Source organism: Opisthocomus hoazin, chromosome 20 (assembly GCF_030867145.1).
Source record: "Opisthocomus hoazin isolate bOpiHoa1 chromosome 20, bOpiHoa1.hap1, whole genome shotgun sequence".
Lineage (NCBI taxonomy): Eukaryota > Metazoa > Chordata > Aves > Opisthocomiformes > Opisthocomidae > Opisthocomus > Opisthocomus hoazin.
Genome location: NC_134433.1, coordinates 10,962,079 through 11,069,322, shown reverse-complemented (window position 1 = coordinate 11,069,322; position 107,244 = coordinate 10,962,079). Strand labels below are relative to the sequence as shown.

The window sequence follows — 107,244 nt, the reverse complement described above, 5'->3', positions numbered from 1 at the left end:
GCCTGCTAACGTTAGATGTAATCTGATTGCAAACACAGTGTGTGCATTTTTTCCAGATGAGCAAGCTTTACATAATTTTTCATTGCCCTTACTTTAGTTTGTTAACAAACATCATCGTTACGAGCAAACAGCCTGATTACAGTGTTAGCAAAGGGATCCCTTCTGCTCGCCCTTCCAACCTTCCAGCACCTGGAAATATCAGCAGAACAGCCCTTCTCCACCCTGTTGTGCCACCTGCTTCAAACACCTAGTTTTAAGCTACTCCTACTACCAAGAGCCCTGAAAGAACCTGACTTCAGGCTGTGGCACTAAATTACAGCAAGACTTTCCCTATGGAAGAAAACATTCCAGGCAGCAAGCTGCTCACCTTTACTTTAGGACAAAAGGGATTCAATCACACACTGATTTGCCACATACTTTTTCCCCAGTGGGAAGATCCTCCTCTAAATTTACTCCAGTGTAACTATGCAGTGAGCTATGAAAACAGGATTTTCTTCAAGGAAGTTGCACCTCTATAAAACTCATTGAACAAAGCTGTGCATTTGCCAAATAGTGGCTGCTCGAGTTATGAAAGAGATGAACAGAAAACAAGTGACTACGTGTCCGACTACCTTCCTCTTCCTCTTCGCTGGCTGAGGGACAGAATCCAGTGGAGGCCAAAGACGACGGCTTCGCTAACTAAAATAGAGGCAGACTCGCTCAAGGCTGAGCCCGTGCTGACACAGGGCCTTAACGCTCAGTCAGGGCAGACATTTCAGAACTAGCCAGGTTTCCTAGAGCCATACCAAGGGGATTTGTAAAAACTACTCTATTAAAATCACTTTTTTCTACTAATTCTCAGTCCTTTGCCCCAGTAAAAGTTATAAAACCATGTAACAGGTTTGCTTTTAAACAGTGCTGTCATTCGCCACCGGGTTTGAATAGGCACCATTTGGATGCTCTGAGCTCTGTTTTTCAGAGAAGCAAGACAGGTTAGATTTCTTGTGCTTGTCAAACACACAGTGCCTAGCTTTGAACAAGCTTCCAAGGGCAAAACAAAGTATATTTTTCCTACTCTCTCAAGCACCAAAAACACGCAGGTGCAACTTGTTCCAGCTGCCCAGTAACTGAAGCTGAATTTCACTAGTCACACTATCTTGATTTCAACAGCCAGCCCTATACTCCTCCAACCATCTCCAGCCACCTGCAGGCATTCCCAAACACTCAGCACATGGTCTTGGCTCAGCTAAGTTACACAGCACTAGCAGCGAGGAGGCAGTGGAAGGCATGATCGTCACCAGCAACAGCAGAGATGGGTCTAGGTCCCAAATTCTGCATTTCCCCTGAGGGGCACCAGCGACATTCCCTGCCCTGTGAGACTTCGTGGACTCGGCAGTGTTCTGTTTATGGTTGGACTCGATTTTTAAAGTCTTTTCAGACCTAAATGATTCTCTAAATATAAGTCCATGTAAGGTGCTCACTGTACCACAGGTATACAAAGGGTCTGAAATTCCAGTCTACTGCAGACTTTTACTTCTAATTTCCTCCGATGGTCCGTATAACATAGGTGACTTCTGAAACCTCCACAGCAACTGGGCAGCAAAAATAAAGACAACAAGATAAACTTCATCTTTTTTATTCTGCAAAGCAATATGCACATCTTACAAACACAAAATTAATCTAGGAGAGAAATGTCATTTCCAAATCAGCTATTAACCATCATGCAACAAGACAAGTGAAATGTAAGAACAAAACAAAACAAGAAAGCCATCTTAACCCTACAATCACCTGCAGAGGGTTGAAAACCAAGGCTCAGATTTTCTATGTAATGCCAAAGAAAAATGCAAAAGAAAATGGCAGCTTTCTAAGAACAAGAAAACACGTACAAATAGAATCAAAACTGATTCAAGTCATAGTTAAAAGAAAAAGAAAACAAAAAAAGGAAAGATCAATATGATCTGAACTTCAATATTAAGTTTTTACTCTTCTGTTTGGCTGCATTTAACTTTTGTACATTGCACCTAGGAACAATCCGATATTCCTCAGTATTACAGCATTTCAACCTGATGGACACCCTTACCTCTCTGCTGCAATACAGGGGTGCAAAGGGATAAACTAAGGCCAGAAAAATACAACATCTTCAACATTTTCCCTTTTGCGTTTGTGGGTTGCAATCTTTGTATTTCTGGGTGCTTCAATACAGCGGGTGATAAACTGCAAAGCAGGCTCCTCTAATTACCAAACAGCAAAACCAGATCAAAAAGAAAAAAATCTGTTTTCCCCAACAGACCAAATTCCAGTTACAACGTCTGGAGTTTGATTTTTTAATTTGCTGAAACAGAAAGGACTCGGCTTTGCTTTTTCAAGAGAGTCATGTTGTGTTAGGTGTTTTCTAGGTATTTCCAGAATTTGCAACATCACCCCAGTCCACTTCCTATTCCTGCCTTTGGTCCCCAGTTCAAGCCACCCTCGTAGGCAACTCTAGAAGTCACTATTAATGCGAGAGGCTGGGTATGCGTGAATTAGGAACAGCTCGGACAGTTTTCATGAGAAGCTGTCCCCCTGTTTTGACTTCACCTATTCATTGCAGCGAAGCAGGATCAGCCCATAGCAGCATCAGGAGAAAACTGGAAGCTTCACTGTATCCCTAGACTTCAAACTAGGCCATCTCTAAAGCTTTGCCTTAACATTCCCGGAGGAAAATGCATGTTAGTTAACACCACTTAAGTAACTGAAATTCTGTAAAGGAAACATGTTTTGAAGAAAAGTGTGACTATTTTGCTTCAAACACTCTGAAGACTCGTGAACTTAGTGAAGTCCCAGACATAGAGGCCTACAGACCAGGAGGGTACCATTCAACAGCATCTCTAGGTGATAAATGGAGAATCTTATGCCAGCATAATTGAGAATGTGAGATTTTGACTTGGGTTTCTTCTTTTGTGTAGTTTTGAGTGAGGAGGAGGGGAAAAAAAGCTTGTGTGTATGCATGCAAAACTAGTTATACTACTTGCCAAGAAAGCTGAAAGACAAGATGAAAGGTCAGTTAAGGCAACCAGTGAGATCTTAAAAGCAGTGGTGGAAATGTCTGCAGGAAAGCCCTGACTCCTGACAGTTACAGAGGCTACTCGGGAAGAAGCCAGAAAGAAACAGCGAAAGCCAGAATGGGAAAGGGAGAAAAATGCACAGAATAAAACCTCTGATTTAAGAACAGACACAGAGAACAGTGTATTTTACTCTGTGGTTTCTTTGACCTTCGTCCACACAGCCCTAGTTCTCTCGTCGTCATTTTCCCCGGAGTGGACAGCATTAAATGGAAATTGGACAAAGCTAATAAAAGTCTCATTTTCAGCTGCCCTTCAGAGATGGATGGAGCATCCCCAAGTGAAGCTCTGTAACAGTCTATGGGGTTTCTTTTCCTTTCACTATTTGTGCTTGCCCAAGGCTGTGCGGGGCCCCAGCAGACTGCTAATACAATACATCTTCTTACTAAGTTTCACTGTCTAGGAAAAAAAAACTTTACAGAAAGCTGCTCTGCAGCAGACACGCACAATCCTGGTTTGAGGGCTGCGGACGGGAGGCCAAGTGGAAAGCTTTCCAGATAGTCTCTATGCTGACTGATTCTCTGGCATTCAGTAAGCCAAATGAAATGCAGGAGAAAAAAAAAAAAAAAAACAAAAAAAACAAACAAAAAAAAAAAACAAACAAACAGCACTTTTCAGTAAGAAACATTTAAAAATGGGACTTCACTTCTTAATTTTTTACTATGAATAAAAGCACAACTTTGTCCTAAATACAGCACTATTAAAAATGTGAATATGTATTTCTTTTCTTCAAAAAAAATCTAAAATGTTGATATCTTTTCTTGCAAGCAAGGAGCAAATGGAAGAAAGTATTAGGCCACACAAATACACATTTAATTCATGTAGTAGATTGGTGGCTTTGGAAATGCAGTATTATATCAAAGGTGCATACTGTTTCAAACACACTGTACATATCATTGGGCAATAACAAAGATCTGTTGGTTTGTTTGAGACACTTGCAAAGGCATCTTAACCTGCCCAGATGCAGCTAGACAAAAATATCTTGCTCTGACTATATGTAGCCATATCACTAAACATATCTACACAAACATTCGGCTATGTCCACAGGTAAAGACTGAAAGTTTCCGGCCGCACTACAATGCGGAACAAGTGCATCGTCTGACCTATTCTGAATATACTTTTATAAATATGTACAAATCAATTACAGGCACTTGAAATGTCTTTGGTTGGAATAAACCAACATTGCAAGATAATGGATTCACAGAGTGTTAAGACCCATTCTGGGTTCAGCAGGCAATGATCACGGTTCTCAGTCATTCTCAGTAAAAGGAGAGGATGGATTACGCTTCTGACAAAGCAACCTAAACAACAGAAAAAGAAAACATTTAATTGAAGCCAAGTTCTTAATCCCGTAACAGTGATATTACTTATCTCTGTGCAGCTGGCATATCTGTCCTTGCTTTTTCAAGAAACCTTGAAAAGTCTAACTTGGAAAGGAAATCAAAATAAGTCTGAAGGTGTTTTGTACTTAGCATAATCAATTTTAAAAATGAACAAAAAACACCCCCCAAAAACCCAAAAAAACCCAAAAACCTCAAAACAGCTTATACTACAAAATATTAAGATCAAAAGGTGTGAACATTAGCTTCCTACTTCACAATTAAATATATTCATATTTAATCCTTCAAGCAAAGTGCAGGTCTCCAAAGCAGTACTGAATAATGATTGTTTCAAGAGCTTTGCCGTTGTTTTGATTTCATTCTGATTCACAACCATTAGAATTACGTATCATCTTTTACTCAAAGTTTTCAGTCTGCTGTGATAAGAGACAGGTAAAGCTACTCCATGCTATCTATTCGATGCTTCATACAAAACTGTGCAAGTAAGATCAGAATTGTGGCAGAAGAGTTGTGTTACAGCACTTACTGAACTGCAACAACCCACTTCTGCAGGAGAGAAATCTAACTCTGAGGATGTACAAAGCAAATGTATTTTGTAGCACCCGTCTGTACTGTCCACAATGAAACACCCACATACGTCTCTGAAAGGGAATTAAATCTACACCTCCCGAGATAAGAAAAAACAGTTTGTATTACATAAAAGAGAAGGTTTTATACGGTTCCTTATCAGAGTCAATATTTTGTTATTACACAGACTCACCTTTTCAGAGCAGAATTCTGTATTGCTTTGCCTCAGTTTGCTTGGTCTGCCTTTAATAACTGCATAGCAGAACATGGTAATCACCATCACAAAAAGAAAGTAACTGGTATGCATGAGGTGCAGGTTTATTAGAGAGCGATCATCCTGCAGAGAGAATTAAAACCATTTACTGACAATGCACCAATAGCTGGCATTTTATATTAAAGCAATAATTATCACATCAGCACAGAAATTACCTCATGAATCAACTTTCTCCCCTTTGCGCAGCTGGCACAGTAATGAAAGCGATTCCTAATTGTGACACAAAGAGCCAGAATGTTCCTCACGTTAAAAAATCTGTACTAGGGATCTCTTCTATATACTGGCAGTGTCTTTTGTCAAATGATTTCAAAATATAAATGTTATTAAAAGCTGTGAGGCACACGGCGATTACATGAAGGCCATCATGCCCACCAGGCGTAACGCACATCCAATTCTGTCTCAGCCCTTGCACTACATAATAAATTAGCACTGAATATGACTATTTTAGGACATGAGCAGAACCATATTCAATTAAACAAGAGCTAAGCATTTATTCAACATAACATACAAAAACACTGCGGCACTTACATCTGGAACTATAACAGTTAGTTTGGGATTTAAAGCATGATACACTTTTCCGATTGCTCCTTTGTAACACCAGAAAGGGTTATAATCTTGTGCATATTTTGTATTAGAGTCCCTTGCTGTGGTGAAGATCTTGTACCAAAGTGTAGCATTGCTGTATGTTTCCGGAACACAATGTGGTGGCTGACTGCAGAGAAACAGAAACAATTAGCACCCCGATTGCCACTGGCCATGTTCAGTAAGGCTAACTTTTAGAGCTGAGTCAAGCACAGCCTTCTCAACAGCAGCATAAAACACAGCGTTATTTTGGACCTTCCGAAACAACAACAAAAAACAAAGCTTAACCAAAAGAATATATAAAAAAACATACAATTCCTATACTAAGATTAGAATTTAACTGCATGCTGTTCCAGTAAGTCAACATCCCACAGCTTCAGTAGAAAACCACCGGTTTTCATAAGGCTTCACACAGTCATGTGGATCTATGTGGTGGTTCTCCAGGGTATACCGAATAGTGTCAGGGAGTCTAGAGGAGACAAAGGGAAACTATTTTGATGCAAAGTCTGTACCTGCTGGGGTATGGTACCAAAGCAGCATTTGGCTTATGCTGGTGGATGTGAGCGGCTGTCATCTGGAGCCGGAAGCCTGCCTGCACACTGTTAAGCAGTACCTTAACTTCGGCGGAACTGGAGGCAGAAGCGTGACTAACAGATTAAATAGGATAAACTAAGGTAACTCTGGTTACTTTGGTTACGAAACTCTTATTTCCTTAAAAGGTTATAAATAACTCAGAAAGCTGCCTAGAACAAAATCTATACAGCCCACTACAGAAACTTTTCTGAGAATTAAAAAAAACTTAAGAAGGGGGGTTGGACTAGATGACCCACAGAGGTCCTTTCCAACCCCTAATATTCTGTGATCTCTCAGCAGGGAACTGGATAAGAACCTTAGTGTCAAGCCTTCGCGCTCTCACAAGGTAGTGAAACTAAATTATAGGGTATCTTTCTTCAATATTCACAGATTCTTTTGTTCTTAGTGAAGTGTAAGTCACAGGGAACACGTTGAAAAGCAGGCAGGGACTACAGTTCAAAACATCCACAGAAAAATCTAGTGTTGCTGAAAGACAGCAGAAGTCTCAAGACAGGGTTTTTACTGGGGGGAAGGAGGGCAGGTACTTCATTTCTACAGTCAACAAAGTCCATCAGCAAGTAAGAACCTCCGAGAACCAGTGGAGGAATTAATCACACAGTAACCAGTCTACGAAAGAGTGTTGAAACTGCACTTACACTGTGACAGGAAACACGTTGCTGGCCGCTGTCACAGTCATGCAGGTTGTGAACACAACCTGCTCACAGTGGCCATGAAGAACGCAGTCATCTGAATTCCAGGCAGCCGGCAGGGTGAATGTAATATTTATCTCCTCATGGGATTCTCTGCCTTTGAGAAAGAGAAGGAAAAGCTGGTTTTCGTTCACAAAAGTATCTGAGCAACAATCACTAGGATAAGGACAACGTGCAATTGACTATGGCAGTGTCACCCTGAATCCGTACCTTTGAAGTCATCCAGGATCTCCATCAACAAAGAGAGCAAAAACAAAGTTGAAAAAACAAACCAAACCAAAGCACAAAACCCCCAGCTGCTGGTCTTTCTGATCTCTCCTGCCCCTAGCAGTTGGGTCATTAGGCTCCTTTCAGAAATTAAAAACTCACTATTTTATAAGTGAATTCACGCATGGTCAGAGAACTTTATTAGAAAGTAAAATCACAGATCTTTAGCCTTTCTCCTCCCAAAGACTTAGTTCCACGTTTGCTTTTTCTGACGCTTACATTTCAAATTGCAGATACTCGTGTAGACAAAAAGGTGCCAGCAGATACTGAACTGCAGATTAAGTCGCGTATATTAACTCCATGCAAATATATTCATACTGAAATAAATCCAGGCTACTGGAAATGGAACTTGGCATTTGATAGCTCTTAAAGCAGTAACAAAATAGAATACAGTAAAACAGATTTACAGCTATGGCAAATGCCTCTTCACAGGCCTCCGAGGTTCAGGACACACCTTCAGGCATTGTTGTAAAATGCAACCCTGGCTAAAAACTAAAATCCAGTGAGGTTCTATTATCCATTTCTACGAATTCTCTGCAATCTCCTGTCCAAACTTGCTGTCCAGGCAACTACATAACAGATCAGTCTCGTCACACCACAGAAATTTTAACCATCTTATTGGTTGCTGTTTGCAATTTTAAGGCTTATTTATGTATGCATTTCAGATAAACTGTATTTTTTAGACAGCATGCTACTTGATCTCTAACATATGTACATGAATGCCTTCAAAATGCGAGCTAAGGACCTGAAGATATATTGAGAGAGAACTGAAGATAGTCACTGTAGAAGTTTTCGCTGCTCAGACTTTTGTTGGCTTAAAAATTACCTTCCATTGTCATTAGGTTAATCATCTAAAAATGCAAAGCCTAATCTTGGTAAACCTGCAGGTTCTTTCCTATTCTGAATGCAAGGAAAAGCTTTTCTGGCAAACAAATGAAGAGCTCTATATAGGAACATACTCAAAAACAAATCTGGAAATATATGTATGTTCTAAGCAAAAGATTTATCTCACCAATAATAAGCCGGTGAGATTTTATTTGATTACATAGTTATTACTCAAATCTATGAAGGTCAAATCTTGCACACCTGAGAGTCCAATTTGATGTCCAAAAATTGTGGAACTTAGATGTGTGACATTGCGAGAATATCCACCAAATGGTCGGAGTGGGTCCAGCGTCAACGTGATTGTTACAGAGATATTTATTGGACCAGAGTCCTCGAGAGCTTGTGGAGACTGAGTCGAAGATCTCGCCTGTCCGCTGGTCACAGTACTTTCTGGAGTTGTGGTATCATTGATGAGATGCTTTAAGGTTTCATTCTCAGATATACAGAAGTCCAAATCATTAAACCTCAGGAGGAAGGTATTCCAGTCCTTAAACAAATATGAAGATTTCAACCAGATTAGCAAGTTAACTCCTGGCTGCCACTTCTCTAGAGCAGTGCAGACCTCGACACGTACCATCCCGCCTGCAGTTCCAAGCCGTTCAACAAAAATTGCATGGCTCACAAAGCAAGCGCAAGTACCACCACGGCTATCTCAACAACGGGGCAAGGTGTTTACAGCAGTCAGACACATTCAACCCCAGCCACCACCTGACCACTGCTCAGCACAGCAGCAGAATATCCATCCGCCTTTACACTACAGAGGGAATATACTAACTCGGTCCGTTCTCGCCACGCTCAGGACACGAGTGGTTTCTAGCAGAGTTTCCCTCAGGACAGAACAGTATGGCTAGGTAAGAAGTTTCACAAACTAGCTAGCTGACACAACACAGTAAGAAAAAGAAAAGCTTCAAGCGGTAGTAGGGAAGATCCATGTCAGATGAATTGGCCTTACCCTCAAACCAAAACAAGACTATTCAACCTTTCATACCAACAGCCTCTTTCCTTATGGAATTGGAGGCAAGAATAAATGAAGACAATCTCCCGTAAGACTCTGCACACTCCCATGAGAGAGTTTTTTTGGGGAAAAAAACAAAGTCGTTAGCTTTGGGCATGTTTCTCAAATTAGTATTCCCACTGTTTAGCTCAGGAACTTTTTGTACCTACCTCTGTCATTTCTGGTGATTTGATCTCCTTGATTTTGAAGAAATAACCCAGTGTCAGAAAAGCTATTGCCATAGCACTTACACTGATCATAAAGACCACAAGCGGAGGTCGACTGCTGATGTAAACCTTCAGGTTCTCCAACAGGTTTATGTTGAACATTATTCTGATTGTTCACCTAAAAATAAAGAATATCATAACAGAGTGACGGGGCTGTGTGTATTACAGGGTGGGGGTTGGTAGATCACACAAGTTTGACAACAAAAAATGGAATCATATACTAAAATGAGATTCAATTATATGACTCTGTACTGTCCATTGAACACATGCCTTAAATAAAGCACAAATCAAAACATGCTTGACTTCACCTTCTCAGCGCCTGAAATTGTCAGCTAGGAAGAGATTTTAAGAAATGAGGACAACTTCTGGCACAGCCAAATATTGCTGATAAGCAATAAAACCAGTTCTTTCTTTCCCCATATACCTAGACAGGATATACATTGCCATACTTTAGTTCCAGTAATATTTGAATTCATCAAACTACAGTGCAGATGGAGTTGTAAGGCAGTCCACAGATCAAACTTTGCACATTCCTGCACATACTTTCAAAACTGAGGCTGAAACCTTAAACATCCCCTTTTACCCCATCCCCAGCCTCAAAGGACCAGACCTTCAAAATGGAATCCAAAAAGCAGCCTACATCATTTTAGGCTTCTGCATCAAGAATCCTGTGGTCAGAAACACTTAACAACTGCATTAGGGTGGATGCTGGAAGAATCCTTTCTTTATTTGATTCTTGTAGGACCTAGAGAACTTTTGCTAGAGTCTGTAAACAAAGAGAGGACCCTACACGTGCTGACGACATATATTTTCCCTGCTCGCTGCGGGGGGGGTTGGACTAGATGACCTCTAGGGGTCCCTTCCGACCCAAAACTTTCTATGATTGTATGATTGAATCAGTCATTTTTGTCCAAAATACAGTATTTTGTCTGATTCCCCTTCTGAATTTTCTTTTGATTTGCAGAGCAGAAAGACACAAAATAAGTTTATTGTATCGACTTCCCCACCTCCACTCACAACAAAAAGCAAATCGCCCAGTGTTAAAGGTCAGCCTTGCGGCACCTACTTCAGAAGCTCTGCAAAGAAGGAACTTCAAGCAAACCTCTTATCTTTGCCTTACCTACAACCTGTTTGAAAAGGCTTTTAACCCCAAATAAACTAGAAGGACAGTAACTGTTCCCAGCAGTGTGTCGCTTATCCCCAAAATTCTCAGAAAAAGGCAAGCTTCAAGACTAGTACTTAAAGAATTCAGCACTGCAATGGTTAATGCGTCAGCATTCACACAGATCTGCAAACTTTTATCTAAGCCAGGGACTCTACTCCTTGCAGGTGTGGGTGATTCTCGTTGACTCCTGCTGGAAGTACACCTCACTCACAATCCACCTGTGGTACGGCTGAAGCCATGGTAAGTCTGAGGACCAGAGTGGGACAGGTTTTGAAAAAGAGGGCAAGGGAGGGAGAGAGCAATCTTTGATCTGATCTACTGATTTAAAAGAAACCAAGAGGAGGGAAAAGGACAAGCTTTCAGACAAAGTCTTTTTCAGATCCCACAGTGTACAATGATCACAACTTTCTTGTATATACTTGAGAGTTTACTGGCAGAAATGCTTCTGTTATTCTTAACAGAAGGAATAAGGACAAAACCTGCAAAACTGCTCTAGAAGAGAGGGGAAAATTCAACTCACTGAGAAGAGACCTGAGATCCTGCAGCAATAACACAACACCGAGCTGCGTGTGCTGACCTTCCCTGTCTCCTCCCCACACACCTACTTGCTCGCCTTGGTGAAATCTGCTGAAACAGGGCTCACTCCAGAGCACAGGATCATGTCCTGGGCTTACTATTTTGCACCATCAACCACTTTTCATCCACTCTGTAAAGACCAGGAAAGCTGGCAACCTGACATCAGCAAGAACGACGGGGTGACACGCACCTCTACAAAAATACAGAGTGTGTCAGAGTGAAAAGCGCAGTGCGGAGAAAGGACGGACAGAAGAGAGGGAAGAAGAGGTGATGACAAATGTGCACCTTACCAGAACTTCTATCTTTGCCCAAGACCGGCTGGGCTACGGACAAACAGGCCAGTGAAGGTGTCGGGAGAAGGCAGGAGTGAGAGGGGAAGGGAGAGCTGGTGTTGGGAAGGATCATGCTGGGTACGATCCAGACTCCCGTATGTTCTGCCTCCTGGCTTGTCACTGGCAGCAAAATTTCCTAAATGAGCCCGAGTTAAAAATCCCAAACGCTCCATCTAGAAACACTGGAGACATACATTGAGATGGAAAAAGACCAAAAGATAAACCAAAAGCAGAGCTGTATTCAGTGTTCCCTTCTGAATTTCCTTTCGAAAATAACAACAAAGATGCAGGTTTTATTACGGCATTTAATCAAAGTTGAATGTCACCCACAGCATATACAGTACTGTGATCCCTTTTTAAAGGGGCTTCCAACAGCTCCATTAGCATTCTTGTTTACCACAGGGTCTAAAATCAGCCATAAAACTGGATGCACTGAAAAGGATACATAGAAAACTATCTGGGCTAGTATTTTTATGTAAGAGATCACCAGCTTTTAAGTGCCGGTTGCTTAATATGCTGCCATAACTCAACGGCCTTGAAAGCAATTAGAAAATGCTGCAAGCCGCAGTTCCCGAAGGGTAATATGGCTGTTGAGATTTTGCGAGAGAAAAGGGAACAACTGCGGATTTCAATACTAGAGGTGACATGAAAATAGCAATTGGACATGGTTAGTGCAAATCGGAACTGTTTCCACACTGCTGCCCGAAGAACTTCCAATTTTTTATGAAATAAAGCGCTTAAATAACAGTAATTATCAAAGAACTTGTGAAACAGATCACAGAATGGCAGGGGTTGGAAGGGACCTCTGGGGATCCCCCAGCCCAACCCCCTGCCGAAGCAGGGTCACCCAGAGCAGGCTGCGCAGGACCGCGTCCAGGCGGGTCTGGAATATCTCCAGAGAAGGAGACTCCACAGCCTCCCTGGGCAGCCTGGGCCAGGGCTCCGTCACCCTCAGAGGGAAGAAGTTCTTCCTCATGTTCAGATGGAACTTCCTCTGCTTCAGTTTGTGCCCGTTGCCCCTTGTCCTGTCACTGGGCACCACTGGAAAGAGTCTGGCCCTGTCCTCCTGACACCCACCCTTGAGGTATTTATAAGCATTTATTACGTCCCCTGTGTATCCCCACTAACTTTAGGGGTTCAGTTAATGGTCCCTACACGTAAACTGCTCCTTAGGACCTGTTAGAAACACAACACAAATGTCATTCTTCTACCAGCTCTAGTTGTAACTAACAACTTCCTCTGTGTAAATGAGTAACCTAAACAGTATCATTTAAACTTTTATTTCTGTTTCACACAGTTAAAAAAAGAAACAAATGCTATTATCTGCTGGCAGGTCGGGAAAGCAAGATCAGATTTCACTTTTTAGCTAAATAAATAATTCAGAAAGTGGCTCTAACAACTGCTGCCTGCCACTCTCCACCCCGGCTAAGCCTCGTAATACCTGCGCCATACGAATCTCCACCGTCAGCCTTACCAGCAGCTGAAGCGCAACGGGAACGATGAAAACCGCCAGCCTGGAACATTGCCCACCAACTCCAAAGTAACTGCTCGGTACTGAACTGTATACGTCAAGACCAAACGCCACGTTCAGGCAGAGTTACAGCTGATGATACTCATCGGGAAACACTCGACAAGCACCAGAGAGATACCGTGCTCTTAAATCAGGCCCTACAAACCCCAGAAATTCTGTAATACAGTTAAAAAGATACCAATGATAAGGGACGGAAATACACAACAGTTCATATGTCACAGTTCCAGGCAAACACAGACCTGGGTAACCAGCTAAAAAGTAAGGAAATAATTATTCTACAATTTAGGGGAGTCTTCCTCCACAACAGCTCAAGATCGAACACAGTAATCTCAAAGAAGCAACATTTTTAATTCCCCCTTATTTGTATATGATAAGAATACAGAAAAGGTAACTTCTGCAAGAGACCTACAAGTTTTTCCAAGAATAAATTACAGATAACGAAAATCTTGAAGTCTATTGCAAAGACCAAAAAGTTACTGGAATGAGTCACAGCAGAATTATTATATTCCCATTTCAGGGCTTTAATATCAAAGGAACTGAATTCCTAACAACAATTAAAAAACCGCATACTGTACTAAAGCAGGTATTAAAAGTAAAATCGCAGTAACCAAAAGGAAAAAAAAAATTAAAGATATCAAAGTAAACGTCCGACATAATTTTTACATTTCTTGCCATAACGTTGACTACTGTCTTTCTACCAGAAAGCTTAAAATCACGTAGCTTCCTTACAAATATTTCCCCTTCTTGTTGTGCATGTAAGATAGTCACAGTCTAGAGGAGAAAAACATTGGGAGAGGAGGGGATTTTAAATAATTTTTAAAAACCCACTGAAATACCTTAAGGACAAAAATTGTGGGTGGAAGAGCAGCAGGCCAGTGCTAACCCATCCCAACAGCACTCCATTAAGACCCTGCAAGTTTTCTAGGCCTGAACAGAATAGCATTCCATCTATCTGGGCAGTTCAGTCAGTTTATAAATCAATTACGTTTTCAAAGACGCCCCATTACTAGCGGTACAATGGGGGTTAGGAAATAGGTCACATCAGCGTTAACCACTTTGAGCAAAAATAATGTTGCGTGCCAGAAAAACATTCATAAACACTAATCAACCAAACTGATTCTCCTAGCAAACCATCCATAAATAACATCCAAATAAAGAAATGCTGTTGATCTCAAACTAAAAGTGCCTCTCATTGAACAGCAAACAGTAGCAGGTACCAAAAATATCTTGAATTTTCTTTTCTTCTCTTGAAACCAAACTTGATGTCTAACACCTAAAACAGTAAAGAAAAACAGATCATAATTGTGTTGACTGTGAAGCTGCTTATTAAAGTTCAGAATATTCAAAATGGTCTGTCAAAGCTTTATAAAGCTAATTAATAAGAATGTCTATATCGCTAATCTAATATCGCCAGCCTATTGAACAGATCTAGTGAAAGTAGCCTCAGTTGATCTCACAACTGAGAATGAAGCCTCTTCTGGTTCTCAGAGCAGCAGCAATTATTAGCTCCCCCTCCTTTCTTTTAAGGGACAGAAAACAGGAGAAAAATTAAAATTAAACAGAAGTTTCTAAACTCACCAGAAGGCTGCCCGTTTATGCCCTGACATGAACTATTCATTTCTACTACATGAACTAGCACAGCTTTTACACTCAGTTTCTTTCAGGAATTGGGGAAAGCTAATCAACAAATTGGTTCTTTACATCTTTGTCGCAATTTCACAACGTAACATTATGTTGGGAAAAAAAAAGCATCTTCCTACTAATCTAATAGGAAGACTACCATACCGATATCTATGGAAAAAAGGAGGTGCCAGAATCTGCAGCTGTTTCAGTTCGTCTTTTCAGGAAGCATATCAAGACCCCGCGGGATGAAATTGTACAGCCTAAAACCTCTCTCAGCAGCAGAAGGGGAGGCAGGGCTGACTCCCAGAGGCACGACGGGATGGGAATCCTCCAGAGCAGAGCACTTTTTCTGTCCAGCTGATCCACTTCCCCTCCTCCTGACCTTCAGTGTTGACAAAATAAAACAAAGTAAACAGGCTCATAGCGAAGCCATCAGTCTTGTTCACAGAGCAGGGAAAGAGCAGCAATGAGGACCTGCAGAGGAAGAAAGTTGCTGAAAACCTCACCTGGGACCCTACAGTGCACTGCGGCCAAATACAACCGAGCAGCCAGATGTGCACAGATGCTCTCCTCCCTCACGACTGCGCCAGGGGAAAGCACCCAAGCGGGAGAGAAGGGCGAATCAGCTCAAACCCGTCAGTGGCTCATCACAGTTCTCTGAGCTATTTGATCCTATAAATGTGTTTACTGATAAAAAACCCCACAGCTTTCTCCTAAAGTCTGGAAGCAGAAAGGGAGCAAGGAAAGCGGCCTGGCCCTTTGCACATGTGAAGAGCAGAGACAGCAGACACCGTACAGCACAGGACGAGAGTGAGAACACCACCTGTTGAAAACAAGATTCTTTCCTCCTGTAACTCTGATAACCGAGTCAGTCAGGAAACAGCTTATTGACAAGAGCCTGAGAGCCTGGGGACTTGCAAGAACAGAACAAAGCAAAATGCTTCATACGTGCACGAAATGTTTCTTTTCACCTCCCAAAACACTTTTCAAAGCATAATTAAGCGTTTCAGCATCCCCAAGAGCTACAGAAACAGCAAACATTTCGGTTCTACTCATAAAACAAAGCCAAGGAAAGGAAGTAATTTGTTAAAGAGTTATAGAAAATCTACAGGATCAAACTGATACTGAATTTCAAGCACTGAAGTTCCTGACTATAACTCTTGTTAAAGACAGAAGACTTACAATAAAAAGAAGATGAGTTAAAAAATGAAAAGCAAAATTTGTGGATCAGATGTTATTTAATCTATGTACGTGAAGTCTCCAGATACTTAACAGTCCTTCCCAACAAACACATTACAAAATGACTGTGTTGGATTTAATGCAAGCACCTGAGCAATGTGCCAGCTCATGCTCCTGGCACAGAAAAGTTGATTTTCATTTACCACCTAAAGAGAAATTAATGCAGAAACAGACAAATGCAAACAAGTTCCAAATACTTTTTTTAAATGCTAATAGTTTTTAAAGAAATGAAGAATCAGAAAAAGGTAGAAAAGTTATAAGCCAGGAAATACAAATGATGCAAGGAAAGCCTTTTTTCACTGGTTCAATGAACTCCAAATTCTGACTTCTGTCAAAAGTGAAAAACACAATTTACAATATACCCAGCTGTAAAATAAAAATAAACCAAACCTCTGGTTGAAAATAGACATTTTGCTGCCAAACTTTAAAAAGGCAGCCCTGTTTGCCAAGTGAGCCTGTGCCATGGGAAAGAGTACACTTTCATATGCAAGAGGACTGGCTTCGGCATTTTTCACACCTTCCAACTTCTGCAAGTCAAAGTCGTGACTTACAGCATGACCTACCACAATCTAGATCACAACAGATGACAGTAAAACATACAATATCAGAATTAAGGGCTTTGAAGTTGTATTTTAAAAATGCTGTTCTGGTTACTGCTGATCAGTGTGAGAACCTGGGCGAGGAAGGCAAAAGTAAAGTGGTGGAATTTTATAGGATCTGTCGAAGCTCCACGAGAAATCAAACTCTGCGTACACCATGCTGCCAACAGCCAGACAAACGCAGGTCACAGCAAGGCTTTACTCGAGAAGTATGCAAAGCCTCAGTAACGGTTTAATAATCAGAAACTGGTTTAGTGACCAACTTCAGAAGGTTAATCGTTGACTTCATTAAGGCTACCCATGTAGGAACGCAGTACAGAATTCAGCAGAGTAAGTGCAGAAAAATGCCAGAAAAAGGCTCTTCACACTGCTCGTAATGAGAACTGTTGCTTCTAATGAGAACTGTGAGGCGACGGAGGCGCAGACGGGATACACAGCTTGAATCACAAGCAGAAAATGACTGACAAGTGGAGGAAACGGCAGCTTTAGTGGGAATGGCAAAACAAGAGTTCTGGATGCAGAAGGAAGGTAACACTGGCTGTGTAAGAGAAGTAGGGAAACAGCCAGCAGCCACTGGTGAAAGAGAAAAACAGCAGCAAAAGCAACTGAAATAAGGGACTTGGGCAATAACTGAAATATCTAGGATATGGCAATAATATTGCCATGTCTGTATACTTCATCCCCACTGGTCAAGAAAAATAGGACTTTAATTTGTTTAGCCCAAACTCACCAAGGTAAGCACAGTCTCCAATTTACAGACAGATAATTAACAAGTCCGACACGCCAGGGCACACCAAGTTTCCCTACAAAACAAAACTCAGGAGTTTTAAGTCCTGGAAACCAGCTTTATTCGCAGGTCAGAACGGCCCTCAGAAAAAATGGAACTGCCAACACAGACACGCTTTTGGCAAGGGAAGATTTGGGAAAAGCAACAAAACTCTGACACCACCGAGTTTCATGAATAGTTTAGGGCTCGTCTGAGGAAATAGCTTCATTTCTAAAGAACTTACGCTCTTTAATAAAAATAGCAAGGTGATCACAGCTCACACCTCTGCGGGAACACTGTCAGGGAGTGTTTCAGGGGGAGCTGCTCTCCCGGGTTACGCCACCCGTCCGGGAGCGACGGACGTGCCAGTCTCCTGCCTCTTGCCGGGTGCATCCGGCTCACACAAATGACACCGGGGACTGTTTGTCCGAGGTCTGTTTGTCCATGCCCTCAGATGCTCCTCTTGCTGACAGAGCACACTGTTTTATCTTGTCGGGCGGCATTTCAAGTTCTTGTCTTTCAAGTGGAAAAGCAGAATTGCATTCCACCGGCCCCGAGCCACTCCTCAAACCACGGGAAGTAACAAAGCCACCGAGGTCTTAAATCCTCTTTGACGGGGCTGAACCCGGGGTCAAAGAGCGTTCAGTCCCTCAGGCGCCGTGCCGCGCTGTCTCTGCCCCGTGTGCCCACAGAAGCCTTGGTCCCTGCTGCCCAGCACCTCGATCGAGACCGGGGGAAGGCAGGCGGGTGGAAGCGGCAGGAGCTCACTAGACGAACCTAGAACCATTCTGTACCTCCAGCCTAGAAGCAGCAGGATTAGGAAGCATTTCACAGAATCACAGCATGTTCGGGGTTGGAAGGGACTCTGTGGGTCACCCAGTCCAACCCCCTGCCGAAACAGGGTCACCTACAGCAAGCAGTTTCCTAGAACTCCAGCGTTTATAAAAACGCATTATCTATTTAACCGCACCGGACAGCCACGACAGGGTTTCCTCTCCTGACAGACTTCCAGCTGCAAAACTTCTCCAAAGTTCGACGAGGACGCGGAGAGCAATCCTTCCTGAATTCTTACCTAGACCGGAGGTTTGTCTAACAGGGTAAATTTACCCGTCTAATTACACCGCCAGAGCTAATCATGCAAATGAATTTCCCCAGAAAAGCCCAGCCCTGAAAAGGCAAACAAAGGGAAGGGGGGGGAGCACCCAGGCAGTGCTGTAACCTGCACCCTGCCCCTTCCCTCGCCGGCAGAAAGGCTCCCCGGGCGCCGGCAGAAAGGCTCCCCGGGCGCCGGCAGCCGCTGTCGCGACAGACGGCTCCAACTTCACGCCAGGAACCCCGCAGCCATGTTCCAGGCGAGACGCACCAGAGGAATTTATTATTACAAACATCGCGACAGCCTTAGATGTAAGTTAAAGCAAAAGGAGATAAAATATAGATATGTAGCAAAGAGCAAAAAACGACAAGGAACCGCTATCAGAAGCTATTTTAAAATGGAAATATTTTTAGTCTTACCGAAATTATTCTTTGTTTTTCCCGGTACGATGCCGCACATACAAAGTTCAAGCTAACAAGCTTTTCTTTTTTTAAAAAACAGCGTTTTTTACAGAAAAGCCATGGAATTGTGAGGTAAAAGCGAGGCCGAGGCGGGAGCAGCCCGCACCGCGGAGCTCCGGGCGCGCTGCCGGGAGGCCCGGCCCGGCGGAGGGCGGCGGCCGGGCGGGGACGCGCCCGCCTCGCCCGGTAACGGGGCTCCCACCCTCACCCAACCGCCACCGGGGCACCGCAGCGGCCCGCTCCCGCCTGCCGGACCCCGGCGGTGCCCCCGCCGCCAGAGCCGCCCCCGTCCCCATCTTACCGGCGCCCGAGGCGGGGGAAGAGGCCCCCGGGCCGGGTGGGTGGAGGCCCGGAGGCGGCGGCGGGGCTCAGAGGCGGCGGGGCTGCTGTGTGGGAGGGCTCTGCACCATCCTCCTGCCCTGACGGGGCGCGGGGAGGGAGGGGGAGGCCGCTGCCGCTGCCCGGACACCCGCCTCCTCCGCCGCCGCCCGCTGCTTCCGGGGACGCAGCCGTGACCTCTCACCCCGGCCGGCCGCGCAGACGGTGGCGCGGCGGGGACAAGATTGGTGCGGCGGCGGCGACGAGGCGCGGCCCGGCCCCCGCCCGCGGGAGGAGCCAGCGGCGGGCGGGGCCCGGCGGGCCCGGAGCGCCGGGGAGGGCCGAGCGGGGCTCCTCTGGTACCGCCGCTCCTGCTGGCCTCAGGCCCTGCAAGGTGCTGCCGCCGTTTCCTGACGCTCTTCACCCACCCCCTTTTCCACTAGAAACTATCAAAACCTATTTTTAAACAGGACAGAGCCCAGCTCCCCTGTGTGAAGGGCCCAGAGGGAAGGGGCACGCTGGAGGGGAAGGTAAGAAGATACCCCCCCCCGCCCCCCCAAGCTCCCGCAGCCCCTCAGGCCATGGCAGAGCAAGGGCAGCTGCAGCCCTGGGCCCAGCTGGAGGGAAAGCGGCCAGAAGCAGCGGGAAGGGCGGTGGTGCTTTGGGAAGGTAAAGCTACAGCCCTTCGCTGGAGCGGAGAAGGGTCAGAAGTCACCCTGCCTTCGAAGGTGTCCAAGGACAGCGCTGAATTAGTGCCCTTCGTTAACAACTCTTCATGACCGAGGCCTGCGGAAGGCAGGAGGTAGCACTGCCAATGCACATCTGGCAAGCCTCGCAGACAATTAAAAACGTATAGAGCCGTTCTGTACACGTCTCTGACAGAAGGATGGTGGCTGTGGATAAAGGAAAAGGACACATTAATCTACTGGATGCCCAGAGGAAGTAGCTAACTGGTTTGCCCTGTCGCAGTCCCTATAGCGTACAAGCCTCCAAGGTTCAGTCCTTTTATCAGACAGAACACTGCCGCTTCTCCCCGCAACACTCTTAACCCCTTTTTTCCAAATTGCCCTTAAATAGCACTAGCTGTATGTACCAGCATCTATCTGTGCCTCCCTGCTTCAAGCACGAGACATCCAGCCACATGAGAATATACACCAGAGACTTTGTAAACAGTGGTGGTAACCGGGTAGAAGAATCAATTTAATTTCATAATTCAGTTATGTGAAACCAAAGATGTCGTACAGTTTAATTAAGCAGTACTTCCAGTAAAATATCTTCTTTACTACAGCAAAATAAGCAGGGAGTTCACATGCAGAGAAGTAATTTACAACGTAAGTTCCGATTCCTAGTAAGGAGCTGCAGTCTTCATTTTCAGTACTACTGAACTAGTACTCAGCTGTTGAAAAAACCAACTTTCTGATACTGTGACTGTCACCCGAGCACAGCAGCCTGTATTCCAATTCACCGTAAGACAGTATTTCAATTAAACTCTCTGGTTCACAAGTAACTTGCTCATAGATACCATTTCACAACTTCCTGCGTCGCTGGGGTCTCTCACTGACTCTCACCCCAAACTTGCCTGTGAGACCAGAGCACCCCCGCACCGCAGTGATGCCCAGTGCCAAGCCAGTCGGGTCCTGCTTACACAGCGTTCACCAGCTCACACTGAGCCCAGAACTGACGCGGCATCTTCCCAGCCCAGCCAGCTGCTTCTCACAGCGCCCTGTGCGTGATGGTTTCCCAGTCTGAATTTTTAAACATTGAAAAATACTCTGCAGTTATTACTACGGCAACTGAACTACCTTACTTTTAAGTAAGGCAAAAAACTATTCACCTGTTTTACCTACAGACAGGTCATTTGCGTAGTAAGACACAGACAAAGTCGTAGAGCATATCCAACTACAATGCCAGTGCCTGCGAGAGCTGCTCCCAGCGTTGTTCCTACCCAGGCGACACTACGGCTAGGAGCAAATCACTCCTGCTAGCTAACTGTTAGAGGGGGTATGGAAATCCTTCTTACCTGCCTTAAGGGGGATTCCGGAGGATTTGTTTGCTGAAAACACCCACTTTAGTGGCTTGATAACAAGATGGCATATGAATAAGAGATACTTTACTACAAATGCACCAGCAAGTCGTTCTTAAGTACTTAATAACTACAATGATCCTTCTACAATGAAAAAAAGACATTGTTACCTAGACTTGCACTTGAATGGCTAAGAATTGTGTCTCCCAAAACACAGGGAATGAAGAAACGGTCACAATTATATTCACATTAATCATTAACAGTGTAACAAAACCCAGTGACGACATCCTTAGGAACTCATTACCAAGGCCATAACGTATGCACTTTTATTTAAACATGGCAATTTACACAACAGCTGAGAGTTTGCGCATTTTTCCCCTCCCCTCAGGAAAACCTGTGTACCTGATATCAAAATTAGCACCTAGTGTTTATAAAGAAAATAAAGACTTTACAGTATTATTTACTGCAAGCACGGGTCAGATTAAGCAATGTGGGCGCAGTGACACATGGATATATTAAATAACCTAATTTCTTGTGATCTCCAATTAGCTCATTACTTCACCTCAGCAGTGGAGTTCGGGGAAACTGGCTCTCTCTGAAACGCTAGGAATGCATAGTTCATAAGGCTAAATAAATACATTTGACAAAAAGGGACAAATCACAGTTGTGGTCTGAAATTATTGCAGTGCAAATTTAAAATAGCAGTGTTTTTAAAGCAGTGGAACATAATAAAGAGGTAGGTACTTTCCTCCTTGGGGGTAAGAATTTAACATTGCTTAAAAACAGTTCAAGCTAAGTAGCTTTATGTTGAGATATCTCAGGTACACAAACAAATCATGGCAGACTGGATTAACTGGAAGATATTTAAAATATATAAAATGTTTCACTGGCATAAAAAAGTTATATTTCAAGAGGTTACTTTTTGCAGAGTGAGCTACTATTCTTAAATTGAAATACACCGATTTTAACTTTTGGTGACATAAAGCCGTATTTACCTTGATGTTCAACGCTTTAGCATGGTAACTCCCTTTGCTACAGAGGGTCGCTAAGGATCAGAAGATTGATGTTTTGTGAAAATAAAGTCCGCTTTTCTGCTCAGAGCAATGGCTCATGCTTCTTCAAAAAAGCAGCCTCCAATTATATGAACTTACTTCTCTACCAGGACTGTCAAAAAAGCAATCAAGACTGATGGAAACCACGAGGCAATGCCAGAAAAGAAAGCCACTTTTGGAGCAAATCTTGCACCATGTCCTTCCCCCCCTCCCTTTTTGTTCCACATTATGCAATTTTTAATGCAAATATTTCTTCCTATTTTTGAAGCCTGGCTCAACAGTAGTATCAGCACTGATGTGCACCACTGAAGGCTATCAGGCATACTGATAAAGCAGAGATAACGTTTACATGAAAAAATGTCATATTTTAAATGGCACTTTTTTCTTTTTACAGAGCAGTTTTTGAGATGCCCAGTTTTCAAATCATCACAACAATATCCTCTCTCTCTGTAACTCATCAGTTATACCATCTAGCTTACTGAAACATTAACAATGTACTTGCCTTTATACTGCAACATGATTTAATTGAAAGGTGCCAAAATGAACATTTCATATCATTTTCACTCAAGAGACAAGATGTCATGCACAGTTGAGACATTAGATTTTAAATCTATTTACAATTTTACATATTTTACAATATATATTTCATCTTTACAGCTACAGAATAAATTCAGACTAACATTAGTACCTTTTGAGTTTCTCCTCAAACTCGAATTCAAGTTAAACTAATTATTAAAAACAAGTAAATGCATGCCTAGAAGGAAGCTTTCAGGAAAGATGTCAATGGACTAGTGTTGCTTAAAAATTACACTGTTTTGTGTAGAAAATTTAAATTCAGTTCAAAAACCCACAAAAGCCTAATAGAAATTTACTTGACTAAAATAAATACAATTCATTACACTTAACAACAAAAAAGTACCTTTAAAAATGTACTGATTTAAGCTCAACTGATTTTTAGCCTTACATTTACTCCCCTTCCCAAGTAGCAGATAGTACTAGGTGAGGATAATGATGCTTTTCAAAGTTAACACTGCTAATTATCCTGCATAAACCTGAGGCTGCAGTGGTGGGGGCAGCTTGTCATTCTCCACGTTTTCAGAGTCAATAGCTGCTAAGGCTTGATTTTTTGGTTTTATTTCTAAAGGGTATTTCTCAACAATATCTTGGACCTCCTTTGTGATTCCATCAGTCCAATCTATTAGGTCTTTCTCAAGCTTCTTGGCTTCACTGACAATTCTTTCCTGTCTCTCATTCAATTGAGACAGAAGGTCTAAGTTTTTATACATTTGCTTAACACCGAGGCACACATCAGGTGAAAAACTGTCAGATTCTTGCTTCTTCGGGGACGTCTGACCCGTCATAAAGCGATCAAAATCTTCTTGGCTTAGATTTAAGGACTGAGCATCCAGTTTTTCAATGAAGGCCACAGCACAGCACTACAAACAAAGCAGAGCACGAGTATCATTGCAAGCTACAGACTGGAACTTACGCGTTCTATTTTTTTAAATCTGCCGTTAGACCAGTAACTGATTATTTTATTTAATGTCTCAGATTGCTCCTAAAGAGCTTTTCCAGAAGTTAACTGTATCACTCAGTTCACATGCTTCTCTCCTCTCCCCAGAGTGTGAAGAAGTCGAAAACAATAAAGGAGAACACCACTTCAGCTGAACAGTATGGACTCACTGAATAATCTACACTACAAACCTCAGGGTCACTGCATTTTGGAGGTCAGAGAACAGAAAACATGACAACTACACAGGAGCAGTATATTAATGTTTAATAATCTGATCAGCAGAGATCTGCTATGCTCTCTGTTAATTTTCCGAAGGAAGGGATGTCAAATGCCCATTTTACCTTGTGGATGCTCTTCTCCTACTGCAAGGACCTTTTAACATTCCAAGTATTTCATTCAACTACGTATTTTTGAGAATTGCTTTACAATGAAATGCAAAGAAGCCAAGTTCATAATTCCCTTTAATATAAACAAGCACACAAATAAAAGTCACCTGCAGAAGCTTTGAAAAGCCTGTTTACCTCCACACATGAATGGCCTAGTTCTGCAGGCCCTTCGAGAGATAAACTAACGGGCTTAAATGGGCAACTTTGCATCCATAACATCTGCACAGTCCAAACTCGGGATGTTAGGAACTGAAAACACTTATCGCCTTATAGAATAAGAACATACCCAAGTCTTAGCATCAGACTGTTCAAATAAAGAGTTTAATATTATACAGAAAGCAAAGCACTGCTTGGTGTGGAAAGCTGAGAATGAAGAGAGAGGAGATACAAAGCAAAAGAGCTTGCCGTACTCTAAGGAACCTCAACCACTATTCGAAAATTAGTTTTAATTTTCCTTCTATGTTAGGCTGTGTCCGCCTTTACTGGAAATTCTGACATCCAAATCAAAGACCATCTTGTTGTACGAGATGTCAACACTACTCCTGCACTTACCAGATTGGTAAAATAGTAGCCGTCTTCTCCTGTCATTAACCTGCTTGGATTACAGAAGCGTGTTATATACTGGATGTTAGACTGCAGGCGGGGTGGGTTTCCCTTCAAAACAATGTATATAAGTGTTGGAAGAAAGTCATCAGCAGAAGCTGGTTCATTTTTTGTGATTTTAATAGCATTAAATATATGCTTGCTGCACTTGGTGATGCATGCTAATTTATCACGAGGCACACGCTTTGAATCCATTTCAATAATATCTGTAAGATAAAAAAGTTCTCAAATCATTAAAGCCATATTAGTCAGACACCTGAATGAGTAGGACACTCACTGGACAATACTAAAACTGCATTTATTTTTATCTGTGGTGCTTGCTGTTCCATGGAATTATCTGTTTGTTCAACGTTCTCTTGGTTCAGTCCAAGCATTTCAAACAGATCGGGTAAGCCTGTCACTCCTGTGATAGAAAAATGATTTCCGCTTCACAGATGATAGTCTAATACCACAGAGACTACTGCAAATCTAAAAGCCTGGACTCCCTTCTGATGACAGCAGAAAATAATCTCAGTGAACAAGAGATATGAAATTTTAAGCTGTAAATGTAAACTTCATTGTTCACAAACCTGTAATTGCTTTTACAACCATATCAGAGACTTCTGGAATTTCTTCATTGACAGGAACACACAGCATCTGTGGAGTTACCCAGTGCAAAGCCCTATAACAAGAAAAACCGTTAAAGATGTTCTGAAGCACATTTAACACACACTCAGGTGTTTGAAACCAGCTACTTCTTGAATTCAAGGCACAAGGAGTGCTTTGTGTAAATGAGGCACTAGTCCAGTTATAAGCTAGTTTATTCCACTGAAGTAATTTATTTCCATAAAAAATATTTTCTTTTTTTGCTGTGAATTAACAAAAGCACACCAATTAGTTTTCCTAACATAGTAGCTTTCATCATTCACTCTATTTAGTCCTTTCTGTTTCTTAAATAAAGTGGTTTTAACTCTTTCCAGTTAAAAAGCTTGCCATTTTTGTATGTACAGCAAAACATTTTTAACATGTTTGATTCAGAGCTCATTCACAGGACTGCAGATTACTCAAATGTTTTTCTTTCAAAGATTTACCTGATTCTCTTTTGGACAGCGAGATCTTTCTTCTCATCATCAGTTGTTTCAGGGCAAAAGACATATTTATACTGTCGAGTCATAATGTATTTTTCAATCTGATCCATTGCTTTCTCCACTTTTTCAGGGGGCACTGAAAGGTACAAATCCCACCCCAATACAGTAAATAAAGTATTCCGTGGCTGTTTTGAAGATTGGTCCTAATATCGCCAGATCAGTACTACTGACTTGAGCCAACCTGAATTAATAAAGAATGGATATACTTGGAGTATTTTCATTCTCTACAGCAGAAGTAAAAATACAACGGCGAGAACACCACTGTGACATGCCAAAGTAAGCACATGCATAGGTTCACAATGAAGCACATTCAACACACAAATTAGGTTCAGCTGCTCGTAGTTTACAAGAATATTTCTTGAAAATACAGTCTTTGAGAATAAATCCAGTGAGATCTTCCAAGTCCTCTGTTCCTGTTTATGTCTAAAAAAATCTCTGGATATGTTTAAGCTGTGCCACTTCCACACCAGGCACAGCAACACTACCCTCTCACTGACTTTCTGGGTAACATTAAGGCTTACAGCCTGTTGATTGGGTTGAGGCTACGCATTCAACCTCAGTTTTAAACAAATAGTATTGAATTTAAAGCAAGAAATGAAAACAACTGAACCACATTTAATTGAGCATTTAAGAAAAACCTGTAAAACCAAATAACTTAGACTTCAAAACTTCCTAGAACTGGTGCTGCCGGGAATAGTTCTAACTATGGTACTAGAATTTGTTAACAGTGTTTCTGACAGCTAGTTAGGAATGTTTCATTTTTACTTTAAAATGCAAGCGGTTTTATCCTCAAAACATTACTTTTTCAGCAGTAAGACATGAGGAAGAGGAACATGGTACCTTTCCAACGTGTCTGTAATTTCTCTGCTACATTTTGATAGAAGTCCTGGGCACATTCAGATTGCTCCTCAATACTTAAGTCCTGTAACAGAACACTGAATAAATGTGCATGTGGAAGAAATGGCAGTTCATGCCTCTGAAGGTTTGTTTTTGTTTAAGAAAAGTGTCCAGCTGCAGTAACAGTCTGAGAATGCAAATATATCACAGAGGTGTTTATATTGGCTGAATTGTATTAAAAAATATGAGAAACCAAGACACACTGGCACCTTAACAAGTGAAAGGCTTATGTTTATTTGCTGAACAGATGTGTATTAGCAATGGAACTGGACAGGTCCAATGCCATTTTCCCCAGACACATCCCTGAGTAACGGTGACAAAATAATGCAGACTTAAGCAGAATGCTTGCTCCCAATTTTGTCTCTGTAACAATTTAAAAGATGATAAACAGTATACCAAAAACCCAAGAACATAAATAACAGATTTGAAAGAATATCTATACAGTAAACACTTCTAATGATAAAGTTACTATGAAATACACTCATAATGTTACTTGCGATATGACATTGTCTTTTGGGCATTAACTGAGCTACCGAAGAACACAGTGGAGGTTTGAAGGGTTAAAATTAACTTTACCGATCAAGTCACTTTTCACCATTAAATGGCAGCATAAAACCGTACATTGAAAAAAAAGAAAAAAAATGGAGAGAACTTTATTTCTGAATTCTCTTAAGGCCAAAAACTAGACAGTTCTCCTGAACACGAAGTCTCAGCTCTGCTGCATTTTAGGCCTGGTTTACATCTAGCAGACTAAGAAAGACTTCTTTTTCACTAGAAAGACTTCTTTTCCATTAGCACAAACTATCAAGGAACCTGGAAATTATTGGTTATAAACATTGAAGGTACTCTCATAATACACTATTTTCACAAACTCTATGCTCAGAATGAATCCTTTCTAAAAGAAAAAAAAAAAAAACAAAACAAACTTCAAGACATTTCCAAAGTGGAGGGCATGTAAGATTCCATCAGAACTCCCTTTCATTTCTAGTCCAATCTGAGGATATAATTTGAGTAACTACATACTAAATAGGAAAGGGGGGGAAGGTTGTCGAACACTGACTCATTTCAACAATAGGTGGCACTACAGACACATTAATATTTCAAGAACATTAATTTTTTTTATATGGAGACTGAAGATGCAACCCTCATTCCATATTTTTAAAAAAAGCAGAGTCAAGTTCCCCTTCCCCAGGGAAAAGGAGGTGTGGTTTCGTACTGTGTTATCTTTATAACTTTCTAGATTTAAGATACCTAAGAACTCACTGTGTAATATATTACAACTTCCACGAGTTGTATTTATCCAGAAAATTATTTGTTCAACAGACATTTTGTCTTTCAGGACTAATTTATTCAGGATGCAAAGGAAAATTCTCTCAAAACACCCAAGATAATGGGGTTGGAGGGTTTCTTTGGTCATATACCATACCAAAAAGGAAGGTATTCACAATCCACTAGATCTTCATTTGACTAAGCATATCAGCTGAAGACTCCTGTATACCATATATAAAAACTGAACTGCTGGATAACGAGCAGTATTTTCTCCATCTATCCCTTAATATCCTCATTTTATATATGTAAAACACATGCAAAACTTACCCTTTTATGATTCATTGCGTCCAAAAATAGTTTACACTGCTTATAGATATCTTGTCCAGGTTTATGATATGTCTTGAGAAATTCTATGAATTCCTTGGATACTCGATCTGTCTCGATGCTAGCCTGCCTGTTTATAGAAGGGCTGGGAGCCTTGGCTTCTTGGATCTCTGCTGGGAAAATGTGGGCACATCAGATTAGTTTTTTTACACCAATGGATGAATTCCAGAAGCGCTGTAATGTTTATTAAAATTTCATGTTGGTTTTTTCAACTGCGCAGATGAATAAGCATTTATTTCTCAAGCTTTACCAGGAAATGCTGGATATTATTGAACAGAACTCTAGGAAACTGAGTATTCCACTGAAGTGAAACATTTATAGCCACATACCCATTTACACTAATGGCCTTTTTATATTATCAAATCACTCTAACATGGGTTTGTTTTCTGCTTTCGTATGTTTTCATTCCCAGGTAAGGTCATTCTCCATATAAGGTCAAGCCTTCCAGACGGGATTCTGCAGCAGTTTAAGATAACAGAGTGGTCCCTTTTCCGTTCTCGCTCACCTTTACATTCCTGCTCCTTTGCTTGCACCAACACAAGTATTCATTCGACTGGCTCATGAACTAGCCTCAGGGAGCAGCAGTTTGGGGCAGTTCTACTCAGAAATCAGGGTTTCTTATGGGGTTATTTTTCAGCGTGATCAGCTCCCCAGGCTGGCTTCCTACAAGGTCACAGCAGCACAAGACAGGGAATGGAAGCGTGAGGTTGGTGCAAACGCAGCAGCCCTGCTTTGGCTGGGCAGCAGATACCACAGCACCACACCTGCAGTGTAAATGAGAACTTGGCCATTTGTGTTTCAGCAAGAGCAGAAGCACCGCATCCGTTCAAGAATTTGCTTGGCACTCAAGACGGAGGTAGGAACACAGACTGCACACAGCACTGGATGCAAGTTTATATAGCTGCAACCAGGGGGTTTTTCCACACAAGCACATCTGATTTTCTGAGGTATATGCTGCAAGTTAATTGTACTGATCCAATACCTTCGCTGCCCAAGTTTAGTTCACCCACCTTTCAACTTGCCAGCCAACACTGTTCAAAATGAAGGATTGAATAGAGATGATGTAAATGAACGTGATGAAAAGCAAGCAGCAGAGAGACAGAAAACATGAAAATATTCATGATCAACAGGATACAAACATATCTTTCAACCTGAAAATACTAACATGCACAACAAAAAAATCCTTGTTTAAATGAGCATACATGCAGAACTCCAAAATAAAAGGAAATAAATGGGATTAGTATGGTTAAGTTGGTATGTTTAATTTGGACTTGAGGTAGCTTACAGGTTTTTTTGTTTGTTTGTTGTTATCTGCTTTTGAAGAAATCCAGCACTACAGTAAATTCTAAGCTGTATGATCCAGTGACTAACAGGCACTGATCATCTGACCAAAGCACAAGACTCGTTAGGACCTCTACACTTCAGCACAACCTTCTCTGGGTAACAACTTGGTCAGGTACCATTAGAACATTAATGTTATTTAAGCGATAAGAATAGAAAAGGTTTTACAAATATTTAAAATTCCAACTGTAGCAATCAAGATAGAAAGTGCAAATTAATCTCCTTTCTAATTACACAAGAACACTTTTTCCAGAGGGGATTTCCTCCAAGCTTCTTTATACCCAAGATTCAAAGTAGGATGCCTGTACAGTATTAAAGCTGAACAGCAATGATTACTATGTGTTGATCCAAATTTGTCACATTTAATATTACACAACCAGTAAGATGAGAGATAGTTTTGAAATCATAAACAAAGAAAGCGGGTATACTTTTGAAAGTATTCTAAGATTTTTTTCCACAATTTTTTCCACTGACTTTCTTTCAAAGAACAGCTGAAGACTTATTTACTTATTTCAACACGATTTCACTGTATTATAAAAATAATTAACCTCATTCTGCTATTTGACCTTTAGGAATATGATTTTTTTTAGTCACAAATTTACAATAAATTATTTTTTAGTTGCTAGAGAGATGTAGTAAACTGAGGCAGATTACTGTTAATGTCAGCAATAAAAATTTGAATGTTAGAATAAACTGCCTTTTTAATGAGTCACACCAAGAACTACATGTAGTCACTCAGAAACGTCACAACTTTGTTCATCTCTGCATCGAAATCCTGATTTAAGGAAAACGAATCTGTACAATATGCACCGATTACTACGGACTGCAGGAACAAATGTACTTTCAGCAACAAAATATTTTCAGCTTTGTCATGTACTCTAAAAGAATTAAGACTAGCTAAAAAGAAGCTGATTACAGAAAAGAAATTCCATTTGAAGAAGCTGAGAACCTAGTAGAGGAGATATGCCAAAATGAAAAGAAAGAGTATGGGAAGAGTTAAGAAAGGATCTCCTTTACAAAGAATAAACACTATTAATATTAAAATCTTTCTCAAGGCATTCTACAGAAATGCTAGTTGTCACAGCAGAACATTAGCACTCCAGTGATTCACTATGGTTGTGCCATGGTCATGGATCTGAGTTCAAGTAAAGAATATATAAAAAAGTGTCGTCATTAACTCTACTAGACACACCTATTCATCATCTTCATATAATTTGCAGAATAAAAGAATGGTACATCTTCAAATTTCTTTAGTCAGCAGAACACGTCAGAATTGCAAACAAGTAGAATAGGACAAGATCCTAAAGCTGTTTGCATCAAGGGTTTTGGCGTCCTTTTGGTTCAAATAAAACCTGTATGTCTTCTCTTGATACAAAATTGTCTTCCTGATTAATATAACAAACATCTGGAGATGTTTTGAGAATGCAAAAGTTCTTGAAGTGTGAACTATTAAACTGAAGTAGTTTCAACTTATAATCAGATTTATAATGGCAACCTTATTTTTTGTGAAAAATATGAAGCAGCACAAGATCTAGCTACTTCTTAGAAAATTCTTATCTTTTTGAAACCACAGAATCCTTCAGATGTCACGCTAAGGCAGACCTCAAAGACACCTCAGCTTTATTCCTACACTCTCCCTACCAAAAAGAAAAGAATTGGTTTAGAGATTCAAGTTCACTTCAAGATGCTAGACTTCCTTTTTTTGGTCATCTTCATATTCAACAGCACAAGTTATAACTGGCACAACCCTAGTTTGTATTTTGCAAAGCCCAGCTAAGAAATAAGCTTACTAAAATCAAGCAGACAGCTTGCTCAAGCTGTACTGCATTACCTTCAGTAGGGGAAGCCAGTTCCCAGGAGGGAGTAAAAATCTCCTTCAAATCCCTGAGAATGTTATCAGCATTTCGCTCCCTCCCAAGCTGTCCTTGCTTAACGATTTTCTCTTGAGCCGCTGAAATAAATGCACAAGCAAGCAAGACACCAAGACCAGGAGCATGTCAGGAGAAACGATGAACAGGATAAAAAAAGAAAATGTGGAAAGTGATAAGAATGAACATAAAAAAAATTTCTTAATACATAGCTGAATGCCTCATTTAGCCAGCTGCTGCCCATGCACCAAGACAAATTCTAAGGTGAAATCCAGACATATTCAGAACTTCTTATTAAGGAAATGCATCATCTATAAGGCTAAGATATATTAACATTGCTTTTTCTTCTGGAATGCCTCCTCCACAGTCTAGTATTTTCCAGTTTTTGCCCGTGTAAGCTATTGCTATGCAAAGGCATCAGTGCCATTAATCATTCTTACTTGTAACACATGCTGTAGAACAAACATTAAGCCAACCACAAACCTGATATTCACTACCCACATACACATAAATACTACATTTCCTTTCACATTTATTTTCATTTAAAGGCCCCCTGTTTACACATTCCATTTTTTCTGTGAAAGCTGTTGAAGTGATCCATTATGGCAGCACCACCTGATAGTTTGTATCAGCATTTCTGTCACACTTAGGCATATCAGTTTGAGATGACTGACAGCCAGTACCTTTTCTCCTGCTTTCTCCAGGCAGAGATCCCCTTCAAGTCCTAAACCGCAGCATCACACTATGGTTGACTCATGAATCTAGCAAGAATGTGCATCATACAAACAAGATACTTCCACTCAGCAGTGCAGTGGCAAGCCACCCCCAGGAATACGTTCATACTACACTTCAGTGGAAGAACTCCTGTGTAACTAACACAAACACAGCCACAGGTTTGGAAGTGCACTGTTCTATTTAAAAGATTATCTGGCATCGCCCAAATGCTCATGTATTCCTCTGTTTTCAGTAAGATTTCACATATAGCAATCACTCTCCAGAAGCAACATTATTCCAACTTTTTAAAGTCAAGTCACAGAGCACTACTACTGCCTTTTAGCACTATACATCAATCAAAAATACTTTTTTTACTTAAAATGTTGTATAGAACCATTAAAAGCAAAGGGGAAAGTTACCCTTCTTAGCTCCTGTCCTGGAAGAAGCAGTGAAGAACTTCTTCACAGTTGTGACCTTTCGTGTTTTCTCATTGGTTTTCTTTTCTTCAAATTTTGAAAAGGTCAGGGATTGCGCCCCTTGGGTACTCTGACTACTGGCATATGCTTCTTCCTCCTCACGCTGAAGCCTGGAATTAGAAAAACATAGGTCTAATTTCAGTGCTTAAAACAAGCACAAATACACTTTTATTTATTTATTACTGTACAATAAATTAATTACTCATTTGACAAGCTAATTCTCCTCAACGCCCATCTTCACTTCTTGCTTCCTCTCACATCTCCCTTCACCACATTATGTCCACTCTTTTCATGTTGCAATAGTGAAAGTGAGGGAAAGCTTAAGATGGACAGGGAGGATTGAACAGTAAGGTCAAAAGGGAGGGGACTGAAGCATAATCATGGTCACCTTCCCCTCATGTCACAACTCTGAATTCTACAAAGGTAGAGGTGAGGGGAAAGACTGTGGGAGGACTTCCAATAATCGATTTAGTTGCCTTCCTCCCTGCATCGTGTTCCGAGTTTCACAGCCTATTACCACAGGCAATCCTTTACCATTTCACTGAAGATAAAAACCATGGCTCGCAGCTGAGCAAGTGAAATACCCTGTCACAATCCCAGAAATATTCTGGAAAATAGATCATTGTTGTCAGAATTTGTTTTCAAAGTCTTGGTAATACAAATGCTTGCTTGAATGAATGAGGCAAACCACTTCACTGCAACACTGATGGGTGCTTTGCAAAGACGAAGTCCATCTTTTAATCTACACGTACAAAGCAGCGGGGGGCAAACATACTAATTCTTCAACAGCTACTTTTCTTTCTACGCAGGAGGATTAAAATAGGTTAAATTATATTGCCCTTGAAGATGCTAAAAGATTGAGCAATTTTTTTTAAACATCCATCCAGCTCAGGATGGACCATAAATGGCCTTGCATTTGCAACCTCCTGAGGCAGGAATTGTATCTGATCTGTGCTGAGAAGCCAGTCTGTTCACTACAACAAACAATCACAGCCTATCTGTTCCTCCAGCATCTCCCTACCGAACAGTTACTTATCAAAGAATTCCTTAAATGCCCCACTTTATTGTACACAGATGTTGTATGACTGACAGTATAACTATGTGTTCTAATAATATTGAAGTTTTTATTGTTTAAGCCAAATTTGGCTTAAATTGCCAATACTGGCAGAAGATAAAAAAGACATGTCCTCTGTACTGTACTCAGCAGCCTACCTGGCACCTTCCGATTAGGCTAGAAAAGGTTTCAAGCACTTCTTTCTACCTTTCTTTGCAGTTAATTTGTATCAGTGCCAGACAGCAGAGAACTTTAAAAACAAACTAAAGGTAGGGTGGTCAAGGGTAGTTCGATACCAGAAAACTTACAGATTCCAAACTACAACCATCAGTTTGAACCCAGCTCAAGTTCAGAGAGCTTCCACAGATGTCACCTTCTTCAGGCAGGCTGATGTGAACAGTGCACTTAAATGCCTTTTCTGTATTTTTATTTCTGCTCTCCCCCCCCACTCCCCTCCAGTGACCTTGGGTAAGGTATCACTACGTAACTCAAGTTCACCGAAGGCTTCCAAATTCGAGTGCAGACATCTCAGGCATTTGTACTTCTGCCTAGGGTTCTGGCATATACCACTAATACATTAAGGTAAGCATATGTAGAGAGTCTGTGTGAACATGAACAAACATCTTGGCCAGCTCAATTCAACTCAATCAATTCAATACACAGCTGGATGCTCCTCCATCTCAAGAATTCGCATAACCCTGAAGCAGTTAATTTTGAGTGGATGTCCTGTAACTCACACCTGGAAGTGACACACAGGGCAGCTGTAGTACAAACGAAGATGCTTTGCAGTTTCTCAGGCAGTGCATAATGCTTTTGCTTTCTAGCCAGTCCTGTTGTAGCTGCTCTTATTTTCTTAATCAAGGACAGATTTCCTCCAACACCCATTTTCAGGGTGAAGCATTTATCACACTAAGAAAACTAGACTGTTTTGCAGAAAACACATGCTTAGAAAAATTACCTAAATTATTAAAGCTAAAGCTTTTATGCTTTGGGATTTAACCCTGCAGTTTAAAAGAACAATGACAGGCAAGATTAGAACCATTTTTTTCATCAGTAGCTGAAATGTAAAACCATTGTGCTGGCTATATTCAAGACAACAACTGCGGTCTTCAGAGGCAGAGGTATTTTAATCAAAATTGTCACCTTCACCCTTCCAACTGCTAGGTAGAATTACAGATTTCAGTATGCAAATCAGGTCAAAGTATTTGTTGAGCGGTTGGGGGTGTTTCCATTTGTTACTTCACAGACTTTCTTTTGAAACCTCTTAAATTAAAATATCATAAATATTCATCTTGCGTCAAAAGGAAGATTTTAATTCCTGCTGGAAAGGTCAAATTGGAGAACTTGTGATGAAACTGAGCCAGAGCACATAGGACTAGAAAATAGGAGACAGGAATAGTGTTTAGTGAAGTCACCCTACTGTAGAAGAGGAAGGAATAAAGGGAGCTCTTTACCGCTCTGCCAGCTCCCAATCCTCTTGAATCTGTTTCTGCCTGGCCTTATGGTATTCCTCTCTCCAGCACTTGGAGCAAAATCCCTGCCAAGCAGGATTGCCATAGTAACCACATCCCTTCTTGCACAGTAGCTCCGACTGATCAACGTGAATTCCTCTGCGTTCAGATTTCAGGTTCATTTTCTTCCTGTTTAAAGAGAAAAGGGTTAGAGACAGAAACATGGTTAACAGCTTGCTAGAAATAAATTCTTTCTGAAAGGCAAGCCTTCAAAAGAAGTTGCCTATTTTAATTATTGAATAGTTCCATAGCAACAACATAAAGGCTGCAATTACATAACTGTACAGCCCGGAAAGCCAATGCCAGCATCAGCATTTGTCTGTACAGCTCTGACCCGCAAACAGTACCAGACAGCAGGCCTGCATGGCCGGTTGCACAGCTACACACACATGGGGAGAAAGGCACCATTCTCTGATCTCAGCAGCACATTGTTCCAACAGTCGCGGAGGCACAAAGCAATGGAAGAAAAAAAGAAATACAGGAAGTTACAGTCACCATAGAGAAGCAAACCGAGTAAGAGACAAAATGTAAATAGGTTTGTATTCAGGCCGAGACTGTCTCTGCAAAGAATCATACTGATGAGACTGTAGATAATGTAACTTCAGCCTCAAAGAATACGTCTTCGCAGCACAGTGAGGTATCACAGCTAACCCAGCAGAGTATGTTAATATGGATGAGATGCACCTCCATCTCCTGCAGCACTCCAGTTACTTCATCGTTAAGTTTGGCACCTGTATAAAGCATAGCTCTACAGAATTTATACACAGCGAATGCAACAAAAAGATTTATTTTTATGCCTATACCATCATTGTGCAGAGCCTGTCTTCCAACAATCCAGCCCTCCCCTTTCTTTTTTTGCTTGACAGAAACCATCCCACAGGCTAGATTGCTCCCAAGGGCATTTCAACATTCTAATTCTAAATGCCGCATTCATTTTAGGAGAAACGCAGCACAGGATCACCTGCATTAGTAAGTGTAAGGTCCGCATATGGACAGGGACATTTGGATTGCAATATTGACCTACACCGACACTAGAAATATCACAGCAAGGCACTGCAAAGCAGATCTTGGTCACCAAATCCAGCCCCTTTTTCTTCCTGTGATCCTCAGCAGAGAGTGTTTCACATAAGCTGAGCAAGCACCTTAGCAATTTGATTTCCTGCTCTCCCATTCGTAACCAAAGCCATCCCTAAGACATCCTTCCCCTAACAGGAAAACCAGAAAATTTTTAAACCAACACTGCCCCGCAAGTAAGAATATCCTGCCCTCCCCTCCTGTGCACTACTTAAGAACACACAAGGAAAACAGGACACACATTGAGCTACAATGTATGGAAAGTAAGATGAAAAGCGATTTTCTTAAATTAAAGACTGTCAGTGACTGTCAGAGTAATGTTGGTTTTCCCCCCCAAGATTCATAATGACCCCTAAGTCCATACACACGAGGAATCCAATCTCTGGTTGTTCATGTTTCTGCCCAGCAAAGCTTACTCGCCCCTGGAAGCTCTTGCACTCTCAGAAAGAGCCCCAAACTCTTCTCTCATCGAGCAAAACAGATATGATACGCACAACTGTCATTACCACAGACAGTTTTCTACCACAGGAAGCAACAGTTATTTTGTTCCAAGCTGAATGATATAAGATCAACCACTTTAAAAGACTGATAATGTTTAACATTTCCCATTAATCTAAACAAATTATTTTAAGTAAAGCAACAGGAAACACATATTATTTTCTCTGAGGGGGGGGAACAAATTAAAGTCCATCTTATCTATGTAAGTATTAAGGCTCCTTCCACTAACATTTTTTCTATCTTCGAAAGAAGTAATGAGTTTCTAAAAATAAACTAAAAATAGTTTCAGTGTAGAGCCCTGTAGATTAAGAGAATCAGTTTCTTAATAGCATAATTTCTAAAGACATTTTCTCATTTACATAGACAGAGAACAGCTGAATACTCCCTCTTCTTTCCCACAGAAATGTCTGACAGTTAAACAGACATTAATACACTTCTGCAAAGCAAAATGAAAAAAACCAACCAGTTTTTAAATATTTGAGAGCACTTCATTCCCATACGGGCAAATTAACAGGGGAAAATAAGTACATTGTCTTCACAAAAATCTCTTGGTTTCTGCACTATCTTCATTTTCCGATTCCTCAAGCAAGGTCTTTATGCTGGTTGTAACAGTACATGGATCTGCTGCCTGACAATCTATTTAGCAGACCAGAAATTAAACATCAAACGTTTGTCAGCTGCACAGCTTGGGATGGAAATTGCACGTTGGCAGTGTCTGGAAACACCGCCCATTCTCAGAGCACCACTCATGCCCTTTAGCACCAATTCTGAAAAGAATAGGGAAGTGAAAAGCTGGAAACTCTTCAGTTGCTCCTGAAACAGTTTAAAGACTGGTTCCTAAAACCAGAAGCTGCAGCAGCACTTTGATTAGAGACTTCTGCTGCAGGTGCCTATACTAGAAAAAAACCACCACGCACAAAGTTTCCAATATTGCCATTAATGGTAAATGAATGTTTTCATTGTAAGCTACAGGGAGCTATGAAGATACAACAAATAAAATCATTTTTGTAACACAAACCTCAGAAATTTTACACCCATCTCTGCCACCCAAGGAAATAAGATCCCTGATCCTATCAGCCACTACAACGGAGTAAGTTACAACAGCTTTGCAATTGCAGTCTGTAGGCAGATTCAACGAATTCAGGCATCTGTTGTTCTTACTCAAAAGCACTGTGCTTCAGACACTCAGATTTTTTGAAAACTAACAAAGTACAATGAAATACATGTCCTTCCTTCTGTGCCACATCAACCGGTTGCTTTCTGAAAGCTTAACAGCATACTCGGTTTCTATGCCAATTGTGCACATTCACTATCTCTAGAGATGCACAAAACTCAGTTGTCTGTATCCACAGAGCTTTCATCACATGCTAGTGCCAGAAGTACCTTCGACATCCTCCTAGCCCTTTGCGTACACTAGAACTCAAAATAAGGCTCTGTTCAGTGTCAAAGTTCAGCACTTTCCCTGGAGGAAGGAAGAAAGGCAGGTCTCTTGGTGCCAAGAGTCTTTCTTTTTTTCTTTTTGCCATTCTTTCGGGAGAGGTCTGTAAACAGCTGCAAAACCAAGCCACCAGAAAGCAAGCTGTTCTGTGGCCTCCTCTTCAAGTACTCTCGATTGCAGTTACATCAGCGTCAGACCCAGGGACAGAAGAGGTCACCCCGAATCAGGATGAAGAAATCTCGGACTGCACTTGAAGCTGAGGCTTTCTGCTTCCTTTAAAGTCACAAGGCCATTACAAAAAAAGTTTCACAGCCAGTTTTTGCAGGTCAGTATTTACATTTTGACAAATGGAACAACGCAAGTTTTAATAAACTGAATATGAAAAATCCATCTCAAGTCAACTCTCTGCAACTAAATCACTGTATACTTTATGACCTTTCATTCCTGAAAGTGTTTCGTTGGAACTTCTGAGTGTTTGAAATGCTTTTTTTCTCCTTTCTTTCTTCCCTTCTCTCCCTTCCCCTCCAGCTAAAGGTATATCATTCTTGATTCAGAATCAACTACTAGATGTATTTGCACAGTCACATCTCTTCTTTTGCATGGTCAGACCTCTTATTTTCCTTCCTGCCCTGAAGGCACGACCTGTTCAAAGCTCACTTCCGAGTCACATAATCCAACAGAAAGAACAAATTTGTTGTTCTTCTGGAGTCGAAGCAGTAGGCAACTCTGAACAGCCTCCAGACTGCCCAACCACTGAGAAGCGAGGAAAACAATAGTAAGGAAGGTAACAAACTTCCACATTAAAAAAAAAAAAAAAAAAATCTAATCAAGAAGAACAATGAAGTACCAGAAGATCATAAATAAATTGAACTAGTTCCTTTTGGAGAGGTGCACTCCACCAAACACTCTTTGTACATCTCCTGTATCCCAATTAAAACACTTCGCAGCAACTCCAAGAAGCACAATGTGTCCCTCCCAGGAGCAAACGCCTGTAATTTAAAGTATACTCCTACGTCACCGCAGAACTATTTGAAGCACTGACTGAGCAAAGCTAATATCATCAAGGAAAGCAGAAATGACACTTTCTTACACAGCTCCTCAGAAACACCATGATACAGACTTTTTTCAAGCATTTCTGTACCAATACCAGACCTCAAAGTTTAGTATCTTTGTTAATTAGTATCACCCCTTTGAAAAGTTGAGAAAAAGAACAGGCTCTTAAGACTTAGTTATTAATTTATAAAATCTCTTTCCCCTTCCTACTTATTTGCAAGTAAAAGCTTCTTCCCTCCCATTTTCCTCTGAAATGGAAAAATGGAAAACACCCAACCCCTTTATGTGATCACCATCTTTAAACTCCACCTAACACAGCGTGTGCGTTGTTCCTTAGAGGATCCCTGCTGTTGCATCATGGCTGCAAAAGTGGATTTCTTATGGACAGTCACAACACGGACAGCTTTCCCATCGCTGGCAGTCAGCGCATCTGTCCCACAGCTAACAGCTTGTATGGATACCACAGAGCTCCTTGTCTTACTGCCATGTGCATCCCCAGGCCGGCACAGCATACTGACCCCGAGCTATGGCATCAGCTGCCCACGGCTGCATCTTTCCAGGCTGTTCTAGATGTCAAGCTTTATTTTTCCGAACTGTAGTGATCTCAAGAGCAGATGAATACTTGTGCGCCACTGGTAGACGAGGCATACAGTACATGCTATGTTAAGATATATTTGAAGGGTTGCACAACAAAGGTCCTTAACGACAGATCAGATCTCCTTCACTAGCTTTTTCTCCTCCTGTAGTTTCTTTCTAAAACTAAGCATCTTAGAATATTTAGTTTTGTTACAATGTCTACCATGTGGAAAAATCACCACTGTGGTTTAATTCAAAATTAGCTTTTTACTCGCTTTAATGCAATTCATTCTGAAGCTCTTGAATACATCTTCCTATCAACACATTTTTCTTGTTGTACCTTGACCCATTTAAATTTTTTCTTTTTATTCAGTAGTATTTTGAGCACCCATTTACTTAGAGCAAATACTTTTAAAAAGTGCAATACCAACTCAGAGATTTCTTGTCCCTTGCTCACACCTCTAGTTTTTTCCTGTCAAGTTTGCCATCCAAGAATATATAAAAAAAAAAATCATGGCTCTTACTTGAGAAAACGGAAATTCACTTTTTTTTTTTTATGAAGGATAAACCAGCTGTCTGCCCAACAGTTCCTCTATGACTCTGTCAAAGCTGCAACTCAAAATGTATGTGCAAACACTACAGGGTTTCGGTTACCACAGTCACGGAAGCAGACATCTGAGCCAAAACCAGAAAAACCAACTTTTCTGCAAAATACTGCTGGCCAACAGCCACATCACTTTTCCCGAGTCACATACTTCAATCTGTCTTCAAAGATCCAGTAAAGAAAACACAAAAAGAGTTAAGGCACAGGAAAGATATGTTTTCTTATAAGTATTATTGAAGAAAAAAGAACCAAAGCCTTAAGGTCAGCCAAGGGGGTTGGGGGAGAGTGGAGGAAAGAGGGAAGGGCTTTTTTTAAGAAATGTTTTCCACTGACCTGAAGTGCAACAGTGTTCATTGAAGAAAAGTGCTTAATAAAACCTATATTCTAGTTTTCAAAGATTTTCAGTTTCAGGTCTGGAAGCCCAAGTTTACCAGGGGAAGCAGTAAGGATGCATCTAAATCCACAAAGGGATTCCATCAAAGCCTTGAAGTCTTCCATCACAGTCTTCACACAACACGTGCAGACTGCAATCTACAATCTTAACTGCTACAGGCACCAGAACACAATCTACAACAGACACCAAAGCTCAGGCAGCAACACCTGGCTTACATCCCACCTTAGATGCCCACATTCCTGTATGGGTCTAGCCCCGAGCACATCAGGCTGGACATCCAACCTCTGACATCTTGACAGCTCACATATAAACACAGTGAAGTTCACCAACATCAGTGCCGAACTAACCAGACTGCACTGACACAGAATTAGGCAACCATATACCTTTTTACTTATTTTTCCCTCTGAGTATCTTCCATTACCTTGTCATGGGAATAAAGACAAAACCTTCATAATCAGCACTAGTTCACAGATAAAACTATGGGATAAGAAGAGAGCTCAAAAGTTTGCCAATGCCTGATGATCACACGTGGTATCTTGATATGCAGGCCAGTTACATAAAGCACAAAACTAGCTCTAAGTTTCCAAAAGGTGCTCTCTCGTCCTGTTATAAAGTCCACAAATCCTTAGGCCATTTCTGTCAGTATCCCATAATCATAGAATGGTTTGAGTTGGAAGGAACCGTTAAAGGCCATCTAGTCCAAACCCCCTGCAAAGAGCAGGGACATCCACCACTAGATCAGGTTGCTGAGAGTAATGGGGACTGAAGCAGCAGCAATTATTGCTCCAGGACATTGCACCTTTCATATCAGAATCAAAGTTCTCAACAATAGCAAAAGACTATACCCTAATTTTCACACAGACCAGATTACAAAGTAGCTGGAAAAATTCATAGTAAGCTTATTAAAGAAGGTATGACAGTCACAGCAAGAAGCAAGTGCATCCTTAGCTTTTATGTAACATGAAAAAGGGGCTCCTTTCATCAAAATAGGATCTGTCACCAAGGGCTTATTTAACGCACACATGAAAAAGACTACACTTACGTAACACGCTCTTTTCAGCGATAAACCCCAGATAACTTTCATAACACGTCAGGGTTTCCAAAGACTGCAGACATGGCTTTGGCTTCAGGAAAAGCTCAGTGTGTGAAACAAGGTTTAGAAGTAGTACAGACTTATGAGTTCAGACACCTCTAGCTTGTTTTTCTTGTTCCTCTCTAACACGTACCAACCTTACTTCCCAGGGACCGCGTAGGCAGACAGACACCTTCATTGTCAATGCAGATTGCATTGCTGCCACACAATATATTGACTTTTTCATAAACTATTTATTAGTCCTGGATTGTCTAGGTCACCTTTGATGAAAGAGCCGATTGAAAAAGCTCACGTATCACAGCTGAGTAGAAAGGGGTCTCATTTAATCAATCTATAGATGTCTTTAGTAAGAGGTAACTGCAAGTCAATTTGTAATTATTACAAGCTATGAAAAGCGGTTCCTAAGTAACTCTGCATGCTAATTCTGGAAATAAAAGCAGTGGCTTTGTAAGGCTGTTCTATAAACAAGTTTCAATATTGGTATCAAAGTTCATAAAACGTATCTAAAACCAGGAAAAGACTTCACATAACAGACTCGAAACAGCCAGGCTGACACAAGGTATGAAGCTGCCTTTGACTTCTGGGAAGCCCATTTCAGCCTTCTATGCTTTTGATCACGAACAAAAAAAGAAAGAAAGAGTTGTCTCCTGACATCTGAACGCCTCTGTCTGCTTTTGGGTTGGGTTTGTTTTCTGAGGTTTTTTTTTTCTCTCACCTATTTACCTTACTCTGTTTCTTGAAATCAACAGTCTCAAAACAATCTTGGCACAACTCTTAGCACCAACCGACACCAGTCTTTTCCCCGGACTGAAGTGAATGTGATTCGGCTCCTCAGGTTCAAATCTTCACAGCACTTAATGAACAACTTGCATTAATTCTTCTCATTAGAAAATATCAAAGTGCTCCAAAGAGCGTTCACAATGTCTCAGGCAGCATTCCTCACTGCAACTGTCTGGTCATTAACGGCCACCCCCACACATGGGATTTCAGAGCATGAAAAGAAGAAAAGCCCGGTAAGCCTCCAAATACTCATTTCTGACAGTAACTGTTGCTGGCTTATGTTTTACTGGTGCCTGAACAGTACACCATACTTCATATGAGATCAAGAGAGTAACAAGTCCCACCTAAAACTGCATGCAGCTTCAGTTACTTAAAATAAATGTACAAGGTAGACTAGAAAGTGCATCAAAACTCAGGGGGTGGAAGGATGGGGTTGGGTTAAGGTCTCCAACAACTACAAACTTGCCAACAGAAAAACCTCCTTAAAGTAACATGTACTTATTTCAAAGAGCAACCACTGACCCAAATGCCACAAGATTCTTAAGAACCGTGTAAGTGTTGAAATAGCCATGATTCACGTGTAACCCTAAACATTCAAGCATGTAATTAGCAGCAAGGTAATTAAACATGAGTTAATTTCCTCTAAAGGCAAGGGTGGGGCAGTATGATCTAAGAGACTCATGAACAGAAAGTATGAAAGCCATTAGACAGCTTCCAAATTAGGAAAGCAACACGGTAGCTATCTTTGCAGAATAGATCACATGAGTCTTCACAGTTTTAATATGCATCTTTCTTGCAATTAAGAAATTTCAGCAATTGCAGTTGCTTCCTAGCATAAACAGTTCAGGCTGGTAACGATCCTGAGAAAAGAAACAGTACACACAGCCTGATCAGCCACCTGAGAATAACCCCGCTGTTCGGTACCGTAATTTGGCAGGGGAAATTGCAGCCACTACTTAAAACCTCGAAAACCCAACGGCCAAGAGGCTTCAACACTCTACCCACACAGCTCACAACTCGCTTCAGCATGAAGATGCGTTTTGACGCCAGTACAGACCTTAAGCTACAGTTTTGCTTGTCCACATCAAATTCTTCACTGCTGCCCGTGGCAATGGTGGCTCAGCCTGCAGCGGCATGTGCTCATGAATTAACAGACTCTGCCTCGCCATCTACATGTGACTCATAGCTGCACTTTTCAATGAAATCACAAGAAGCATCTAAAAAAACCTTTGTACTGTTTGACTGGGAATTCAAGAATATGAAGAGGATTAGCTAAAACTTCTAAAATCTCCCCAGAAACAGCAGTGATCGGCTTCTACGCGCTCTGGTTTTTGCCAACATCAGCCATGCTCACCTGGACACAGGTTAAAACCAAGTGTGCTGTAACCTCAGAGAAAAGCTTCCAAATGTTCTATGCACTTTTTACCTGACTTGTTACTGACAGCATTTCAATAGGACTTCACAAGCATAATTTTTAGGTCTAGTTTAGGTCACCAGTAGTCCATTATGAGGGAATAAAAAAAAAAGAAAAGCATAATTGGAGATTATACAGCAAACATCAGGAGGGCAAGAGGGGAACTGAGAAAGACTGCTCTACACCAGGTAACACTGCAAAACAAAATTAAATACCAGAATGATGCACTTATAATCATAGTTTGTTGCATAAAATGATCTTCTTAATTGGTACAATTGGCTTTATATTCCTATTCCTCCCTTCTATTGTGTATTGTGTCATTTTTTTGTCAGCAAAGCATTCCACGGAGTTACAATCCTCTTCTTAACCCACCTCCCCGCAACACACTTGGGTAACTGTGTCCAGGAGGCCAACCTGTCCAGCTCCTGGGCAAGGCACTGTTCCTGGAAAACACGACAACGTCCTTCTATGCAATCAGTCACCAGTCTCCAAGGAGTCTCAGGTAACTGGAAAACCGAGAGCTGCTCAGCGCCCGTCCCACAGCACCGGCATGAGGAACTGCCAGGACAAAGCACCGCTTCGAAGCTAGTTTCACGACTACGAGACCAAACAAGAAAAGTATGACAAAGTCACCTCAATAATGGCTTTAAATCACAACCTCCACGATGTCACCCCTTCTCCAAAACCGCGCAGCGCCACTAACTCCCAGCGCTGGGCCAGATCAGGGCCCAAATACAAAACTCGCTTTGGATTTTGCCTGGAACAACCCCCGCAGTCACTCCGGCATCCCATCGTGCGAGCGACAGTGCCCCTGCCACAGACCAAGGCAACCCAGATCCGCAGGATTTCAGACCGCGACAAACCACCACCCCCTCGGAGAACTTCTTTGCTCCTTCGAGCGCGCCATTCACCTCCCGCCCTCTCGGAAAACACAGCCACTCCCTGCCCCAAAGGGACGACCCGAACCCCGCACAAGGTGACAAACACCCACAAAAGCCACCAGAAGATGCTACTAAGCGTCTTAAATACACTCCAGACCTAACCTGGCTGGAGTTTAAGGGACTTTGCTCCCCAGCCTCACACTCCGCAGCGGTACCGCTCACAAGGGGAGTCCGACCCGCCTGGATCCCCGGGGAAGGCCGCAGGGAACCAGGCCGAGGGGCAGACCTGCGACCTTCTACTAGCGACACCTTCATCCCGATCCACTGTTGAAGCACAGCCACGCAACTACATAAAAAATAATAAAAATACAGACTACGAAACCACCTCAGCGCTGGGAGCCGCACATGGGGGACAGCGGCTTGCCCAGCTCCTCCGCAGCCCGGCTCCGGCCGGCTCCGGGGGCCCGGTGGGCCCCTGGCACAGCCCCAGCCTCCGCGAACGGGGCCGGCGGCGAGGGGCTGGGCGCGAAGCCCCCTCAGGGGGCAGCGGGGCCCGCCCCGGCGCTGGTTCAGCGCCGAAGCGCCGAGACTGGCAACGCATTATAACGACCGGCAGCGAAGTCACCGCGCGGCTACCCGGGGACGGGGCTCCCTCGGCGAGGAGAGCCCTGCTCGCGGCCGGGCCCGGCGGCACCGGGCAGTCCCCAAGCGGAGCGGGGCCCGGCCCGCAGCCCTCAGAGCTGCGCCTCACCGGCTGCCGCGGGGGCGGCCCAGCCGCGCCGCTCCGCACTCCGCTCCGCTCCTCCCGCGCCCGGCGCTCCCTCACGGCGGCCCGCCGCTCCCTCCCCTCGGCGGCGGAAGGGCGTGCCGTCACTTCCGGGGGCGGGGCCTTTTCCCGGAAGGAAGCGGGGCCGACGCTGGCCGCGGTGGACCCTTCCGCCTGGAGTCTCCTTTCCCGCCCCTCGCAGCGTCCCTGCCCTGCCCGGGTTTCGCCTCATGGCCGGGCTGACCCCAGCAGGGAGAGGGACTCCGCTTTCCCTGCTCGCTGACTCGGGGCTGCCGAGCGCTGCTGTCGGCAGGAGGGGGGTTGGGATTTCTCCCTTCCCCAGCTCAGCACGGACGGCCCCAGCAAGGAGCGGGACAGTAAGGGAAATGTGGTTCACTTCAGAGCGCAGGGGGAAGCGCTTCCGAGCACAGCCAGCTCCGCGCAGCCAGAAACTGCCCTTTCTGCTGGGGCCCTGCACAGGCAGCGGCAGCCCCCGGCCTTCCCCGCGGCGTTCCACGAGAAGGGGAGAGCGGACGCGGAGCCCGGGAGGCCGCTGCCCCAGTGCCCTCTCTTACAGCAGCTGCGATGAGCGAGTTAGTGGTCGGTGCCGTTAAACGACCCCTGGGACGGAGACAATTTTCATTTGCAATCGTGCAAAGCAAACTCAAATCACAGGGAAGGGGGGGGACTGCAGTGGCTGCAGACCAGATGAGACAGATTCCAACAATTTTCAGTGTAATGCACTTTTATTGCACAACACAAACTTTGCATCCACATTTTCCTGTATGTATTTTAAATAAAACCCGTAGACTATATATTACCAGAACTGAAAAGTCAAACATCGTAAGAAATCGTATACTACAGTACTCATAGTATTAAACATCAGACATCAACTTACTTAAAGCAAAACGCATTAGGAGGTAATTCCAAATCCTGACTGTTTGCACCCAGGCTGGATTTTCAAAGGCATTACGGGTTACAATGCATAGACACGTACAACTGGTAATTCAGCAAAACAAAATCCTTTTATAAAAGTCACAGTGAAAGTGTAGGTAAACTTATACTAAGCTTGTGCAAGTAAAATGAGTAAGAACTGCTGTTCTGGAAAGCAGCTTCCAGTTAGAGGACTATATACAGAATACACAACATAATTACTCTGTGAAACCTAGCTTATTTGCAGAAAGGTCATGAAAGACTGGAGGCTTTTTTCTTTGTTAAATGAAATCATGTTGCCATATCCCAAAACTCAGAATTATCCTGGGCCCTCTCTGCTGTATGTGAACAAGCTGAAAACATTCAAATTGTTTACCTACAAATAACCGAAGAGATCAATGCTACTCAGTTCAGTAATACCAATCATAACTTAAAGCCAGGGGGTCTATAAATTGTCCAGAGTAAAGTAGTTATTAAAGGAAGAAAGTGAAACAAATAGCACGTCCCAGGATTTATGGTGAGCTAAGAGATCACCTTTCTACAGTCTTTGCTCTGAAGTCATATCTTACCTGTCAGGCAGTTGCGTCCCAAACTTGATCACTCCACTTTGCCATGCAGAACAGAAAGATCCAATGCATAACCTGTGGCACAAAGGTCCTCAGACCTCTGAACAACGATGCTGAAATTCAAGTAGTGTGACCACGCCACCACCTCAGCCGCCACTGCTGCATTTCCCAGTGCAATCCACAGCCACTGGATTTTCCCACCCACTGAACTCGATACACCACAATACAATGAACTTACACAGAAAATGGATGAACAGTTGGGGCTAGCTGGGCTTCCAGACAGACTGGATCCTCTGCCTGCCCTCACGTAAGTGGTGGTGAATCTTGCTCTGCCTCACACAGCACAAGGGTTGGAATAAAATGAAAAGAACACTCTGCAATGCAAACAATCAGCTCTAACATGAGACTTTCCCTGCTAGGACCTCCACCATCTTCCTCATCATGTCACCTGTCCCAGGTCATCTGTAATCAAGAACGAGCAGTGAGAATAAAGTTGGGTGGGAAGGTTCCCAGGGGTTGCAAATGCCAAACGAAGCTAGAAAATCGTGACCTTTAATTGTATCAGTATTTTTTTTAAAGTGAATAACCAAACAGAAGACCAATCATACAGTTATCCTTCAGCTCACAGCAAACAACCAACAAGGCCCTCAAACCCCAAAACACAGGTGCTTAACTTGAATACGTTATTAGGAACAGATGTCAGCCCTTAAAAGAAGTAAGAGCTTACATTTCTTAAGTCTTTAGAAAAACATAAAGCAGAGGAGTGAAATTAAAGGGAGTATGCAGTATTTTTAAAAATTCATTTGTTCAGATATTTTTGTCAGTACACTACATAGATTGGAACAATCTGGCTCAAAACAGATTAGGGTTTAACAAAGCTATCGTTTAGAACAGTTTAAAATAGCAACATCCCTCCGAGTGTGCTGGAATTTTAACAATCACTTCAGTAAAGGTCAGACTATGAACTTATGCAAATCAGTACCTTTCTCATATGGCAGAAGTCTTTGACTTTCTCCTTCAAGGACTTGCGCTTGCTAGACCCAACCCTGTGACTGCTTTGTGTCACTGCGGAAGCGATGGGCATCTAAGCGGCACAGAACAGAGACTGCAATTGGGTTAATAAGTACCCATTCTCTTAATTGTTGAGAATCAAGGAAGATTCTTGATTTTCCTGTAACTATGACAGCCTTTGCTTTTTCATACATTTAACACCTCTGGGATGAGTGATTTCACAAAATGGGGCAGAGGATACTAAGGAATAACCAGGCTTATCAGAAAACCAATGTTTAACTAACTCAACCCTTAACTCTCATGCTAGTTGCGGGAAAGAGCATTACACAACTGAACAACAACAACAAAATCTCGAACTATTCACATTAACAAATTCAGCTATTTGCATATATTACATCACGAGGTGTCTCCCAGGCAGACTTCCGAAAACTTTAAAAATCCATTAAAAGTGGGCTATGTAGAACTTTCTGCTGCAGCAACTTACTGCTTTTGCAATTCAGCTAACCAAGACCTGAAAACCCCCCAAACAAACCAGAGAATCCACACCCCCATCACTGCAGAAACTGATCCCTCATTACAGGTTTTGGCTAAAAAACAATACAGGTTTTGGCTAAAAGAAGTAAAAAAAAAAAAAAAAGTCCAGCAGTCTCAGAAGAAAACATGCACCACGAGGACAAGAGAGAATCTGTTAATGGCTCAAAGGCTTCCCCGATGAAGATGCTTCACTTTCCTCCAAGGAGGATGGAGGTTCAGCAATGAGTATTTCAGATTACTACACATTGTTGTATTCCAGTTAAGAAGCCTGCACCAAGTTGAAAAGTTAGGTTATTTTAAGCTTTTTTTAAAACTTGAAATCAACAGTCATTAAGTGGATGCTGCTCATAAATATTTTCTCATGTCGTTTTTGACTGCTTTAGAAAGATAAGTATACATTCTTCCTATTTTACAAGTGTAGAACAGATGCAGAAACATTTAATGTGCAGTGAAATTGGCCAAGTCACTTAATAGGAGACCGCACAGTAAGACCTCCCCTTGCTCCTTGTTAAAAACCACTAGACTATGCATAGAGGGGATGTTAAAGATTGTCACACAGCAACCTAAAAAAAACCCTAACAATGCTACTTTCTAAATAACTACCCCTCAACTGTCCCACTATTACCCCCAGTATTCACAAAAAAACTGAGTAATCACTGCAATCCAGGTATGCAATCTGTGCTTTGAAAATATTTCAGACTTCTTGGGGGGGGGAGAAGGTTGATTCTAACACACATGCTCCTGCATGTATGCTGCCTCAGAACACGAAATAAAAAATGTCTTTCCTTCATACTGAATGAGCTAAATGGACTGACACGCATTCTTCTTTTAACGATCTGCAATCATGATATTCATAGCAACATTATATTGACAACATGAGACCGTATACTGCACGGCCAATTTTTCCACAGTGCCAGCTTGCAAACACAGGGTATTTTGAGCGTGGGGGTGAGAAAGTAGCTATGTGGATGATAAAGTGGCAAAAAAGGAGAAGTGCAGAGAAATAGGTAAATATATTCTAGCAAACCTCTGGCCTAGCCAGATATAAAAAAGAGTCCTAAAGGAAAAAAAAAGCAGTATTACGTAGGCATTTAGTTTAATTAGACAATTATAAAGCATTCATGATATACAAAACCATCATCTTAAACATGGATTTAGTAGATCAGCTACTCACATTTTTGTTGCAAATGCAGAATTTCAAAAATTACACTATATGCCAAGAAAAGGTAAGTCAATAATGTTATATAAACCAGTTATTATAGTCCCTTGACATGCGCCTGCACAACTCTTCTGTTTCTGTCAAAAAATTAATACATATTAGGCAATATCATCTAAATAATTGTAAACAAAGACTGCTTAGAACAAGTATACTCAATAACAACATTGTTAACTTGCACAAATCACAACGCAGAATGTATGTGTGTAACGAAAGCATGTTGGCTCAAACCCATGTTTTCTTTTTCAATATTGCACTTAATGTTTGCTGTCTTCTGGAGGACCTGAAGGATGAAAGCTTCAACTAAGATCCAGCTGATACAGACCAAGATTTTAATTTTTATCTTTTTGCTTAGGTAGTCTTCCTTACTTATTTAAGCAATAAACAGGAAAAAGTTATAAAATACCACTGTGTGCATATTAGGAAATAGCAAACATGATCGAAGCAGGAATTTTGTCATCATAGCTTCTCTAGAGTAACAGTGGAAAAATTCTTACAGCCAAACCAAAAAACATACTGTTAAATCAAATCAGACTGTGTTCCATTTCTGCAAGTAGTGCTGAAATTCCAACCAGAGTTACGTCCCATGTAAATACATGCATGGCAAGTGGCAAAACCCACCAAATAACCCAGTACAACTGCAACTCTCATTGCAGTCTCCACATAAACTGATGCTGAAAATCCTGAACTTAAATGTCTGAAGTGTACAAGCAGCCAAAACTCTGTAAACCTCACTTTAAGACCTTACGCCATTTTATTAGAAATCATGGTTTGCAATTTAAGATTCCCTGGGGAAAAAAAAAAATAATAATGAAGCCAGCAGAGTAGCAAAGAAACCATGCAAGCTTCCTCTCATTTTAGGGAAACTTTACTAGTCTTGGTTTGACTTTTAATTTTGGGTTGTCAAACACAAGTACAACAACTTGCAACCCAAAGGCCAATATTTAAGAAAACAATTTAAACAAACTTAAAGTAAGATCCAAACACACGTAATTTCCTCCATTCCAACATTTAAGCTCTGGACTTGAAACTCAGCACTTGACAAGGATCCTCTGTAAGTAACCATTTGAAAAAAGATCATTAGAGTTATATGCCCCCACCTCAGAGAGACCATTTACTAAAAATTCCTAAATTAAATACATAAAAGTGTGACAATGCAAACAATTTGCCTCTTTTTTGCAAGACAATTTGATCATAAAGTTCTTAGAACTATTCTAAAAATTACCTCAGATAACTGAGAATTTTTATCATTGCAATTAACTGATTTATTAAGTGTTCTGGTAAAAAGTATAATTAAGGAATATTCTTGGATTAACTAATCCAATGGAATGCAATATGCAAACATTTACTTTCCCCCTCTCTTTAAAATTGTTTTGAGCCACCTCAAGGGGGGTCTATCAGAAAAATACTTCAGTTTTGTGTACCTAACAACACAGTAATATCTTCAGATGTTTAGATCTACCTTTCAGTTTTGGACATAAAGTAATTCAACTTTGGGATGCAGTTACTAATGTCAGAAATGCAACAACTACTTTCTGAAAAGAATATGATTCTGCAATGGCTGCCTCTTTCAGTGTGGAAAGAAATTTACTACCCAGATACACTGGTTCATAATTATAGAGAAATATTTGAATATGAAGGTTGAAATTTTTTTCTCCTGATATTACACCAGGAAGGGTGAACAACAATGTTAAAAATGAGACTTAACTGTCTGAAGAAGGTGAGGTGAAGGAAGCACTTGCCTAGTATGATCATTTGACTCTAACTCTAGAACAAAGTTTAATATCACAGAATGTAAAAAGAGTCAGTAATAAAATAATATACATTAAGTATTCCTCTTACTTCTGCTAATAGGAACACACATCCACGGTTTTCTCATTTACCAAAAGCCTTTGTAAATGACCTGATTCTATAGAGCTTCTTTTTTTGTAGATACTGTAAACATTTAGAATTTCTAAGGCTAAAAACAGGCACAAGTCTTCCATGAACAGTTATTATTTCTAAAACCATTAAGGAATATATTCCAAATCTGCTATCCCTTTTTGTAACAATGGAAGTAACTGAAATACAGTATTATAATTCACCATGCAGATTCTTAATTAAAAAAGAAATATAGCTTAATCGTGACAACAACTAATGATATATAGGGAATACTTTTTTTTTCTTTTTCCAGATGATCTGTTACATCAAAATTACATTTCCAGAATCTCTGTGCTGGGTGTAACTCAATTTTATAAAGTTGTAAGTTTAAGCAGTGACTGAAACATTTCTAAGTGGATAAAATTCAACCACATTATGTCAGCATTATTAGCACCTCAGCTTTATAACAATGCAGGTGAGATCTGCAATACCCATTTTGCAGACTATGATACTAAAGCCACATGGTACGTGGAACCTTTTAAAAGATGTTAGATGCTCTTCTCCATAATTTCCATGAGGTGATTTTGTTTTGTGCCTCGTTAAGGTACCTGAGCCAACAGTCTTGTTTCAGGCTGGTTTTTCAAGATTTCAGAGGTTTTTCAACCTCGGTGACAGGCTCCCCCTTTTGCTGAGCAGCTACGCATTAGCCAACATTTCAGCAGACTGATTCCAACACATGTTAGCAGCAATGCATTTCCAGAGACATGCTGCAAAAATATTAAAAGCAATTGTTGTCTAGAAGTCCTCTTGTCCCCTGCACCGTTCTGGACAAAATAACTCACCACCAAGTAATCTTGAATTCATAGATAGGACGCTTGCAGTAATAGTGATTTATCAGGTGTTTATCGCACACCCCGATACACTGATGATCCACAGTTATCCCTCTGTCAGACAGGTCTGTCACAATGCAGTGCAGAAGATCATATACATCAGCTACAGCCTCCCAGGGGCCAAAAGATACATCTACTTCGCAGTGATGTTCAAACAGCTTTGTCTCACTTTCACTCCTTTCAAACCGTAAGGAATTGAAATGCGGGCATTCATAGGGAGTGATGGGCATCTCTTCTTTGAAGACACAGACCTTCAGTTTTGCAAATCTTGCTTTTCTTTGCATAGCTCTAAGCTTTGCTATTTCGATTATCCGTTCCAAATGATCTACCAAAAAAAGGAAAAAGTTGAAAATAACAACGAAGCACCCAGTAAAAGAAAACAAATGCAATTATTTCATGTGAAACATATTACTGCAACGTTTATCAAGTTATTCTTCACATAGTATTAGCAGCAACAGGAAGCTTCAACTGCAGCTCCTAACAGAACAAATGGAGAGGCAGAGAAACCTTCTCCTGTAATAAGCCTTGCATGTTATGGCCTAGATCTTGCTCCCTTTTAAGACAGCACAAAAATCCGCATCCTTGGATACAGCAGGAACAAATCTGACGTGGAGACCTCAAAGATCTAAAAAGCATGAAAAGTACGTAATAAACTTCTCAAATACAATGGAATTAGTTTGAAAGCTGAAAGCAGACCTGCAAGCACCATGTATACTACTTGAATCGCGCTAGAAGAAACAGTCAATACTACTTTGTTTATTTACCTTTGTAATATGGCATTAGGCCCAGGAAAGCTTGTCTAACTTTTTCTCCTTTAAGAGGCTGGATGTCCTCTAGGTTGTCTAGCAATGGTCCTATGGAATAATACTGTGCTTCCTTGTAAACTGACCTCACTCGCTCTCTTGGCGGCAGGTCACCAGATCGTAGAAAGTTAAGTATGTCTCTAAAAAAAGGCAAAAATGTTATTAAGTAACAAGTTTCCACCAGAATGGCTGCAGGTAGGAAAGGAGAGAAAACGCTGAATATTCATTGTTTATTCTATTGAGATAGAAGTCCTTATGCTTCGACAGCAACTGAAATAAGTCTGAGTCATATTTGCAACATATGTTTTTAAAAGCATTTGCCATGTTCAAGTTCCAGGTCAACATTTCACATTCTGCCTCTGTTAATGTCAAAACTCATTCAAAAAATATAATCATATTTTAAAGAACAAGTTCAAAGTGGAGGAACAACTCAAAATAGAAGAGAACACACAGTACTCCATGGGAAAGATATCATAGTCACTGTATTTCAAAGTTAGGTCTGTGACAAAATAATCTTTTTAATTTTCCTAGAGAATCATATGCACGAGCTTTTTATCCCACACAGAACCAGGATTCTATCTGACTGGATGATGCATTTCCAAAGGAGGTGTTCTCTTCACAGGATCAGGGCCATATACACTTGTAGTATATAATACTACTAGAACATTTCCTTGTAGGTCTGAAACACTGATAAGGTACAAGATTTTTTAACAGGGAAAGAAATCACTTTATAAGCATTAACCAACAAAACTATTATTGACCATATCAAATAAAACAAGCATTACTGCAATCTTCATTAGAATGTCAACAAATACAGCACGTGCTAATTTGGCTCTCTGTTCCAGCTATCTTTTCAATTCAAATTGATAACATTACAAATTAATTGCTTTTCCAGCAAAGCGGCAGGCACTTCCAAACTGCCAAATGTAAAGAAACTATTATTTTCCAATAAATACAGTGGCTTAATCTATTTCTGTCCCAATTATCGTACAATCCAAATGTGCTTTGAAAATAATTCAGTCCTTCTCTGTTGAAGAGATTAAGGAAATGTCAGCAAAGGAGAAACAAGAAACGTAAGTTAAATTGCAAAGTGTGCTTTGGGCAAAGAACCCATGAACGTTAACCCATGAACACTGCTTACCTTTTCTAGAAATCTCACACCAATTCAAACAAAATATTAGTAAGATCATAGTTAATTTAATTAAAAATAAAACAAAAGCTAAACACTTAAGAAGGAATCCTGAAGGTGAAGGAATATGGTTCTACCAGCAAAACCAATTTAAGAAAGAATTCTTTGAGGCTTGTGCTTTTTTACCAGTTACCTTATATCCTGTTTAAACACTGAAAACATCGTATGTTCAACTGTTTAAGAAACCTAGATGCATTCCTTCCATTCCCTCTTTATCATAAATACTGTAGTATCAATTTTTAAAGTGTTGTACAAAACAGCTATCAATGCCAAATACATTATTTTTTAAAACATCAAAACAACTTGCTACCTTGAAAGGAGATACTCTAGAGGAGACAATGTACAAATTCAAAACAATAATTGGTTTTCTTTTCCCATTGTAAAAGTTAAGCCCTTAAAAATAAAATATAGTTTTTAAATTGCAATATACTCTTCTCTTGTGATGCTTCAAAGGTGTAGATGCCAGCCAGTCACAATTACCTACTACACAAATATGATTTAACTAGAAGGAAAAATAAAAAGTTAGTACTTGTTTTTCTTTAAAGTAACTTTCTTCAGTAACAACTGAAGGGTGGTGAAACACTGGAATGGGTTGCCCAGAGAGGTAGTGGAGGCCCCATCCCTGGAAACATTCAAGGCCAGTTGGACAGGGCTCTGAGCAACCTGATCTAGTTAGTGGTGTTCCTGCTCGCTGCGGGGGGGTTGGACTAGATGACCTCTAGGGGTCCCTTTCGACCCAAAACCTTCTATGATTCTAACTTCTAAAGTATACTACTGAGGACACCGTACATACCCAAAGTAGGTTCCATCTCTGTCAATAAAGTATCTGCCTTCAGCATCTGTTGGAATATAGTGCCTTCCACTGAACATAGCCGCCAACATCGTGTCCTCGTAACGTCTCAGTGTTGACAGTCTTGTTGTAAAATACATGCCTCCTACGTTTAGTGGAACAACTTCTGGAAACTGCAAAAGCAATCACATCATCAGAAATGAGCCTCTAGTCCTTTGCAGACATGTTCAGGCCAAAAGGGCTGCAACTTCTAGAAGACACAGCATACCGTCTTTGCCACTGTGACATAACTTGGTCTCGCAGAGGCTTTTTCCCTGGCCTGTTGTCACAAAAAAGGAGTTCAAGGGTTAACAACTTGAACACTTTGGCTGCTTCCGGGTGTAACCGGTGAATGTGTGCATTTGTCAGAAATCCGAAACAGCAGTAATCACTCAGCTTTAGTATCAGATGTTCATTAAATGCATGAATGCCTCCTCTTGGCTCTTTTAAGGAAAGAAAAATATAAAACCAAAACCCCTCCCCACCCTTAAACACACACACACATGCACACAAAAGGTACGAAATCTGAGGCCAACCTTGGGACTTGCACTCAGTTGCTACTCTACTGGTTCCTTTACACTACTATGCTATACGCTGAAAAAACCCTGTGATTCTGTGTTTACATCAGGATTACAGCAGGCCTAAAAATCTCAGTATCACACTTTCAGATGCCTCGGTACCAGAATAAACACTTAGTTTTATTTGTCAAGTCTAAACATGGATGGAAATTCTGAGTAATCCTGCCAAGCTGCCGAAGTAAAATTCAAGAGACAGTTTTATTCAACAATTTAGCTACTAATGGAAACTGAACTGGATATCCATAAATACTCCAGCAAAGCAATCCTGAGTCCTTTGGCACCCGAGCAGTACGTGCCGCAGTAACTGGACCTTATCAGATGAACAGTACCAGAGAGCTCTTACCTGCTGAGGCAGCAGAGGTAGCGCTTGTCCTGCCTGGGTTGCAGTAGGAGTGGCTGGCTCTTGGAAATCATCCTCTGCATCTGAGCTCGACATGGCATCATCCGGGTCTCCGCTCACTTTGTTCTGCCCTGTAACTACCACCATCCCTCTGGCTCTGGTCAGCAGGTCTGCTGGGTAGGCAGCCGTGGCAATGCTAAATGGGAAACAGGACCCAAATCACTCCGGCACTCTCCCCACCAGCTGCAGATCGCGCGGCCGGCAAGGCACGTCCCTCCCCGGCTTTACACCGATAATTTACAATGGCTTTGTTATTACGGGGAAATGAATCACAGCGAGAATGACTATTGTGCTGAGAAACAAACTCGGGGAGGGCTGTCTCTGCAGGAACGCAGTTTGCAGAGCTGTACCAAGGTCCTGCAGGCACAGAGCCCCTGCCAGTGGCTGGGTAAGAGACCGGCGTCCATTGGCTGCGCGGTGCCGGGCGTGATTGGCTCCGCCACGCTTTTGCAGCAAAATGTCATTTGCTGGGTGCGTCTGGGTGGCTGCTGTCCCACCTCGGCCACCGCAATAGGCCATCTGCAGAAGCACGTCCTGAAATGCGGGCGCTCATTGGCCGTGCGCGCTGTGCAACAACCGGACTCCGGCTCCCCACCGAGCTCCCCGTCTGTCACCTTCAGCTGCAGAAGCGGAGCAGACCCTGCTACGGACAGTGGCAGGCACCTCTTCGGTTCTAGCATGTCCTGTGAAATGAGAAAATGGAGCTTTCTAACCAGACAGAGAAAGCAGACTTTTTCCTGCCCACTGCATCACATCGTACCGTACACAAACGCACGTCTCTGATACGCATGTATTTAACTCCACATATTACCTTGTGCATTTACTGCTAATTATCAATTTCCTTTCCTGCCCAGAAAAAAATGCATAGCAGCACCAACTATAATGCTTTCACAGTCCATCTTCAACCAGAGGATGGGACAGACTGACAATAACGTGCATTATGAAAATAATAATTGAAAGAGCAGAGCAGGAAAGACTAAAAACCCTGCTGTTCTCTTTACACTGCATCCTTATGTAAAAAGTACCTCCGTTTACAGGATTGCTGTGGTGTCTCTGGTGGCATCACATCCTAACAAAGCCATTATGCTACTGGAGGTTTTATCCAGTTTTCTAACTCTGCAAGCTCTTTCTCTCAAATCACTATAAAATGTAAAAAGAGAAAATATTTGCACAAGCACATGTGGCACATTTATTTATTGACTAAATGTTTCATAAAGGTTGCTTCCAATCAAAATCAACAAGCAGAAATGACATATTTTAATAGCCATTTAATGATTCATTATTCTGCCTTACTAATTCTCTAATACAGTCATTAGGCACATCGTCAGGCTGTCTGTAGATTTTAGTTCTTAAAGAAAAAGCTGCAAGTTAAAATGAACCCAGACAAAACTGGGATGCTCCTGGTCAAAACAGACACTCTTCAGAGAGCTGATCACACCAAAACCTCCACATTCTGTGGGAGAGTACATAGCTGCCTTTCACAAAAATTTGGAGGTGAATTCTAGATCCTGTTTAACACCCTAATAAACCTAGATAAATAGGTAACATGAAGTTTCGAAAATTTCCTTTTAAACACCAGCTTGTTAAGAGGTTTGTCTCGGCTCAGGATAGGTATTTAATTTCTCTTCTCTACAGTTCAAAAGATGGACTTCCACTTCATAATCATTTTTCCACCACAGTACAATGCACAAGCACATAAATAAGGATGGAAGGGCTTCTTAATGTCCACACCTTATTAACGATTTTAATATTTATCCTGAAACAACATTTATTTTGACACCATCAATTATCAAAACAAGCCAGCTATGACTCACAGATAAAGAGCATATACAACACAAATGAAAGATTATTTTGGTAGGGACAAAAATTCGGTAAACAAATTATCATCATGAAACAGCTTGTAGAAGCTTAATTTATAAGATGTATAGCCAAAATTGAGTGTGAGGCTGTATTTACTGTCAATTCATAACGCTGTTACTTGAAACCAGTGCTTTGACTGCTCTACTTCCAGCTCTTAGGAGAGTTCAAAAGAACTCTAGACTGACCAAAAATGTGATCTTTAATTGTCCACATTTTTTTAAGAATGTCCCATAGCTTTCACGTAAATGGACCATACTCTGAATAAACAAAATTCAGCTCCATTAAGTATATCAGAATCATGGAACACAGAATGTGTTTCAGGTAAGTTCATCAATTTGGCATTGTACCAAAAAGGCCCTCTTTCCCACAGAAACAGAGGTTTGAGAAGATGGAATCCTTCTTCCTCTTTCATAATCCTCCTTGAACATGACACCAGGGTTTAGGGAAAAACATGAGAGGATAGATTAAGTATATTATGCTCATGAGTAATAAACTTCTTTTCTATTGGAATGTTCACACAAAGCAATCTCCTAAACAGTGAGGTTTAACATACAAAATCTCAGCCCGTAATTAGTCCAGGATTTAAAAAATAAGATTAGTGGCAGGAAAATGAAGAGATTGACCACTGACAAGTTTAACCTGCTTTCTGACGCTCATTAAAAGGCAACAGAAGTTTCTCTCTAGGTTTGCTTCACTTCCTGTTCATCCACAGACATGGAGTAGCGAAACAGCAGTATGCTGACTGGAGCAGAGAGTCTTCCTAAAAGAAAAACGTAAGCTAGTCACTGGCTAGTTTGCTGACATACAGTCTTCTGCATTCTGGTTCTCTGCATTTCGGTTCTCTCCATTTCATGACGAATACGCATCCATCTGAATACCCTCTTCTTGCCACTTCAAGCATACACAATAATTATTATTAACTAAGCACAAAAATATTTCTTTGTTAAATCTCTCAATAAAGTTGCACGGTTTGTTTTGTTTATTTAAACTAACTAAATGCATCCATTTCATTTTCAAATACGTCTAGGGCCAGATCAACAGATAATTAATGAGAAAACGCCACCAACAGGCAAAATGATTTCTATATCAAGTATTTAATTGAACCACACGTCAGCACCATCCAGCACTACCAGAAATACCTCCTTCCAGTTTACAAGCTACCTGTCATTTAAATAGCAGAGGTTACTTCCCGGAGCTTTGTTACTGACAGCTCAGATACCAGCTCACATACAGACGCCAAAGCAAGCTTACTAAATGAACCGGATGCACCAGTTTTGCTTCATTCCCTAGGGAACAACAGCAGCCCTAGAGCTGCATGGAGTTTTACTTGATACTAAGACTCCAAAAAGCTTTTCAAGGGTCTGCTGTTCCGTCAACTTTTCCACATCAGTTTAAACAACTTTCTCTTAAATACCTTCTGAGGTTATGCCGGTGTTGGCAAAGTTACATACCTATAAAAAAGTGACACAATGATTAGACAGTCAAAGTCTTTACCATTAAGGTACTGATGTATGCATCCATCATAGGAGACCTACAGAAACTGCTGTTCAGAGCCGACCAATTGGAACGTGCTTGTTCTGGGGAGATAGCGAGCAGACTGTTAGGAAGGCTCTCCCTTTCTCAAGAGAAACTGGGTCCCTGTGAGGACGCAGAATGAGAGGTGACTTAGCAGTCTCTCCGTACCTCAAAAAGACTCAGATGATCAAAGGTTTATGTGAAAAAAGAGGGAAAAGACATAATATCCAGTTAATTCTAAGGTATCTGCATCAAATTAGCAAAGAAACATCCTGAAAAAGGGCAGGGATCCCTGAGCTGCAGTAAGCTGTATTACACACCTGACCATAACACTCCGGACACCCTCAGCGTCTCTAGACATTCGCAACAGACAACACAGCGTATGGTGAAGGGATGCTGTCACTTTAGCGCTGGAGAGCAAAGACTGGGAGGATACGACGAGACGCCTCACCACCAGCGGCCTGGGGCAGGAGCCGGGCAGCAGGGAGGCCTACCCCCAGGACAGCGGCCAGGCCTACCCCGAGCACAGCAGGGAGGCCTACCCCCAGGACAGCGGCCATGCGGGCCCCGCTCGCTGGCCGCAGCAGCTGTCGCCTCACACGGCGTCTCACGGCACAGACGCGCTGCCACCAGCTGGCAGCAGCTTCCCAGCTTCAGCACCGCTGAGCGAGGCACCGACCCCTGTGCGGGCGCGGCAGCGCAGCCCCGAGCCAGCCAGATGCCTGCGTAGGCTTGATGTCCGGCAAATTACGGATTAATTAGGCACTTAAATCGTTAAAGGACTTCGCCAGAACGCGTCCGCGGATCGGGAGCTGTGACCAGCCCAAGCCGAGGACCTGCCCCGACCCCCCCAGCGCGGTCCCTGGCAACCACCGCTCCCCGGGCCGGGCCCGGCCGGCGCCTCAGCGCCTCTCCCCGCCCCTCACCTCACGGGCGGCCGGGGAACGCTGCCGCCACCGCGCCCCCTGCCGGGCTGCGGGGGAACCGCCCGCCGCCACAGCCGCCGAAGGAGGGCCCCGCCTCTCCGCCGCCCGCCCGCCCGCCCTCACCTGCTGCGCGCCCGCGGCGGCTCCGGAGCGGGGAGGGGATGGAGAGCGGCCGCCGCGCCCCCGCGTCACGTAGGGCCCATCCGGGTCACGCCGGGCGGGGCCGAGGCCCGGGACAGTCCCGTCACGGGAGGCGGGGAGGCGCGGACACCGCGGCTGGGTGGTGTTTGGCGTTTTTCCTCCTTTCCGCTCATCTATGAGGAGAAACGTCCCGTAAATCACCCAGTTCATTACCGGTCCGGTAGCGGCACCGGGAGGGAGGGACGGGGGCAGGCGGCCGGGCCCGCGCCGTCCGGGGCGGTGAGGCGAGGGGCGCGGTTCCCAGCCTCGGCACTAGGGGAGGCTCCGCGGCCGCCGCGCAGAGCGCGGGGAGGGCCGGGTAGAGGGGTGAGCGGAACCCGTTTGCTGGAGGCGCTTCAGGGGTGTTCTTGCCCTACGCCTTTCACACGCAGAGGCTGCCGATCTCAGAACGGAGGTGTAGCAATAAAAGAAACAGAGGAAAACCCAAACTATTCGAAATCGTAAGAGAACGCGTGAAAACACAAGCGTTTGGGGAAGAAGTCTTCCCTGCAAGGGCTCAGTATGCCCAAACCCACTGAAAGGACAGAAAACAGACCCAAAAACCATCCCCAGACCCTCACTGGAGTGATGACGGTCCCCAGCGACTGGCAGATGCTCCAAGCTCTGGGGTACGAACGTCACAGCACGGCTTCCCGAGGACGTCTCGCCCCAGCAGCTCCTGTCTGAACACAAAATCGCTTTTGAGGAACAAATTCAATAGGCTAAACATTACCTACTTTTTCCTGCAGTAAACAAATACCATATTACTCTTCTATACCTCTCAGTACAATACCCTAATTTGCTTCTTCCTCATCACCCCGCTATTAAAAGCAAATGAAACTGCAAAAACGGTGAACCGTAAAAAAAGAGATCCAAACTCAGGACATTAGATCATCTTCCATCCCAGTAATACATCAATATTTTGAATTATTTAAACCTTAACTCTGAGGCAGACACATTAATAATAATTAAAAAATCACATTTAAAGCATTTATTTTGAAAAATAAAATACAAAAGATCATTGAATTATAATTGTACATGAAATTTATCAATCTTCTTTAAATAAAAGATATTTAACAATTTCCACATGTGAATAAAACAAACAACTGTTCCACCAAAAATCTTTTAGGACAAGCACAGACCACTCTTTTGAAAGCTTCATACATTTAAAACCAAACTGCTACAGGAAAAGAAAAACCTTTAACGATGGAGTTTTACAATTAAGTTAGAATAGCAATTTCGGAGACAGGCATTGCTTTGCATTTTTTAAAACCTTAAAAAAAAAAAAATTTGTGCGAATGTAATACGGTTCTACACTAACATCAGTGTTTGGTGTTTTGTGTTTTGTTTTTTTTACCAGGTTTACATGTGCTCACAACAGCAAAATTTTGAACAAAAACATTATGGAAGAAACGGGGGAGAAAACTCTGAGAGAGGCAGGCCATGAGCCGTACACCTCACGGAGCTCAGCGGGACCGTCCGTCTACGATCGTTTCTGTTGAAAAGGCAGCAGTCTTTTCTAAAGAAAAAGCAAAAGGAAGTTACGTTTGAGCTTTCAATGTAATATTCTGGTTTTATCCTTGACAACATTTTGTAATGACAAATAATGCATAATTAAGAATAATCACTGTTCTCTCAGTAGGTGAAAAGTCACAGTCAAGACTAACCACAGGCACTCAAAGCTTTCCTGTAAGGAATGTGGCTGCTTTTTCCATCACGTATCATTAGAGTTACTTCTTGAGGCATATTTAAATGTAAAAAACCATAGCTGAATTTGCACTTACATTCAAAATACTTGTGAATTTGGGCTGCATTTACATGCTGGAAGTGTCTCTTCCATTACAACGTTCCAGAGGTAGTTACTGCTGGGAAGTTAACAATTTGGTTTCTCAGAAACTGGACAGCAGCTTTAGACAGAAATACCATAGTTTGAAATACATTTTTCAAAGAGGTAAGTGACAAAAAGGAAGTAGATGGTTTAGTCCTTTTAACACTGACTACATGAAAAGATTATGGTTTCTCTATCAGTTTCAGAAAGAACACGTGCAATTAATCGTTAAAAACTTTTATACCCATTATTTCTAATTGGTATGACGCTTTTGGCTATATTTAGGGCTACAGGGAGTGCTACATTTATGGCCACATAATAAATATCCGTGCTGGGTATAGTTGTGTAGCGTGCTGCTTTTGGCTATATTTAAACTGGACGCATTTGGCCATCTTTTGTTGTCAAGCCAGAACATTTGATAACGCGGTTGACAAGTAGAAATCTTGGATTAATACACTAAATCTTGCGTCATTCATTTGTTAACTAGTCTGGAATTTACTGAGTTCCCTGCACAATCCTGCCATTATTAATTCAACAGTTAAAATGCAGCTTATTGAAAATACTGGCTAGGAGACATACTAAAAGCAAGTTAGACAAATCAGCTCATCGTCAGGAGTTTCCTCTATCTAGAAAGGGCAACTGATTTAAAAACAAAAGGCAAAGACAATTAAGAGTCATCTTTAAAGTTTCACTGTTTTGTTAAAATGGGGACCTGAATCTGTTGTGCAACTATGCCATAGCACTGAAAGACACACAGATACTAGAACGAACAAGAAACTCTGCTAAAGAATGCCTGACGTGTAGTTTTGTGTACTCCTTTCAGCTTCAAGCTCTGAAATAGTGCTGACAATCCAACTGCAAAGCAAATATTGCAAATTGCTATGAGCCCTATAGAACTGCAGTGTGATTCCTAAAGCATATGAAGTATGGTTCTGTAGCTCTCACCACCAGTCCTCGTCCTTACCTCAATGTGATTTTTTACAGATTCTGAATCAAGATCCACATCTTCGTATTTTTCTTACTACAATCTTACATGGAGTTACATAAGTTTAAAAAAAACACCATAACTAAATCAAGAAAAGCAAATGAGCGGGCTGCATGGTCTTTTATTACCTTCTGTGCAAGAAATATCCATTGTATCTTCTATTCCATCGGTTCAGTCTGTCAAGTAAATAATTAAAATGAAATTAGCTATTTTACAATAGAGGAGAAAAATATCATTATCAGCACCAATGTTTGTGCTCAAAACCATCTAGCTCTTTAGTTACATTGTGTTAATTTTATCTTTCGTGTAATGCTAAAGGAGAACACTACCAGCATCAATTTCAACTCCAGCATCAGTTTTTATTGTTTAAGCAATATTCTCTTACTATTTCACAAAGCTTATTTTTGCTTTTTAGATGACCTTTCTTTACTTTGGATAAATCTGCTCAGAGTTTGGTAAATACTGTAATCATAGCTAGCTAAGTGTATAAATCTGCCTCCTGAAATTTAGCAGAGTCCCATTTTGAAGCCTCCCTATCATATGGATTGAAAGAGGACGTTCACTGGTAATAGTAGAATTTTGATGTGTCATAAGACACTTGGAAGACACAAACAGCGTAATTTAACTAACAGATACTGTAGGCAGATCAAGGATCATTTATTCTGCTAGCACACTATCCATACGCAGTGAGCTATATTTTAAAGGCAGCTCACCTCCCTGCATTTCCAGAAATCCTTATCAGCAATATTTAATCGTCTCCTGTTCTAACACACCCTATGCTTGCAGCCATATATGCTGCAACTCGATAATCTTGAAATAACCACAATAATTGCATTTGAAAGCATTAGAAATGACTACAGCACAACTTTCTGAATACAATTCGCTGACAATAACTTTTAAGCAGCACACATTCAAATAGTTATCTTGCCACTAAGCTGCATAGACATTTTGGCCAGCAGTTGAGAGTGAACAATGCTGTGTGCAACAGCACATTTAGCTGTGTGGTGCCAGGTTCTTAATGGTTTTCCATTAGCTGAGCATAACTTGCAAAGCATGAGCACTAGCTGTTCAAAGGGTGAGAGCAGGCAAACATCCAGTAAAAGAGCAAAGCCCACGTTAGAGATCACAAAGATGTATCAGAAAGGTTTGGTGTCCACAGCAAAAAGCTATATTCTGAAAACATGAGACAGACGCTACAGCTATTCGACTTTACTGATCCATGTTCATTTTATCTTGCCACGAGACTTCCTTTCTACTGTCTTCTTTGGCTGGAACAAAAGAAACCAATTTTCTTTTTTAATCAATTAATTTTCATTTGAACGAATGGAGTAAGTCAAAATGCTTTGTTTGCATGTGGTAGATTCTGCTGTGTTTTCTTCAATCTCTACATCTAACAAAAGTCATAATCAAAGAGTTTTCTTAATACTGGGGAACCAAAGTCAAAAAAGCTTGTGCCTGGTAGGTTTTTTCTTCTTTTAAAGGTAAAGACACTGCAAATTACTTTGCTTTTGATAGGCTAGTTATACTTACATTCTAAATAAACTTCTGTACCATATGTATCGTTAAGGATAGGAAATCAAGTAAATATATAAAGTAACGCAAGCATTGCAAATAACTTGTCTACTTCTAGCCATTTTACAGGCTTTTCAGAAATCCGGATAGAAGCATATAATCTTTTCCTCTTTTGCTTAAAGTGTTGGCATGTTTGACTACAGTTATGCTGCAAGTTACCATTTCAAATACTGCTCTGCCTACTAACTCTTTTCTTTTTAAACAGCTCTGCTAAAGTGGTCCCCCTTGAACAGCACTACCCTGGAACAAGAAGATGACCACATGTGCTCCAAGCAAACCCCATCAGTACTGCGACGCCCCTCTCCCACCCAAAAGAATGAGCTGCTAAACCAAATAAAATATAAACAAACAATGGTGCTGGCCTCCAGCTCCTGGAAAAGAAGAGAAAGGCCTTGCAGGAGGCTGAAGAAAACTGTGATTCAGATTTGTGAAAAACATAGCAGCAACAACAACAAACGTCGTGGGTAACAGCAGGCTTGGCAAGTCACAGCTCCTGTTGAGACCAATGGGAAACAAGTGTGCCTCTTGCAGTTGCAGAGATACAAAATTCTGGAGGCAGAGAGTCCCTAAAAATGCTTTCTCTCCCAATTCTGCAACGCCGTACTCCTGTACATGCAGGAGGAATTGGAAAAAAAAAAAGAAGCTTTCTACTTAGCTTTACTTGAACACACCCAGAGACAGTAACAGCGATGAGCCGCTTCCTGGTTCTGACACCAAAGCACAATGTAGAGAGCACTTTAGATGGCATTTAGACATTTACCACCAATTATGCAGCCTACAAAAAATGCTATTTCAAAGAGCCTAGTTCAGCAGCTCTTACCCAAGAAATGAAAACCAACTGCTACATGTTCAACTTATTTCATAGGAAATTTTTCATTTAAACAGTAAAATACACATATTTTTGTTATTTCTCTGATGAAGGTGAATATTTGCTTCTTGTCTAGATCATCTGTGCTGATTTTTCATGGCTAGACTAGCAGAGCCACATACACTGGTTTTAAGCTTAAATCTGCAATAGGAGGGAGAATTAATTTCACTACACATTTGGGAGAGAAAAAAAAAGAAAGAAAAAAAAAAACTACCACACATGCACACAGCAGCCCTTCAAGCTACTGCAACGGAGCACCCCAACAGGCACCTCCATGGAACAAGTCCATCCTCTCAGCTCTGTCACCTTCAGGAGACACAGAAGAGCTGCCCAGCAGGAAGGGATGCCATTTTCCAAACTGAATTCTTATGTCCGGAAATGGGCCAGTGGTTACAGCCCAAAACCCTTCCATCATGTCTACATGAGGTTGGAAGCATGTCTCCTACATATTCACATAGCTGAGGGGGAAAGTATCAAGAGATCTTGCAGTTTGAGAACTCCATGATAAGGATTTTGCGTTTTCAACCGCTATTGCTAAGGTTAGGTCCCTTAGGCAGCTGATGACAATTAACAGCATTTGAAGGGTGCTCTTGCTCTCTTCTGCTCACTTGATTATTAAATCAATACACCATCACTATCCATGGCTGAACTGTTTGTTTTGCCCGATACAGTAGTATTTCTTTTTAAAAATCTCTCATTAGTTATCTCTGCTCTCTGTACTGTACTTGCTTTAAACCATTCCATACAAGGCAACAAAAGATAAAGCTTCTCTACAACTAACAAACTTTGCAAGTTGGTCTGCACAAAAGAGAGTTAAACTCTCCTCCAGTTTCACAGCAGCATTCAACCAGCTCTGTTTACAGGCACCATACTATTAACACTGGTGTTACACATGCACTCAAGAGGGGCTTGGGACTGCTGAGGGTACTGGAGATTCAATCTCATGGATAAGCTATTCTCTTATAATCTTGAGTCACCTGTTGTCTTATAATCAAAGACAAAATAAAATTTATGAAGTGGTTTGTAAAGACTACACCTGCAAAAAGGAAACTAATCCAATACGGTACCTGTGGCACTTCTTTAAGAAAGTCCGGAAGCTGAAATTCACCTTTATAGACCTGGAAAAACAAACAAAAAAATCCAATAAACTACTCAAAACTAACATTCACTACTGTTTGAAACACTAAAGAGCGTGTTAAGACAGAAGGAAAAAAAAAAAAGGATTCTTCTGGGTTATTACCATCCAGTAATATTTAAACAGATTTACCTAAACTGAGCACAAACTGTTTTTAAAAGCAAGTATAATTCACGAGGTTTGGTTGTCTGTTCCACAGCCATATGCTCAGTCCCAGGCTTGCTCTGTACTCAACGCTCTGACCTTGCTTGCATTAAAATCGTGAAACTATGTAACTCATATTACATTTCAAGCTTGCTTGAAGTAAGTCCTGTGTAATCCACTCCCTATGCTTTTATAAAAAGATTTTTAACAGTATGTTTAAATACAATAGGACTAAGTTGCTACAATACATATTTTTTTGAAGTTTATATATAAACAGATCTGTTGCTTCATATTTTAGTACCTTCAATAAATTAAGCTCCCTTTGGGCTTAATTACAATTTACAACTAAAACAGTCTCCATTTAAGTCTTCTGAAAGAGCTCCCTGTCATGATCTCATGGACTGTGTCAGAATTAATATACCAGCCAGGCAACAAGCAACATTCAGTTCTCAAACATTTTATGGTCTACAGTTTAGAAACTCAAAGTCACATAATACAATATTTTCTGATGCATCAAAGTACGTGTTATGTACAAAGTATTCATCATTCATGCAAACAGAGATATCATACCTGAACAACTGATCCCACCTTACTATGCTGTCCAAGAAAAGCTCTGTTAGTTTTCATATAGTTTATGGAGACAATGCAACTACAATCAAAGTCTGGAAACACGAACAGCTTTCAATTCTGTTAAAATGGTCAGCACTCCAGGAGTGTCAGCATCTCCTTCTAACCTGTTTTACACACAGACACCCTTTTATTCTACATATCTAGCTGGTGTAATTTTCAAGTTATAAGAAAGTTTATATATTTGCTTTAATCCTTAAAGATACACAGATACCATTATAATAAGTACAGATATATTGCTAGCAATTTTCTTTGAGTATTCCATGTCAGACCTTGAGTCACTTCGCAAACACAGTGTGCGAGATCAGACACCTAACTCCTTCCCCCCCAGGCTGTAACCACACCTCTGAAATCCCCAGCTTCTGGAGGGAGAACACAGGGTTGGATAAGGCCTAAGTTTTCCTTTATTATTTTCATACTATTTAGTCATTAATTTGCTTTTCAATTACAGAAATGTAAAAAAAAAAAAATTAGGGGGTAAGACTTCCCTGTATTGATAGATATATAGATTTAATAGCTTCATATACACGTACAGAAGAGTTCCAGATACTAGTAAGTCTGTCAAAGTTATAGCCAGCAACTCTTATGATTATGAATTTCTACAACAACTGTAGCCTCATTACCAGCCTGAGTTCACAAGAGTTTGTCATTACTGCAATTTCCAATCTTTTAGAACATAGTATTACTTCTGAAACAACACTGGAAAAAGAGCAAGCAATAAATATCCTCAAACATACCAACAGCCACACCAGAGAAGTGTTCCCACTATCTGACCAACTAGGAAATAAACTGGCAACATATTGTCTTCTCTCTGGAGTATGCCTCTTAAAAGCTGTTTGCTTCTGAGATTCAACTGGAATACACTGGGGGGCAGGGGGGGTATTCTGTTGGGGAGGATTTTCTCCAAAAATAAGTATACTTCAAAGGAAGAGTTTTACCATCCTTTCTACTAAACTAAAAAGACCACACACCCTAATGTCATGAGTTCTCTGTAGTCTTGTGTGGCTGTAATCATATAAAAATCAAAAGCCACAAACCTACTTAGAAAAATTCTATAAAGCCATAAAACGGAAATGGGGCTGCTCTACAGCCTCGCTCAGAGTTGCACTCCCTGGTTTGCAAATTGCATCAAAGGAAAAAGATTCAGGAACTCAAGGGATGCTTATTAACAATATCCATTTTCTCTGCCTTCTGATGATTTCTGATGACCAGAATATACAGCTGTACCCATTCTGTCAATACACTGCGGTGGGCTAGGACTGCAGCTGAGGCAGCTCAGCGTTTCCTGCCCATCAGACACTGCACCCCACCACTGGCCTGCAGCACGAAGCCATGACTCATGTGGAGTGGACTTCGGAGCTGGCAGTTCTCACCACTCTATTGTTAGGCTAAACATCTCCAAACAACAAGGCTTCGCTCAGTCCCAGCACAAGAGCAGGAATTGCTATACACATACATTGCAGAACTCTGTTCTTTCTGATATTCCATGTTTTAGGTAAAATAGAAAGGCCGATTCAAAATGATAGGCACAGCTCTCATTTATATTCAGCTAAGGGGTTACTGTCATTCCCATGGAAATCTTAATGAAAGCCACACTGGTCAAAAATTCAGCATGTGGCTTACTGGAGCCTAGATATACTATAAATATTTATAAATGAAGGAGAGTATTTCATATTTTCAGCTTTTAACCAAGCCATTCAAACGCAAGCTGTGTTCTAGAGAGCAGAAACAGAAGTTACAAATCAACAATATTATCACATCAAAAAATGCTACAGAACAACCTAGGCAAGGTTCACAAGAAAAAATGCTGTGGGAAATTGACATTTAGTTTGATTTTGCTATAGCTTTAGTTTGATTTTTTTATATAGTTTTGCAGCCATATTGAGGCAAGGATTAAACCTCTGACATTTAGTTCGGTCCTATTCTTTGTAATCTTGCTAACAAGGACTGCCGTGAGCTCAAATGTCGATAACAAGGACTGGTGCAAGACAGGTAAAAGCAACAGGGTCTGATAAGGACTGATAACCAGAACCCTATTGTCTGCAAGAAGCCCCCCTCTAGTTGAAACTGGTTTGGCGGCTTGGAACTCAGCCAACACAGACAACTCAGCAGTTTTAGACCAAAGGTGAAAAGTACACAGCGAGGAAGACTACAAGCCTTCATCCAAAAGACCCCCACAGACGACCACAAGATGACATTGCGCAAGCACTAAAGAGGGACGGAGTATGATAATGGATTCCTGGAGATAATTATAATAATCACGCCTATTCCCAGAACTAATTGTAATAATCCAGCCCACTTCGACAAACTTTGTAATAAATAGGTGCATGCTTTGTGACTCGGTGTGCAAGTTAGGAGGAACGATCCCCCTTGCATCCGTAGCCGTAATAAACATTACCTGCTTTACAACTCTGTGAGTTGTGGAGTTTGTTTCCGCACGTCAGTATCTTTTATTAGACTAGTGCTGCTGTTGGAAGAAACAGACAGACTTCCTCACCTTTTCTGGCAAACCACTACAGTTATCTGGGAATTCTTAAAAACAGTTAATACTGATGATGATGGTACATAGTGACTGATTCATAGCCAGAGTGACCAAACCCACGTTTGTCTCTCCAGAAGCCGCCTTCTTTCCCTCTCCTGCAATTATGACTTGGTCTAATTTTATTTATTTTATTATATATCAATATGTATGCCTGCTCCAAAACCCGTACCATTGTAATGCCCTTTGTAGGAACAGCATTTACTTCCAATAAGCATTAATAGTGGATAGGCAAGGGTATTAATCCATCAGCAATATTACAAAAATGACACTAATGTCATGGCCTGGAAAGATAAGAAAGTGTTTCAGGGGCATTTGACACTACATTCACATTAAATATCACGATTTACACACCACAGTTTACAAAGGCAAATCTTCTTGGGGCTGTCATTGGTTAGATTAACACACAAGTGTGCCTAATTTTGGTTCAGAACTGACATTATCTAGGGTGCTGGTTTTGTCAAGATTGAGACTGCATGGAAACTGGTTAAAAGTAGTTCCAAAACCAGTAAGTGGTCCCTTTTGAATTAAAACCCAGGGATCAACTGCAATCCAGAAATTCTAAAAACAATAACTCCATCTGCAGCCAAAAAAATGAAGAGGTTTCAGATTCAAAATTATTTTCTGACCGATTTCTGAGTCTAAAACACATTATTCAGAGACTGGCAGCAGAGGCAGAAGCAGGACACTGGAATGACTTCTGGTCTAAGCAAGAATTTAGTAAAACTGAGGATAAATGATGTTTACCATTTCTAAGGGAATTATTTTGCAAGTCCAAATGAATTTCCAAAGTGTGTGTGAGGGGGAAATCTGAAGTCTGTGTCACATTTTGTTCAGTGTTGGCAGTATTGAAGCTGTTCTATTAAAACAAAACAAAACACATAGCCAAACTAAACGTGTATTATTCTCAAAAAGAGATCAGAAAACCAGTTTCACATCCACTTGTCTGAGAAAACCCTTATAAATACACAAGGAAAACTTAAGAACAGAAGTGTAACTCAGAAGTGTAACCTGTAATTCATCTTTATAGAAGATTAAAGCACTCCTTTTCACCTGCTTTCAAGTCTGGTTTAGAAAGAGTCACATTGTATTTGGGCATTTCCAGGACATGGAGGTAATAGGTCCTTTTGTCTAAAAGTTAGCCTGCAACTAAGTGTGCTTGGGCTTGGTAGACTTTCCAAACATCAGAGTTGCAGAGTACAAGGCTATCGATGTTTAATTGTAAAAAAAAAAAACCCAAACAAACAAAAAAAACCCCCACACAGACCAGATCCCCTTTCTAGAAACAATCCTTTACTGCACAGTCCATGGAGGTACTCCTCATCTTGCTCTTTCCTCAACTTTTAAGTCAGCTTACAAGGCTTACACAATTCTTCACCTCTTTGCTGGAACTGCCAAGAAAGGAGACATCTGAGATGTAAATATTTACCCAGCAGGAACAACACAGAGAGCACGATTTTAGACAGGCCTATGAATGCCTGCCAAAAGGCAGCTTGCAACCATACCTAATTTTGTATTTTGTTTGTTAATTACTCTGTATGCCTTACTAATCATACATAGGCATAGCTGGTTTGAAAAAAAAAAAAAGGTATCAGGACATCTGGAGAAAAACAATGGAGCTGGGAATGCACATGCTGGAAGAAACACCCACTAAAGAGGGTATTAAACTTAAAGGACACTGAGAAAGTTTGTGCTGTTAATAGTACAAAACAGCTGTAATAAAACCTCCAATTTTTGTTTTAAATATCAGAGAAAAAGCCCAAAGCCAAATGCCTTTATGAGCAACTTGTATTAACCAGTACAAATAAAGATGCACAGCCTTTTTTCTAAGCTACTTGAGCAGCCTGTCATTACAGCGTACCTCCACAATTACACATCTTTGACAACACAGGTAATTATTCTCATGCATTACTACAAATGTACTTCATACCCTTTATCATAGATTGTTTCTGTCTTTAAAACCTCAAAGTCCTGAAATCATGATTGTCATGGCTGTCTCAACTCTTAACAGCAGGAGACAATTACTCACAATTTAAAACAGGCACAAACCAGGAGTTAACAGAACTGTTTTTTCCTCTCAATGTTACTGCAGAAAATACCATCAACAGAACATAAAACAGAGATAGGTAACAGCTTTCAGATGTGATTAGAAGAACCCACATGCATTTAAACAGGCATGATGAAAACCATAGCTTTTTCTATAGAGTTCTGTACACCTCTGTCTCTAGATCTCTCCAGGGCAAGGAACATAACTTCATGAAGAAGTTAAGAAATTACTGGAATATGTATTCCAAGCATACAAATTCATTTAGTGGGAAGTATGTGCCAAAGAAAATCTGATGTAATATGTTACAGATGTGAGAGGAAACCACTTAGCCAATCATAACATAACAATAAGCCAGTTTCTACTGGGCATAAGTCAGAATCTTGCAATTATGAGCTGTTCTCCACTTTCGGTTTATTCTGTTAAACTGCTGACATGCACCGTTATACAAACTCACGATATTGAGAAGGGCACACCAGACTCTTCTAACCTGGAGTGATTCTACTTCTGTAATTCATCATACAGTGATGGGGCTACCAGTTCAGACAGCTTAATTATTTGCATTTTCTGCATCATTTAGTTACAAGATATTATTTTCCTTTATGTTCAGGATGTAGAATTTGTTAAAACTCTGGGGGGAGGTAAAAAAAAAAAGTAGTCAGTTATGCATCCATAAGGAAGGGACCCTTTCAATCATTATAATAAAATGAACAGACCAGCAACAGACAGCAAAATTCTTCAATCACTGAATAACTAGAGGTTGCCTCTCAAGGAGGTCACGTGCAGAGATCTGCCGAAGAGTGCAACAGCATTCAGACCTTGTTCTCTCTGCTCTGCATTCCTTAACGGAGACAAGATAAAGTGTCATAAAAGATAATATTGTTGGGCCTAACATAAAACAGATAAAGCCACTAACTTTTTGTTTGTTATTGGAAACATCAGAAAAATCTGTTATACTGGTGTTAGATCTGTACTCCACCAGTGCAGCTACTGTCAGATGTCTTATTTAACACCACATAGCACTCAGAGACCATAGTAAGAAGAGATGAGGTTAGGTTCATGCTCTGTTACTTCCTAAAACAAAACCAGAACTAAGATGACAAAGTGCAAACACTGGTTACATCTGATTATCTTTTGTGCTGTGCTACAGGAGCATGGAAAACCAACTTAACCATTTTGGTGTCCTAGGCAGGTAACGTTAAAGTGAAAAATCCACATTTAGCAGAGAACATCATTTTCCTTGCATTACCTACAAGCTCATAGAAATTCCAGTTCAAGCACTGTTATGTTAGCTGGTGAGAATCATCATTTTGTTTCCAGACTGAATTAAAAAAAAGAACAAAAACCTGTACATATTCAAGTCACCAGCAGGGGCCAGAAAAGGAGAAAAGAGGAAAAAGAAAAACAAGAACAGGACTTAACTGCTTCGAAAGCTTAAGGGAAGCTAATATTTTGCACCATATGAGCCATTCCTTTCAATTTTTCTCCAGTACTAGCCTTTGTTTTAGGAACTCTTATACTTTGGTTCTTACCTTCAGGACTAACAGCAGCAGCTTTGAAATTGCTGAACAGTATTTTCACGATTGAGTATAAGTCTAATTTGTTGTCTTTTAGCATTTAAGCATATTTTAGAACAAAGACATCATGCAGTTTAAAGGGTTTTTAAAAATATTTTAAAATTATCTTCTACAACTTGGCAACACACAGACTTCTAGTCGTAAAATACTGAACTGTCTGCATTCAAAAGAGCCTTTCTAGCAATGAGTATGTTTTGCATCCTGAACAATTTTCGTATTTTCATTCCACTTATCTTTCTGATTTTTTATGCACAGTATAAAAATGCTTTTAATCACACAACAGAATAACTCTCCGTAACAACCAGAACCGATTTGTTTGTTTTTTTAACGTATCTGATAGCAATGAATTAAATGACACAGTGTTGTTCCATCTTTAGGTGGAGTCAGAATCTCCCCTGCCAGTGATTTCAGTCGTGTTGGGCTTCCATCCTGTTGTTGCAACTTCCATAATCAATTTAAGCCAGGATTACATAACCCCCACAAAACTGACAAATCCCCCCCCCCTCAAAACCACACCAAAAAAACCCCAAACCCACCCACAAACCATCAATCCTTCTCCCTTACTAGTGCGTTCTGTTTGACAGAGGGGCAACTTCCCTCATCTGAAGCGCTAGCTCACACCATTTTAAACACACCAAGACACTACGATGGTGCTGGAGTAGCGAGTGTCAGATAACATTATTTCAAGTTAGTCACTCTAAGAGGTTACTATACTAACACAATTCAGTTCTGCTTTAGTAGTCTAAACTTTATCTGTTTTCAATGAACAAAATTCAAGTTCTGTGTTCAAAGTTCTCAGAGACCACAAATATAATAGAACAGCTTCCAAACACAAAGTGAAGCAATAAACAGTTACATGCAAGATTTATATATATTCTTATTATGCACTGAAGAGTAACTTCAGAAAAATTTTATTTGGACAGCTTCATCTCCAACAATATACCCAGTACAAAACTCCATGAAAGACTATCCCAGCTGAAGAAATTTAAGAAGAGAGCAAGAACCAAAGTAGTGCTACAGTAATTTACTAATTCACCAGCTAAGAGTATGCAATAACATACTTAACTTTTCAAGTGTCAGTTCCTAAAGGCTGGAAAAAATCTAGATTTTTTTTTTTTTTAAATAAAATTCCTCTTCTCCAAGCTGTAGCAGCAAGAAATAAATTAGCATAGGTTCATACAAAGAGAAGGGGAAACCCACAGGGCAGCATATGCTACCCCTGATAGGCAAAACTAACACATCACAGTTGCCCCTCCCCTCCTCTCCCCCAAACACCTTGAAGTGTTTTGAAGTATCTGTCCCCCATCCCCAAATTAAAACAAAATAAAGCTGTGGGGAAAATAAAACAAAGCATTCTTCAGAAGTGAGTCAGCTCCCACTGATCATCAACCAGAATATTAGTTAGTTATTTCAAAACTCACTTGGCTGAAGGCCAAGCTCAGTGGCCAGTATTTTGGCAATTTACTATCCAAGATGCACGGTGGCCAGGAAGCCTGGCACTTGTAGAGAGGCTGATGAGCCTGCTGCCCGGAGAATTAGGTAACCTAAGCAGCAAACTGGTCTGGGAGTTGGGAAGTCTTAGGACATCAAGGAGAAAGACAGAGGAACCAACGGTCTGAGCAGGGATTTGCTAGGAACCCGTTGGGAGGAAACAGAGCAGAGTGACTGGGGAGGAATTCAAACTGTCCAAATACAAACTCAAATTGGCTGATATGAGCCATAGTTTTAAATGGCTCCTTGGGGTACACTACATTTTGAAAGCCTCATGTTCCTCTATTTTCAAAAGGAATATTGTAAGTTGTGAAGATTAGCCATCTTTAATGCTTTTGCTTTTTTGGGTTTTAGTCTTAATTCAGGACATCTCCCTCATTTTATCTATACAAATATATATGCAAAAGTAATTTGGTTACAGAACAAGTGCCTAGTAAAATATATACTGGGTACTACAAGAGATAAAAAAATAAAAATGCTATCGTGGGCTGTAAGTAAAACTATTAAATTAAAATAGCAGTCAAAATATTAACATGTGTTCCATATGCTTGCAATATTTGGATCAGCTATTATAACAGTAACCTCCCATTTTTCATAGCTGTTTTTAACATTAGTAAACAACCTAGTTATGCTTCAAAGCAAACTTGTGAAAAAGCCTCAATACACTTTAGAGTTCTAAATTAGGCTTTAATTCTTTTAAATCTATGCTTGTGGCTTAGTTTATTACCTGAATTTCCCTCTTGCATTTTGAACTGCAATTCATTTCAAGAAGCCACCCAACAGTAAGCGACTGAAATCCATACAAGTTTTACAACTCAGACTGAGCTTGCCATCCACAGGTAGAGGCCTCAGAAAGGTCACCATACTGTAAAAACTTACTTAAATTGTATCAGTAAGAGATAACCAACCTTAAATTATCGCATTACAATCCAAATTTGTGTCTGAGTTCCTGTTTCATAGTATGTATGGGTAGGTGCATGAGGATTTTGTTTTCAAGGCTCTGTGAAGTAGCATTGAACAATTATTTTTTCAGAAGGGGTTGAATTGAGTGCAGTAAAGTTTGTGAGCCATTTCAAACAGTACAGTAAGTACTGGGAAACCTGCAAAATTCTAACCACTACCCCTACCAGAAAAGGTGGCTTACCTTTTCCGTGCTGATCTAACAACTATTAAAATAGTCAGCCTGCCATCCTTTAATACACTGATCAACTCTTCAATGAAAGTTTCCCAGGGAGAGCTTCCAAAAAGAAATAATGCAAAAATGTTTAGAGACTTCACAAAAAGTGATATTTTTTTCCATTACTATCTAGCCCATCAGCATACCAGTTGTTTGGGTTTTTTTTAATATCAGAAGGCTAGTGGAAGACAGTCCTTTTGGATTGTTCAGTTCAATTTTTCCCATGATTATTTTGCTGCAGCAGCAAAAGTCACCTTCTTTTAATAAAGTATACATTCTCAAAAGAACAGAAAAGTTAATTATTCTTATTTCAAACAATAGTAATGAGCTTTTCAACAGATACCTCCAGGGATAAACAACTGTATAGTCTAACTGTTCAAATTCCAACAGCATTAAATTCAGACTAAAATCCTTAAGTTTAGGTTAATCAGCACCAGACCTTCCTCCATCTTTTGTTTGTTCTACAAAGGGCAGCAAAGAATTCGAAAACACGACATTTTGACGATTTTGGGCCATTTTCCATCGGTCACTTTTCAAATTCTACCAAGTATTTGGGGTGTAATTTTATGACAGAGCTTCTGCCAACACTCATGTACGAAAAGCTGAGCTCATCAATCAAGTCTGATGCCCAGGCGAGAAAGCTAGCTTTTGTCTACTACCAACTAGTTCCCCAGCTATCCGGATGATTCTCAAGAGGTTCAGCTACATACACCAAAGAATGCAGCTCAGGCCTGGGGTTGGGGTAAAGGAAGATGAGCCAAATGGGAGACAAATGGCAGAAGCCAGACTTTCAGTGCTCAGGGTCCCAGAATTCTTCCTTCTTCCCCCCACGGCAAGGAAAACATATTGCTAAGTATCAAAAGGTATTAGAAACAGACTTCAAAAAAAAAGAAAAAACACGACTTCTGCTCTATAGCTCACATCCATGTGGTCAATAATTAAACACACAAAAATGCCTTACCCTCCTTGTGTTTTCCACAACTTTTTGATCTGGCTTTCCATAATTTGGGGGATTGGCATAAGGATCATAGCCCAGTTTTGCTAGCATGGGTGCAATCACAGGCATGTCTTGCAGAACATCAGCAGGTATCTTCCCAACCCACTTTGACAGTGCTTCCACATTGACTGGCTTGATTACTTGGTCAGTAGATCTTTCAACCCTGTGGAATGAGACAGAAAGGTTATATTTTGCATTCCAACCAATACTTGCTTTTTCACTAGCATTAAGACCTTTAGCTTGTTTTATGTGGGGTTGTTTTCCCCCCTTCCTCTTCCTTCCCTCTCAAAATTTTATCTTTCTGCAGAGCTGATGGAAAGTGAAGTTCTGCTACATAAGGCTAAAATGAGAGTAAGCAGCACAACGTTCATGCATGCTTTCTGGTTCAGGATTTCACACAGAACGTACTGAAACAAGTTCTTTATATAAAGACAGCAGTGAAAGCCAAAGAGCTGTTAAATGAAAAGTATGCACACACCTACACATAAAGCAGTTTTGCCATTAGCATATTCCCACAATTGCTGTTTCATTGTATTAAATGCTCTTAAAAGCTGTGTTCTAAATTAAAATCCATGTGCCATTTATTCTCCCTCCCATACTGTGACTAAATTTTTTATTTTTTATTTTTAATAACAGAGACACCTATGGAAATGACAAAGCTGTAGACTGCAATAACATTTGTCATAACCATTTCTTTTACAGATTGAGTGTTTGGTCATTACACAGTTCTTAAAGGCAAGTGCATAATCATAGCAGTGTCTTATGTACTGCATTTAGAAAATAGTTGATTTGTTGCTCATTTAATCAACAGTCCCAAAGTAATTTTCATTCTTGCACCCTAGTTTTGTTGTGGGTTTTTTTTACTTTGTTTTCCTACATTCCTTGCTTCTTTTAGATTAGAAGACGTACAACTTCTTTACTGTTTATTTCTGAAACAGGCCAGCAGGACTCAGAACAGGCCGAGTAATTTAAAACTTTCTTCTGAACTTGGAGAGTGCCCATGCATTTTGGATGTCAAGGTTTATCTTTCTTTTAAGGCAGAATAAATATCAGGTCTGTATATAAAAGTTGCCTAAAGGAATATCTGCATCTGCGTTGCAAGTAATACCATAAGGGATGCCACTATATCAGTGGCTCCTGCTGGCTGGCTACACCTGCCTCAAACCTGATGCTAAACATACAGCTGTCACATCCACTTGCAGCTATCACCCATCCCAGGCCTTATTTACGTAGTAAAGAATTCTGATCACAAAAAGCTCTACCACCTAGAAAAGAAAATTGTTATACTTGAAAGTAACAGTGCAAAGTGTAACACCAGTACCTCACCTAAATAACAAAGAATGAGAACACCGAGATTGAAATTAATTCTCAAGCAGTCAATTCTTCAGTTATACAGCAGGCAGAATATGAGGAAACATCTTCTGTGAAAAATAAATGGATGTGTCCTGAACTAGTCCTGATAGTTTCAGAGTCCAGAAGCCTGAACTAAAGTCAAATTGCTCTCAAGACTGACATCAGCCAACTTACAAGAGGAACAAGTTTGATTACAGTTATCTGATCAGCCTCATGAATCCAAGAAGAGGCTGAAGAATTGTTGCATAGCAGACAAACATTAAATCAATAGCAAGAGGCATCCCATTCAGATGCACACTGTACTGTGCAATGAAAGCTAAAATACAATCTATGCATGCATGTCTGGTAGTCATTAACTCAATCTGATCTTAACACCAGTCTTTACCTTGTTACTCTTTTTTTACTTGTTATCATAGCTAAAATTCTTCCAGGACAGAGGAAGGAAGTTAATTTACTGACCTTCCAGCATTGTATGACTAAGTACTTTAAGCACAATCAACAAAACAGACAGGGAAATAGTCACCCATGGGGAAACTGTCTTGGCAAACTGGGCCTTCACAGATTGCTGCAAAAGGTGTTTAATGGAAGCTGATGAGTAAGCACCTGACAAACAAAAAAACCTGTAAGACAACCCCCAGAATTTTCAGCCTTACACTCTTCAACCATTTTCAGTAGCTTAAACCGAAGGCAGGAACTCAGAATGCAATTTTGGGACCAGGGAGTTGCGACTGAATTTCAGCCTTCCTGAAGGCTATTGCCTCAGCTCACAAGTCTGTATAGTGAACTAAGTCTGGGCATTGCCTTTTTACTCCTACTAATTAGAAGACAAGCAGCTGACTTCATGTCAAATTAGCAAGAAAACAGCTGTTAAGAGTCGAGTTTCAGAAGTTCTAAGTGGCAAGGCAGAGGACAAAGCACCACAACAGTCAGAAGTCTGTGGAACCATGCTGGGTGGGACCCTCAAGAAAAATTTATCACTAGGTGTTTGAAAAAGTGTAAGACTTACAGTCCTCTCCCTCTCAGACAGAGCCAGCCAAGCCCAAAACCCCTTCACCACTGCAGATTGATTTGACCATTTAAAATAAGGGTGATACTGCAAGAAGTAGGTAATGGGCTTGGCTAATAGCTTATTGGAACCCCAAAACAATGGGTACTATGCATCAGTTAGACCTAATTTAGTACACATATGGATACCTCATCCTGAAGTAAAAGCACATTTAAAATGTGTATGTTTTGCCCCGCTGTCATTTTAGTCTTTTGTAACAATAAGCTCAGCATGAAACATTTCCTGGTGATTAATACCTGGCAAGAGATAAGCAGGGAACTGCATTTAGCTGTTCCTAGGCACCGATTCAAAAATATACTGTACCGCATTTGGTCTTCTGTTTAAATCTTTTTCTGTCCTTTCAGTTAAGGTGGGAAGGAAAGTAAAACACAATTCATGGGAAAGATTCTTCAGACCAGAGAACATCTGAGGATTATGGAGGAAGACAGATTGGAAGAAGACAGGAGGAAAAAAAACACCCAAAAACCCAAACACAGCAAAACAAGGAAACATACCAAGTCTTGGCAAATTTGATTATGCATGCATATGGCAAATGCTGCCTGGTCAGCGCTTCCAGGCTCCACTGCAAAACCACAGGAACAGTTTCAACTTTGAAAGCAGCTGGTAGCATAGAACACAGGACTAACCCCAAATACTTCTACATCTGTACTAGAATTCAGTCAAAGGTATGTATTAAAACTAGTATACTCTGAAGTAATTTTGCCTAGACAGCTATTTTCATAATAAGCCTAATAAAAACTGCTATAAAAAGGTTGATGTTTCTTTGCATCAGTGGTCACCACAGCTGCTTTCAGTTAAGAGGCAAATGCCAGAGCTATAGTAACAATACTACTTATAGCACGTAGTCCAGCCATAATACATTCCTTGAACAGCCACGTTGGCAATTACTTCAAACCACAGAAGGCTTCCCGCTTCTACAAATGCTGTGGTGCACATCCTTAAAACCCTTGCAGTGTTTCTACTTGCAGCTGGATAAAAACCAAAATAAGGGGCAAAAATACTACGTAAAATAGAACAACAGTGAGGCTAGGGCTGGATGAGCAACCGAAAAAGCAGGGATTGCTAAGCACTTGCAGGAGAAAAGAGTCAGGCAGCCAACAGCTTCCTCAAATCAAGCAGCCCAGGGAACAGACGAAGTCAGAATCTTAAATACAGACTGCCTAGTATCTAATATTGCTATTATGCAATAGCATAAGAGTTTCTGAGTCTGGAATAAGAGTAAAGTGGAATCAGCTTGCTGCCTGAAGAATTCTGCAAACCATTGGGTGGCTCGCTCATCTGTGGAACAGAAACAGCCTGCACGCATGATTTAACTCTATATACAACTGAAAATAAAACACCTTACACTGACCTACAGCCTCAATTCATCTGATACAGATTTCATGTGACATTGTTAATTCTGATTTCAGATAAGTTGAAAAGGTCCCTTCCAACCCCTAACATTCTGTGATTTGCTTTCTCTTACCAGGTAATAAGATAATTACAAAGATCTTTTAGCAATACTGCTAATCTCTTAAGTATTGCTAAATATTTCAACACAACAAACTCGTCAGATTTCTTTTCAAAAACCCTCTGACAGTTAAAACACATTCAGGCATCTTATGTTGGACCTGACCTGAGCAGGCATCATGCCTCTGAAGTGGATGCTGAGCCTATCTGAAAGTCTTAAAGGTGAGTGGAAGATGATTGAGAGGTTTCTCTACGCAATTACTTAAGTCTTTACACAGTATCACAGCCTTTGCACACTATAACAGTAGCTCATTCTTTGACTTCAGAGGTTTTCCATCCTACCTAATACCTTACAGACAAATGGGGAAATAATTTTATCTAGATCTTCATGCTCTCCCTACTTTACTACAGGGGCTAGGCCTATGTGTTGGTAACTTTCAGATGCACGCCACATTTCAATACAGATTATTTCAGACTTGGGATCTCTTCCTCCTGTCAGTAAAAACTGTAATATAAATTTGAGTGTTCTGATTTTAATACACTATCATGAAACAGCCTGAAGCACTTGGTACCAGGCATGTGGTAAATTAAAGCTCTGTGAGCAGAGTTGCAACAGATAGCAGCGTTTTTTATTTCCTTAGATTATCTCTGACGTGATCTTCAGCAGCATCCTTTGGAAAGTCAGGTGGAAGAAACCTACTAATCAGAATCTGGAGCTCCAGACTCTGTTGTTTCACCTGAAAGACAAGAGTATTCACACTGTGAAGTAAAGAGCACTCTCCAGTAAGCTCAAAGAGAAATTTTAAGTCATAAGAGAACAATGTTAGTTAGAACCTGACCCAGAATGCAACAGCCATAAAGAATTTTGCTGCAGCCGAGAACAAGCTAAATGGAACTTGATAGAAAGAATGCTAAGTCTAATGCAAGGTGTATTTTGTTCAGCTGTCAAAATCTGATAAGCTGTGGCATACTCTCAAGTTCTCAGTAAACTACCTAGCAAGGATCTTTTCAAAGAATAATTTTTCTGGGCACTTACCCCCTGCTCTGGGCAAGGACCCCCTAGACAGGCAGCCACCTGTGTCCACAGCACTCTGCTGCACACGAGAGGGTAGCGAGGAGCTTGGGATGCCAAAAGCAGGTTTTAGCTGGTACAAGGAAATCAAATTGGGGAATCTCAAGCTCCCCCTGCACCATATGAATTAGTATCATATAAATACACAAACCAGACATCTAAGTTAGCAAATTTCATATTCACTGTTTTTTCTGCCGCCCTCAAAAAGACTGAGTCACTGAAATCATTATCAAATTATAAAGGTCTCTTGCAACGGAAAACCAAATCTCACCACCTATTTTGAGGGTATTTGATTAGATAAAAACACCACAGACATAACACTAATAACCCATTCTTTTTCCACTATTGCCAGAGCCTTCTGAAATAATAAATTACTTTCACATCTCATCTCATGAGAGATAATAAAAGCATAAAGAATTCTGTGAACAGATTGAATTGAGGGTCACAAGAACACTTTCATACTCCTTTGTCTAAACTTGAAAGCTTGATTCAAAAATACATGAAGCCTCATTTTACTTTCAACAATCCATTTCCTTAAGTTTTAGAGACATGAAGTATTGTCAATGCCTCACATCCCATTCCACCAGATTTAGCAAGAAATACTACTTCAGATTGTATGGATTCAGTAGGCTACTGAGTTTTATAGCATAGAGGTCCATTAATTTTTAAAAATGCTAATCTAGAAGCTGTAAGGTAGTAATATTTTATTAGAAATGGCATTATGCATAGTTATTTTTACAGGACACTTAACAGAACTTGTCAATCCCCTATTCATGCCAGTAAAGGTGAGTTTACTCCTCCCTCAGCTGCCATTGTGAAGCAGTAACATGACACAGGTAAGTGAAGAGAAGTTTGCACGCAGCTACAGCTTGCAGAGATATACAACAGCACACTGCTTCAGGTTAACAGTATCAGAAGGCTTCAATCTGCAAACGAAAAATAGCGTGAAAAAAGGCTGAGATGCCTTCTTGATAGCTCTGCAAACACAGTGGTGGTGGTTGTGTTTCTTCAGTGGGAATGCTGATGCGAGACCTCCAGAATTTAAGTTTATAACTGTTATCTGAGTTTTAAGTTCTCTTTGTAGCCACTGACTAATTATTCTATGATTTGCTTCAAACCACACTCCCCTACAGTATAACAGAAAATCCACACAGTCAGTTCCCTAGACATCAAATAATCAAAATGTCCCAATTCTTATTCCTCAAAACTCACTGGCTAGTGATGAATATTCAAATAACGGAGGCCAGTGATTTTAACTGGGCATGCCTTGCTGCTGGAATAGGGGTTTTTAATCAGTATTTTAGAAACTTAAACAGGACAACCTGGTAAGTGTATCTGCCATTGAAGAAAAAGGAAGAAAAGAGATTCAACATTCACACCTTTCCTGCTCATAAAGACCAGCCAGCTTCCGTATCTCAGAAGCCTCGCTGTAAATAATGGCCAAGAAATCAAAAAAGAGTAGTTTAACCAGCTTTCCCCCCGCCTCCCTTCACAATACCCATCCAGGTTTTCTAAGCAGAGCTGGATTTTGGTTTCTGAAAGTAGCCAAGTCAGGTGCACAGACGGCATGACAGAATACCGAGAGATCTGCTTACAACAAGGTTAATTTTATTCAAAATGCTTGTCCTTTTAGGAGCACATACCAACAGAAAAGCACGCCAATTCTGCTTTCTATTTTGTTGGAACAGTTTCTCAAGTTTCCTGGAAGAGTATGTTCTTGGCAAATACAGCTCCAAGGCCATTCTTGCATTGACAACAATACTTAAGTTCCTGAAATCAAACCGGTGATCTTGCTAGGATGACGAACACCAGTCTAGATAAAACAGTCCAGCTTTATTTTGGGGCACAGGGAAAAGCAAAGCTGTATTGGAAGAAAGGCTGATACTACACATCCAAATTCAAGTTAGACTGGCCATTAATTAAAAGTGTGTTCATATGCTCAGTACACATATGTTAGCAGGACAATTGTTCAGCAGGAGCAATCTGAGACTGCAAATTTTTAGTGAATAATTGTTCTTACTTTCCAGGCAGTCTGCCTTATAAATCAGCTTCAAGACATCACCAGCTACTTAAAAACCGAAACCAAGTTATGACTAGTCTTTTACATGCAAAGTGCACTATTTTACCTCTTAGAACAATACAAGGTAAAGAAGGAATGCTCATACTCACTTTGAAAGAGAAACACCCCCTGCTTTTCCAATCATTTCTTCATGGTGCAGCACTGCTTGGTTCCATGGTATTCGAAGAAACTTTAAGAGAGTTCTCATCCATCTTTCAGGATGCAATACGAGCTGTTCGTAGTGTACCAGCATACACCTTTCAAAACCAACCTCCATACACTGGTTATACATAGTTTCTATAGCACGATTCCACTTGGTCAAGCAGTCCCTGTAGCTGTTAAGGTCAAACCCAGCTATTGTGACTTTTCTAGATATCATGGAATGCACAGATGCACGACCATCCCGTACCATTAGAAGAAATTTGGCATTGGGGAAAATTCTAGCAAGATAAGTTAAGGATTTTAAAGCAAAAGGATCTTTGTTACACAAATATGGAGCAGGCTCCCCATGTTTCACAATGATTTCCAACAAAAACGCTTGCATGGCTGAGTCCAGAACCTCATCTGTGACTCCAGCTTCATCCAGTCGGATCTTCTCTTTGCTTGATCTAGCCCACATCTGCTTAACTGCCAGAATTCGCGGGATTACCCTTGTCTCTTCTCCGCATCGAATATCCGGATGGGCATCAAGCATGGCACGCATTAAGGTAGTGCCACTTCGAGGTACTCCTCCAATAAATATTAAAGGCATGTCTTTGTTGTAAGCAAAAGTTTTGTTTGCATGGACATTGGAAGCAGTTCTTACTGTGCTTCTCACGCTTTCCATCCTCACAGGCTGGCTGCGTTCTTCTATTCGATGGTGACACTCCATAGCATGTTGGCCCAAATAAAACACTGTCACTGAACTGATCACCAGACATGCCAATAGCAAGTTCTGTTTGAGTTTTCCAACCATTTTGATAAAGACTGTCACTTCAAAATAAAGAGACCTTCTATTCCAAATTATCTTCTAGTTCACATGCCATGGGAATCCTAATCCAAAATACATTAAGGTCTGGTGAAAAGGGAAAAAAAAAAAATTAGACTTTTGTTAAGAACTATAACAATAAGTCAACAACAGAAATTCCTGACAGCATTCAATAAAACTATTATCTCCTGGTGTTGCATTAAAACCACTAAATGCAAAGTCTAAACACGATCATCCCATAATAAAAAGCCTTTTTGTTTACCCATAGAAGCAACACAAAACATAACAAGGCTCATTACTATAATTACTATTTACATAGAAGTTCTCTGGTACATTTTAACAACATGTTTGAAAGAATTCTACCACTGCATAGGTATTGTTAAACTTTACAGTCAAAGACATCATTTAGATGGGAATCTAGACATTAAAAAAGTAATTATTAAGAAACCACTCTACTTGAGGATTGACAGCAAAAAAAAGACAAAAAAATGACCTCTCTGAGCCAGAGTCACCTAGATAGAACAAATTAACAAGACACTCCACACAAATCACATTAGAAATCACAGAAGAATTCAAGAATTAGAATAACTCTGGCATGCTGAATTGACGGTAGCAGTATCCTGCTCATTATCACATTTTCATGTAACTACATTACCTCCTATTTTGCTTGAAATGCTCTATTTCCTTCACAGGGTATGAGATGATGTAAAAGATGTTTCACAGTTACCTATCAACACCTACACTGCCCAGTTTTTGATCAAGGCCTTTAAGCAATGAAGAAAAATAGTTTGCAGCAAGTAAGGGAAACTTCAATTTTTATTTCAAGGGAAGCTTTGATTAAAGAATTGTACAGTCATTAAAAACTACAAACACAATCCAGGAGTAAAGCTGACTAAGATCAAAACTAAGAACAGTCTTCATTTAAATAAGAACAAGAAACAATAAAAGAAGAATTAACCTATGCTGACTATAACAATTTTCATCCATTCCAGTATACAGGTAATACAAAGCAGGATACACAAAAGAAAACTAATGATTTCATCCTAACTTCCTTCTTTATTGTTTTCTTTACCTAAAATTTGGCCCTTGGAGATATTTCTCTCTCAAAAAAAAACAACAAACCCAAAACACCCAAACCCAACATAACCATAATCATTCATTATTCCATTGATTAAACAAACCCACAAAAACCCCACCCACCAACTCTCCCCCCACATCTTATGCAGTGTTTTGAAGTCCAGAGAAATGTTAGCTGAAATACTGAACAATTGAATAAATTAAGAAGAAAGAAAAATAGATCCTGTTCTCAACCAGCACTCCAGGGAAAAGAATTAAAGCCTTGCGTAATTTTAAGTCACATACACAGCACTGCCAGAATAAAGTATATGCTGCATTCTACCTTCAAAAAAGGAGTTTGGATTCCTTTTAAGGAGTGCTGGTAAGCTTGCTCTTTCTTTTAGTCTGTTCTACTTCATCTAGATAATTCTCTTATTTTTCACTGGTATGACAGCAAGAGTCTTCTCCCTCCAAGATACAACGTAACACTTCAGAGTTCAGAGTCTGAATATATTGTTACTACACAGAAAGGCTTATGGCAAGAACCCATGTAGCATATCAAAAGTCAACTGGCAAGAACAGTAAGACAACTATGCTTTACAAAGCATCACGGCAGCCCACATTAATGAAGTTTATGGTTATAGTAATTTCATATTTCTAGCATGCAACAGAAAAATATACTGTAAAAAAATTTAACTTATGTCATCGTATAATCTTCCTTCTGGTTCTACAATATCACAATTAATTGGTCCATTTTAAACCCTTACAATTACTACAAAAAAGTAAGAGAGGCAAATCAAGGACCACTCATCTGTTTTGCGATACATCAATAACATGGCTTTCATTCTGCTTTCTAATCTATAATTTAAGCAGTGATGATCATTCTGTGACAGAACAATTTCTCAATTTGACTATTATTTGAATAAAGTGAATTTTACCACACCAAAAGCCACCACTTTTCTCCTGGAAGTTTTAGGGTTTTTTTCCCAAATAGGTATGGTACTATTTTCTACAATGATCGTGTAACTACAGCGATAGTATAACTGGAGTCTATGTCCAGCTCTGGAGCCCTCAGCACAGGACAGACAAGGATCTGTTGGAGCGGGGCCGGAGGATGTCACAGCCATGACCCGAGGGCTGGAACCCCTCTGCTGGCAAGAGGAAAGGCTGAGAGAGCTGGGCTTGCTCAGCCTGGAGCTAGAAGGCTCCAGGCAGACCTTATTGCGGCCTTTCAGTACTTGAGAGGGCCTGCAAGAAACCTGGAAGGGGACTTTTTGCAAGGACGTGGAGTGATAGGACAAGGGACAATGGCTTTAAACTGAAAGAGGGGAGATTTAGGTTAGATAAATGGAAGAAATTCTTTACGGGTGGTGAGGCCCTGGCCCAGGCTGCCCAGAGCAGCTGTGGCTGCCCCCTCCCTGGCAGTGTCCAAGGCCAGGCTGGACGGGGCTTTCAGCACCCTGGGCTGGTGAAGGGGTCCCTGCGCATGGCAGGGGGGTTGGAACTACATGATCTATAAGGTCCCTTCCACAGCAAGCCAGTCTATGATTCTATGACCTCAGTATTTGAAAACAAATTAGAATTATGGGTTTGTACAGCTAACGCATCTATTACTAAATATTTTATATACTCCCTTTTTTTAAATTCTAGAAGTTACTTCTCCAAGCTGTAATGAGAGGATATTAAGTCTGAAACCCCAAAATAATAATAAACCATGGGTTTATTTTGTGTTTTTTTCCAGTTAGGGTTCTTAAAATTGCAATATTTAAAAGTAATTTTCAGTTTTACAGATGAGAAGAAAAACAAACACTGTATTAGATTTATATATTAAATCTGTATTAGATAGATAGATTAGAATTCTGGACATGAATATGAATCTAAACAAAACTTTTAGATAGAAACAAAAGATTTAAAAATCTGTCTGCTGATCCAACGTAGACACTTACAAGCAGGAACAAGAATATGCCATGTCTTACAGCAAATACCAGTGGGTTATGTCCAAGACTGGCTTAGATAAACCTGCTACTCTGCTGCCCGGATGACTTGATCTGTTCATGCCAATCTATACGTTGTATCTATTTTTTTCCATTCCTAACAGCTAATGTACAGACAATTGTTTTACCTGTATTCTGTAGTTCAACAGCTTTGGACTTTCAAATAAGGCAGGCTGAAACTGACTCTTCCTCTCAAAATTCAAATTAAATTAGTAGTCTAACTGAAATTTTAAAGAAGTGCTTGCCTTTCAGAGTTGAAATAACTCACTGAACAGTATGAATCACAGATGCTTTTAATTGTAAGGAGCTCCGAGTACTGAGGTACTGTCAATATTTTAAATGACTGGCTTCCTCCAAGCTCTTCCATTTCTGTCAGCAATGCACAAGACACCCTTGAATGAAGAACATGCTTATGACTACTCTCTACCCTCTCTCCAAAACATCATCCAATTAACCTCTTCCTCCATGCAAATCCAGTCACCAACTCAGAAATTCTCCAGTCCCCACCCAAGCAAGATGCTCTGGACCTGTCCCTCACCAGACCGCCGGCCTTCACAAACTGGCCAGCGGTAGCAGGCAGGCTGCCTTGTAGATTCTCCTGCAACTCTCAGCAGGCAAGTAAGTGCCTTGCACTTTACAGTCCCTGTTTTATGAGGCTGTGGAACCAGACAGCAGCGTACAGGCAGAGCACAGAATTCCCGCTTCGCTATAACAGCACGGCAGCAGAAGGAGGGAGGCAGGGAACTCCTCATGCATACATCTGTCACAGCAGTATTTTTCTCTTGCAGTGTATCCAAGAGAGCCAGTCCCCAAGCTGTGAGAGAATGTCTTGGCCCCTTCACACTCCCAAAGCTTATTCCAATTAGTAGTTGTCACAATACTACACTTGAAGTTCAGTTTAATAGCTTTCGTTTCCAAAATTAAATTGGAATCTTAACCTAAGAATCATACCCCTTACCAGAATACCACTCTTGTTATAATCAGTTCATCCTCTGTTACAATTTTCATTCTACTTACTTACCTCTCCTTGCTGAAGAGCTGGCTTTAACTGTAGCTAAAATATCTGGACATTAAAAGGAACAAAATCCCAGAAATTTTAAGTGGAGGTCACCTGAGCAATGCTCAGAACAAAATCATTCAGTAAATACTTCCACAGCACCAAAAAGCAGAAAGTCCCTCTCCTGAACAGATTCTGCATGAACACCCAAATTTCCACTAGGGAAAGGAAACTGTTCTGCTTAAAACCAACAAATAGCACACAGAATCTCTTTAAATACTTTAGATACAGTAAAGATTTAGTTAAAAGTCAGTACTCATTTCAGAGAAGAGTTAACACAACAAAAACAGTATTTTTCCACAGAGCACATAAGACCTGCAAATATTTACACTTCATACAATCCTAACATTATTCGGTTTGAGTAAAATCCATAAAACTCATTTCCTAAAAAGAAAAAAAGAAACCAACAACCCAAGAAAACCCCTCCCCACAAAAATCTTCACCTTCCAAACTAAAAACTACTCCTTGAAGACACTAATGCTCCTCAAATGCAAAAGTTAGGTAGCTGATCACTAGAGAAAAACATATCAAGACCGAAAGCATCAACTGTTCTACTCTCATCATTTATATTAGGACAGCACTTATAAAAAAAAAACCAAAAGAAACCAACAAACTCACCCCACCCCACCCCCAAATCCACTAGCACCAGCTTTCAGAACCAAGCTGAAGAACAGGCAGCATGGGAGGAAAGCCTGTCGACTGAAGGCCGAAATTCTCAGTTCACAGGTTGGGTAAGGCAGAAAGATGACTCATTCTCAGCACAATTCCAGCCTGTGAATGCAATTCTGTGTTGCAATCTGTGAGTAGGTTTCCTAAATTACTCGAAGTATTGACCACTCATGTACAAAAACCCATCCGCATGACCAAAAAAACACCACACCAATCAACCACAAATACCTTCATTTGATGCAGTAACTTTTTGATAAGTTCAAAGATGCCAAAGGCCACAAGATCATCAAGAGCTGGTATTAAGCTGTCCCACCACATTCTGTGCTCACTGTTTTCTTACCTGGAAACAAGACCTGGAGCATGCAACTGCCATGAACTGTGGCAACACCAGGGCTCTGTGTGTCAGGAAAGCAACAGAAGCGCAGTCAGAAACAGCCCCTCTCAGAAAACTAATCTATTCCACGAGTCAGCAAACTCCCTTCTGCGCCTGAAGTTAGACATAAAGCTCTTTGGGAAAAGTATGACATATGGAAGTTACTGCCCTTCTAGCAGCTTGCAAACAAACCCCACCTTCTCCCTCCACTACATGAGTAAGAGCTCTGGATCACATCTGTCAACCTGAAGGATTATTACAAGTCATTAATGTTCTGCTGTTAACAGTAACTAAATCAACAGCATTTGAAAATCACAGCAAGGCAATCAGCAATCCCTTGTCAGCACTGAAGTAGAGCTTTGAAAAATTGTGGTGTTTTTACCCACTGTGACCTGAGAAGAGCAAACTTGCCACTCCACCTAAACACACAGGCAACTCTTAATAAAAAATCCAGAACAAAACAACAAAAACAACCTAAAAATAACTAAGAAAAAAAAAACACACCAAAAAAACCCCAAAACACCCAAAACCAACGAAGACACCCCCCCAGACAACACAGCCATAAGCTGCAGACATTGAAGACGACTACAATGGTAGAGAAGGCCTTTAGCAGCAACAGTTTCAAACAATAAGACTAAAACAAATTCCTGGAACAATTTAAGCATAGCTCGAAAAACAAGAGAGTTAAGATCTACAAGTTTCAGTGCAAGAAAATGCAGCTAAGCAGAAGTGTACATAACTGAATTTTATTCCCAGAAAAGTCAGACCTGAGTCACCCACAAGATGATGTTTGCAAAGCAAAATGACTGCTTTGTTTCCTCCTTCTTCACACACTAATTCTCTCTCCCTCCTTCCCTCCCCCTACATGCAGCGGGTCAAGACCTTTTTTCCTCAAGTTCATCCAAAAAAATGTTGAAGATTTTTAGCTTGGTCAAGAGGCAAGCCATTCATTTGTATTTCATGTTAGAACAATTTACCACCCAGCAACAAGCAATTCTCACAAGCTCTAGAGCTCAGACATTCACTTTGGAGGCTGGAAAGAGTGACGACCACCTCCCTTCTCATGTTCAACCAAACAGCTTTTGCCAAGGCTAAACTGACAGGACAGCAACACTGGCATTATCCATCTCAAAAAACCCCAAACCTATGTATATAAAAAGCATTTTTCAGTGATTAGCTGATCGTCTGCTTCCATCTCTGGAACATCTGTCTCAGATTCTTATAACTGGATCTCCTTCTAGGAACAGCAAGTATAGTAGTACTGCTTAGATTTTTGTGGAGTGTGTCTTGTTCCTGCATCTGCCCAAGTGTTCTTTGCAGCGTTTTGACCTCAGCGCTTCTGGAGAACTTAGCTGGGAGGAAAGATCCCACTCAGCTCGGTGTCAACAGGCCATTAGGCTTCACAGGTGTCCTCCAAACACTGTGCCCTGCCACCTGTGCTGGCAAGCAGGAGCAGGACAGAGGCAAGGGGAAGAATGCTAGAGTTCGTACTATTGGAAAGCTGTCTTTCCCCTCACTCTCTTTTACAGTTTACCCCTGTGTCCTCCTATGATTTTCTTTCCCTACTTAGGAGGTCTACTCAATCCCTTAGCCTCTGGGGCTATGACGCCCCCCACAAGGCTTTATGCAGTAGAGTCCAAAATACAGACTCCAGAAACCGAAGATCCTCACAGTGCAGGGATGCTTCCAGATGCACAACCACAGTCCGACTACTACACCCAAGGCTTGTGGTATAAGTCTGCAGAGGAAATTCATTTTACAGTGGCAAGGTAGTCAAGCTGAATGGAAAAAAATCCTAAACTGTTGTTCTCCATTGTCACTCTCTTCTCTGCTCTCAACTGTAGAAGGAGAAATGAAAATGCTGTAAGGACTTGAAGAAGCAAAATGTCAACCATGTCAGTATCTTCCTTGCCCCTTCTTGCACCTTTCATTTTCCTCTGTAAAAATAAATACTGGAAAAGCAGCAGATACTAAGAATTCTCAAGAATCATCGTCAAAACAAAAAACATTTATCAAATTGGAGACAATATATTTGTTAGAAGGAGGTCTGTATTAAGCTCATTAAGTAGTCCAATTAAGAAGCCCTTGCGTACAACATTAGTCCTTCAGCATTCCTAAAGAAAGTTAAAGAAAGGAATTCCATAAAACCTTTCCTTCAGCGAACTGGTTTGTTTCTGGTCGTTTGTGTTTGTTCACCACAAAGAAGATTGCATAGGAAAGCCGACAGTTACATGATAATGGTATAGCACAACACCAAGGAACATGACTGAAATATTCACAGTATACCACTTCAAGAAGCTACCCAAACTGTCATAGGCTCACATTCAGGAGATTGTTCCAAAAATTATTTAAGCATTCAGGAAGCATTTTTATGCCTTCAAAGCATCATGTGCACAATCACCTTCCTGATTTCCCCAGAGACCAGATACCACATGTTACTACCAGCCACGTAACAGAATCTGAGAGGAATGTCAAAGTACAGCACAAGCACGCAAACCTCAAGCAAAATACTGAGCAACACTAGAAATAAAAGTCAAGAAGATAGCACCAAGTCCATCTTGAGCTTTTTAAGTCATCATGGCTCTCAGGCCCTGAAGCTGGTTACCCTAGATCTCTCCCCCTATAAGTTATACAGTAAAAAAGGATGATAAAATAGAATGAGCAATTTTTATTCACCTCCACAAAGAAACAAGCATAAGTCACCCGGCAGAAAGCATCTGGGATGAAAGACAGACAACTAGACCTAGTGTAGTCTGTCTTCATCCAGAGCAGTTTGACAAATGGAATGATAGGACAAGGTTGGACAAAATTAGTGTAAGGGAATGCAGAGGTGTGAACACCATTCCCTTAGGGTTCACACTGCAGGAACTATAGGAATGTTGTCCACACATTTGCATTCCCTTGAACCTACACTTTGGGTTTTCTTTTAATCTAAAGCTCTGAAAAATTATAAAGGCCAAATTAACCTTTACAGCCGTAGACCACTGTTGAATCTGAAGCTTCCATATTGGGGAAGGCTGCATACAACTATTGAATAATTCCAAAATTTCTAGTACAATCACATTACAAGGACTAAAAAAAAAAAAAAATGCTCATGTTTATGCATTTCCCTCATATAATCAATAGGTAAAAGATGAAGCAAGCTGTACCCTTTCCTTTTACCTGTAAACACCCCCCAAAAAACAGCTTTCTTCATAATCCTCCACTCAACGGATATATAGATACACACATGAATATATATACATACACACACATATATGTAAAGAGAAATTCAGAGGCATTTGTGTCCTTCTTCCGGATCTGCCAACACCTACAAGCAAGACAAAAAAACACAGCAGACTCCAAACAGCTAATAAGGTTACCAAAGCACTCAAAACTCCATACTTTTAGGTTTTTCACCATTTAAGACTTCTAAAATGAGTTTGAGTACAGCTAATTAAAGTGTTCTGCTTCAAGTGAATGCAAAGAACTCTATATATTCTGTTCTACCTACATATATAATACATACAGCAAATTATCTGGATCTGCATATTGAATGGTCAAAAAAGAATTACCAATGTGCTCCCAGTTATGCAAAAAGACGCAGTATCTATTAAGTACTACAGTTGCTGCTGGAGAACAATTCAACGAAAGGAACTTTACTGGCAACACACACAACCTTCTAGCTCTTCAACTTTTTTCTATTTTTTAAAGAAAAAGAGGAAAAAAAGTCAGTAGCACACTAACAGCAAATGAGCTACTGTTCTGTGCACTTCCATGTGTGCTGTGCCTTCTCCGAGGGATTTCAGCACTTCATAACATGATAAGGTACTTCAAAGAATCAAACCGCTTAATAATACTAAAAAGATACAGACCTACAAAAAAAAATTGCCTCTCACGTTCACAATAACATACGCAAATGGCTTCTGCCAGCAACAGCACCAGCAAAACCGCTTCCAGCTACGAGACACACTAGGTCTAAAGCTGCAGAACTACTGCTAAAATACTTCCACGTACTATGACTATGACAGGTTGCGTTTGCGGATATAAATGCAGCGCTATAAACCTATTTCTGCGTGCCTCCGCTACTCCACCGCGGGTGTTTATCTACAGCAGCGCAGCACCCGCGGCCAGCCCCCCCCGCCCCGCCACATCTCAGCTGCCGAACAAAGGCACCAGAGGCGCCGGGAGCTCCTTCAGCAGGTCAGCCCGCCCGCCCGGCAACTTTCCCCTTTACCCGGCTCGGATCCGCCTCGCACCCCGCCACGGCACCGGCGCCAAGCAGCGAGCCGGCCCCGCCGCCCCCGCCGCGCATCCTCGGGCGCTCCCGGCTGCAGCTGCGGGACCCGGCCCGGCTCCCCCGGCCGGCACCGGTGCCTGAGGGGCGCGGGCACCGCACGGCCGCTGCGCTCGCCCGCTCCCGGCCACCGCCGGCCGACAAAGACAGCAGCTCTGGCAGCACCGGAGCCGCCCCAGCGCCGGGCGGGCGGGGCAGGGCGGAGCGCGGCGGCCGCCGCCGAGGCTGCGCGGGCGGGGAGCGGGAGGGAACGGCCGCGTTGGGGGCCCGGCCCGCCCCGCCGCAGCCTCCCGCCTCAGGTGCGCGGCGGGAAGCGGCTCCTCACCTGCACTGCCGCCGCCCCCGCGCCGCGGCGGCCGCTGCCAGGGCCGGGCTGGAGCCGCGCAGCGGCAGCGCTGCCACCCCTCCTCCGCCGCGGCTCCGCTCGGGCACCATCGCGTCGGACCGGGACCGGGACCGGGACCGGGACCGGGACCGGGAGCGGCTGCGCCACCACCGCCACCTCCCCTCAGCCGCGCGGCTGCGGCTGCCATGGAAATCACAACCACGCCCTGATTGGTCGCGGGCCTCGATGTGTCGCGGGACGCGGTTGGGCCGGCGCTGAAGATTGACAGCTGGGGGGGGGGGGAGGCGGGGTCGTTAACCTCTGCGGGCGCGGCGGGAAACATCTGGAGCGCGCAGCCGGGGTGCGCGGGCGCACATCTGGGCGGCGGCGCCACGCGAGCATCTGGGTGAGCCCCACGTGCGCCAGCGCCCGGCCAGCTGTGCCAGACAGATGTTGGTAGCCGTGAACAGCTGGATCCGGTCGCAGCTCACGCCCCCGGCGCCTGCCGCCATGGCTGACAGAGAGCGGGAGAGGCCGGCGCCGGGGGAGCGCCGCAGGCAGCAGGCCCAGGGGCTCGCGATGCGGGTGGGCCCACCCCGAGCACGCGGTCCCGCCATCCTGGGGGAGCCGTGCGCCCGCCACGTGTGCAGCTGTGGAAACATCTGGAACAGCATCAGGTTGGAGCAGAAGCTCGAGCCCGAGCCAGCTGCCGGCACATCTCACGACTCCTCTGACCCGTGGCTGCGTGCCGTGGCCAGGCAGGGAGCAGGGGGGATTCGCACCTGCACGGTGCCCCTGAGGTCTGGGTTTAGAAGGAGACAGAGAAGAGAAGGCTGAGAGGGGACCTTAGAAATGCCTATAAATACCTCAAGGGTGGGTGTCAGGAGGACAGGGCCAGACTCCTTTCAGTGGTGCCCAGTGACAGGACAAGGGGCAACGGGCACAAACTGAAGCAGAGGAAGTTCCATCTGAACACGAGGAAGAACTTCTTCCCTCTGAGGGTGATGGAGCCCTGGCCCAGGCTGCCCAGGGAGGCTGTGGAGTCTCCTTCTCTGGAGATATTCAAGACCCACCTGGACGCGGTGCTGTGCAGCCTGGTCTGGGTGACCCTGCTTGGGCAGGGGGTTGGACTGGGTGACCCACAGAGGTCCCTTCCAAACCAACCGTCTGTGATTCTGTGATCTGTAGGTTAACTCATCTCTGGCAGCAACTGGCCTTAGGCCATCCTAACCGCTTCCTTCTCAGCGCTCGATGTACAAAGACAGCTTTTACCCCTGAAGAGCAGGGAAACGGGTTGAATTTGACTCGTTAGCATGAATGCAGTGACACGTGAAGGGCGACTCAAACAGAAAACCTGTTTCTTCTTCACACACAGGAGCTCTGGCCCAGCTGCTGTCACTGTACGCAGACACACACCCAGCGGAAAAGTCAGCGCGGCTGGCGGGTGGTATCCAAGGGAACAATCCCGTGGGACAGTCCCCAAATTTGTGTTGCTTGCCAAAAGGCGGGGGGGAATCAGCTCAAGGAACTGAACGTGATGCCAGCCCAAAACTCAGTCTGGGAATAACCATCCCTGCAATGAGCAGTGGCAACCAACGCTCATCACTGTTCATCCCTGACCGAGGTTGTGCCCTTCGCCCTCTGCCTCCCAAACCCTCCCACGCCTGGGCAGCCCCTCCGCCATCCCCACGCTGGGGCTGGCAGCTACTGAGAGCCACCGCCGGCTCGGTGCCACCGGCCTGGGCGAGGGCTCGGCTGGCTGGGGACGCTGGGGCTGGGAGACAGCAGTGGCAGCAAGACGTTGGTATAAAAAAGGTGGGAACCACTGTGTGGGAGAACATCCCCTTGTAATCCCGAAAGCCCTAAAATCAGGTCTGACTCGCTGTCCTGTCTCCTGGAGGGCTGGTACGAATCCCACGCGGCTGGGGAGATAACCAGCCGGGCTTTGCCGTCATCCCAGCCTCACCAGACGCGGAGCGACGTGGTGCCTGCGCTGACAGCGATGCTGTCAGGATGCGAGAATTAATCACGGCCCATTACCTTGCGTCTCATCGCCCTTGCAAAGTGGCTGTCGTAAAACTCTTACGAGCCTGTCAGGACACGGTTCCCACCGACACCGATGAGCCAATGCTCGCTGCTGGCACTGCCCGGAGAGCCGGTGCGGGTGGGAGCTTGTTCTGCCTCCTGCTTCTCCGAGGGGACGGAGAAGCGCTGCTGTCGAGAGGGGTGAACGCAGTGCGGCTCGTGCGTGGTTGATTTGCTCAGAAAATTAAGCGCAGGCAGCTGTTTGAGCAGGTGTCTACATACAGGACAAGTATTTTTGCATCGGGAAAGGCTCTGCCCTGTAGGGACTGGGTTTTAAGAGGACCTAACGCCCACGAGGCTCTCAGACATGCTCAGGGAGCTGCTGGGAGCACAGAGAAACCAGCAGCTCCTTTCAGGTGGTAAAATTCCTGTCAACTTTCTCTTCTCTGACAGCTATTGATGAGGAGTAAATGTCGTTTGCTCCCAAATGCAGCTGGATTTGAACTAACGATTTAAAGATGAAACAGTCTGTGTCCTGTTTCCAGTAAGTTTGCCTCAATCCATTAAACAGCGCTTTGCAGATTGCTTTATTGGTTTTTCTTTTATGGCTTTAACTGTGACTCACACAGATCGGCCCTTTTAAAGCTTCCGATCTGTGGCAATCAAACAGTGCCTCCAGGGGGGAAAAAGCCGTTCCCCAAGGGAAAGGGGAAAAGCACGATGCTGCCGGATGAAGCAGACAGAGCTGCTGTACGCAGCGGGTGCCCCATGCTGGGCCCTTCTTTCATCATCGTTCGTCTGAGAGCCGCGGATCAAATAACCCATCAAATATTGCGTCACGCAAAGTCTCGGTACGGACAGAGCTCAACTCGCAGCCATGAAGCTGTGGCTGCCGGTGGATAAACACTACCAGAAGCAACAGCACTTAATTGCTCATTATTTGACAGCGGCATTGGCTGTTCCTTGTCGCCTTGTTCCTGTTCCTTTCCCTAGAGCCGGGAAATTGCTCCCCGCTGGGGGCTCAGCGCGGATTGTCACAGCTCCAGCAGCAGCGCCGGACGGGGCTGCCTTAGGCTCGCACCAAGGCTGCCCGGTGAGTGGCAGCTTTCCCACCACATCATACAAGTTGCTGGGCCAGCGCGCGAGCAAGCGAAGTCCCCAGCAACACTGCCCCAACCTCTACTAACTGGAGACAGAGACAAAAATGGGTGGTTTTTTGTTTTCCCCTCCCTGGACTTCCAGTACCATGCTTTCCCTGACCACAACTCCACTCCAAAAGTAGTCCTGAGTACAATTCCGGTGTGACGTTTAAAAGCAAGAGAAAACTTGCTAGTCCAGATATCCTGGCCCTTATCCAGGAGTATTTTACCTTAAATCCACCTTCCCAATCCTAAGAATGTAAAGAATTTCCCTCTGGCTCTGCCCAGTTCATTCCCTGGCCCAGAGCAAGGAGAGCTGCGCTTGCTAGCTTAGGCACGTTCTTGCCAGAGCTGTTAAATGTTCTCCTTTTTCCTCGAACGCCTCAGCAGCGATTGCACAACCCGGCTTTTCGCTGGCTGTCTCGCACGGGGAGGATCTCTCCTTTCCTGAGAGGCAGATGGAGGAGGGTTGGTGCTTGTGGCTTCCATCCCCACGCTCGCTAAAGGCAGTTTGGAAAGCCAGCGGCGTGAGAGCCTCAGCTGTCACTTCTGCCTCAAAAAAACCCCCATCACCTCCATTATAGAAGGTTATATATAGAGAGATCCATTATTGAATGAACTGGGGGAAGAGAGGGATTTGGAGGAGGATACTGATATGATAAAGCACAAAGCAACTCAGTTGGATTTCAGCTTGTCCTGTGCATCTGGGAAATTCATTTGGCCTTTAGGTAGAAGTAACTCAGAAATCCCAAGCGTGGCTGGGCATCCTTCCTCCCCCGAGCAACCCCACGTCAGTTCTCCGTGGGCTCTGTGTCAAAGACATGCTTAACTCAAATCCTGTTACTTCTGCCTTTACGAATACGAACAAACTGCCTCTGACTCGGGGAAAAGGGACGGACTTCACACCTCGCTGATGGAGTGAACTGCTGGCAGTGAAACCAGCCCGGACTTCAAGCCCTTGGCGGGTGCCTTGGCCGGGGGAGGGCCATGGGGCAGCACCCCTCTCCACATCCCAGCCTCTGAGATGCTCCAGATTTATCTCGGGCTGAGGGTTATTCCAGACCCCCGAAGCAGGGGCAGGGGATGGGAATACCCCGCTCCTGGCTGCACATCATGGCAGGACAGGGAGCAACAGGGGCAGCTGGCACCCAGCACCGCAGATGGATCCCAGCGGTGTCTGTAAGCCCAGACTGAGCCAAAAAATCCCAGCCTGGACATTCAGGGAAGACTTATGAGCCCCAGAGGAGGAGAACATCCAGAGACTGTGTCCACTAGTGTCTGAGTTTAGGGAAAACAGGCCCCACAAGACATTGAGCTGCTGCCATTCCCCCGCATCCGCTCACAGCTGGAGTATAAGATGTTTCTGCTGAAGAGACGTTTCTGCACCCAGACGCACGCCTTGCACTTCACGCACTCTGTCTTTTGAGCAGAGCAAACCTGTCAGCTGCAAAGCCAGCGAGGACGCTGTTTAACTTGGAAGGACGCTAACTGATGTCTCTCTCTGCGTTTCCCAGAGGCACGCTCATTTTTATTGCTTTTCTCTGCTACCGGTATGATTTTTCTGGCTCGGCTGCCTCGTGCGTTGATCACGTTGGCAGTGCAAAGTTTGCCCCGGGGGCTGCTGGAGCAGAGTGGCGTGTGGGCATCGCTGCGCATTTTCGATAGCCCCACAATTTGTATTTCACAGCCAAAGCCAGTGAAAACCAAGCTCTGGGAATGACTGCGGGACCAGAAAGGTGCCATTCTCGGCGTTTGCCTGTGAAAAGCCTCAGCTGCCAGCACAGGGAAGCTCTTAACCTACACACGCAGCATCATCCTTGTGCATAACCTGAAAGCATCACTCCTCTACCTCCGGCTTTGCCTTAGCGTGGATCACAGTGGTCTCCCTGGGTCTCGCAGCATACGGGCACGGGCTCATCCTGCTCTTCAAACCCACTCTCACCCATCTCACGTTGCCGCTGCACCTACCTGCATGGAAAGATATTGGCCTGAAAACGTAAAACCTCAGCTGGGTGCCCACTGCCCGGTGCCCCGCGGGAGGGCAAAGCGGGACGCATTGGGTACGGTTACACGTCAAACACGCTTTGTGCTTGCTCAGACCACTGCTGGAGGTCCAGGCCAGGGGTCTGGGCACAGCTGCTCAGCCAGGCCCTCCCGCCTCAAAGCACCCGGGTGCTGCAGCCCCGAGAAACCCATCTCCTCGCCAGCTCCAGCCCCAGCTTTCACCCCATATTTCCCCAGTCCCAGCAGGGCCACGCTCCATCACCAAGCAGGGCTGGCTTTTCTGCTGCAAGCATCATTTCAGGAGGATTTTAACGGAGATTATCAAAGTCAGGAGGACATGGACTTTTCTTTAGGTAGCTGCAACCCGACCTTAACCCGCTGGTGGCTCAGAGAAGAATGAGGTGGTTTCTGCTCCAACCGCGTAAAGCAGCTCTTTGTGATAAATTGTTCCATATTCCCCTGTCTCTGTCTGATCTCGTGTCTGCTGCTTTCTAAATGTGACAGCTGAGAATTGATCTTTCCACGTGCCTGGAGAAATAATTACGGGGCTAGGAATATCTCCGTGCAGTCCTCATCCCCGTTCTCGCAGGCAAGGCGTTTTAGGCATCAGATGTATATATTTCACGGGGAGATTTCTTCCCCATATGTAGGAGCCTCTGGAGGTGCAGAGTCCTCAGGTTTTTCCAGCTGGTAGGCAGTCCCAGCTACCCAATAAATATAGAAGTAGCTGTTTTTCCAGTCAGAAAGCAGGAGTGAATACTCTCCTCTTACATTTATAGACACCTTCCCGTGTTCTTGGCTTGCAGACAGCTGCCTATGTGGCATGGACGGACGTGTGCAGGCGGAGAGCTCATCTCCGGCACGGGAACATCTGAGAACAAGCCATTGCCTAATTCCTTCCCCTCCTTTGGATTTCCCTAAAAATAAAAAAATAATTAAATAATCCAATATCGCAGAGGACAGCTCTCAAAGTCTTGTATGACCACTGCCACGCTACCGCAGGCATTTGCTGTGAGTGGTGTGCAATGTTCCCGGCTGCTTTTGCCGGGCTGTCCCGCACAGCTGGACACAGAGGCAGGGAGCAAAGTGTCGGGCTTTCATCCGCTGGCGAGAAGCGAAGCTCCCCGAGCCCCGTTGCACCCACGCAGCCCGTCCTCAGCACATTCGTCCATCGCATTCCTGGGTGCCTGCCTGGGAAAGCACCGCCGGCAGCACGCCAACCCTGAACAGAAGAATGATAACCTATTTCTTGCAGGACTTGTCCTGTGAAGTTTCAATGGCTGAAAGTACCCAGCGGTTTGCAGGATCAAGTCCTGAGTTTGTCAAGCAGTAGCGCATGTCACAGCCACTTAATGAGCTAAATACCCACTGGCTTATTTCTAATGCCAGGGATACAAGAAATGATCTCATCTGTGTCTGGAAAACAGCACAAGGAGGTGAAAGAGCAGCTCACAAACTTCTAAAAAAACCCAAACCCCCCAAAAACCCCACTGCCAAGGCCCCAGAGCTCTGCTCACGTCGGTCAAAGGCTTTCGGACCCTCTGCCTGCGATAGCGGCAGGGAGACATCAGCGAAATCGCCCCGGCTGCAGACACCGTGCCCAGGCGGGTGGCTGTGGGCCAGGTGATGAGCTGCTCCGGAGCAGGGCAGCCAGCGGGGTTGGTCTTACAGGGCTTGGCGCTTGCAACCGCGGCAGTTCTGAAAACAGAAACGTCCCGTCGTCTGCAGCCCTTGGCATCTCCACCACGCGTGAGGCACGGGCGCTCTGAAAGCAGATGCTGTAGGACAAGTGCCTCGCGGCTCCGTCGCTCATCCCTGCACTAGCTGGCCAGCTTGCAAGGAACTACAGAAGCGTAAACCATTTAAAAAACACAGAAAGCTGTGAAGGAGCACCGTTAACGCTGCTAATGCAATCACACATGGTGCAGCCCTTTTCTCTGAGTTTCTTACAGCTGGTGTTAAAATTCATAATATTAAAGAGAAAATATAAATCCCATCCCTGCCACAGTTTCTTGTTCCAGACTTGCAGTATTTTCATCCTCCCCTGCCTCCTTTATGGCTGAGCTAGATTTGTCAGATAAATCAAACTGAATTCCACCCTAATTCTCCCTCCACAGGCGCTGCCGTGCGGCCCCGCTGCTCTCGGGCTCATCACTGGCCAGCGTCGGGTCAGCGATTGGAGTTTGGAATCTTTCCTGGGGGGTGATGAGGAGGGTAAAGCAATGCCCTAAAAAAATACTAAATAAAATCCCACTTCTTCTGGATCTCCTGAAAAATAAATAAATAAAATCCCACTTCTTTTGGGGACAGGCTCATTTGCTGGACGAAGCACCCTACCCTGGCAGTGGCATTCTGCTATTTGCAGTGGCTGAACAGCTCAGCTCAGTATGTGGCTTGAAAACACTTGGTTTAGACCCATTTTTTTTATTTCCAAGGCCATATCTTTAGGTCTTGAATGAGGGACATTGTGAAACAGGTGAAGCCAGAGCCCCCGGGCCAAAGTCTGGAAGAACGGTAAATAGGGGAGGGAGGAGCGGCACCTTCCGCAGAGCTCCCTCCTCTTGTTTGGCTTCCGTCAATCATTTATTTTTACGATGGCCTTTTGAAACCGAACGCAGCGTTTAATGCTTTCTCTGAGCTCGCCAAGATGCTGCAGGGGAGGGGAAATAGCCCTAATTGAAAATAAAGGAGGGACCTTCATTAGAGAAGCGATGGGACCCAGCTGAGAACCGGAGGGTGTGAAGACATTTCAGATCTGCACCTGCCAAAAAATGGCCTCTGTGGAACTGTGAATTCACTGCAGACAAGCTGCAAAATCCAGACCTCCCTCCTCCCCGTCCCCTGCTCTAACCGCCGGATAACATCCCCTTCAACCATAGAACAGATGTTAAAGAAGCAGTACAGGGAACAAAATGCACCAAAGAAATCATCTACTGAACTTCTGCACGTTTGTGTGAAAAACCTGGGGCACAAAAAGAAGCAATCTCTTGTTCTGAAGCAAACCAACATTTCCCCGGCAGAGGCCAATAATGCAGCCATCTTCCTGCAGCGGTACTTTTCACTCAATAAAGGAGAGCAGCCATGAGTACACCAATTTTCCAGACTGCGATGGAGAGAGAGGGAACAGAAACGGCAAAATCAGGACGCGCTCGGCCCACCCTGCGTCCAACCCCCTGCGCCCGGCTTCTCTGTGATTTCCAAACACACCCACAAACAGATGATTTACAGAGAGCCCTAAATGCCGTTCCAGCTGTCGCCGTGGGAACCTGCTGAGTTCTGTGGGTGCCTTCCTCGATACTGACTCCTGCACGTTCTCCTGCAGCCAATCCTATAGGAATATTCTACTTCTTGTTTTCCTAAGGAAAAATGAGACTTTCTCTGCCAGAAACAGAGCAGAAAGGGCCGATCTCCCCAGCCGACGTGCTGCTGCTGCTTGTAAAATGAAATCAGAAACTTTCCTCACTCGTGTGGCTGGCGAGAAGCTTTTGCCCTTAGATCAGGGCTTTCGATTCCAAATGCTTTGGGTTTCTTTGGGCAGAAATCCCTCCCTCGCTCTGCAGACAGCCGCGGTCTGACCCGAGACGGGTGGAAAGCAGTTGGGTTTTGGCTCCTTTTTTTTTTTTCCTCATTGCACAGACTTGCTGAGAGCCAGCAAGAATATTGGCAGCAACCCATCGGGGACCCAGATCCACAATGTCCCACCTCGAATCAGCCGTGCCCGTCTGAGTGACCTCCCCACGCTGGCCCAGGGCGAAAGGCAGCTCCCCCCTGCCCGCCACCGCGGGGCTGCCATCCCGGCAAAGCGCCAAGCTGCAGCCGCCAGCACCAACCGTACGCAGCCCCATTTACCTGCACAGAGAGCCAGTGGCATGTCCTGCGCAAGGACGTGAGAAACTCATCCTCCTTTGCCTAAAATGCATTTTTATATATATGTATAATGCACACACGTACACTAGAACAGGCTCCCAGGGCAGCGGAGATGGCACCCAGCTGTCAGAGTTCAAGGAGCGTCCGGATGATGCTCCTGGTCATATGGTTTAGTTTTAGGAAGTCCTGCAAGAAGCAAGGAGTTGGACCTTATGGGTCCCTTCCAACTTGAGATATTCTGTGATTTTATATAGATATGAATGTCTGCCCCAGTCTGTGTTTGGGCTGGGGTAGCCTGGGCTGGCTGTCAGGCGCCCACCCAGCTGCTCTCTCACTCCCCTTGCCAACAGGGCAGGGAAGAATATAAGATGAAAAAAAGTGCCCAGGGGCCAAGATAAAGACAAGAGATGCAAACCATCGCTCCTGCAGCTGGAGGAGCGCCCGGCCACAGCGCAGGGGGACGCAGCCCTTCGCCCCCTCCATCGCCCTGCGATTTGAGTTTCCCAGCTTGCCCGACAAGAGCCTTCTACCCGCAGAGCAGCGATGCAAACCGGCCGGGAGACAGGCGAGGCAGCACTGCTGCTTCTCCTCCGGTGACTAAGAAAATGTGACTATGTGATCAACCCTCACGAATGCGTTTGGGGAAGCCTGCCAGTGCCTGCATTTGATTTCTTGCCTAAACTCCAGCCAGCTTAACGCAACATCAGCTTGGAAGCCATAAAACATGAGACAAACAATGTAAATCAATGCAACCAGCAAAATCTAACAGGAAACAGGCCGTGCTCTATTTTCTGGCTCGGAGAGCAGCTGGCCGGCACAGCCACAGTTACCTCCGAAAGTCCTCGCACCCATTCGCTTATTTGCAAGCAGGGAAAAGGGAGCTGAAAGCTGATTTTGTGTAACGTGGTGTTTGGCATAAATCAACTGTGTGTGACTTAAAATTGGACAAAAGACAGAAAAGTCACAAAAAGCAACAGATTAAATCCTATTAAACTAAAAGAGTGGAGGTGAAGCAAGCAGCAGGATGAAACTGATGTCTGGAGGTGTTGGGATTTACAGCTGATCGAAGGGCTGGCAGCAAGGGCAGGGGAGTGCATCACCGCAGGGGTAAACGTCTGTACCATGGAGCTACAAATAAGCGCACTTAACACCTCTGTGGGGTTTTTTAAGGCAGCAAGGCTGGCAGAAAGCTCGGTGTCACTTCTCCCTCCAGCACACATATTGTCAGCCCAGCCATGGTCAGTGCTAGGCTGGAGGGTCTCAGCTGCATTCCGCAGTGGTGCCCGGTGCATCGGTCCCGCGGGGCTGCAGACAATAACAGGGATAAAGCCAAAACACGCCGGTGGGAAGGCTGGGAGCCCAGCGCCGAGCTCACAGGAGGACGGGACTTGACACAGCCGTTGGGGTTAGCTCATGAAGTGCCCGGCTGATATAATCCCTCTCACAGGCCAAAGTCCACTACAATCCATTTCCATTCATTCGCCCCCCCATTCCCCTTATCAAGCTGCTGCAAAACGCCGGCAGCAGTGCTGCTCGGTGCTGCGTGTCCCCACAGGATAACGTCACAATAACACCGCTAACGCCATGACATCTCCCAATCTGCAAGCCCAAATGGGGTTTCACCACAGCCAGCCACTGCCCCAGTTCCAACCTGCCTCGTAGAAGAGCATCCCACTCACCCCCAGCCCCAGTGACGCGACCCCCAACTCACAGCACTGCTGAATTTCACCTCTGTAGGCATAAATAGTCCATTTTGGTCCCCGTTGGCAGCACCGAGCGGCAGCAAGTGCCAGCTCCGGGCAGACCCCGTCCTCCCCACCGTGGCCACTGACTGCCGAAGGGATCACTGATATCTGAGGAAGGGCTCAGCCCAGAGCTGGAGCCTGATTTCAGGCAGATCTGGAGGATTTCCACATGTCAAGAGGCGGCTCAGGACACGCAATCGGGTCTTTGGTGATCTCTTCCCACCAGCTGCTATTTCTTCCCCACCCGCTTTTATAGGAGCCTGATAGCTCCCATTGGCTCGAGGCGCACTTATTATAGTGACTACCATGACCCATTTAAATTGCGTTAAATAATTTCTCAGTTCATTGTCCTGCAGAGATTAGTTACATATAAGCATATTTTAATGATTAACTATTGGACTCTGCTGAGGCCCCAGCAAAAAATGCAGAATCCGCAGCCTCCCTGTGTCCCTCCCTCCCCTCCCGCCAGCTCCCCGCTTCATC

General features: G+C 42.6%; 4 protein-coding genes and 1 long non-coding RNA gene across 24 annotated transcripts; 1 reads left to right on the top strand and 4 right to left on the bottom strand.

Annotated features, from left to right (window-relative positions):
- Positions 1-1,599: 1,599 nt before the first annotated feature.
- Positions 1,600-19,405, bottom strand: TMEM248 (transmembrane protein 248). 2 transcript variants are annotated; one of them, XM_075440557.1, is made up of 7 exons: positions 19,186-19,405; positions 9,443-9,617; positions 8,480-8,765; positions 7,073-7,223; positions 5,790-5,973; positions 5,181-5,324; positions 1,600-4,381 (listed from the first exon to the last, which is right to left on the bottom strand). In XM_075440557.1, exons 2-7 carry the CDS (start codon positions 9,599-9,601, stop codon positions 4,361-4,363), a joined length of 945 nt encoding a protein of 314 aa, XP_075296672.1. In that variant the 5' UTR covers positions 9,602-9,617; positions 19,186-19,405; the 3' UTR covers positions 1,600-4,360. The 2 variants fall into 2 exon arrangements, with proteins under 2 accessions (XP_075296672.1, XP_075296673.1); XM_075440558.1 differs by lacking the exon at positions 19,186-19,405 and adding an exon at positions 18,843-18,953.
- On the top strand, positions 18,527-23,999 carry LOC142363783 (uncharacterized). Its single transcript, XR_012765952.1, has 3 exons — positions 18,527-18,734; positions 19,673-19,732; positions 23,899-23,999. It is a non-coding gene; the product is annotated as an uncharacterized LOC142363783 (long non-coding RNA).
- RABGEF1 (RAB guanine nucleotide exchange factor 1) lies at positions 20,379-46,075 on the bottom strand. Of its 6 annotated transcripts, none has more exons than XM_075440550.1 (11): positions 45,977-46,075; positions 35,364-35,549; positions 32,799-32,965; positions 31,629-31,748; positions 29,467-29,487; positions 28,400-28,569; positions 26,747-26,828; positions 25,850-25,982; positions 25,349-25,440; positions 24,729-24,985; positions 20,379-23,713 (listed from the first exon to the last, which is right to left on the bottom strand). In XM_075440550.1, exons 2-11 carry the CDS (start codon positions 35,540-35,542, stop codon positions 23,315-23,317), a joined length of 1,620 nt encoding a protein of 539 aa, XP_075296665.1. In that variant the 5' UTR covers positions 35,543-35,549; positions 45,977-46,075; the 3' UTR covers positions 20,379-23,314. The 6 variants fall into 6 exon arrangements, with proteins under 6 accessions (XP_075296665.1, XP_075296666.1, XP_075296667.1 ...); XM_075440551.1 differs by having other exon boundaries at positions 28,400-28,566; XM_075440552.1 differs by lacking the exon at positions 29,467-29,487.
- Positions 46,076-46,728: 653 nt separating this feature from the next.
- Positions 46,729-61,442, bottom strand: KCTD7 (potassium channel tetramerization domain containing 7). 9 transcript variants are annotated; one of them, XM_075440257.1, is made up of 9 exons: positions 61,102-61,183; positions 60,155-60,237; positions 59,291-59,420; positions 57,415-57,483; positions 56,744-56,936; positions 56,052-56,102; positions 55,787-55,956; positions 53,766-53,944; positions 46,729-53,326 (listed from the first exon to the last, which is right to left on the bottom strand). In XM_075440257.1, the coding sequence occupies exons 5-9, from the start codon at positions 56,885-56,887 to the stop codon at positions 52,950-52,952; spliced, it is 921 nt and encodes a 306-aa protein (XP_075296372.1). In that variant the 5' UTR covers positions 56,888-56,936; positions 57,415-57,483; positions 59,291-59,420; positions 60,155-60,237; positions 61,102-61,183; the 3' UTR covers positions 46,729-52,949. The 9 variants fall into 9 exon arrangements, with proteins under 9 accessions (XP_075296372.1, XP_075296371.1, XP_075296375.1 ...); XM_075440256.1 differs by lacking the exon at positions 61,102-61,183 and adding an exon at positions 60,496-61,008 and having other exon boundaries at positions 60,155-60,298; XM_075440260.1 differs by lacking the exon at positions 61,102-61,183 and adding an exon at positions 60,496-61,008 and having other exon boundaries at positions 59,300-59,420; positions 60,155-60,298.
- Positions 61,443-64,222: 2,780 nt separating this feature from the next.
- Positions 64,223-106,993, bottom strand: TPST1 (tyrosylprotein sulfotransferase 1). 6 transcript variants are annotated; one of them, XM_075440227.1, is made up of 6 exons: positions 106,728-106,993; positions 85,375-86,318; positions 78,230-78,428; positions 67,602-67,652; positions 65,287-65,362; positions 64,223-64,270 (listed from the first exon to the last, which is right to left on the bottom strand). In XM_075440227.1, exons 2-5 carry the CDS (start codon positions 86,217-86,219, stop codon positions 65,318-65,320), a joined length of 1,140 nt encoding a protein of 379 aa, XP_075296342.1. In that variant the 5' UTR covers positions 86,220-86,318; positions 106,728-106,993; the 3' UTR covers positions 64,223-64,270; positions 65,287-65,317. The 6 variants fall into 6 exon arrangements, with proteins under 6 accessions (XP_075296342.1, XP_075296347.1, XP_075296344.1 ...); XM_075440232.1 differs by having other exon boundaries at positions 106,746-106,993; XM_075440229.1 differs by lacking the exon at positions 106,728-106,993 and adding an exon at positions 95,982-96,200.
- Between the last annotated feature and the right edge of the window lie 251 nt (positions 106,994-107,244).

Excerpts from the sequence above, each read along its gene's own strand:
- TMEM248 (XM_075440557.1), bottom strand. The coding sequence starts at position 9,601 with ATGTTCAACATAAACCTGTTGGAGAACCTGAAGGTTTACATCAGCAGT. Across the intron at positions 5,974-7,072 it reads AACGTGTTTCCTGTCACAGT|TCAGCCACCACATTGTGTTC; the intron begins GTAAGTGCAGTT and ends GTTTCTCTGCAG. Across the intron at positions 5,325-5,789 it reads TAACTGTTATAGTTCCAGAT|GATGATCGCTCTCTAATAAA; the intron begins GTAAGTGCCGCA and ends TTCTCTCTGCAG.
- RABGEF1 (XM_075440550.1), bottom strand. The coding sequence starts at position 35,542 with ATGAACCTGAAATCTGAACGCAGAGGAATTCACGTTGATCAGTCGGAG. Across the intron at positions 26,829-28,399 it reads ACGCAATGAATCATAAAAGG|GACTTAAGTATTGAGGAGCA; the intron begins GTAAGTTTTGCA and ends GTTCTGTTACAG. Across the intron at positions 25,441-25,849 it reads GCTGTCCAAAAGAGAATCAG|GGCTTTGCACTGGGTAACTC; the intron begins GTAAATCTTTGA and ends TTCTTGTTATAG.
- KCTD7 (XM_075440255.1), bottom strand. The coding sequence starts at position 57,353 with ATGAGCGCCCGCATTTCAGGACGTGCTTCTGCAGATGGCCTATTGCGG. Across the intron at positions 56,937-57,297 it reads GGCCTATTGCGGTGGCCGAG|CATTGCCACGGCTGCCTACC; the intron begins GTGGGACAGCAG and ends TTTCCCATTTAG. Across the intron at positions 53,327-53,765 it reads CCTAATGCCATATTACAAAG|ATCATTTGGAACGGATAATC; the intron begins GTAAATAAACAA and ends TTTTTTTGGTAG.
- TPST1 (XM_075440227.1), bottom strand. The coding sequence starts at position 86,219 with ATGGTTGGAAAACTCAAACAGAACTTGCTATTGGCATGTCTGGTGATC. Across the intron at positions 67,653-78,229 it reads TTGTGGAAAACACAAGGAGG|GTCTATAAAGGTGAATTTCA; the intron begins GTAAGGCATTTT and ends TTGTTTTTCCAG. Across the intron at positions 65,363-67,601 it reads TTCTTAAAGAAGTGCCACAG|CCAAAGAAGACAGTAGAAAG; the intron begins GTACCGTATTGG and ends CTTTTGTTCCAG.